At 39.9% G+C, this 121896-nt stretch overlaps 1 protein-coding gene, 1 long non-coding RNA gene and 2 pseudogenes across 5 annotated transcripts; 2 read left to right on the forward strand and 2 right to left on the reverse strand.

The window, feature by feature from the left end:
• Window positions 1-21424: 21424 nt before the first annotated feature.
• On the reverse strand, window positions 21425-23421 carry LOC138831828 (small ribosomal subunit protein eS8 pseudogene; annotated as a pseudogene). The gene is made up of 2 exons (XR_011373458.1): window positions 23323-23421; window positions 21425-22008 (listed from the first exon to the last, which is right to left on the reverse strand). The product of XR_011373458.1 is annotated as a small ribosomal subunit protein eS8 pseudogene (transcript).
• Window positions 23422-49592: 26171 nt separating this feature from the next.
• LOC138831829 (cytoskeleton-associated protein 4-like) lies at window positions 49593-51438 on the forward strand (annotated as a pseudogene).
• Window positions 51439-55634: 4196 nt separating this feature from the next.
• Vapa (VAMP associated protein A) lies at window positions 55635-97333 on the reverse strand. 3 transcript variants are annotated; one of them, XM_070029637.1, is made up of 7 exons: window positions 97006-97323; window positions 82812-82964; window positions 78121-78224; window positions 77076-77156; window positions 68211-68345; window positions 63171-63344; window positions 55635-58889 (listed from the first exon to the last, which is right to left on the reverse strand). In XM_070029637.1, exons 1-7 carry the CDS (start codon window positions 97082-97084, stop codon window positions 58731-58733), a joined length of 885 nt encoding a protein of 294 aa, XP_069885738.1. In that variant the 5' UTR covers window positions 97085-97323; the 3' UTR covers window positions 55635-58730. The 3 variants fall into 3 exon arrangements, with proteins under 3 accessions (XP_069885738.1, XP_069885739.1, XP_069885740.1); XM_070029638.1 differs by lacking the exon at window positions 97006-97323 and adding an exon at window positions 96530-96821; XM_070029639.1 differs by lacking the exon at window positions 68211-68345 and having other exon boundaries at window positions 55685-58889; window positions 97006-97333.
• Window positions 97334-97643: 310 nt separating this feature from the next.
• On the forward strand, window positions 97644-99017 carry LOC138832149 (uncharacterized). Its single transcript, XR_011373516.1, has 2 exons — window positions 97644-97937; window positions 98409-99017. It is a non-coding gene; the product is annotated as an uncharacterized lncRNA (long non-coding RNA).
• Window positions 99018-121896: the final 22879 nt, after the last annotated feature.

The raw sequence follows: 121896 nt of genomic DNA on the forward strand, positions 1-121896 counted from the left end.
ATCAGATAGGTAGGTAGGTGGGTAGGTAGGTAGGTAGATAGATAATAGATAGATAGATAGATAGATAGATAGATAGATAGATAGATAGATAGATAGATACATACATACATACATACATACATACATACATACACACATAATAGATGTACAGAGAGGTTACAGTTACATAAGTCAGGTAATTAGTACATTTCTATTTGAACAGTGTCACCTCTCCCTCATTTTCTCCAAGTTTTTCCCTCCCAACTCCCTTTCCCCTCAAGTTATATAGTTTATTTCCAACATAGTGTCTAGTGTGTATCACTGCTGAATTAGTTCACCATTTATCCCTCTGTTCTGTGCTTCCCAACTCAGATAAACTTACATACAAGACAAAGGGTACCAAAATAAAAAAAAAACTGTGACAAAAGGGAAAAAGCATGGAATAAATAAAAAGAACTTTAAATAATACAAAAAAAAACTTGTTTCCATTTCTTGGAGTTCATTTTGGTAAGCATCATTTTATATGATCATATGTGTATAGCTATTGAGCCCTTGTGATCCTCTCCTAAGACTATCTTCCTTTTGTCTCACTGTGTGAATGTTTAGAGTCCTATTTGATTTATCGTGTCCAAATATATTTTTTGTCTTTTACCATCCATTGAGTTTACTTGTAGATTTAGAGGCACATTCTAATTATTACAAATGAGGGAAACCATGTACCCTATGTTTCTTTAGGTCTGGCTTACTTTGCTTAATGTAATTTTTCCAAGTCTTTCCATTTCCTTTTGAAGGGAGCAATCTCATTCTTGCTGATGAAAGTATAGAATTCCATTGTGTGTATATATTTTTTATATTTTTTTTCTTGATTCATTCGTTTACTGATGAGAATCTGGGTTGATTCCATACCTTAGCTATGGTAAATAATGCCACAATGAATATGGTTGTGCTGGTGACTTCAGTTTGGTCTGATTTATGGTCATTTTGGATAAATGCCCAGGAATAGGATTGCTAGTCATAGGGAAGTTCTATGTTTAGTCTTTTTTTAAATTTTTCTTTATTGAGATTCAGTAATCACAAAAACTTCACAATATTGTGGGATAGTGAAACTTAGCTAAAGTCACAAACACATTTCAACCTTTGCAAGGTGAATTGTCATTATCATGGTCTATAAAGCTTGTGAACTCTATAAACTTTTATAATATACATTTAATCTTTTGAGGAACCTCCACACTGCTTTCTAGAGTACTTGAATAAGTTTACATTCCCACCAGCAATATAGTAGCGTTCCCTTTTGGCCACATCCCTGCCATCATCTGTTATTGTTAATTTTCTTGATAATGGCTATTCTAACTGAGGTGAGGTAGACTCTCAATGTTGTATTGATTTGCATTTCTTTTAGGGCCAGAAATGTCAAACATCTCTTCATGTATCTATTGGCCATTCTTATTTCTTCTTAGGCAAAATCTCCCTTTAAGTCTTATGCTCATTTATTAATTGAGTTGTCTCTTGGAGGATTTGTTTTTTTTTGTTTTGTTTTTGGGTCCGGTCATGGGGCCTGAACTCTGGGCCTGGGCGCTGTCCCTCAACTCTTCAGCTCAAGGCTAGTGCTCTACCACTTGAGCCACAGCACCACTTCCGGCTTTTTTCTTTTTGCTTATGTGGTGCTGAGGAATCGAACCCAGGGCCTCAGGCAAGCAAGGCAAGCGCTCTACCACTGAGCCAACTTCCCAGCCCAAGGGGTTTAATTTCTTTTGGCTATATTTTAGATATGAGGCCCTTGTCTGATACATAGCTAATAAAGATCTTCTTCCATTATGTGGGCTTTCTATTTATCCTGCTAGCTATGTCCTTTGTCATGTAGAAACTCTGCAGTTTAATACAGTCCCATTTGTCCAACCTTTCTTTGATTTATTGTGATTCTGGATCTTTAGGATGTTCTGACCCATGCCAAGATGCCCTAGTGTTTCCCCTATCCCTTCCTCTAATATTTTCAGGGTATCTGGTATTACATTGAGGTCTTTGATCCATGTGGAATTGGTTCTGGTGCAGGGTGATATATAAGAATCTAGCTTCAGTTTTCTGCCCAATGCTATATGTTTTCTGGAAATAAGAGGAGCCATATCTTTAATCTGCAAATAGCCAACAAGGAATTGTAGTTCAAGCCACCAAGCTATGTGTATGTCTATAAAAGAGTGCAGTCATAATATTCAGTATGTATCCTATGAAATTAAGAAAATTGAGGGAAGGAGTAGGTTGGAGAATGCTGAAAGGTGTGAAATCAATCAAGATTGATTTACTGAATGGCAATGAAAGGAAATGTATATGGGCCTGGGAATGATGGTACATGCCTGTAATCCCAGGTAATCAGGCTCAGGAAGAGGATAGAGGAGAATCAAACTTTGAAGTCAGAGGGCAAAAGCATGAGACCTTATCTAAAAAGCAAAGTAAAAACAAAAAGCAAAACAAAACAAAAGAGTTTGGATTATGGCACAAGAGGGTTTGCCTAGCAAGTATAAGACCCTGAGTTTAATCCTATTACCAAAAAAATTGAAGTATAAAACAAATTAAAAGTATGTATGTGTAATGTATGTATATATGCATAAGTGGTTTTATATATACATGCATACATACATTTAGAGGATATAACATATATAAAAAAATAAGATAAGGGCTGGGAAGGTGGCTCAGTGGTAGAGTGCTTGCTTGCATGCATGAGGCCCTGGGTTTGATTCCTCAGCACCACATAAGCAGAAAAAGCCAGAAGTAGTGCTGTGGCTCAAGTGGTAGAGACTAGACTTGAGCTGAAGACCTGAGGGACAACGCCCAGGCCCAGAGTTCAGGCCCCATAACTTACAAAAAAAAAAAAAGAAGAAGAAGATAAATATCAATGTAATAATGCCCTTTGGTGAGAAATAAATCTTGCTAGAATAATAGGACATAAAGACAGAGCAAGAAAAGTTTATGCATATTGGCAAAGTCCTGATGCTTCCCTATCAGAGCACTTCTCATACAAAATTCCACTGGCCTATTTGCTTTTCTGTAACCTCTAATAAACTTCAAGATCCATGAAGGAAGGTACAATATGGATTTTTGTTTTTGTTTTGTCTTGTTTATGAGTACAATGCATATTGATTAATGTCATCCCCAGTGTAATTTTTGTTCAATCTTATAACCCAGAGGTGATTCAGAGGGCCTGTTCCATTGTAGGTATGCAGTCAATACTGTTAGCAGGAGAAAATAAGGGAGGGGTAACAGTGTTTAAAAAGAAATGTACTCATTACCTTACTTATGTTACTGGAACCCCCCTGTTCATTACCTTTACAAAAGAAAAAAAAGAAAAAAATTGTATGGAGGAATGGATGGAAGACAAGAGCCTGGGCAGATGAATGAAAGGTAGTATAAGAGCACATGCTGGGTAGATGCATGGGGTTGGTGACACATGTTTTCTGGGTAGGTGTGTGTGTGTGTGTGTGTGTGTGTGTGTGTGTGTGTGTGTGTGTGTGTGTGTGTGTGTGTGTGTGTGTGTGTGTGTGTGTGTGTGTGTGTGTGTGTGTGTGTGTGTGTGTGTATTTATGGCCTGTGCATGTTGAGTCAATCCATGGGGGAGAGGGTGCATGTGTGCATGTTAGATAGATGGGAATTCATATATGAAACTTCAACGACAAAACAATGATTTGTATATGACAGAGCCTTGCCAGATATGACATTATGCTACCTACCTATGTTGACTCCTTTGGCCTTTGAGCAGTGCTCACTGATTTTAGCCAGGCAAGGGTGGCTCAGACCTAAAATTCTAGATACTCAGAAGGCTGAGATATGAGGATCATAGTTCCAAGCCAGCCTGAACAGACAAATCCAAGAGACTCTTCTCTCTACTTATCAGTAAAAAGTTAAAACTGGAGGTATGGCTCAAGTAGTAGAGTACCAGCCATAAACGAAGAAGCCAAGTAAGAGCCCCAAATTTAAGTTCCAGTACTGGCACAAATAATAATATATTTTTTGACCTGAAAGGGATCTTGAAGATCACTTAGCTTAACCATGTCATTACATAAAGAGAAACAGAGATCCTAAAGAAGTCACCTGAATACTGAATACTATATACTAAAGAAGTCACTGAATACTGATAATCTGTTGCCCCTGGGGATTTTAAAGTAGAGATTGTACTGAGAAATAAGGAAATGAGAAGATATGCAATTCTAAATTATGAATTTTTGGGGGCCAGTCCTTGGCTTGAAGTCAGGACCTAAGCACTGTCCCTGAGCTTCTTTTGATCAAGTCTAGCATTTTACCACTTGAGCCACAGCACCACTCTGGCTTTTTCTGTTTATGTGGGACTGAGGAATAGAACCCAAGGCTTCATGCATGCTACACAAGCACTCTACCATTAAGCCATATTATCAGCCCAAATTATGGATTTTTCAAGCACAGAGATGGGACAGAAAGACAACAGAGCTCCTTCCTGTGGCAATATATAAATGTCTCCTGACTAATGAGGATATGGGGGAAAACACACCTTTAATCCAATACTAGAATCAGGGCCATTTTCTGCTTCCCTTAATCTTTAGGCACAATTCTCTTTTGATTTTGCTAAGAAGCCAGATGGTTGAAAGTGGCAACAGAAAGATGAAAACACATTTCTTTTTTTTTGCAAATTTTTTATTGTGATTAAGCGATTACATAATTTCAAAAAGTTCACAGTATTGTAGCATAGTGATGCTTACTTAAAGTCACAAACACATTCTAACCTTCATGGAGCAAATTGTCTATCATGGTCTATAAAGTTTATGAGTTCTATAGGCTTTGAGTATATAGTAATTTCTTCCACATTGGGTGAAATGTACATTCCTTTCCTTTTGCATAGTGTCAGCTATTCCCTCTTTCCCACTCATTCCCTCCCTCCCATCACTGCCATTGAGTTGCTTAGTTAGTTTTGATCAATGTCCAGTGCAGCTGATGGGTCCCACTGTTGTATGTTTTCCTGTTTCCCTCTAGTTCTGTGTCCTCCTCCTAGTTTCCCTCTGATATGCATATATAGACCATATATGTGATCAGCAGCAAGGGGTTATTTACTAATGATTCGACCAGATGAGTGGAGGTCCTTTGGTTCTTGAGTCTTGTTTACTTTGTTGTATCACCATACATTTTGGATTTAACATCCACTTATCAGGGAGATCATGGAAAATGCATTTTTTAATCATGGACAAAAAAACTGGGAGCCACTCAGGACTCATTGATGATGCTTTCCCCACACTCCATATCCCCCTAAGTTATTGCAAAGACCATGCCTGCCTGGGTGGTCTGTCTTTCGCATAACTTCTCACCTTGAGCTAACAAATTGGAAAATAAAGCCCACTGTTGGTTGAAATACATGATTTGTAGATTCACTGTCCCCATAAGTCTTCTAAATGTAAAGATTATACCAAAGGAGGATACTCTTAGAATACAGAGGCACAATGCCTATGTGCACCTGATCATATAAAATAATATTTATCAAACATACTTCTGAAAATGGAAGCAAGAGGTTTTTTCCTTCATTGTTGTTTTGTTTTCTTTTCTTTTTGTCTTGTTTGTTCATTTATCTCTCTTTAGGAAGGTAAGGAGAGCATACAAGTGGAGGGACAAAAAAGTGAACAAATGCAGCAGTAGTATTCACTAAACACTGTGTTGAAAATGAACTATTCAACTTGTGAGTGAGGACAGGAGGAAAAACTGGGAGAGCAAGGGAAGGAGTGACATTGTCCAAAAAATAATTGTACTCTTTTTTTCTTTTTTGGGGGGAGGGGGAGAGGAAGGTAGGTCATGGAGCTTGAACTCAGGGCCTGAGTGCTGTCCCTGAGCTGCTTTTTTGCTCAAGGCTAGCACTCTACCATATTGAGCCACAGCTCCACTTCCAGTTTACTGGTGGTTAAATGGACATAAGAGTCTCACAGAATTTCTTCCTCAGGCTAGCTTTAAACTGCAATCCTCAGATCTCAGCCTTCTGAGTAACTAGGATTATAATTGTGAGCCACCAGCTCCCGGTTAGGAAATGTATTCTTTTACCTAACTGTAGCTCTTCTGTAAATCACCTTTACAAGAACAATTTTTTTTTAAATTAAAAGTACTGTTAGAGAGAAATTTTATTAAAGCATTATGCTTTTTACACATATGTGAAGACAGAATAATGAAACTATTAAAATTGCTTGAAAGGGGGCAAAGAAATAACTAAGAGTAATAGAGAGAGATGAATTTGATCAGAATACATTATATGCATGTATATATATAGTGATATATAATATCACAAAAAAAGCTTTTGTAGAACTAATGTATACTGGGCTGGGAAGGTGGCTCAGTGGTAGAGCGCTTGCCTTGCATGCTTGAGGTCCTGGGTTTGATTCCTCAGCACCACATAAGCAAAAAGAAGCCAGAAGTGGTGCTGTGGCTCAAGTGGTAGAGTGTTAGCCTTGAGCTGAATAGCTGAGGGACAACGCCCAGGCCCAGAGTTCAGGCCCCACGACAGGACCTCCCCCCCCCAAAAGAACTAATGTATACCAATAAAAAAGAATTGTAGAATAAAAATGTACTCTTTACCTCTGTATATCACCTTTATAACACAAAAAATATAAATGAAAAAAATGTAAAGTTTGGGAGCAGCACAAAGATTCTGCTGATAGGATGAAGGGTACTGGTGTGTGTGTGTGTGTGTCCTCTGTTGGGAGAGTTCATGCCCAGTCAGGTACAACCAAGTCTTACCAGTCACAGATTGCACCAACTCTCCCCTGGATGGGCAGAGTGGATGATGAGGAAATGGAACACTAAAAGGTTCCATATGTAAAAGCAGAGAGTAGGAGCCCTAATATCAGGAAGCCCACCAGCTTTTGTTTTCCTTGGTTCATTGTGAGCATAATGTCACAGATGCCTCTGTAATGGCCAGCAATATTCAACCTCCTTTCACCCCACCACAAAACAGATTTTCTTACACCTTCAAACATCAATTGTACTATTTGAGAACCGAAAGAGAAATTGAATTGCATTAAAATCAGTTCATGATTAAGACCCCTACAGTGCGCCATTCATCATGCTATGTGTATATGTATATATAGTTAAACATAAAAGCTGTATTGTCGGGCTGGGAAGGTGGCTCAGTGGTAGAACGCTTGCCTTGCATGCCTGAGGCCCTGGGTTCGATTCCTCAGCACCACATAAGCAAAAAGAAAAAAGCCGGAGGTGGCGTTGTGGCTCAAGTGGTAGAGCGCTAGCCTTGAGCTGAAGAGCTGAGGGACAGCGCCCAGGCCCAGAGTTCAGGCCCCACGACCGGACCCAAAAAAAAAAAAAAAAAAAAAAAGCTGTATTGTCTTCAACAAGCTCCCTGCTATCTAAGTTACAACAGTGTAAAGGGCAGTTGGCAGAAACAAATACTTACTTTGAATAGTTAAAAAGGGTAAGACATGATGATTATGTGCATGGGTTCTCAAAAACTAGACACTAATAGGCAGGTAGTGATGGCTCATATCTGTAATCCCAGCTACTCAAGGAAGCTGAGATCTAACCAAAGCCAGCCCAGGAAGAAAAGACTGAGACTTTTATCTCCAACTAATTACCAAAGAGCCAGAAGTGGAGTTGTGGTTCACATGGTAGAGCACCAGCTTTGAGTGAAAAAGCTAAAGGGGAGCTCCTGAGGTCAAGCCCCCCGCACACACACACACACACACATATGACTGGAAGCTACAAAGATGCAGCTCTGCCATGTCTTTCACAACCCCCTACACTGAATATTCTAGAGGGCTCCATGTGGCCTTCTTTGTATGTGTTCTTCTGCACCCAGGGCATACTGGGGCAGCAGGCTTTCCAGCGTTCCTGAGGCACAGCCAGCTCTGCACAAATGTATGATAGAGGAGCCAGCCAGCTCCGGTCTGTGCCTACCATTCCAATGCTGTGGCAGGTATAAATAAATCCTCAAGATGCATCTGGCCAGCCAAGCATTTACCTTGGAGGCAAGTACGTTATAAGAGCTAAGCAGATGATTGTCGCAAAGTAGACCTAGTGAGACCCACATCTGTCCAGTGCATCTGGCTTGGTGGCCTATTCCCATCATGTAGGTGACTGAGTATTAATCCCCCCAGTATTAAATTTCAGTGACTTTATCTGATAGAATTACACATATTGGAGTAATACCCAAGCAAGGGTATCACATCCTTCTCCTTCATTTGTCTGGATGAGGAAACATTACTTCCAAACAGCTTAATGTGAATTGACTTGGGTCCAATGCCTGAAAGGCACTAAACACTTCAAAAGCTGAGAAGTTACAGTTGCTACACCCAAAGTTACAACCTAAGTAAGCCTCACAAGAAAGCTCAAAACCCAGTCTGGGAAGATTCAATGCAAGGAAAGGAATCTTACATAGTCTTAGATACAGAAAACCTCAACACCACAAAAGCAAACTGGAGGTAGGGAAAATGAGCCACATTATGGAGGCAGAAAAAAAGACTCACACCTGGACTGGCTCCTCCCAAGACTGGCTTCAGGATAGACACTTCTCCACCCTGGTGGGTAAGCTGCCCATCCGCTGGCTGATGGCTTTGCTGTCTTGTGGAAAACAACTCACATTGAAGATGCACATTTCACCATCTAGAAAGAGCAGCACGAGAGAGTGGAAACTAAGAAGGGTGAGCAGTGCCATTGCACAGAGAGAGGAGGGAACCGAGGTGCTGAGTAAGATGTGACAGCCGAGGCAATGTAGATCACCATAGAACAATTCATACAGAAAGTCAGGCCAGGCACAGTAGCTCATTATTGTAATCCTAGCTAATCAGGAGGCTGAAATTTGAGGATCAAAATTCAAAGCCTGTCTGGGCAGACAAATTCGTGAGACTCTTATCACTCTTATAACCAGTACAAAGTTGGAACTGGAGGTATGACTAAAGTGGTAGAGTGCCAGCATTGAGTAAAAACAGCAAGCAAGACTGCAAAGTCCTGAATTCAAGGCCCAATAATTGGCATGCGCGCGCACGCACACACGCGCTCGCACACACACACACAGAGTCAGGAAAAAGAAGATCTGATATCTAGGCTGTACAGGTCTCAGCCTCCTGAGTAGCTAGAATTACAGGCATGACTGTAATATCCCGTATCAGCCTAGTACTGAGAAGCTCCAACCCAGAGCAGCAATATAAATGTCCATCTTTACATTTTTGTTTTTGTTTTTTTTTCTAATCCTGGGACTTGAACTCAGGGCCTGGGCACTGTCCCTGAGCTTTCTTTCACTCAAAGCTAGTACTCTATCATTTGAGCCACAGCTCCACTTCTGGCTTTTTCTGTTTATGTGGTACTGAGGAATTGAACCAAGGGCTTCATGAATGCTAGGCAAACACTATACACTAAGCCACATTCCAAGCCCATCTTTACATTAGTTTTTTGTCATGGGACCTGTCCCTGAGCTCTTCAGCTCAAGGCTAGCACTCTGCCACCTGAGCCACAGCACCACTTCTGTCTTTTTCTGCTTATGTGGTGCTGAGGAATCAAACCCAGGGCCTCATGCATGCAAGGCAAGCACTCTACCACTTAGCCACCTTCCCAGCCCTCCATCTTTACATTTGTAAAGGACAACCTTTCCACAGACATCCCTACTTCAGTGGGCTTGCACACTTTGGGCAATGACATTGCATTCTCTTCTGGTTTAGTGCTTCTTTGGATGGCCCAGGCTCTCTCCAGCCAATTTCCTCTCCCTTCTCTGGAGAGCGGCTCAGGGATACTGTGACTTGGAAGGGCAGTTTGCAGGAGTCCTCTCCAGATACAGTAGCCTCTGAGTCCTCTGAGTGCTTGGCCTAATGTTTTCTGGAATCAGGACCCCTGGGGAGCAAGTGGTCATCTAGGCTGCCAGTGAGTCTTGCTAGCACACATACCTGGCCTCATAATTAAGTCTCTCTCCAGTAGCCACAAGCAGATACCTGACAGCTGCAGATTCTAGACCCTGCCTACCATGCTGCCCTTCTATGTCTCCCATCCTTCTCTCCTTACCTTATACCAAGCTGGATCCATAGAAAGTCACTTAGCTCACTACATTCTCACCCCTGGGCAGTACTAGCTCTGGGATTTTCCCAAAGCTCTGCAGTTTCTCATATTGGAACATGCCCAGAAAATCCACCACCAGCCACAGTGAGGTAACACACTCCCTTACCTAGATAGTTGCAATGTACTCAACACACCTTGAGATTTGGAGAGCAAGTGGGATAGGGAAGAGGACTTTGTCAACTGACTCCCATAAGTTTCCTCTGTTTCCTCTCTCTTCAGAACCCATTGTGGTGGAAGAAGATAGCTCATCTACTTCCTCTTCTTTGCTGTGGGGTATTCCCTTATAGCATTTCTCCCAGAACCTGAGGGCCCCATATCTCAGTAGTATAGCCCTCATTACAGAATATTCTTTCCAAACCAAGCCAGAAAAGCCAGGAATTTTGCTAGGTATTTAGGCAAATCAATATGATCTATAGACCTGGTGCAATTAGATCTCTGATTTCCCTGTGTGCTCTTCTAGATGTTTTATAATTTGATGTCTTTTGTTTAAGTGTTTAATCTATCCTAAGGGTACTATTTTGGGGGTGATAGGCCCAGATGCTGTCCTAGAGCTTTTTTGCTGAAGGCTAGAGCTCTACCACTTGAGCCATGGCTCCACTTCCAGCTTTGTTAATTGGAGATAAAAGTCTCAATAACTTTCCTGCTCATGCTGGCTTCATGATGATCCTCAGATCTCAGCCTCCTGAGTAGCTAGGCCTACAGGTGTGAGCCACAGGTGCTCAGCTTTGTTTTCTTTAGCATATGGTAAGAAATATGGATCTGATTTCAGCTTGTTTTAAAATTGGTTCTAGAGACTGAATCTAGGGCCTTGTGCCTATTAAGCATTCACTCTAACACTAAACTATACATAGCCCCTCAATTTTAATCTTATGTATGTTGAGATCCTTCTCCAATGCCACGTAGGAAAAAGACTGTCCTATTGCTGTTTTTTTCCTATTATTTGTTTGATCTTTATTAAAAATCAATTGTGCATGAATTTCTTCCTAAACTTTATTCTGCTTAAAATAATTTTTGAGAGAAAAAAATTCAGAGGGGGGCCAAGATGGCAAGGGGACAGTAGGGAAACACCACAGCTCTCTTCAACCAAATAGAGTTCAAGTTCCAATGCTCAGTTTCCCCAAGAGACTGATGACAGCAAAAAGCCAAACACCCAGAGAAAAACAGGAGGTGAAAAAAAGGAAAAATTTCAAAGTGGAAAAGCATGAAGATCCTTCTCCCACCCTTGCTAGCTGAGCAGCTACATGCCAAACCATGGCCTGGCCTGGCCTGGTACTGCCAGAGACCCCAGAGCCACAGTGAGTTGTCTGCAGAACGCCAGCTCAGAAGACTCCCAAGGTGCCAATGCTGGACCCAGTGATTGTAAACAGAGAAAACTCAGAGCTCAGAACCTAAACCAAGACCCTACCCCACCCCTCACCAGCAGAGCAGCCCTGCAGCATCTCGCAAAAGCCACTTAGCCTCAAGGCCAAGGGGGAACCCCAGAACTACAGGGTCTGCCCATAGAACACCAGTGCAAAAGACTCCCAAGGTGCCAGTGCTGACCCAGAGCACAAACAGAGACAGAAACCTTGGAGTTCAGAACCTGCAGGAAGGCCCCTCCCACACTCCTCACTGGCAGAGCAGATCCGTGCCATTCTGAAAGCTGCCTAGCCCCCCAAAACCACAGTGGTCCATAGGAGGCCAGTGCAACATCAACAGACAACATCAAAAGAAGCAGAGATGGTGTGAAGCACAGACCCAGAGCCACCACACCACCCAGCCAAGCCCACAACCATCTCAACTGAACACCAGAGCATGGTGGCAACCAGCGACCTGCAGCACACAGAAACAAACAGTGATCTGCCATAGCACTGCTGGACAGTGCTCAACCAGTTCCAGGATAAGTGAGTATCCCACAGGGGACAGCCTTCCCCCCTCCCATGGGAGACCAGTGCTGGCGGTAACCTCCAGAGCTTGACACAGACCCCTCCCCCTACCACCTGGACTAGGGAGTCCCACTAAAACTGGGAACTATGCAAGCGCCCCACCAGCCTGTTGAACACATGCAGCCCACCAGGCTTGACCAATAGTGTCCCTGGGAGGGAGTTGAAACAAGCTGAGAACAGCACCTGCCAGCCTCAGCAGCCAGTGGTAGAAGAAATCTGAACTATGTATCCATGGGCGGGATACCCAGCAGCACAGGTCCCACCTGAGCCCAACCAGTATGTCACAGGCTGGGGACCAGGAGCTGGGCCCATGCTTGGGGATCGGGGCCTGAACTGCATGACCCACCTGTCCCGATTGAAGTCAGAAGCTGAGCGCACACCTCAGCAGAGTGGGGAAAGCAGGGAACCACACCCACTGGGAACCGTGACCAAGACAGCAAAAGACTTGTGTGTCCAGGGCAGAAGAACCAAAAGCCCAAATCCCACAAGAGCCTGACCTGTGTATCCCAGGCTGGGGATTGGATAGCTCAGACTGCCAGCACTAGATTATAGTCAGGAACTCAAAGCAGACTCCAACAACTGGGAGAATACACCAGGCTCACCCAGTCTTGCCAAGAGCACCCCTAGGAGGGAGCACAAGCAGTCTAGGCTGCTTAGTCCTTGGCTGAAGGCAAGAAATGCCTGTGATCTCTGGTAGACAGCTGAGAGCCCTACATGGGTCAGACTAGCAGCTGGAAGTTGGCCTCTCCCCCAAAAGAACCAAGACCAGGTAAAGACTCACTCAGCCAACCCAGGGCAGAGAATGAACTTCATCAATTGATCCAGGAACCAACCCAGAATCAAGCAAAGACAGCCACCTCTTGACCAAAACTGTCCCAGTTTGGGATTGGTCTCCAATAATCTCTGAATTCCCATGTGAAAATCACAGCAAAAAATCACAAGGTTCATCAATAGTTAAGATAGCAAGCCAACCCCAAAGGCCAGCAGACACCCAGTGAAGAGCCCCAGTGGAAGCAAAATAGGAATGGAAGACAAACACTACATCCAAGAAATGTTAGCGGCAATGACTCAAGAATTAAAGTGAGGGGCTGGGAAGGTGGCTCAGTGGTAGAGTGCTTGCCTTGCATGCATGAGGCCCTGGGTTCGATTCCTCAGCACCACATAAGCAGAAATAAAAAGCTGGAAGTGGTGCTGTGGCTCAAGTGGTAGAGCACTAGCCTTGAGCTGAAGAGCTGAGGGACAGCGCCCAGACCCAGAGTTCAGGCCCCACAACCGGACCCAAAAAAAAAAAAAAAGAATTAAAGTGAGGGGACTGGGAAGGTGGCTCAGTGGTAGAGCGCTTGCTTTGCATGCATGAGGCCCTGGGTTTGATTCCTCAGCACCACATAAGCAGAAAAAAAAAGCCGGAAGTGGTGCTGTGGCTTAAGTGGTAGAGCACTAGCCTTGAGCTGAAGAGCTGAGGGACAGTGCTCAGGCCCAGAGTTCAGGCCCATGACTGGACCCAAAAATAAAAAATAAAAATAAATAAATAAAAAAGAATTAAAATGAGAAAAGAACCAACATAGAAGTCATAAATGGTTCAATTTCCTCCATGCAAACCACAATGGAAGCTATAATTAACAGTGTGAATGAAATGGAAATTAGAATATCAGATATAAAAGACAAAATACAGCAACTGGAAAAAAAAAGCACAGATAAGAAAAAAAAAAAAACTATGCCAACTGTAAGTCCAAGAACAAGCAGACAGTGCCAAGAAATGTAACCTTCATATAATTGGGGTGGACAAAGGTGAGGAATACCAGAACAAAGGAATACAACACTTATTCAATAAGATTATCACCGAAAATTTGCACAGTCTTAAAATAGAAAATCTTACTTACATAACAGAAGCATACAGAATACCTAACAAGCAGGATCCCAGGAGGAACACTTCTAGGCACATTGTAGTAAAAATGATAGATCTAAATAATAAAAAATCAATCTTGCATGCAGCAAAAACAAAGGAGCTATACTATAATGGGAAAAAATCAGAATCACTGCAGAACTCTCCACACAGACACTGAATGCAAGGAAAGTTTGGGAAGGTACCATCCGGCCCAAAGAACCAATAACTGCCAACCCAGACTGGTATACACAGCAAAACTAGCATTCACATTCAATGGAGAAACTAAAATTTTTAATAGTAAAAAAAAAAAACTAAATGAATTCATAAAGAATAAGCCAGAATATCAAAGAATATTAAGAGGGGGAATACAACATGAAGAAAACAATCAAGATCAGGGATCCACATCAGACAAATATTAATAGAAGTCCAACTTAGTAAGCACAGGAGGAAAGGAAAGAAGAAAAACTGATGAAAGCAGAAAAATGACAGGAAACAATTCGTCTCTCTATAATAACCATAAATATTAATATGCTCAATTCACCAATCAAAAGAAAAAGAACTGCAGATTAGATCACAAAACAAGACACATCCATTTGTTGCCTTCAAGAGACCCATCTCACAGCCAAACATAAAAACAAACTCCGAGTGAAGGGATGGAGGAAGATCTACCATGCAAATGCTCCCAGCAAGAAGTCAGGAGTTGCCATCCTGATATCTGACAAAGTAAACTTTTCATTAAAATCAATACAAAAAGACAAAGAAGGACACTATATTTTAATATAGGGAATAATCCAATGAAAAGGATAGTACCATTATCAACTTATACTCCCCAAAAGTGGTGTACCCAAATATATTAAGCAAATACTCTCAAAATTACAGAATAAAATAGATCCAATTTCAATAACACTAGATTTTAATACTCCACTCTCACCAAAGGGCAGGTCTACCAACCAGAGGACTGGTAAAGAATCCACCAAATTAAATGATGCCATATCTCAAGTGGAATTAATTGACATATACCGAGTTTTCCACCCTAAAACAACCCAGTATATATTCTTTTCAGCAGCCCATGGAACTTTCTCAAAATGGGCTATATCATAGTTCATACAAGGCATTTAAGCAAATACAATCCCCTGTATTCTATCCAACCACAGTGGAATCAAGCTAGTTCTCAATAACAAAGCATATTGTAGAAATTATTCAAATACATGAAAATTGAACAACACACTTCTGAGCAACACCTGGGTAACAGAAGAAATTTAAAAGTTCCTACAATTCAATTAAAATGAATATACATCACAAAGAAACCTGTAGGACATGCCAAAAGCAGTCCTGAGGGGCAAATTTATTGCTCTCAGTGCACACATCAAGAAAATACAGCAGACCAAGTCAATAATTTCATGTTGCAACTAAAACTGCTAGAAAAGCATGAAAAAAAAGAACCTAAAGTTACTAGATGGAATGAGATAACCAAAATAAGAGTTGAAATTAACTAGATAGAGACTAAGAAGACTAAAAATGAAATCAATAAAACAAAAGGCTTGTTTTTTTAAAAAAAAATCAATAAAATTTGTGGACCTTTGGAAAGATTAACTAAAAAAGAACAGAGGAAACCCAAATCAATATGATCAGGGATGCCACAGGGAAAATTACAACAAATACCCAAGACATCCAAACAATTACAAAGAAATATTGCCAGAATCTATTCTCACTAAGGAAGGAAAACCCAGCAGAAATAGATGAATTTTTAGAGAAATACAAATTGCCCAAACTGAACCAAGGAGAAATAAATCAATTAAATATACCAATATCTTACAATGAGATAGAGGAAGCAATCAGAAGTCTTCCAACAAGGAAAAGCCCAGGACCACATGGATTCACTACAGAATTCTATAAAACCTTTAAAGAGGAACTAATACCCATACTCCTCAAACTTTCCTGAGAAATAGAAACAGAGGCAGCTATCCCAAACTCGTTCTATGAAGCCAATATCACACTCATCCCCAAACCAAGCAAAGACCCAACCAAAAAAACAGAACTACAGACCAATCTTCCTGATGAACACAGATGGAAAGATCCTCAATAAAATTTTAGCCAACAGAATTCAGAAACATATATAAAAAAATCATACATTGAGACCAAGTAGGCTTCATCCCAGAGATGCAGGGATGGTTTAGCATACGTAAATTAATAAATGTAATCATCACATCAACAGATCCAAAGTCAAGAACCACATGATAATCCCCATTGATGCAGAAAAGGCTTTTGATAAAATACAACATTCAGACATGTTAAAAGCTCTGGGGGAAAATAGGAATAGAAGGAACATTCCTTAAAACAACAAAAGCCGTATATGACAGACCAATAGCCAATATTATACTTAATGGAGGAAAACTACAACCAATTCTCCTAAAATCAGGAACAAGGCAAGGATGCTCACTCTCACCACTCCTCTTCAATATCATTCTAGAATCCTTAGCCAGAGCAATAAGGCAAGAGAAAGACATTAAAGGGATTGCATAAGGAAGGAAGAAATTAAGCTATCCCTTTTTGCAGATGACATAATAATATACCTCAATGATCCCAAAAATTTCACCCCCAAACTCTTAGAACTTATAAACCACATCGGCAAAGTAGCAAGATACAAAAATCAGTTGCCTGTCTGGAACAAGTAGAAAAGGTCAAAAGCTATGTACATATGACCAAATAAGATGAATTTAAGCGAAGTGAACCCCAAGATAGGGACACAAATGGTTTTTTCTTTCTTGCTATTGTTTCTAATGTATTTATAAGGTACCGTTTTGTTGCTTTGCATGTTCCTCCCCCACGGTATAACCCGTTTTCACTGTATTTTATGCCGGTATAATTTGGGGAGGGGAAGAGAAAAAACAAAATGTTTAAATAGGGATAACAATGAGATGTACAAGACACTATGTTGAAAAACGAACTTTACAATTTAGGTGGGGGTGAGGGGAAGAGTGTAGTTGTGGAGGTGGGAGGGAAGGGATGGTAGGGGAAAAACAAAGGAGGAGGCAACAATGCTTGTTAAGAAATGTTCTTATTACCTTGCTCATGTAAATGTAACCCCTCTGTACAGTATTGTTAAGAAATGTTCTTATTACCTTGCTCATGTAAATGTAACCCCTCTGTACAGTATTTTCACAATAAAACTTACAAAAAAAGAGTGAATTTTGCTTACTTCTATGAAAAAAAAATCAATGGCCTTTCTCTACACCAACAATAAGCAGAAAGGGAAATCAAGAAACAACTCCATTCACAATAACCTCAAAAAAAATTAGGAATTAACCTAACCAAAGATGTAAAGGAATTATTTAATGAAAACTATAAAACTTAAAGAAAGAAATTATAGAGGACACCAGGAAATTGAACAATCTTCCATGTTCTTGAATTTAATATAGTGAAAATGGCCCTATTGCCAAAATTGATATACAAATTCAATGCAATTCCCATTAAAACCCCATTGATTACTGAAATACAGAAAATAGTCCAAAAATTCATATGGAACTACAAAAGATCTAAAATAGCCAAAACAATTCTAGGCAAAAAAAGACAACAGGAGAGGGATCTCGATGCTGGATTTCAAACTACTATAGAGCCATTTTTTTAAAAAAAAAATACAGTTTGGTACTGGCACAAAAACAGACCCAAAGACCAATGGAATAGATTAGAAGATCCACAAATAAAACAACATATTTACAGTTAGCTGATATTTGACAAAGGAGCCAAAGACATACAGTGGAAGAAGCATAGCCTCTTCAACTACTGGTGCTGGGAAAACTGGGCGGCCATATGCAGAAAACTAAAAGTGGACCCCAGTCTGTCACCATGCACTAACATCAACTCAAAATGAATTAAAGACCTTAACACCAAACCAGAAATTCTGAAACTACTGCAGGACAGAGTAGGAGAGACACTTGAACCTATAGGCACAGGCAGGAACTTCCTGAACAGAGTCCCAGGGTCACAGCATATTGGAGAAAGACCCCATAAATGGGACTACCTTAAAATAAAAAGTTTCTGTACAGATAAAGAAATAGCAACCAAACTAGAAAGACAGTCAACTAATTGGGAAAAATATTTACTAGCAATATATCAGACAAGGGCCATTACATAGATGAAACTCAAGAAACTAATCCCTCCCAAACCTAACAAAACAATTACTAAATGGGCAAGGGATAAAAATGGCAAAGAAACACATGAGGAAATGATCACCATCTCTGGCTGTAAACAAAACGCAAATAAAAACAACCCTAAGATACCACCTTACCCTAGTCAGAATGGCCTGTATTCGGAATTCAGACAATGACAAATGCTGGTGAAGATGTGTAGAAAGGGGAACCCTATTGCACTGCTGGTGGGAATATACACTAATACAACCACTTTGGAAAGCAGTCTGGAGGTTCCTCAAAAAGCTAAATATAGACCTCCCCTATGACCCAGCCATACCACTCCTAGGCATCTGTCCTGAGCAACAGGAACCAGGATACAAGGACACATGCACCTCCATGTTCCTTGCAGCACTGTTCACAATAGCCAAGATATGGAAACAACCCAGATGCCCCACTACAGGTGAATGGATCCATAAATTGTGGTACCTATATACAATGAAATATTATACAGCCATTAGAAAGGACAAAATATTGGTATTTGCAGAAAAATGGATGGAACTAGAAAAATCATTTTGAGTGAAGTAAGAGCAAAGAGACAAATGGCACATGGTCTCCCTGATATGTGAATGTTAAATCCAAGACATAAGGAGATATGACAAAATAAACAAGACTTGAGAAACAAAGGACCTCCACTCATCTTGTCCTATCATTACTAAATGACCGAATGCTGCTGACCACACATATGGTATATATGCACACATCTGAGGGGAACTAGGAAGAGGACACAGAAACAGAGGGAAACAGGGGAAAACATACAACAGTGGGACCCACTCATATCTAAAATATACCTGCAACTCAAAAAAATTAAATCCCCCAACAACAAATCTTCAAAGAAACAACTGCCCAATAAGTGGGCTAAAGACTTAAAGAAAAACTTCTCTGAAGAGGAAAGAAGGATGGCCAATAGACACATGAAGAAATGCTCAACCTCCCTAGCCATAAAAGAAATGTAAATCAAAACAACATTGAGATACCACCTCACCACAGTTAGAATGGCAAAAATCAAGAACTCTAACAACAACAGATGCTGGAGGGGATGTGGACAGAAAGGAACCTTACTTCATTGTTGGTGGGAATGTAAACTTGTTCAACCACTTTGGAAAGCAGTATGGAGGTTCCTCAAAAGACTCCACATAGAGCTCCCCTATGACCCAGCAATCCCATTTTTAGGCCCTTACCCAAATGACCACAAACAAGGCCACATTAAAGCTACCAGCATGACTATGTTTATTGCAGCATTATTTATCATAGCTAAGATATGGAACCAATCCAGATGTCCCTTAGTAGATGAATGGATCAAGAAAATGTGGTATATATACACAATGGAATTCTATGCCTCCATCAGAAAAAAATGACATTGCCCCATTTGTTAGGAAATGGAAAGACTTGAAAAAAATTATATTAAGTGAAGCCAGGCCCAAAGAAACTTAGGTCCCATGGTTTCCCTTATTTGCCATGACTAGTATATGTCTGAGTCAAGCAGAAAAGGTCAGATAAGGTGATGTTAAGGAAATGAACCCTAATATATGTATTCAAATGTTTTTTTTCTTTCATGCGATTGTTTCTAACACATTTATAAGATTATTTCTTTGTTGCTTTGTATGGCCCTCCCCCACAGTATAAGCCCTGCTTTCACTGTATTTGATGTCGGTATAATTTGTGGAGGGGAAGGGGAAAAAAAAATCACTTAAATAGGGATACAGGTGGACCCATTGCAACAATGAGATGTACAAGTCGTTATGTCAAAAACGAACTTTACAACTTTGGTGGAGGGGGGAGGATTGGGTGAGGGGCAGGGGGAGGATGGGAAGGGATGGGAAGGGGAAACAAAGGAGAAGGCTACAATGCTTTATAAGAAATGTACTCGTTATCTTGCCCATGTTATTGTAACTCCTCTGTACAGTATTTTCAAAATAAAAAAATTAAAATTAAAAATTAAAAAAAGTGGGACCCATCAGCTGCACTGGACATTGATAAAAACTAAGCAACTCAAGGACAGTGATGGGAGGGAGGGAATGAGAGGATAGAGGGAACAGCTCACACTAAGCAAAGGAAAGAAATGTACATATCACCCAATGTGGAAGAAATAGCTGTATTGTTTGAATGTCCCTCCCCCACAATATAACTCCTGTTTTCACTGTATTTGATGTTGGTATATTTTGTGGAGGGTAAGGAAAAACAAATTGTTTAAATAGGGATACAGGTGGACCCATTGCAACAATGAGATGTACAAGTCGTTATGTCAAAAAACAAACTTTGCAACTTTGGCGGAGGGCGGGGGGAGACAGGGGGGTGTGGGGGAGATGGGCAGGGATGGGAAGGGGAAACAAAGGAGGCAACAATGCTTGATAAGAAATGTACTCATTACCTTGCCCATGTAATTGTAACCCCTCTGTACCATATTTTCACAATTTTTTTAAAAAGCTTAATAAAAAAAATTCACAAACTTTATAGACCATGATAATGACAATTTGCCTCATGAAGGTTAGAATGTGTTTGGGACTTTAAGTATCACTATCTCACAATACTGTGAAATTTCACAATACTGTGAAATTTACATAATCATTTAATCACAATAAAAATATTTTAATAATTTTTTGAGGCAGGATCTCCATACATAGTCCAGGCTGATGGAACTTATGATCCTTCCAGCTATCATTCTCAGTGCTAAGATTACAGATGTGTGTCTTGCACGGAGGAGGTGGGAGGGAGGAGGGGAAAGTAGATTTAAAAATCAGATACATTATTTAACATAATTTTTTCCATTTCCTTCAGAATGGTGCAATATTGTTCTTTCTGATGAATTGTAGAATTCCATTGTGTATATGCCACATTTTCTTGATTCATCCATCCATTAAGGGACATCTGCTGATTCCATATCTTGGCTATGGTAAATAGTACTGCAATGAACTTGGCTGTGCTGGTGGCTTTGCCTAGTTTGTATTGGATAAATGACCAGACATGAAATTGCTGGGTGATAGAGTATTCTGTGACTGCTTTCCAGAGTGGTTGAACAAGATTCTGCACCCTCACCAACATCTGTTGTTAGTTTTCTTGATACTGGCCATTTTAAATTTCAGTGTTACTTTGATTTCCATTTCCTTTGTATCTAGAGATGTTGAACAAAGATTACATGGTTTCTCTCATTTTGGTAGCTAGAATGTGTCTATAAATCTATAAGTAAGCACATTGGGTAATATGCAAGCAGTTACAAACGAATTGAACGAATTGAAGTATAATAGACTATAGAGAGCTCAAATAGTATAATTCTTCAGAAATACTGAGCCAGAGCAAAAACTATAAGTACCACGAAATAGGTACTTGCAAAAGTACACAAATAGCAAATTATTATTATTATAATTATAACCTCTTGTTTCCATTTTCATCTCCATGTATTTTTTTTTTTTAAGGATGGTAGATGACTTTATTTGCCTTTCCGGGCCTTGATCTTCCTCAGATAGAATTCCAGCTCCTTGCCTTCTAGCACATAGCCATCTGCTCGGCCACACTGGCCTGGTCGGGATGCAATGCAGGCAAGAAGCTTCCCTTGTTGGAATTGCTCCTCTAATAGACTGCTGATTTTCGCATTCTTTTTTCTTTCATCATATTTCTTCTGAATTTTCTTGGATCGCTTTTTGTTTAAAATCTCTTCCTCCTCAGGAGTCAGCTTGGCCCCCTTCTTGCGGCCCAGGGGCAGTGCATAATGGGATTCATACCACAGCCGGTATGGTGTGCTGTCGATGAGCACAATGCAGTTCTTTACTAGGGTTTTGGTGCGGACCAGCTCGTTATTGGATGCATTGTAGACAACATCAATGATCCTTGTTTTACGAGTACAACACTCAGAACCCCAGGAAAAGTTGCCCACATCCAGCCTCAGAGCACGGTATTTCTTGTTATCTCCATGTATTTTTTTGTGAATCCTGAACTCAAGACCTGAGCATTGTCCCTGAGCACCTTTGTGCTCAAGGCTAGCATTCTACCATATGAGCCACTTCCACTTTGGCTTTTTCTGAGTAGTTTACCAAAGATAAGTGTCTCACAACTTTTCTGCCTGGATTTGAACTGCAATCCTCACATCTCAGCCTCCTAAGTAGCTAGTATTAGGGGTGTGAGCCACCAATACCTGGCTTTGATAAAGGTTATTTTACATGATCAAAGGCACGTAGACTTGCGCCTTTGTGTTCCTCTCCTAAGAACATTCTCCACTGTGTGTAAATCCCTAGAGTCCTTTATAATTTATCATGTTCCAGTGTATTTTGATCTAGCTTCTGCATATGAGAGAAAGTGTGCGGTTTGTTTCTCTGAGCTTAGTTTATTTCACTTAACATGATTTGTTCTAGATGCACCCATTTCTCTGTAAATGACATATTATACTTTCTAATGGCTATATAAATTTCCATTGTGTATAGGTACCACATTTTTTTGATCCACTCATCTATTGTAGGGCATCTCGACTATTCCCTGAACATATTTTTTGCTTGTCTGTTATGAAGCTTGAACTCAGAGCCTGGTCACTGTCCCTGAGCTTTTTGCTCAAGACTAGTGTTCTACCACTTTGAGCCACAGCTCAATTTCTGGGTTTTGAGTGGTTAATTGGAGATAAAAGTCTCATGGGGACTTTTCCACCTTGGCTGGCTTGGAACTACAACCCTCAGATCTCAGCCTCCTGAGTAGTAGGATTACATATATGAGCCACCAGCACCTGCAAACTAATGATCTTTATATTTTTGTATATTTCATGTTGTTAATATACCTTCACTATTGAATAATTTTCTTTAACATTTTTTGTAAGGAATTGATAGTGAATGAACTTCTTCAGCTTTTGGCTGAGAAAATCTTGTTACCTCCTTCTTGTTACCTCCGTCTGAAGGAAAACTTGATCAGTAAGAGTTTTCTTATCTAGCAGTATTTTCTTTTGGCACTTTGAATATATCATGTCACTGTCTCCTGGGTGGCAAGGTTTCTGCTGTGAAATCCACAGATAGTTTTATGAACTTGTATATGAAGAGCCACTTTTGTCTTGCAACTTTCAATTTTTTCTTTGTCTTTTCTTTGATAGAATCTGGTTATAATATAGCTCAGTGAATTTCTGTTCATGATTAATATGTTCATGATTCTTTAGACTTCATAGATCTCAATGTTTATTTCCCTCTCCAAATCTGGGGTATTTTCTGTTACAAGTGTTCTTCTATCTTCTTTCCTTTCTTTGCTCCTTGTACTTCCATAATTAGTACACCAAGGGACATATGGTGCTTGATGGTGATCCATATGCCCTAGAGACTTTCTGTACTTTATCCTTCTTTTTGTTCCCCTCAATGGATAATTTTGAATGACCTGTCTTTAAGTTTACTAATTCTTCTACTTGGTTGAGTTTGCTAATGAAGGTCATTATCAAATGTTTTATTTTAGTCATTGTGTTCTTCAGCTTCAGATTTTCTATGTGGTTCTTTTTTATGGTTTCTATCTCCTTGTTGAACTTCTAATTTCGTTCTTGAATTTATCGTTTATTTATCCTTGTTCATTTATAGTTCCTTGATGATTTTAAATTCTTTGTAAAGAATTAAGAGCTTGCAAATCTGCATCTCTTCAGAGTCATTTGCTACTATCTTATTTTGTTCCTTTTGTGGTATCATGTTTCCCTGAATATTTGTGATTCTTGTGACAGCATGTTATCTGTGCTTTTAAAGAAGTAGGCTCCTGGCTGGGGCTGGGAAGGTGGCTCAGTGGTAAAGCGCTTGCCTTGCATGCATGAGGCCCTGGGTTCGATTCCCCAGCATCACATAAGCAAAAAGAAAAAAGCTGGAAGTGGCGCTGTGGCTCCCGTGGTAGAGCGCTAGCCTTGAGCTGAAGAGCTGAGGGACAGCGCCCAGGCCCAGAGTTCAGGCCCCACGACCAGACCCCTCCAAAAAAAGAAGAAGAAGTAGGCTCCTATTCCCATTTTTACAAGCTGGCTTCAACAGAGAAAGCTCTTCTCCAGTAACTCTATTCAGCAATTCTGAGAAAGCTATTGATGGGCTGACCTGTTATCTGAGCATACAGGGGTTGATCTGAAACTTTGATCCCTTCTTTCAACCTGAAGCATGGGGCTATGGAGGCCAGCTTGGTATTTGGGTGGGCCTAGATGTATACAGAGCTAGCCTGAAGCCTGGGGCCATCAATATTGCCATAGTTCACTGGGTGGCTCTGGTCATGGGGTCCACAACATCAAGTTCTTGCTTCATTTTCCTTCTCCTAAGTGGAAAATATCTCTCTGCCAGTTTCACAGATTTTTAATGCAAAGCTGTCCTTCTAACCTTCTTTAAAGTATTTTCTTAATTCTTGCTTCACTAAAGAACTGTAATCTGTCACCTGGATTCTTACATTCTTGTGGCAGTTTCATGTGTGGATGATTGTTCACACTGACTTTTCTACAAAAGAACAAGTGCTTATTTTATTCTGCCACCTTGCTAACATCACTCTCCTAGTTCTCAAATGTGTTCCTTGATCAATGGCACATAGTGACATCAAGGCAGGTATGGCACTTTGCCATACCTTGCAAGACTAACACATATAACAGGATATTGCTCTGGCTTCAGAGATTTTACAACTTTCTGGAAAAGAAACTGGAATGTTTCTAGAAAAGATTCTTTACTATTGCGGTTTCCTACATTAGACCCACTGTGAATTTGTGTGTGTGTGTGTGTGTTTGTGTGTGTGTGTGTGTGTGTGTGTGTGTGTATGCATGTGTACATACATTGGGGCACAGACAGGAGGCCCTGGTGCCCTCCTTCTGGAAGAAGGAGATGAAGGAAAAAGCACTGGGCAACTAGAAATACTGATGAGAGTGACGTTGTTGCTGAATTTTCCCCTTTAGTCACACAGAAATTATACTTGAATGTGTGATTTGTCAATAAATTGAGAATTTCTGAGCTATGTATAGCCACTAGCATGTGAAAGCCAGATATGTGTAGCACTGATGACTGGCTTGCATGCTTTGAAAGTTGCCTTGGAACCAACAACACCCCCCCCCCCAAAAAAAAAGGCAAAACAAGGAGAGAACAAGAATGGCAAAGTAGAAATGAAGCTCAGGCCACATTTCATTCAGACAACAGTGATTCTATTAATTTTAGCAGTTATTAACTTCAGCCTGGCAGCGGGGAAGCCTGACCCTGAGGCCAGAGCCATTCTCTCCTCAGCTGCACCAGGCACCCTGGGGGCTACAGGCAGAGGCCAGGCACATTCCAGATCCCTCTCACCAGTGCCCAGGTATGACCTATATTTTTTTTTAATATACAACTCACATTTTATTTTAGTTCAGCTCATAATATAGGACAAAGTAAAAATAGAAAATATTTAAATAATAATTTTGCCCTTTATTTTATAGTACACTGCTACAGACACTTAAGAATGATGTAATTAAAATATTCTCCCTTTTGAATGTATCTCTACTTCTGAAAACTGTGAAAGTATTAATAAAAGTCATGTTACATATTAACAAAAATAAAAATAACAAAAATAAAATCTAAATATCCCATCACCATTTTTTATGGGGGAAAAGACAGTTATAAGATGTAGTACATTAGGAAGTTAATGATGAAAAAAAGGTTTAGAATCCTAAGTTGGTATATTGAGTATGAAAACAATGACAGAAATGATTTAAATTCTCATTTAAACAGTTTCATATTTCTCTAAAGGTACATTTGGCAGAAATAGGAATTGTCAGGCAATATAATATACAATGAATACATCAGTTGCTTACATTTCCAACGACCAAAATCACCAAGTGGAAAACCTAGAATAAAAATCTTACAGAGGAAGTGGCGCTGTAGCTCAAGTGGTAGAGCACTCGCCTTGAGCTGAAGAGCTGAGGGACAAGTGCCCAGGCCCAGAGTTCAAGCCCCACAACCGCCAAAAAAAAAAAAAAGAAAAAAGAAAAATCTTACAGAGACATAATTAAATGAGCCTTAGACCTTCAGTCACTGAAAATTAAGATCCTACTTCAATTACTACTTAGCTCTGGTGTAAAAAGCAGTCAGAACCATTCATACAAAACAATTGGTTCTTCTGGTGAGTACAGTTTCTTCCATGGGAATTCAAGGTAGTTTCATTGTAAAACAAATTCCAAATCACAGTACATTGTGTTAAAGTAAGACCCTAGTATATTCTGGTAGTAAGCTACAGCTTCTTTGATTTACTGGGGAAAAAATTAGATACATATATTCTTTCTGCCTTGGGTCATTGCATTCATATCTTCCCAGTAAACTTATCTGTGATGTACACTATTTCTAACTTAGGTTTCAGTTTTAAGCAATTATCTGTACTATTTTATGGCTTTTATTTTTACACAATTTTATGGTTTTTAAATATTGTCCTTAAATATTTGAAAAGTAATGACCACATTCTGAAAGCTCATGAACATCATGAGCTTTGATATTCTATGAACATCAGCCTGAAAAATTGTAAGGCCTTTAAAGTATCATTGTAAGGTTATAGAGAGTAAAACAGGAACAAAAAAGTTAATTTGAAAGTTCTGTACATGGGGTTAGGGATTTAGTTCAGTGGAAGAGCACTTGCCTAGCAAGTGCAAGTCCATGAGTTTTGACCTATATTTTTAAATCTATTAAATCTATTAAAAACACAAGATTGTCCTCTTGAAAAAAATTTTATGAATGGACAGGACTTCAAGTTATATATTTCAACCTCTCTCATGTATAAAGAGGGTAGACTATAGACTTTAAAAGCTGGGCACCCGTGGCTCATTCTTACTGTCTTAGCTACTCAGAAAGGTGAAATCTAAGGATTTTGGTTCAAAGCCAGGGAGAGCAGAAGAAAAGGAGGCTACGCATTTTCCTCATGAGGCATATACTACTGATTATGTATCCCTTACTAAAAGGCTGGGATCAGCAGACCTTAGAATGTCAGTCTTGGGGGAAGACATTAGAATATTTGCATACAAATAATAAAATATCTAGTAGATTCAACCCAAGTATAAACACAAAATTTACTGGTTTCTTTTTTTTCAATATTTTTACTTGTTTCTTTACCCACAGGCCACAGTGATTGTATAGGATAGATTTTGTGCACTTGCATTTTGGCTGCACAATCAAATTTCTGCAATTCCTTTTCTAGATTCAAGATCCAGTTCTCTGTTGGCCAGGTATTGTAATTTAATTTTAAGTACATAGCCACAAATCAAGGGTAGGGCACATCATCTGTCTCTTTTTTTATTATTACATTGTGCTGGTAGTGTGGTTTCATCTCAGGGCCTGGACATTCTGTCCCTTAGCTTTTCCACTCAAGGCTGGTGCTCTTCTACTTGAGCCATAGCCCTACTTCTGGCTTTTTGGTGATTAACTGGAGATAAGAGTCTCAAGAATTTTTCTGTCCAACCTGGCTTTGAACCTTGATCCTCAGATCTCAGTCTCCTGAGTTGCAAGGATTACATATGTGGACCATTGATAACTGGCCTGTATGCTTTGAAAGTTGCCTTGGAACCAACAATCAAAAAAAAGGCAAAACAAGGAAAGAACAAAAATGGCAAAGTAGAAATGAAGCTCAGGCCACATTTCATTCAGACAACAGTGATCCTATTAATTTTAGTAGTTATTAACTTCAGCCTGGCAGCTGGGAAGTCTGACCCTGAGGCCAGAGCCATTCTCTCCTCAGCTGCACCAGGTACCCTGGGGGCCACAGGCAGAGGCCAGGCACATTCCAGATCCCTCTCAGCCTCCCTGGTCCACAAGCCCTGTCTGTCCCCTGAGCACTGCTCTATCAACCTACCACTGAGATGTCATCAGACCCTCACTAGCCTGTCTCATTAAAAGTGTTAAACTACATCTTTTTCCCCTTGATCTTCAGTTATCAAATGGCAAAGTCAGGAAAGGAGGAGGTAAAAAAAGAAATTGGAAAGGCAGGTCAGTAACACAGAGCAGGCATGGAGCTGTATCCTTTAGAAAAACAATGGGTAGAGATGGGCCCATGCAGGCATTCTGTAAGAAAGCAATGTGAGCATTAGTAGGTCCCTAACACCCTTCCAACTTCAAACAAGGGGGGACCCCTCAGACATCCAAGATCCTGGGGAGTCAGACACTTAAGGGAAATGCAGAAGTGTTCACCACCTTCTTTTCTCACTTGCCTAGTTTAAACTTGGGAGGACAGAATAGCTAATGCTCTGAGTGAGACCTCGGGGCTCTCCCTGCCATGAAGAACGTGCCTCAGGCTTTTCCAAGTGGATGGAGACATCCCAGCCCATCACTGGGCAACTGCCAGAGACCTTGGGACTAGGATGGCTTCTGAATGTGTGATCCACAAATGCTCTCACTGAAACAAAGTGGGCTGCAAACATACTGGGTTGTGTATCCCTTGAAATAGGCCCATTTTTGGTCTTCTAACAGGGAGTTTATAGATAGACTGCCAAAAATGGTTTGGTCCTGACCACCGTTTCTCCCTTCCTTTGCTCACAAATCCTTTGAAATTCTACAAGTCCTTTGCCCCCATTTTTTTCCACGGCTTTGGTTACAGGACTGTCAGCGAGAAGCACCTGGAGCTCCTTGCCTGGCAGTCCCCGCAGCTTTGCAGTTACCATCACTGTGATACCATATGGCTAGCTGGCCAGAGGCTCTGCCCCATACCCTCGCAGCAGGCATGTGGGAACAGTATCTTGAACATATCCCCTTCCCAGTAAGCTCACACAGGCTCTAGTTCCCTTTTTTTGTCCATTTCCTTTAGAAATGCGCAAAGCAACTCCATCTGTTTCCTTTCATTAAGACTTTTAAGTTCTTCTAGCATCCCCCTCCCCCAAAAAGGGATAGGATAAAGTTCATTGATTCAGCTTAGTTAGTAACAATTACAATGTCCACATAAATTTGGATGGGTTGGGGACTTTGAAATGTTGGAGTTATTCACTGCCTTCTTCCCCACCTACTTTCCTAGTTAATCCTGGAGATGTTTGTTTTTTTTTTTTAAATGGCTAAACATAGGTGTCTCCCTACCCATAACAAGCTTGGCATGGGCTTTTCCAATTGGCCACATCATCACAAGGAAACTTAATGCCATATTTTACTTTTTTGTTTTGAAGCATGCCCTCGGACTTTCATTTTGCTTTGGTTTTCTTTGGGGGTAGGGTCCCATTCTTTTCTCTGGAGGCCAGCCTCAGGCTATGATATCTTACCTATGGCCTCCCACATAGAAGGGATGATAAGTGCATACCACCATACTAGCTTGTTGGTTGAGATGGAGTCTGATTAACTCTTTGCCTAGGGTATTCTCCAATTATAATTATCCCTCTCTCTGCCTCTTGAGTAGCTGGCAAAAGCCACTGCATTAGGCCCTACTTCTTGAAGAAAGTAAAAGTCAGTCACAGATGAACAGGGATAGTAGATGAGTAGAAAGAGACAGGGGGCAGGACATGAAAATACACCTACATGAAGGAATTCAAACTTCATTATAAATTCATGGAATCCATTGAAAATCATATTCAGGAAAATTTCTTAAGTGTGCTCTGTGTTTGTGCGTGTGCATGTGTGTATGCATGTATGTATGTGTGTTTGTGTGTGTGTGTGTGCATGTGCACATCAGTACTGGGACTTGAACTCAGCCTTTTTACTGGAGGCAGGTTCTTTACCACTAGAGCCATAATATCATTAGGTAATACTTTGAAAACATATTCTAATAAACCAGATATCTGATATGGATACATTTCTGGATGTGCTAGACGTACAAAATTGAACCCATAAGATATAAGACATTTGAACAGTGATTGAAGCAGTCTCCTAACAAAGAAAAGCCAAGGACCAGATGCATTCTTTGCAGAATTGTACCAAACTTTAACAATGAACTAATAACAATACTTCTCAAAACATTCTGAGGAGTATTGAGGGAAAGAATGCTATCAAACTTTTCTTACAAAGTCAGTATTACCCTGATACCAAAACCATACAAGAGCACAAGAACACAACAAAGAAATTTATAGACCAATTTCTTTCGTGAGTATAAATGAAAACATTATTAAATACTTTAAAACCAAACAACACATTAGAAAGATTATATATCATGATCAAGTTGGCTTCATTTCAGGGATGCAATTAGGGATCAACAAATGCAAACTAAAAAACATAATATAAACGGAATCAAAGTACATCCTTACCCGTAAGGAAAATGCAAATCAAAGTTATACCAAGATTCCATCTTATCATAGGCAAAATTGCAATCATCAAGGAAACAAGCAAAACCAGACACTGGTGGTGCATGCCTTTAATCCTAACTACTCAGGAAGCTGATATCTGAGGAGCTAAGTTCAAAGCCAGCCTGAGAAGGAAAGTCCTTAGCCTCTTATTCCCAATTAAGCATGAAAAAGCTAGAAGTAGAACCAGACTCAAGGTAGTAAAGTGCTAGACTTGACCAAAAAAGCTCAGGGACAGCACCCAAGCCTTCAGTTCAAGCCTTAGGATGGGCACAAAAACAAATGAAAACAACAAATGCTGGAAGAAGGTGGAAAAAAGGATCACTTGGTGGGAATATAAATTAGTGCAACCACTCTGGAAATCAATATGAATGTTTTTCAAAAAATCTAAAAGTAGATCTACTTTATTACCCTGATATCCCACTCTTGAGCATATATTTGAAGAAGTGTAAAGCAACACACAAAAGAGAGATACCTGCACCACTAGGTTTATCACAGCACTGTTCACAATTGCCAAGCTGTGGAATCAGCCTAGGTGCCGAACAACTGATGTATGCTTAAAGAAATGTGAGATATACACAAGCAACACATACAAGCCATAAAGATGAATGAAATTATGTCATTTTCAAGAAAATGGACAGAAGTAGACACCATCATGATGAGACAAAATAAAAAAGCTAAATATTGAATGCTTATGCTCATATATTGAATCTAGACCTAAAATAATAATTATGAATAGTAATAGAACATGAGTCTAAAAAGGGGGTTAACAGAGGAGGGGTCAGTGGGAGAGGGAAAGGAAAAAGGTACAAAGAGGATAAAAAAGTGTGACATATATATATATATAAAACAGAATAATGAGTTCCAGCAAACACTGTTTTTAAAAAAGGAGGGGAGGTAGGAAGGGATGGTAGGGGAAAAATGGAGGAGGTAACAATGCTCAATAGGAAATGTACTCATTACCTTACTCATGTAACTGTAACCCCTCTGTACAATATTTTTACAATTAAAAAAAAACATAAAAAAGAAGAAAAGCAGGAGGAGAATTAAGTGGATAGAAAAAAATGGGGGTAAAACTGTTCTAAGTAAGATGAACACATCCATGGAATTATCACAATGAAGCCCCCTGGAATGGAATAGAATGGAAATTAAAAGATTAGAAAAATAAAATGAACACTAGGAAATGGAAACAGGAGTTCTTTGTTGCTGTTTTTGTTCTCGTTTCTTTTTGTCTTATTTGTTCATTTATCTGTCTTTGGAAGGGTTAGGGACACAGAAATGGAGGGGCAAAGGGTAAATAAACAGTAGTATTTACTATACACTATGTTGAAAATAAACGATACAACTTGTAGGTGGGGAAAAACTGGGAGAGAGTGAGGGAAGGGGTGATATTGTCTAAATGAAATGTACTCAGTACGTGGCTTATGTAACCGTACCCCTCTGTATATCACCTTTATAATAAAAATTAAAAATTTGGGGTTGGAAAGGTGGCTCAGTGGTAAAGTGATTGCGTTGCGTGCATGAGGTCCTGGGCTTGATTCCTCAGTACAACATAAGCAGAAAAAAAAAAAAGCCAGAAGTGGTCTATGGTTCAAGTGGTAGAGCACTAACCTTGAGCACCTAGGCCCAGAGTTCAGCCCACAAACAACAAAAAATGAATAAATTAATTATTTTTAAATAGAACAAAGGAAATCAAAAAATTAGAAAAATAAAAAATCATGATCACATTCAAGATAAATATGTAAATTAATTAATTTCATCCAGTGAGGGTGCAGAACTCACAGATGTACACAACTAACAGCATGCCCCACATGCAGCCAGCATGTAGGCTAATAAGGTAATGTCATTATGCAGTATTTAGAATAGTTCTGGGCACTCAATATACACCATTTACCCAAGTTATCCCTTCAAATGTTCAGAAAACTCAGGAACAATATATGCTGAAAAGGTGAGGTAATAACAGTGCCTGGACTCAGAGGGAATTGCTGAAGTCAGTGGGACTGTAGAAAGGTCACTTTCTGAGCCCAAATGGGGAAACTGAGTCTGAAGACAATACAGGAAACTTGATACCAAGGCTTCATGCAAGCCTAGGGTGCATAGATCCCAGGAAGAGCCCTAGCCACTCCTCTTCACCAGCTTGCGGGTAGGCTCTGTCCTACTCGCACTGCCCAGAAGAAAAATTAGAGCTCTCCATATGTGCTTTCTCAACCATTCAGCTTTAAAGGGTACTTAATTTGGATTATTAGGAAATTACAATGCTCCATTTAAAATATTTTAAATAGAGAAGCTGGGTGTGGTGGTACATGCCTATAATCCCAGCACCTAGGAAGCTGAAGCAAGAGGATTATGAGTTCAAAGCCACCTTGGGCTACATAATGCAACCTTTTCTTTTTTTTTAATTTATCTATCTGCCTATTTATTTATTGTTGGTTGTGGGGCTTGAACTCTGGGCCTGGGCACTGTCCCTGAGCTCTTCAGCTCAAGGCTAGTGCTCTACCACCTTAAGCCACAGCTTCACTTCGGGGTTGTTTGGGGGTTTTGTTGTTGTTGTTTGAGTGGTTAATTGAAGACAAGAGAGGGAGGGAGGGAGGAAAAAAAAAGAGAAAAAAGGAGGGAGAAGGAGGAAGAGAGAGAGGGGAAAGGAGGAGAGGAAAGGAGAGGGCTGAACTCACAGTATGTTCAGAAGGGGAAGGTCCTGATAGACTGTCAGGAGCAAGACACCTTTGGCCCTCTGTTTTTGACTATCATTTGTTTCTGTGGGGGTAGGGGTGGGGGATGGTTGGGTCTCCTTGATTTGTCATCCCAGAGTCAGCAGCTACTATAATGTGATGGAGATTTTGAATAGTAAGAGAGAGATGCTGGCATTCTGCCTGTCTGTATGGGCAGATCATATCCTTTACCAGTCTGTTCTGCAGTTCCTATGCACTGGATCATGGGGGCCAGGCTTAAGAGCAATTGAACAGGACCTGTGAGTTAATTTTATATTACTGTATACATCTAAGGTTACAGCAAAAACAGGCAACTATGACTTTCATTAGATTAAATAAACAACCAGGACACATTGCAGGGATAAAGGTGGTGCTGATAGAGCACACCTGCACAACTAGAAAGCTGAGCACTTTAATGAGGATCAGTTCATATTCTTACTCTCTCCTTTCTCATTCTCTTACACACCACAAACCTGTTTTATATGAAGTTACTTTCCACCAAAGAAAAGGACAGAATCCAATAGAAGGAATTTCTTCAAATTTGTGGTGCACCTTGGACTATTTTCTGTAACTTGATGCAGAAAAAAAAAAAAAGTTTTGTCTCTGGCTGTTGCTTATTTTGGCTGAGTGGGCTCTGAAACTGACTCACCAAAATGATACTGTACCGGAGATTGGGGCCCACTGTTGCATCCTGAGCCCTATATAGTCAAGGCAGGGTGTAAACATGGAAATCAGACAGTCCCTGGAGGCAAGGATCAGTCCCCTCAGAGTCAACACATTGGCTTCTTACCCACTCTTCAGTGTGTGAAGCAGCCCTGGGCTGGCCACTGGATGGGATCCCTAAGGCCTGTGTTCCCCAGGCTTTGTTAGCTCCAAGGGGAAGCAAGTAGAGTCTGACAGGCATCTGCCCTGTTTCTTCCTGCACTTGACTCCTGGGATCCAAGTGCCTGTCTGGTTCACAAAGAGCTTGCTAGTTTCTTTGTAAATGTGAAGAACTGGAGATGCACTCGAGATTTTCTCTTTCTTTCCTAGGTCTAAAAAGCATATGTAAAAGGTGGCAATAAAAAACATTTACTAAAAAAGCAACAGTAAATATAATTTACTAGGTCAATGTAATCACAGTATTCATGATGTACATAAATTCTATGGGCAAAAAGGAAATGTTCACCGGGTATGTAGCTCACAGTTGTAATCCTACCTACTCAGGAGGCTAAGATCTGATAATTGTGGTTCAAAGCCAGCCCAGGCAGGAAGTCCATGAGACTCTTATACCAATTATTTGTAGAAAAAGCTGAAGTTGTGCTGTGGCTCCAGTGATAGAGTGCTAGCCTTGAACAAAAGGAGCTCAAGGAAAGCACCCAGGCCCAGAGTTCAAGCACCTGGCCTGGGGGATGGGGTTGGGGGTAGGGAAATGTTCCCATGACAGAGTTCTTTTGCAGGGCACCGCTATGTGTGCATGGAGGGTGTGGATGCAGCCTGAACTTGTGCTGGTCACTGGAGGCCCATGTATCTGCCCTTAGGAGCCATCTTGGCCCATTGACCCAAGTGGCAGTGACCCTGCATACCACAAAGCTCATAGACAAGGCTGTTCACAGGTCAGAAAAACAATTTGGCACTCACAAATTCTACCAGTTGCAAGGTCATCGTCACCCAGTTTCTTAATCATCTATGCACACTAAATAAGCTTCACTGGAAGATAAAGCCTACTCCATGAGGGTGTGACCTCTGAGCAATAGACCTATTTTCAATTCTATTTTGAGTTGTACTGGATTTCCCACGTGGCCTGGGATCCTAGAACATGAAGACCTAAACAACAAGCACCTGATTGACCTATACTCCTAGAAGCCTATCATTATCTCCAGTTTACAGATGAGCAAACTGAGGCAGAGAAATTCAGGAACTTGTTTCAAACCATGTAGATTCTCACCTAACCCTTGCATGTGGGAGTTGCTAAGTCAGATGGGCTTGGCACGCTTGGCTCTCACACCTCTCACTCATAGCTGGCCTGATCCAACCATAACTTTGTCAAAAGAACTATGATCCTCCCTGCAATGCATTTCAGGGCTCTTGTCACATTGAAAAGTTCTGTAGCACCACCTCTCCCCTGCCTGTCACCCCTAGAGAGAAGTGGCATTGAGTACCCTATTGAAGGTGTCCACTCAATTCCCCCAAACACACCAGGTGCCTGGGATCCTCGATCTCACTCCTGGAATGCTTTTCCTCCCCACCTTTACATAAATCCCGCTGTTACTTCAGGTCTGACTCCACCTCACATTTTCTGCCTAGCCTCCCAGAGTTCCTTTGCCCCACATAGACCTCCCCCTGTGCAGCAATCCTGTAGTCCTGACTGTCTCATACCCAAAATGCACATTCATTGTTCTCCACAGACTTCCCAGTCTTTGAAGGCTGTGACTATGTCATTTGCAATTTCTGTTGTCCTCACTCAGCATATCCTGGTGAATTGGTGGAACTGATTGATAGATGTTGATTAAACAGAAGCTCCACCATCAAAATGAAAGACAGCTGGTGGCATTTGATAATGACACCAGAAAGACTGGTTATTTGGGGATCGCGTAAGTTTCATAAATTTTCAACATGTGCTCCTTTTGTAATGAACAACCTAATTAGTTTTCACATAAAAGCATCTCAGCATACATTCTGGTAGCTCATAAAAGTTTCCTTTGCAGACTTAATAGGAAAGTTACTCATTTACCATCATTATTGGCCAGTGACCACCGACATCTTGGTCTCTGGGAAAGGATGTGAAGGCACACCCTCACCAGCAGGCTCTACCCTGACCTGCACACTTACTTGTTCTGCATTCATGGTAGAACTAGAAGCAAATTTTTATTAGTCCACTTTTCATCACTATAATGAAATACCTGAGGCAGGCTCACTTCAGAAAGAAAAGGAATTTGTTTTTGGTTCACATTCTGGAGGTGGAAAGCTGAAGCGTCACATCTGGTGATGGTCTTCTTGGCAGAACCCTAAATAACAGAGCATCCATGGTGAGAGATAAGGAGCATGAGCATATTTCTATGCCTTTTGGTCTCTCTCAGTCTCTTCTTATGAAGCCACCATCATTCAACCACAGGAGTCTGCCCCGATGATCTATTTACATCACTCTAAAGATTCCACCTTGAAACATGACAGCTGCCACCGTCTTCTCCATACTACCAATACAACATATTATGGCTAAAGTCCTGCATGGTAGACTGTATGCTCTTAAGTAGTTTTTCCTTCATGAAATCCCAGCAATGAAACACATAATATTCTCTCTCTCATGCGTGCTCGCACACGTGTGTGTGTGTGTGTGTGTCATGCTAAGGATCGAACTCAGAGCCTTGCCCATGCTAACACGCACTCTTACCACTGCACCCCCAGCCCTTATGTTTTTATTTGGCAACAGATGCCTCCTAAGACCAAGATTCAGCACCAGATGCAAGCCATATATGCATGGCTATGCAGCACAGCCATGCTTAGTAGTAGGGGCCTTCACAGGTTCAAATCTCTATGTGACAGATTGAGTCCTAGTGGTCCCATTTCTCCACACCCCTACATTCCCATCCTTCATAATCTGGCCACACAGTTTCTCTCATGAACAAGTAGAGTATGTCCCTTGCCATGTAAATTTCAGCTGGCCAAGTGACTTGCTTTGTCAGTCATGTTTAGTGAGTAGGAAACAAAGATAAAGAGATGAAGGAGTCAGGGTTCTTCTATATGCTTCAAGAGCATGCCCACAGTGACCTCACTTCTTCCCACTAAGCCTTGCCTCTTAAAGCTTCCACTACCACCCAATAGTGTCACTAGCTGGAGACTAATCCTTTCACACATGGTCTTTAGGGGACTCCAGACCCAAACCATAGCACTAGCACGAGCAGTGCTGCTGTTTTTCATTCATTCATGACTTAAATCATACTACTCTTGTTCTCATTCAGAAAATGCACATAACTGAATAGCTAATGATTTTATGAAGCTTTAAGTCTTATGGACTTACAGCCATCTTCCATATTCCTCTCAAGGGTGTAGTATAGGTCAGGTGGCACCCAAGAGCTAGGGTTAGAGGATATATGTACTCTAGATTTAATTAACTTCTGACTGATAACCACTAATTCTAATCTATAACAGGAAGAGTCAGTATAAGCCCAATACTTGGGCCATCACAAACTTATAGAAGAGAGCAAATGTGGAACCTAAACATTCAAGGACCTATGAGAGAAGCCTTTCCATAGTATGTGATAGGAACTATCTACCAGTCCAACAGGGCAAGGCCCATGGGTGTGATAGCCAACAAAGCCTGTTGCTCTACTAAAGGAACCCACTGTCCTCTAGACCAGCTGCATGCTAGAAAGTCAAAGTGTCTCCAGCTAACGTGAAAATTCCAGGCATGTAAGGACAAGTCCAAGATGTCTTTTGGAGGGTTTACCTGGGCTCCAGAGATGAGAACCCTAAGTTTCACTCACACCTCAGACCTATAAGCAGATTGCTCTTCTCCAAAAGATAGCCACACCCATGGCCGCATTCCAAGAAATGAGCCATGGCCAGGTCCTGGCAACAATGTATGTGTGAACTAGACTTTGGGGGCCTACCATCATGACCAGGCTGCTGGTGACCTCAGCCAACTGCTGATTACCCAGAGGCTGTGATGGGCATTCTCCCAGAGCTTTGATTTGTTTGTTTGTTTGTTTTGGAGGGGTGGGGTCCGGTCGTGGGGCCTGAACTCTGGGCCTGGGCGCTGTCCCTCAGCTCTTCAGCTCAAGGATAGCGCTCTACCACTTAAGCCACAGGGCCACTTCCGGCTTTTTTCTTTTTTTCTTATGTGGTGCTGAGGAATGGAACCCAGGGCCTCAGGCATGCAAGGCAAGTGCTCTACCACTGAGCCACCTTCCCAGCCCTCTCCCAGAGCTTTGATTGTAAGAAATGCCTGGATGCTCTGGACGAAGAGCACCAAAGCAATGGAGTCTTCTCTGACTGCCCTTAAGCCACAGAGGCGGAGGCAACTGGGGGCTGCAGAGCAGCAGAGCAGGCAGGAGGGAACTGAGCAAGGAAAGGCAAAGCTCTGAGGTATGGGAGAAAGGATATGGCTAGCTGGGGAAAAGCTCATTCCAGTCACTAGTGCTGCACTGTACCCCAAATACAGCAATGATAGAGAGCCCAGACTTGGAATAGATAATTTTTTTCAAATCCTGGTTCTGCCACCAATGGGCCATGTGACATCTGGTAAGTTACTTAACCATACCTGTTTTCCCATTGGAACTGTCCTGAAAATTCAAATATTAATATTTGTAAAGTACTACTGTGCAAATATGACATATTCATGATTTTATTTCTTTACTTGGTTTCCATTATTGTACAATTTTTTTGTTGTTGGTAGTGGTTGTGATGCTTGAACTCTGGGCCTGGATGCTGTCCTTGAACTCTTCAGCTCAAGGCTAGTGCTCTACCATTTCAGCCACACCACCACTTCCAATTTTCTGGTGGTTAATTGGAGATAAGAGTCTCACGGACTACTGTCCTGCCTGGGCTGGCTTTGAACTGTGATCCTCAGATCTCAGCGTCCTTAGCAGCTAGCATTACAGCGTGAGCCACTGGCACCTGGCTATTGTACAATCTTTTTTTTTTTTTGTCGGTCGTGGGGCTTGAACTCTGGGCCTGGGCGCTGTCCCTCAGCTCTTCAGCTCAAGGCGAGCGCTCTACCACTTGAGCTACAGCGCCACTTCCGGTTTTCTGGTGGTTTATTGGAGATAGGGGTCTCACAGTCTCTCCTGCCCGGGCTGGCTTTGAACCGCGATCCTCAGATCTCAGCCTCCTGAGTAGCTAGGATTACAGGCGTGAGCCACCAGCGCCAGGCTTGTACAATCTTTAATGCTTTATTTTTCTGATTTGATGACTAACAGCTAAAAATATAGAGGAAAAAACTTCTCCTGTTCTAACATAAACATCATTAGCAATTAATTTTCATCTAAAACTCCATGCATATACACACACACACACACACACACACACACACACACACACACACACACACACCCCTTGTTATCTAACCAGATACATCATACATATGGCATATGACAGAAACTTTTTCATAAATAGCTTTGGAGTGATTGTGGGTTTGTTTTGCTCTTTGCTTTCCTAATTCTGTTTTCTCATCCCCTACCCCCCCACATGCTAGCCAAAAACCCTAATGTTTTCTTTTGTTGGTTTTACAATAAATTCTAAGATTTGGCTGCTTTTTCTTTTTGTCAGATTTTTTCCCAAAAATTTTCTTGGTTATTCTCATTTTGTTTTCTAAATATAATTATGGAAAAAGTGAAATTTTTGTCATGCTATATCTTTCCATCAGGGAATGTTTTCTGAACAATGTTTACATTCTACTATTCTTCATATAGATACTGGAACTCTCTTGTTCAATGTACTCCTGAATGTGTGATTTATACTGCAATTGTGAATTCTCTTTTTCATCATATAGGGTTCTATTATTTGGTATTTATAGATTTATACACACACACACACACACACACACACACACAGAGGCTACTGATTTTATCTTCCTAATTCTTTTTAACAAACTGTCCTGTTGCTGGTGTATTATTGTTCTAAAAATTTAAAAATCTTATTTCCTCCTCTATTTACATCAATTACTTCACTTGCTTACATTAACTAGATTTAAGTAGCACTAGTAGATGACTCTACTTGTTTCTGTTCTTAATTAAAATGGTTTCAGTATTTTATTATTTAAAACTATATTTATAACAAGATATGAGTAAGCAAAGATTTTACTCAGAGCAGATGTTAGCAAACTATGGCCCATGGACCAAATCTACCACCTACTTTTGTTCATAAAATTTTGTTGGAACATAAGCATGCTCATTCACTTACCTACTATCTATGACAACTTTTTGCTAGTGTGTTAAGTTGGGGGTTTTGTTTTGAAGCCAGTACTGAAGCCTGGACTCAGGTCCTTACGTTTTTTTTTTTTTTTTGGTCCGGTCGTGGGGCCTGAACTCTGGGCCTGGGTGCTGTCCCTCAGCTCTTCAGCTCAAGGCTAGCACTCTACCACTTGAGCCACAGCGCTACTTCCAGTTTTGTTCTTTTTGTTTATGTGGTGCTGAGGAATCGAACCCAGAGCCTCATGAATGCAAGGCAAGTGCTCTACCACTGAGCCACCTTCCCAGCCCGTCCTTACGTTCTTCCTTGTTTTGTTTTTTTTTCTCAAGGCTGGCACTTTTTTTTTTTTTTTGGTCCGGTCACGGGGCCTGAACTCTGGGCCTGGGCACTGTCCCTCAGCTCTTCAGCTCAAGGCTAGCACTCTACCACTTGAGCCACAGCGCCACTTCTGGCTTTTTTCTTTTTGCTTATGTGGTGCTGAGGAATCGAACCCAGGGCCTCATGCATGCAAGGCAAGCGCTCTACCACTGAGCCACCTTCCCAGCCCTCAAGGCTGGCACTTTACCACTCGAGCCACAACTCCACTTCTGGCTTTTGCTGGTTAATTAGAGATAACAGTCTTTCTGATTTGTCTGTCTGGGCTGGCTTTAAACACCTCTTGAGTAGCTAGGTATCACAGGTGTGAGCCACCAGTGCCTGGCTTACAGTGGAAATATTGAATTCATGATAGAGACCATGAGTCGTAAAGTCTCAACTCCCCAGCCCACTATAGGAAAAGTTTGCCACACTATGATTTCAAAGAATGTCCAAATGTCAGTGGCTTAACACACATTTCTCCCTCCACAAAGCCAGCTATGTTCTGGACACACCTCCAGGCTTGCAGTTCCCCATGAAGTGACTTGGAGCGTCGTCCTGCCATGGCCTCACAAAGCATCACACAATGGAGAAAGAGTAAACATAGTTCTCACATTCAATCCTCTATGCTTTGCCACAGAGCATCTACACAAGCCTACTGACGGCTCACAGGACTCTACTCAGAATCTCGGGAGATTAGGCAGTAGAAGCCTGGATGCCTGGAAGGAAAAAGAAAACAAATATTAGATAGTATCATTAATATCTACGACTCTAGTATACCTTGTTAATTTTTTCAATCCCTATTAAAAATTTTTATTTGGTTGTTAAATTTAAGCATATATTAATATGCTAACTTTCTGTGAGAAAAATCATTGTTTGTTCTATAATAGTAAATTATTAGTTTATGACAATGCACGGATATACTATAGTTGTGAGACTAAGTGACTAAGCTTTTATTTTCTCTTTTGTGCTACTTTTCTTGTAGTTTAAGTTAGGGCAGGTCTCAGTCCTGAGACTCATTAGAATCACTTAGACAATTACTTCACAGAATATGGAAGGCCAAGGCCAACTCCAGAGCAACAGAGTCAGAATCTTTAGGTTCTAGAGCCTAAGCAGCAGTAACTTTAAAAATTCTCTAATAAGGGCTGGGAAGGTGGCTCAGTAGAGCGCTTGCCTTGCATGCATGAGGCCCTGGGTTCGATTCCTCAGCACCACATAAGCAAAAAGAAAAAAAAAGCTGGAAGTGGCGCTGTGGATCAAGTGGTAGAGTGCTGGCCTTGAGCTGAAGAGCTGAGGGACAGCGCCCAGGCCCAGAGTTCAGGCCCCACAACCAGACCCCCTCCCCCCAAAAAATAATTCTCTAATAAATATAGATCCTCAGGCTATATCAAGATACTACTTCATATCTCTGTAAGAAGATAAAATCATCACAGGTCTCAAATTAGTCTATTTTGTTTATATAACATCTGACATTAAAATTAAACTAATAAGCAAGCATACTAGAAAATAATAAAAGCAACAAAACTGAAACACATCATTTGGATTCCAAACAATAGAGACATAATGCACAGGTGTTTAAAACAGCTATCCTAAATTTTAGAAGGAGAGAATATATGAAAGTTAAATCTTATTGGAGAACTAAAGTTAGTTTTAAAAACAAATTGTACACAAGACAATATGTTGGAAGAATCTGTATAACTTAGGGGTGGGGTGGGGGAGGGAAAGGAGGAGAAAAATGAAGGAAGGGGCAACAAGTTTGACAAGAAATGTACATTACCTTACTTATATAACTGTAACCTCTCTGTACATCACCTTGACAATAAAAAAAATAAAAAGAAAAAAGAAAAAAAAGAAATTTTAGACAGGATTCTAGATACTCACATATAAGTGAGACCAAAAGAGGATAGTCTTAGGAGAGAATCACAAAAGTGCAATGGCTAAGCACCTCTTCATATTCATATAAAAATATATACGTACTGAAATGAACTCCAAAGATATGGAAACAAAAGACTTTAAAAATTTTTTTTTTATTTTCTGATGACTCTATATTCTTTACCTTATATGCAGTGTATTCTCATGCCTATCTATGGGAGGCTAGAGGAGGACACCGAATCAGAGGGAAAATGGTGAAAATGTGCAGCAGTAGAGCTTACTGGATACTGATGAAAGTGAACTATACAACTCATGGGTGGAGATGGGAGGAAGGGAATGGGAGAGAATGAGAGAACAGATGACACTATACCATAGGAAATATACTTATTACCTGATGTGTGTAAACTTAACCCTTCTGCATATCACCTTTATAATAAGAATAAATTCTTTAAAAAAGTTGTATAAATGAAAAGTACAACACTCAAAATTAAGGATCAGGATGAAGATTTAACTACAGACTATGTAGTTGAAGAGGGAGATAAAGTAGAAGGCAGGCAGGAGAAATGCCCAAGAATAAAGCATAGAAAAAGAGAGGAAGTAAGATACAAAAGAGGTTAAAATAAGAAGGCCTAACATAAAATAATTGGAGTCTAAAATATAAATAATTTGGCAGAAACTGTGTTAGGCCCACTATTGGGGGTTCAGAAGTAGAAGAAAGCTCAAGGAGCCAGAGGCAGTCAAATGGAGGAACTTTATTACAAGCCCACAAAGAAATGTGCCCCAGAGGACCAGCCTCCTGGGCTTAGAAAGCAGGAGACCAAAAAAGGCTCAGGGCCAAGTCCCAGTGCCAGGTCCCAGGGCATGTAAGGCCTAAGTACAAGCTCAACCTTGGGTACAGGCAGACACTTTAGATATACATGCATGGTTCTATATTAAAAGAAATAATGTTGGAATTTCTTCCCAAAATTGATGAAAAGTATCGAGTCCTAAAGTGTAGAGTCTTTCCATACCTAAACTGAATAGCAACAAAATAAAACCCACATCTCATCACATCAGATTAAAACTACTGAAAATCAAACACAACCTGAGGAAAATACACAAAGAAGCAATAAATAAAGTGACAGTTGACTACTTAGAGAAATGGGGGAAGCCTAAGACAATGAACTTTTTAAAGGCTGAAGGAAAATAACTGAAAACCTAGTATTGTACACCCAGCCTCTCCACCCTTCAATAAAAATCCTTCAAAAGTAAAGGTGGATCAATGCCATTTTCAGATTCACTATTTTTTTTTTAGAAAAAGAGCTAATATCAAAGGCAACTTATGAAGCCTCAGCCAGCTCTGCCATTTCAGTCAACATCACACGAGTTATATATAAACTCTGCACCAAGTACTCCCAATTTCCAGTTTTCCCTCTGGATTTGGGAACAGAGTAGTCAACTTTCGTCTGCTGAGAGGGGTGGAGAAAGGGAAGACAGAAGAGGTTTCAAGATGAAGGTAGACTTCTACAAATACGGGCATGTGACAACCTTAATATGAAAAACGTATCATTACATATACAAATTAGTTAATGTCCCATGTAAACTGGAGCTACAAAAAAAAAAGCAGTCCCAACCCATTTAAGTACATTAGGGCCATCATTACTATTCCAGATGAAATCTGGTCTGACATTTCTTTTATAGTTCAAATAATCAGAGCTGAGAATTTTGAAATTCTTCCAGTCTTTAGTCCCTGGCTTTAAGATGGATACTAGAGATAGAGCAGATCAAATTCATGTTTCAATCTAGAATAAAGCAAAGAAACACAAGGAGAAGGTAGCAGAAGCTAAAATAGGAGAGTATGATCTCCCAGAAGTTTCTATTGGTGTGTTTCTGATCATTCAGAGCAGTAGCACATATAACTCTTCTCACAACTGCAAAGAGGGCTATGAGAAGTAATTTCTCAGAGGGGCACAATTCTGCCCCCAACAAATCACAGAATTATTCATCATCTGCAAGATCAGGTAAATAGAGATAAACACATATGCTTTATGTAATTGTAAGGCTTTTTTTTTTTTTTTTTAAAGAAAATAAAGGCTTCTTAAGCCAGGCACTGGTGGCTCACACCTGTAATCCGAGCTACTCAGGATGCTAGATTTGAGGATTGAGGTTCAAAGCCGGCGTGGGCAGGAGAGTCCATGATACTCCTATCTCTAACCACCAGAAAACCTGAAGTGGTGCTGTGGCTCAAAGTGGTGGAGTGCTAGCCTTGATCAGAAGAGTTCAGGAAAGGTGACCAGGCCCTGAGTTCAAGCCCCATGATTGGCCAAAAAAAAAAGAATGAATGCTTGCAACAAAACAAATCACACAGATGAAAGTTAGCCATTAAAACATATTATTCCATTGTATCCTCTCATCACAAGGATCTACCCATCTACCCATATTATAACCATAGTTAGTCCAATTTTACTTTGGATAAACAAACGTCAAATATCTCATCACGCTAAAAGGTTGGGAGAGTTTTAAATCTATCCTTAAAATCAAGATGAAAGCTTCCTTCAGTCTGTAATTACAGTATGAATTTCAAAAATAGTTTGATTTTGAGATAGGAAGTTTTAAAAGGAATGTAGATACTAGCACAGAGCTGGTAAACAATGAGTAAGTTGGTGGGGAAAAGGTCCTGACCTCCTGAAATAAGTCCATATTGCCATCTGGTGGCAGGATCAAGTTCTGCAAGTTATTTATTTGCTTGCTTGCCTGCTTGTGCAGGGCTTAAACTCCAGGCCTGGGTGATGTCTCTTAGCTTTTTCACCCAAACTAGTGCTCTATGTGAGCCACAGCTCCATTAGTGATTTTTTTTTTTTTTTTTTGGTGGTGGTTAATTAGAGATAAGAGCCTTACATTGTCCTGCCCAGATTGGCTTCAAACCTCCATCCTTAGCCTCTGAGAGGCTCACAGGCATAAGCCATCAGGTTACAAGTGATTTTGATTACTGTGATTTTTTTTAAATTAATTTATTTTTTGGGGTCAGTTGTGGGGCTTGAACTCTGGGCTTGGGTGCTGTCCCTGTGCTCTTCAGCTCAAGGCGAGCGCTCTACCACTCTGCCACAGCGCCCCTTCCGGTTTTCTAGTGGTTTATTGGAGATAAGAGTCTCATGGACTTTCCTTCCCCTGGCTGGCTTTGAACCGCGATCCTCAGATCTCAGCCTCCTGAGTAGCTAGGATTACAGGCGTGAGCCACTGGCGCACGGCTTTACTTTGATTTACTACTAATAAAGAGTGTGTTTCACTTTGTTTCATAAAAATTGCATGTCAAGGGACTGGGAAGGTGGCTTAGTGGTAGAGCCTTGCATGCCTGAGGCCCTGGGTTCAATTCCTCAGCACCACATAAGCAAAAAAGAAAAAAAGACCGAAGTGGCACTGTGTCTCAAGTGGTAGAGTGCTAGCCTTGACCTGAAGAGCTGAGGGACAGCGCCCAGGCCGAGTTCAGGCCCCACGACCGGAAACCACCACCCCCCTCCCCAAAAGAAAAGAAAATGATGCTGCTGTGGCCAGAATAAGTCCTCCCTGCCTCCCGCCCAAGCAATCTTCATACTCAATCCTGGAACTATGCATGTGTTGCCTTACACAAAAGGTATTAGGCCAAAGGCTCCAGAGATGAGGAAATGATCCTGGATTATTCAGGTTGCTGTCTGCTCAAAGAAGCTGAAGGGCTGAAGGAGATACCGGCAGAGAGACTTTAGTGACCTCTAGTGACTGAAAACGGAAAAGACCAAAATTTCTCCAAGAGCCTCAGCTTGGCTTAGAAACTTAGAACAATGTGTTCTGGTTTTACTCACTAAATTTGTGGTCACCTTTTACAGCTAAAGAAGGAAGCAAATGTTGTTTAGGAGGAAAACAGAAGATAGCTATAGAAAGAAGAGGGAATGAGGTATGCTACTCTGGAGAATGAAATCCAGAGTTGCAGTTCCAAGCTAGCCTAGGCAGATAAGTACATGAAACTCCATCTCCAAAATAGCCAGCCAAATCCTAACTGGAGGTGTGGCTCAAGTGCTAGAACACCAGCCACACAAACAAGTCAAGCAAATGGAAAGCTGAGTTGAAACCTTGGTTCTGGCAGAAAAGAAAGGAAAGAGGGAAATAATGAAAGATGAAAGAAAGAAAGAATAAAAGAAAGAAAGAAAGAAAGAAAGCCCATGTCTTGCAGTTGCTCTCCTGTCCCTCTCCCCTTACTGTCCTACTTAACAATAACCAGGAGGGCAGTGAGCCTGGTAGGGGAGTTGCTGTTCCTCATAGCCGGGTGAAGATAGTCCCAAGTGCTTACTACACTTGTTTCTGATAGTATATATTCCTAATGTTTCACAATCAAGCTTTCAGACTGCTGAAAGAAAAAAATCAGTACACTCTAAGTCCTTTGTCAAAATCAGTCAACTGACACTGTTAGAGATCTCAATCGGTTGTAGGTGAGCACCTAAGCAAATGAGAGAAGCATGGAACTACATTGTTTTTGGCTTACTTCCTTTACCGATTCAAATACATTAAAAGGAAGCCTATCCAAAAAAATAAAAATTTAAAAAAAGAGCCGAGTTCCTGTGGTTCACACCTGTGATTTACAATGCAGAAGCCTGAGACCTGAGGATCTCAATTCAAAGCTAATGTGGGCAGGAAGGTTTATGAGACTTTTATGTCCAATTAGCCAGCAAAAAGAACCAGATATGAGGCTGTGACTCAAGTGGTAAAGTGCTAGCTTTGAGCAAAAAGAGCCAAGAGAGCTCCAAGGCCCTGAGTTCAATCCCTACTACAAGCACATAAATAAATAAGGAATAATAAAGTGCAGGTCCTAAATTATCGCAGTTCTATACAGAAATACTTGCAAAAATCACTTTAAAAACAAATATCGAGATGCCCAAGTCAATGGGCACTATTTTCACACACTCATGCGTGCGCGCGCTCAAACTATTGAGTTTACCAATGCTCAAATATTTACACATATAAAATTAAGATAGTAAAAACAGTGTATTTTATCTAGTGATACCAACTTCAACAAGAACAACTAGGCTCCCAATGAGTCAGTTCTGCTGTTATAAGAGCAGAATGGGGGAAGGGAGTGCCCCAATCTACTTCCTATAGGCTTTGCCACCATGGGACATACTCTCCCGCCTGTGAAAATGAGACATGCTTACTTTTTTTTTTTTTTAAATTGTGCATAGCATTAGGGCACTAGGCATTTCAGCATTTCTGAGATTATTTCCAACACCAAGATTAGTAACAGCGAGAAACAGGTGTTAATGGTGAGCATATGACACCTATTACCTTGTTGAGTCTGAATGAGTATTACTACAGTTTTTGCCCCTTCTTACAGATGCAGTAAGGGAAGAAAGAATGCTGAATACTCACCCAAGGTTAAAATCATGGCAAAGCTAGCATGCAAAGCCACGAGGAAAGCCTTCACTGGAAACTCTGTGAGATCTCTTGCTCACAAATGGGGCTGATAAGCCCCAGCTGCTTCTGGATAAGCTATTGAGTTGGAAAAAATATCGTTCTGAAGTTCTCCAGCTAAGAGTAACATCTTCAATTGAATCAGGAAGAAACACAAAAGACTACATAAGAAATTGATTTCAAAGGTGGAAGTGGGCTGGGCACCAGAAGCTCATGCCTGTAATCCTAGCTACTCAGGAGGCTCAGATCTCAGGGTCATCATTCAAAGCCAGTCCAGGCAGAGAAGTCCATGAGACTCTTATCTCCAATTAACCAGCAAAAATCCAAAGGTGGAGGTGTGGCTCAAGCTTGGGATAAGACCTGATTTGTCCACAGTAAGCCTGGACAAGTTAACTTCTGTATTAAAGTTTGAAAGGCTGCTCCAAGGAGAATAGTGCATATAAAGTAACTGACATCCAGTAAATATTCTATAATAAAGTAACATTTACTGCTCTTTGATTCCTGTTTAATTTCATCATGCTTCATATATTCTGGGACCACTTGTTAGCTGGATTTAAATGTCTATTTTGTTTGTTTCCTGGAAATAGGATTCCTGTAGATTCCAATGCTTTTTAATTTTTTTTTTAGTGTCTGTTGCGGGGTTTGAATTCTGGGCCTGGGCGCTAACCCTGAGCTCAAAGCTAGTGCTCTACCACTTTGATTGACAGCACTTCTTAAAGGCTCTTCAGATCTCAGCCTCTCACCGTAGCTAGGATTACCAGCTTGAGGCTCAGGTACCCAGCATAAAAATTATTTTTTATCTAAGTAGTTGTACAAATTTCACTTCAATATGTCAGTTTGAGTACAATGCATCTTGATCAATGCCACCTCTTCATTGTTCTTCCCCATCTCTCCCAACCCCACCCATCCCCTCAGTCACCTAGTTCCATTTTCACTGCACATTGGTTATTATTATTGTATTGGTTCACTCTTCCTCTCTCCATTCATCTGTCCCCATTTCCCTCTCCTTTTGCCCCAACAGAGCATGTTTGATTCCTGGTTTTTATCTAAAACTAGTTCAGAAATACTTAACTGGAATTGTCCCCTGGATATACCATACTTTAGTCAATATGTGTATATATACGTGGATCATCCTGTAGAAGTCTTCATATGTTTATAATTTAGAACTCCCACATGAAGTTAGTCTTTTCTCCCACTTTGAAGTCAGTCTCTCGCTGTGACTTCACTTAAAAATTTTGTTTATCCATTTCACTACAAATTACATTATTCTTCTTGATGGATGAGTAATATTTTCATTATATATAGGTATATAGCTATATAATACTTAATATAATCTCACTATGTATAATTTTCTTTGTATGGAATCTAGACTATTTGCTTTACTTGGCAAGTGTCTTCACTGTAAGAGTAGTACCACTTGATCATAGGTAGTTATAGGTAGTTAATCATAGGTAGCTATGATTCGTTCTTTGAAGACTCCAAATTGTCTTCTAGTGTACTGCATTCCCACCAACAATGTAAGAAGTGTTCCTTTTCCCCCACATCCCCACGGGAATCTGTTGCTCCTATTCTTGATAGTCATTGTTAACTGAGGTGAGATGAAATCTGTTTTGATTTGTATTTCCTTCATGGCCAGAGATGTTAAACATTTCTTCATCTGCATATTGGCTATTTTTTCTTCTGAGAAGTCTCTATTTAGCTTCTTTGCCCACTTATTAGGTTATCAATTTGAGAGTTGTTTCTTGAACTGTCTGTATATTCAACCCTGTAGTGAAAATTATGGAATACTGACATAGTGTGTTATTGAATACTGACATGGTAGGCTACTGAATAGGAATATATTGAATGTATGTGTGCTGTGAAATTATATGAATTAGAAGTATGGAAGATAGAGATAAGGACACACCCAGGGAGCCTGGAGAGCCATCACCAAGGCAACTAGCCCACAAGATAACCAGACCCAGCCAGAGGCAAGTCAGCTCCACCCTCATCGCTTGCCAGATGTAACCAGAAGCAAAGATGCCATAGAGGCAAGCCTGAAAATCAGACATAGCCAGAAATGAAAGGCCCAGCCTAAAACATATAAAAACCCAGGGCAGGAGAGACCCAGCCAGATGGACTGCCTGAGCGAGGTGACTTTACATCGGACCATCAGACTGACCCATGGCTAGAGCCTGCCACAGCAAACTGGCTGCTTCTCTCAATGACTGGGAGCAGCCCAGAGGGCACCCTCGACATGACATGCCACGTGAGCGCCCGAGTGTGGGACACGCTTAGTAGAATTAGGCATGAGTTCGTTATCAGTATGGGTTGTATCTGGAGCTTGAATAAATTAAGTACAACGTATTAAGTCTAAGCATGTTGCTATACATATGCAAACAGCACAAAACCTTGTCAGATGTATAGCTGGCAAAAGTCTTCCATTTTGTAGGGTCTCTTTTTAGCTTAACAGCTGTGCCCTACACTGCACAAACTTTTTCGGTTGACGCAATCCTATTTGCCCATTCTCCTATATGCTGGGCCTCTGGAACTCAACTCAGAAAGTTCCTGCCTATTCCTATTTGTTTCTGTAGTTGTTTCAGAGTATCAGATATTAGATTGAGGTCTTTGATCCATTTTAAACTGGTATGAGTGCAAGATAACAGAAATCCAGTCTACTGCAAATGGGTGTCCTGTTTCCCTAGCACCATTTCAAATTTTGAAATTATGTTCCTCAGACCCCTGCTGCCACTCCCGCTCCCAGCTGTTATACCAGCCACCCCTACTACTGCTGCTGCAGCCCACACCACAAGGCAGCCACTACAAGGGCACCGGGTCCCGGGCTGCCATCCTCTGCCTCCTCCGCTGGCTTGGGCCGGATGCTCCATCTCCTCTAGCAGGTATATCTACCACATCCTAGACCAAGTCCAGCAGGTCCAGCGCAGCCACCAGTCCTGCTCCTGGTAGCACGAGGAGCTGAGCCAGGGCTTGCAGGGCTTGGATCAAGAGGTGCAGTCTCTGCCAGCCACATTTGGGACCTTTGAGTCCATCTTGAGAAGCTTCCCAGCATAAGCAGGACCTCATGGAGAAGGTGGTGAAGCAAGGAGAGTGTGAGATCAACTCCATCAGTGAAGGCCTACAGAAGTGGAAGAACAAGATCTTCAAAGACCTCTCAGACATCCACATGGTGAGAGGTGCCCAAGAGTGTGACTTCACGCCCCTGGAGTACATGGTGAGAGTGGCTGACAGTCTCAAAATCCATCAACGATATGCCATCTTCACCAAAGTCCAGAAGAGAAGCCAGAGGAAATTAACGACCTGAGGAACTTGCTGCAGGGAGCCTGACATCTACACAGAGGTGCAAAAAACTATCTCCTGCAGGTCCTTTCTGAGAAACCCCACCAACCCAAGTAGTCCACCTCTCACCTCCCCCAGAAAACCAGGAAGCTGGAAGAAGAGCTACACCAGCTGAAGGTGGAGGCCCAGAGGCCCCAGGAAGATGATTTCCAAAGCTTCGATGCCGTAGATGCACTCCAGAAGAACAATCAAGGACTGGACTCCAGGCTCCAGTGTAGAGGACAGAGTCCATTTGGTTCAGGTGGTCTCCCTGCGCTGGACTGAGAGCCTAGAATGACTCCCAAGAGCTAGAAGCATGAACAGCACCTGAGACACTTGGAAGAGACCCAGCTGGCCCTCCACAGTGATGTGAATGACCTAAAGAGAAGTGTGGGCGAGATACACAGCACTGTGGAGTCACTGCTAAAGTTGCAGGACCAGGCCCAGGCCGCCTATCTGCCTCCTCAGGAGTTACTGAACAAACTTGCTTCTCTAGACAACCTGAAGTCCTCAATGAGTGAAATAGAGACAGACTTAAAGATGCTCAGGACTATCACGGACACTTTGGTGGCTTACTTGGCAAAACTGAAACCAGTGGGAACAATCTAGCAACAGCCAAGGGTTTGCTAAATGACCTAAGAAATGATCCAGATTGGCTGTTTTAAAAGTTCAAAAAATTCACGAGAAGACCTAAATGAACCATGTGTGTAAGACATGGCCCAATTCCAAGTCCAGTTTCTCATGACTAATTTATTTGAGTGGTGATTTTTCCCAGAGGGAAAAAAAAAAGAAATTACTTTCAAAGAAACTGGTCTATTGTTTTGTTGAGCCTGTGAGTTTGGGGATGATGGCTACACAAGATTCATTTGGTAATAATCCCTCCCTTTCTATTTCACCAAAGTTTGAAGAGTATGGTTTTAGTTCTTCTTTAAAGGTCTTGATAGACTTCAGCTGGACTTTTGCCAGGTGATTCTTTATTGCCATTTCAATGGCTTATATCCTTTGCTTGATTTTGACACACTGAAATTATCTAGGAATATATCCCTTTTTTCAGATTTTCCAGTTTGAATAAAGATTTATAACTTTCCCTTTAGTATGTCTTAATTTCACTCATATTTGTTGGATATCCTATTTTTCCTCATTTTATTGAGGTGACTTATTTTCTTTTGGTCAGATTGGCTAAAGGCTTGCCAATTTTATCTTTTCAAAAAACAAACTTTATTTTGTTCCTGTGTAGTTCTTTTAGTCACTAGGACATTTCTGATCATTTATCATCTTCCCATCTACTAGCTTGAGATTAGTTGTTCTTCTAAAAGCATGCAATGCATCATTGAGGTTTGGAAATGTAGGTGCTTATAGCTATAAACTTTCCTCTTAGAACTGCCTTTGCTGTGTCCCAAAGGTTGTGGGATACTTTCATTAGATTCTAGGAACTTCTGGTTTCCCTTCTTATCTTGATGACCCATTGATCTTTCAGCAATGTGCTCCGTCTTCATTTGTTTATTTTCTGTGGTTTCTTTTGCTCTCAAAAGATCTGTGTCCTGTTCTGACAGGACACCGGTTTATTTCAACCTTCTTAAATTTGCCGAGACATGCTGTATAACCTAGAATAGTCCATTTTGGAATGTCCCATGGACTGTTGAAAAAAAAAGTATATTGTGCAGCTACAAGATGAAAAATTCTGTATGTATCTTATATCTAATTAGTCTATAATGTCAAAGCTGTTTCTTTGTTGTGTTTTTGGTGAGATCCCAAAATTTTAATCTAATACAACCCTAACCTATCCCCAAACACAAATACTCAGCATAAGGCAAAAATATTTTACAGGCAGAGTTGGCTAATTTGTGAGAAATATCTAAACCAGGTGCCACAAATTAAAACATAGGGATTACAATGGTTATGAATTTAAGTAAAATAGTACTAAAAGTGGTTAAGACTGGTACTTGACTCCAGATAATTACCATGAACTTGGCAATGCAAATCCTGTGACCCAGAAATTTTGAACTTTCATTGATAATTGTTTCATTTCCCCTTTCCTAAAGAGGCTAGAAAAACCTTCACAATCACCCACACCTTCTGCATCATATGCATAAGCACAAATGACTTGGTAAAGATCTCACATACAGGGCTGAGAATGTGGCTTAGTGGTAGAGTGCTTGCCTAACATGCTTGAAGCCCTGGGTCCATTCTTCAGTATCACATAAAGAGAAAAAGCCGGAAGTGGCACTGGGGCTCAAGTGGTAGAGGGCTAACCTTGATGAAAAGAAGCTTAGGGACAGTGCCCAGGCCCTGAGTTGAAGCCCCAGCACAAGGAAGGAAGGAAGGAAGGAAGAAAGGAAGGAAGGAAGGAAGGAAGGATAAGGGAGGGAGGGAAGGAGGGAAGGAGGGAGGGAAGGAAGAAAGGAAGCAAGAAAGAAAGGAGGGAGGGAGGGAGGGAGGGAAGGAGGAGGGAGGGAGGGAAGGAAGGAGGGAGGGAAGGAGGGAGGGAGGGAAGAAAGGAAGGAAAGGGAGGGTGGGAGGGAGGAAGAAAGAAAGAACGAAAGAAAGAGGAAGAAAACAAAGGAAGAAAGGAAGAAAGAAAGGAAGGGAGGAAGGGAGGGAGGGAAGGAGGGAAAAAAGAAAAGAAAAAAGAGAAGGGGAGGGAAGGAGGGAGAAAGGGGGGGGGAGAGAATAAAAGTTCTCACATAAAGTTGGATGCTGGTGGCTTACATCTGTAATCCTAGCTATTCAGAAGGCTGAGATCTGAAGATCAAGATTCAAAGCCAGCCATGGCAGTAAAGTCCTTAAGACCCTTCTCTCCAATTAACCACCAGAAAACAGGAAATGGAGCTGTAGCTCAGCACTAGCCTTGAGCAAAAAGCTCAGGGACAGAGTCCAGGCCCAATTCAACCCCATCACCACAAAATTTAAGTACATAAATCACATGGAGACCTTCATTCATCTCTTCCTTTAAGATACATCTAAAATTGCATGTGTTTATTAAATAGACACACATCAACAGCTCTCCTGGCCAGACTATGTACCTGAGACTCAAAAACTGAAGAGCTAAGAGGTCGTGTGGGCTTACTACAAACATTCTGGAAGGTGGTATCCCCAACCAACGTAGACACATCAAGCAGTGACTACAATGAATCAACAGGCTTCACAGTAGTGGCGGACCTTTAGGCACTGGTGTTTCAAATCTCCTTTCAGAAAACACAACCATGGGTCAAAGCTGCTTCAAGCTCATAGAATAGGAGCTGACTCAAGGGAATTAAGTTTGGAGATGCAAAATTTAATCAAAATGTTCTTTTTTTTCCCCCTATGACCCGATAGTCAACATTCTTAATATTATAAATATACCTCGGAAGTGGCGCTGTGGCTCAAGTGGTAGAGCACTTGCCTTGAGCTGAAGAGCTGAGGGACAGCACCCAGGCCCAGAGTTCAAGCCACACGACCTACCAAAAAAAATGAGGCAAAGGTGAAGCTAGACAATTCCCAGTTAAGATACATTCATAGCACTTTAAAACATGCAGTATATATACATATGTAGTAAAACACTAAGACCTGGACAGTGACACAGATTAGTTAGTAGAGAAGGAAATGGTAAGCAAAGTAAAAGATCTAAAGGAAATACATTCTGGGGACACCAGTCTTATTACCATACTGTGGGGGACATGCATCATCCAAATATAAAACTTTATTACTGGCATGTGCAGTTATTCTTTTGGAAGTAGAAAAAGTACAGATTTACCAATTTATATGAGCTTAGTATTTGTTGGAAGCATTTGTATTATCCACTTTAACCAAATGCAGATACAAGACACTTCACTGAATGATAGCTATTTATTTCCCTTTAATCCTTTTGAAACTCAAAAGGAGCCATCAACCTTTTAAGTATACATTCCAATATACTTATCTCAAAAGCTTGGCTCTACCTCTACAATTTAAATATAAGCCCATCTCCTGCTCATATAGCATTTAAGATCAAGTAAATTAATATGAAAGTGACAACGCACTCTTAAAAACACTGTATAACCAGAAACTACTAGTGCTTAGAAATAAATGGGAGTTAAAAAACACTTCTGGGGTAGATTGACCTAAGTGGCAATTAAAACTGAGGCCCACAAAATTTCTCAATTGTTTATTTTTGCACTGACAGCTCATTTACTTACAAATTTAAAATTTGCAAATTGCTTTTGATATTGCACTCACAGCTCAACGTTTATTTACAACTCAAAAACCTTCATGGGTATCCTAGCAATCCTGACTTTACAAGGGTAACTTCTGTATTAAGCAATTCTCAAAGGTGACTTACAATTCCCTTTTTAAAAAGAAGTATTTTTGAAAGGTTTACTTAAAAATCTTAGATGAATGTTACACATTGGGACAATGAGTTCCAAGACAGAATAACACCCAACCAGGGTAGTGTTATAAAATGCCCAAAATGTAAGGGGAAAAAAAGACTAAAAAGCACTTTTTGCCATAATATTGGTTTTCAGTAAAGTCCATATGAATAGTATATATTACATACATTTTCTTAAAGAATATTAATGTCACAGAGAAACAAGTCAAACGTGCACAGCAACTACAGATTTGGCTTACTATTTTCCAAATTGCTTAAAATGCATGTTAATATTTTCTGCAGTTAGAAATGTAGAAAGTAAGTGTGTTCTTAGGGATGTATATTCACACTTCTCTATCAACCCCCCAGCAGCCTGGGCAATCCCAAGATGCTACTAGTATTACAAAGAATTCCCAGAAGCAAAACACAAGGGATTGATAAAACCTTACTTGTATTTAAAAACTACTTGAGATTGCTAAACCAAAGACTAGAGAAATTCTGCCCTCAGAACTCAACTCCCAACTGGCTATTAAAATGCTTGCCAGAACATAAATATACAAACCATATCAAGTTAGAAGTATTTGTGTTTATTATGGAAAAGAAAATGACACTTCACTACATTTTTAACAATTTATTCACACAATATTTTAATTTCCCTTGAAAGCTAGAAAACAAAGATCACTCCTGATTTTGGTGTCTTTTCCTAACTCTCAGAAAGGTCAATTTAAAAAAAAAAACTATGCAATATGCACACACCAAAGTAAATGAATAGGAATGTGCAAAGCGCCAGGAAACTATTATGAAGTGGCAGATCAAATTTGGGGAATATATTCAGTAAGATCTGTTATTGATACAACTTTGTATTTGCAAAGGTTACAGCCAAAATTCTTTCCATGCCATCGAATACTAAATTTTAAGGAAACTTCTAAGTTAGAAACTTAAAAGAGAAATTAATACTATTTGACTAGAATTTCTGAATTTAATGCGCATTTTCCTCCAAGTGTTGTGTTTAGAACATAATTTTTAAATTTGCTTCTTGTAAATACAAGAATATGATAAATTAAGATACATGACTTTATAAAAACAATAAAAGTAGTGCATTGAGTATCACATGTGAACTTAAGGCCTTAGTTATTAGACTGTAATTTCAGTATCAGCAAGTTTTTCTCCCTCATGCTTACATACACAAGTAAGCAGGTAGACAATGCAAACATTTCTAAACATGTAAAGATTAAGACAAATAACTTAATCTATATATTATCTGTCAATTAATACAGGTGGACTCTTTTGAAAGTATAACTATTGGTAGGAAAATAATCTGATCACATTTCATAGAACAATTAAAAAGAAGCAAAATAAAAGCTATACAATTTGAGCATCTCTTGATATGTAGAGCAGTTAAGCCCACATACACTTTTGAAGATGCTACAAAAATGACAACCTATCTTAAAACTAAATGTTGCATAATGCATTCTGCAAAAATTCACCAAGAAATACACTGTATTTTGTAATGTTTATTACCAATATGGGAGGCATTACTAGCTTAAACATTAAAACATACATGAGATTAACAGTTGCTTGTCAGACAGTCTTACAGTAAGAAATCTCACATATACTTGTTAGACAGCATTGTAAATTCATTATTTCAGCTGTCTGTCAAATTAAGACAAGTTGTTTGGTTCCTACATTATCAGGAAAAATGGAGCTAGAATCAATCAGGAGACAAATTACTATGTTTAGCTCTGCTTCTAAAACTATTTTGAGATGTGGGTAATGAACAGTCTGTTAAGCCCTTGGAGGCCTTACACTTGTCAATTGTAAAACAAAGGGACTGAACAGATTCAATTCTAAGAAGCACTCCCATAAAACGGGGATTTTGCTAAATTTTTTAAAACAAATCTTTTAAAAAGATATTTATGAAATACAAAGCTTGATACTTATCACCACTGATGTTGATTAAATAGAGAGCTTTATGACAAAGAATGATTCTTCATTTATGGGATGGAATACTTTACCATGCTTTTCCAGTTATTGGGGGTAGGACTTATTACAATGACAGAAAGCATACAGCAGTGGAAACATTACCTGTAGTAGCATGCTAGTAATGGCAAAGCATTACTTCTGCTTGTTTTTAATAACTTTTGCACACAAGCAAGAGGTTTTATAAAATATACCATTGAACACATTACACAATAACGTCATCTGATTTCAAAACACGTTTGAAATGAAAAGACAAAATACTTGAGAATATTCCACTCTTCATAAAATGTGTACACAGACCTGGGCCTAACCTACTTCACTGTACCACATTAAGTCCCAAGGTCCAATTTCTCTTTTAGGTGGTTTGCATCTTCTACAAAACAAACAGCTACTTTGAAGAATAAAAATTTATTTGTACTAAGACTATACTCAGTTGAAAACATTATTTTTTCTAGTTCCAAAATTTTCTATCCTAGCACTAGTAAATGAAGACATAAGACCAAGTGCAGGAAAGTATCAGGCCCTACAATGAGTTCTTATATTGAAAGTGTTGAGTGGATAACAGATTGATTTGCAAGAAAAAGTCATTTTTCACAAAGAAAATTTCCAAAGTTTGCTCAATAATGCTAAATTTCTGTAACAAAAATTTAAGTTGGACAGGAGGAGGGTGTATAACTACTTTTAGCTATTATAAAGTCTTAAGAATTATTAGCTGGCTTCAAAGTACTTTAAAATCAAAAAGAACAAATCTTGCTTGAGCAAATAGTACAAGAACATAGCAAGAATGGGGTAAATTAAATACAATATAGCCACATGGCATACAAAAGAACTCACTAAAATTACAGCATTTTATTTATGGAATTTGTTTTATGTTTCTTGAAAACAAATGAGTCATGATTTTCTGAAACATTTAAACTATCTTGGAATTATCAACTCCATTGAGGAATTTTAATTACAAATAATAAATTATCTAGAAGAGTTTGACTGCAAGAGAAAATTTAAGCATTATCAATTTCAAATTCCCATACACTGAACTTTCTGATACCCCCTTCTAATGACAAGAGACACAAACAGGCTATCGAGCAAGAATCTGTTAACGGTTTATTTTTTTATGTTAAATACCATGGGACAGGATTGTAAGGATGAAAAACTCAGTCAACAACTGCCTCACAAGGGATAAGAAAAATTCTGCCATGATATTAGCAAAGGTAAAGGAGAAAATTTACACGGTAAGAGGCACCATTTCCCCACAGAACACCTCTTGGCATTTCCTGAATGAGTGGGATTAGCAATCTAAATAAATCATATTTCAAGAGGTAACAGCAACAGATAAAATTTAAAGGGTTATTAAAACAACATTTACAAGACTCTGAACAATTCTTGAACTCTTATTAAACCACAAAGAAAGAACAATTCTTTATTTATGAATTTCATAAAGGACAGAATGTGCAACTGACACCTGCTAGTGATGATCTGGTATTATACAATTTGTCCAGTAGCCGAACAGTTTGTCTTATTGTGTTTTCTAACCGTAAGAGATCATTAAAGGCAAAGCCTATATGTCGCTGTACACACACAAAAAAAATGGTCACCGCGGGCCATACTACCAATGAAATGGTAGGTAAACAAATTTTTTTCTGGTCAGAAGGAAATAAAAGAAATAGTACTCGGCATGCTTCACTCTACAAGATGAATTTCCCTAGAAAGAATCCAATGAAAATGGCTGCAATCACAACCAGAAGAGACGGAAGAGGACTGGTGACATTATCTCTGAAGGTTGCAGTTGAGGTTGATCCAGGTTTATCCGAATGTGCTACCTTTCTGAGCCTTAGGCCTTCATCCTAGGGGGGGAAAATGCACAAAAAGAGACTTTAAAAACAGATAGACACAAATGAATCTACTGCAACTAGAAGTCTAAAGAGATTGAGGCAGATCAGTGGCTACTAATCATCAGGAACCTGAGGCAAGATGGAAACAATTCTGGATTAGAGAAATCGCTGTACCTTTCTATAAATTTACTAACAGTCCTTAAATTGTATACTAACAATGAGTGGCTTCATATGATGTAAATTATATCTCAGTAAAACTAGTTTTTAAAACTCTGAGAAACATATTCCTAAAAAGCTTATTCAGTGAAGATGGTCCACATTATTTTAAACTGGTTACACTTGTTGTCCAAAGACTACCAAGAACAAACTAGTTACCTAACAGCTTCATTAATTCATTATAATTCAGGAACACATACAGCAGAGATAAAAGGGACTGGTATCTTACAAAAGAGATAACATAGAAACTGGGAAAAGAATTTCAGGATACAATTTGAGAAACAGTGCTTTGATAATGTTCAGTATGCTTCAAACAGAGTGAAAAACTGTACAAAGATCAGCGTAAGGTCTAGGCTGCAAAGTGGATACAGAATCCTTTTTCTTCAAAAAAAAAAAAAACTCCAAAAAAATGATAGAGGTAGAATCCTTTACCTATAACTCTCACCTGATTTGGAAACTGAGGCTGCTTCTGTGTGTCAAAATAAGTCAAATCCTTTAGCGAAGATTGGGCTGCTTCATTCTTACTGAATTGTTTTGCACAGCACTAAATTTCTAACACTTGATGTTCTAAGAGAACAAAGTTTGTCAAGAAAGTCTCTCAAAGTGGGCAGTTATATCACTGTACGCCTTAGGGAAAACACTGTCACCAGTTAACACTAACTATGCGGCTGGCTCTGTTATATAAGCTGATGAATGGCATTTTACTTCCTCAACACAAACTAGTTTTTACTCTCTCACACAATTCCTCAATTATGTTTACAAATGCAGATTTCCAATTTTATGATGGTTGAATTTACAATTTTTGACTTTAGGGTAATTTAAGTGTTATTAGTACAAACTGTACTTTGAATTTTGATCTCAGTTCTGAGTTGAAGATGCTGAACGACTCATCACTTGGCATGACCAACTTGTACTCAGCAAAAGCAGAGAGGGACAATTCCCGAGTCAGCCTCACAACTTCAAGAGAAAACCAACAATAAACTGTGTATACTGTGCTATGTGGCTAAAACTGTTTCACAGGTTATATGTATTGAATGTGCTTTGACTTAATTATGATTTCAGATATTACGCTTTGCAGGAATTCAATTCTTTCAAAATCCATACCTGACAGCTATACCTGTTTTATACCTGTCTTATTTCCCTTACTGGGTTTCTGTAGCATTATACTTAATTAGCTCTTAGTAACTCAGGACCAGCTACCCATCACAAATATTTGAATAACTTTTGGCATATTTCCAGAGATTCTGAGATAATATTTCATCTAAGGAGGACCTAATTGTTTCTAGTTTTCAAAAGTTCCCTTGGATGATCCAGATTTACAATATGTATGAGTACCACACAGCTATAAAAACAAAAAAGTACAGTGACTGAACATGGCCAACCAAGTTATATGACAAATTATCATAAGCCTGTGCATATCACAATTTGTTATAAAAGTGACTATCACACAGTGGTCTTTTGAGTTCTCTTATTTTTTATATGGCAGACTCTGCTTTCAAATAAAGTCTCAGAGAACACTGATATATAAAGAAGAGACATCAGGAATAAAAGTCTCACTGATTTTCCCATTTCCTGTCTATTTTCTAGTCCTTTACTATCTATTGTCATTCCATCAGGAATAAAAGTCTCACTGACTTTCCTGTTTCCTGTCTATTTTACAGTCCTTCACTATCTATTGTCATGCCTATCATTTATACTTGCTCCTTGCCAAGAGAGACTACAGCAGTTAAAATTAACCAAACCGGGCATTGGTGGCTCATGCCTGTAATCCTAGCTACTCAGGAGGCTGAGATCTGAGGATCGCCGTTCGAAGCTAGCCCAGGCAAGAAAGTCTGTGAGACTCTTATCTCCAATTAACTACTAGAAAACCGGAAGTGGTGCTGTGACTCAAGTGGTATAGCACTAGCCTTGAGCTGAAGAGCTGAGGGATAGTGCCCAGGCCCAGAATTCAAGACCCATGACCGACAAAGGAAAAAGAAAAAAAAAAAAAAAAAAAAAAGAACTACTGTGAGAGTCATTGTGAAGTAAAACCAACAATAAAAAAAAGTGTAAGAAATTTATTATATATGAGTGTGAAGCAGACATTCTTTCCTCACAGGTACTATTAAAAAATTAAAAGATGGCCAGGTGCCGGTTGCTCACACTTGTAATCCTAGCTGCTCAGGAGACTGAGATCTAAGGATCATGGTTCAAAGCCAACCTGGGCAGGAAAGTGTGTTGACACTCTTATCTCCCCAATTACCCATCAGGAAATCAGAAGTGGCACTATGGCTCAAGTGGTAGAGCAATCGCCTTAAACTGAAGAGCTCAGGGATAGTGCCCAAGCCCAGAGTTCAAGTCCCACAAAACCCATGATAGATAGATAGATAGATAGATAGATAGATAGATAGATAGATAGATAGATAGATAGATAGATAGATAGATAGATAGATAAGATAGATAGATAGATAATTCTGAGAAATCACTAAAAAAGGTTTCACATCAACTCAATATATGACAAGAGAGTATAGTTCCTCAAACAGTTAGCAGTAATATCAAGTATAGAATTTCTAGAATTTAGCTATCTACTTATATACATTTTTGCACCATCTGCTTTGATGTCAAAGCTTCAAAGTCTAAAAGCAATTTAAAAGTACTCAGCTCTTGAACAAAGGTAATTACATGTCAAAGGCAAATTATTCATAAACCACACAAATCAGTCTTCCTTTGACAGTCCATCCATTTAAATATATGCACATGCTGTGCATGCAAAGAAAATGAAACAATCCTTCTCTGAGAAAATAGTTGTTCATTCAGAGGAAAAAGGCCTCAAGCAAATAAGAGCAATCATCAGATGTCATGAATGATAAAACTCAAGGAAAAAACATTTGAAAACAACCATTTTGTTTTTGAGGGAAGCCTATACTAAAAGGTGAAGAAAGAATAAGCATGTGGGGGCTGGGAAGGTGGCTCAGTGGTAGACCACTTGCCTTGCATGCATGAGGCCCTAGGTTCGATTCCTCAGTACCACATAAGCAAAAAGAAAAAAGCCGGAAGTGGCGCTGTGGCTCAAGTGGTAGAGCGCTAGCCTTGAGCTGAAGAGCTGAGGGACAGCGCCCAGGCCCAGAGTTCAGGCCCCACGACCGGACCCCCTCCCCCCCCAAAAAGAGTAAGCATGTGCTTGTGTGCAGGACCTTATAGTCAGAACAAAGAGCAAAAAAGGACTAGCAAGAGATACTTCTTTAAGGTACTGCAGCTCAAAACTGTTCAACAAAAACAAATGAGCTTCAAATGTAGGCCACACATAATTATAAATTTTCTAATGAAACACTAAAAAAATAATTTGTAAAAAATTTTGTAAATAAATATTTATAAATGTGTACGTAAATATTTGTAAAAAATAATTTGTAAAAAATATTTGTACCATTAATTTTAATATATCATTGGTGTACATTTTATACTCACAACACATCTCTGAACGAACTACATTTCACATTCTCAGTAGTTCCCAGTGACAAGTGACTAAAAGATAATACAGTTTTACCTGTACTAGGACACAAAAAATAAACAATAATACAAATAAGAGAGGAGATTAAAGCCAGGTAATCCTAGCTACACAGGAGGCTAAGATCTGAGGATCACGGTTCAAAGCCAGTCCAGGCAGTAAGGGTCACACTGCCCTTGCTCAATGCTGTGTTTGGCTTCTGTAACTTCCCACTTGGCTTGCATCTTCAGGAAAGAACCCTTAGTAAGGACTTTCTACCCCTGAGCAAACAAGGATGTGGGGTTTTGGTGTAAAAGGAGCCTTAAAAACTGGCTCAACATTGAACTTGGGGAGCTGATCCAGTGTAGTCACTAGCTGGCTAATAAAGACTTTCTATGACTGTACTCTGTGTCTGTGTGCTCTCTCCTGGTTGCTTACCTGATTGCTTACAGGGAACTAGAGAAGCCATGGTGAGGCTGTTAAAGGATAAGAAATAAAGACAGAGTACCAAAATCAAGAGATAAATTGGAAGGAGAAAAAATGATAATGGAGCCTAATAATACATTTCATATACCTTTTAAGTACAACTAACTCATTTTCATCAACAGACTTACTCTCAGATGTCGATTTTCTTCTGATAGCTTCATCATTTCTCCCTGAAGTCTTTTACATTCTTCCATTAGTTTTCTTGTTTCAGTATCATTGAGTGAAGCACTATGCGGTTTTGGCATGGGTCCATCTTGCTTAGATGCATTTAGTGGAACAGCTTTGCTAGGTTCCATGTCATTCTGTATTACAAAGATATTGGTAATCTTTAACCAAATCTCCTTATGGATTTTAAACAAATAAAAATGTAAATTCTTTACCTTTCTTTGCAAAAAAGTTGATAATTTTTTGATACCAAATATCATGGTCATCTGCGAACCATTTCAATTAAAGTCAGTATTAACCAATAGATAAATCAAAACAAGCAGCCCACTCCCTCATCTATACTCCAGTACCCTTGATACTTACCATAGTACTTATCATATATCAAAATGATGTACTGTTCAAGTTCTTCCCTATAACACTGCAAAGGCTGGGGAAGCAACAGCTATTTCTCTTTGTATTTACCCCTAAATCCAGAACATTGGCCAAAAGTAGCTTTTCAATCAAAGTATGCTGAACAACTGATACCAACCAAATCCAAATATGAAAGTCACTTCCAATGCTCAGAATTCTGCAGTCTGAATGAGGCTCTAGGAGTGGGGAGTTAGGAGTATGTTTCCATAATCAAAGAAATAACTACCTAAACACACACTCTCTCTCTCTCTCTCTCTCTCTCTCTCTCTCTCTCTCTCTCTCTCTCTCTCTCTCTCTCTCTCTCTCTCTCATAAGAAAACCTAACAACTATTCAACTATTAGTGGAAAAAATTAACTACAGGGTATAAATATTGAAAGGAAAACAACAGACACAAATGTACCATTGACCCAAAAAGTTTCATAGTTTATGATTTTAAAGGTTAAGTGATTCAAGTTGTAATAGTGTTTAACTCATATGATTCATTTGGAATAACACTAAAGTATTACTTAAGACACTTTCAAAACTATGAAACCCCAAATCGTCATTCTTAACACAACACCATACCCATTTGAAGCAGATAAATGTTTTATGATAATTCCTATGGACCCTTGCACCTAAGGACTGTTGCCTCAGTATCCTTCACCTCAACCTCATTTCTGCCACCACATAGCATACCATCAGTGTAACATGTTGTCTTTTTCATTTTAATAAATTTTTAATTGTTGAAGATTTGGAGGGCTGGGGATATGGATCAGTGGTAGATCATCTGTATAGAATTCAAGAGGCCCAGGGTTCCGTACCCACCACCCAAAACATTGCAAGTAAGACATAAGCCTGCTTTGTTCAGATATAAACTGCTAAAAAAAATTAATAATAAATTAAACTTTATGGAAAGCACAAAGCTCATGTACAGTAAAATTTGAAGCAGTACATATTCTGTACCATCTTAGCCTCCAAATTTAAATAAGGTATAGACATATCATTTAAGGTCAAAACTAGTAACGACTGCGGGAAAACAGTTGCTTACAACTGTAAACTTAGAACTAGCAACTTAGGAACCTGAGGTGGGAGGATTGAGCTTCAATGCCAGTCCAGGAAGAAAAGTCTGAGAATTTTGTCTAATTAACTCCCAATATGGTGAGGGCCATCTTTGAGTACAAAAGCTAAGAACAGCACCGAGGCACTAGTTCAAACTCCAGTATGGGCACAAAAACAAAAAATAAAACTAGTAGCCCTTAGAAAGATTAAACTGATCAGTACGCAGAAGCCCATTTAAAAAGTAATCATGTTATACATTATATTTGACCTGCCTGGAAGCTTTTCCATTTATGGTCAGGGTCACAGTTACAAAGTATGATTTAATACTCCTACTTCAGTATCTTCCCCAAGTTTTTCTCTTGTAAGCATTCTTGTTCTTCATCCCAATCCCTGATGCTTAGCTAATCCTGCCTCTACTATGAGAAATGTTTTAGATATATTTTTCTCTTCTGCCAATGTTTTTTTTCCTTTCCTTAATAGCAACTAAAATTCTCCAAAATGATTCTTCTTCCAAGTGTGCTCAAATACCATCCTAGTTTAAGTCTAACTTCTGATTTACAGAGGGCTTCATGCTTTAAAGGTCATATTCAGTAATGTAACTATTATAGCTAGGCACCATTGGCTCACACCTGTAATCCCAGCTACTCAGGAGGTTGAGATCTGAGAATCACAATTCAAAAGGCAGCTAGGGCAGGCAAATCCATGAAACTCTTATCTCCAATGAACCACCAGAAAACCCGGAAGCAGCACTGTGGCTCAAAGTGGTACAGTGAAAAAGTTCAGGGGCAGTGCTCAGGCCCTGAGTTCAACCCTCATAACTGATGTCCCCCCGCCCACCTCCAAAAAAACAGGTAACTACAAAATCTTCAGGTTTTGGTGGCTCATGCCTGTAATCAGGAGGCTAATATCTAAGGATTGCAGTTTGAAGCTAACCCAAGCAGGAAAGTCCATGAGACTCTTATCTCCAATAAACTACTTAGAAAAGGCCAGAGTGACATTGTGGCTTGAGTGGTACAATGCTTGCTTTGAGCACAGAGAGAGAGGCTCAGGGACAAAGACCAGGCCCAGAGTTCAAGTGCCAGGACTGGCCAAAAAAAGAAAAAAAAAATCAGGTTTTGGTTAATGATTGGGGAAAAATAATCATATCCAATCTGAAAGCTGGCAAAGAAATGAAGAGGCTATATATGACACTAGCAATGAAAAGAAAAAAGTTAAAATTAAAAAAAAATAAGCTCTTTACAAATAGGTTGTTCTTTAAATCAGGAGGATATCATCCCATTATTCATTGGTCTAACAGCCATTATTTATCTTCTGATATTCTTTTATATGTACATTTTATATAATGTACAAAATCCTAAATTCTAACCCTGGGTTCAAACCCCCCCAGAACTGCAAAAGGAAAAAGTCAGCATATACACGATCCTTTCCTTACTTTGCCAATTTATATGTTATCTCAAGTATAACTTTAAATGACACAATATGTCATTATTCTATCCTATGCCTTACCAAAATTATTTAACATTTCACTTTTGTTTGCAGTTTCACATTATTTTGGACTCAAATTAACACACTAATGTGCACTTTCTTACGATGGAAAATTAATTTTGGTTTATAGTTGAAAATTTTCTTCATGTTGTTTACATAAAAAGGAGAACATATGACCAACCAATTTGTGGAGCATAGGTATTCATAATAGAATGAAAGCTATATACTAAAGCCAAGTAAGCCATAAAACAAGCTACACAGAATAGTTCTATCAAATACTATTTAATCCCCCTACAAACCAGTCAAAATACATAGCAGATGCAAAGAAATCTAATTTATTTATGGATATTTAATATATAAGCAAATGTAACCTAACTCAGTTGGCATTTAAAGGGGGGAAGGCTGAGCCATTTGTGCAATGACAATCAGAAGAGCCTGATGGGAAACACTAAGCAGGTGTGACTTTAAGTAAATGCTTCCACTCAGGAGGTGAGGTTTGGCTGCAGGAAAACAGCTTGTTCCTTGAAAGGTGCTTCATACTGGTCCAGAAAGAGGAGACTGGTTGTTCTGAGAACCATGAAACAAGCAAACTAAAAGGATTCAACATGCTGTGATTCTTAATAATAAATAGCAACATTAGCATTAAATTTAACAATAAGCTGAAAACTTAAGGAGGTACATTAAGACTCGACAACATAACATATGTTGTACATCTTAGATTATTTAACCTATCTTCAATAGTCTCTTCATCTATGAATCACACTTCTGTATTCTTTTTAACAACCACCAACATTTTAATTACAATATTCCAAATAATTCTACAGAAAGCAATTAGAGCAAGGACTTGACATGAAGGGGAAAGTAAAACATGAAGTAGCAAGTGTTTGCAATGAAGCTCTGTAGAGTGGCTATACTACAAGTACAGGAGATAATATTTATGGCTTAAAGGGAAAAACTGTTATAGTATCAGAATTTTGGTTATAATCTGTGAGTTAAGAAATACCATTTGAAAGGGTGCCAGTGGCTCATGCCTGTAATCCTAGCTACTCTGGAGGCTGAGATCTGAGGATCGTGGTTCAAAGCCAGCCCGAGACATGACTTGAGACTCCCATCTCCAATAAACCACTCAGAAAACCAGAAGTGGCGCTGTGGCTCAAGTGGTAGAGCGCTGGCCTTGAGCTGAAGAACAGAGGGACAGAGCCCAGGCCCACAGTTCCACCCATGACTGGGAAAATAATATAATAATATTTCTGACCATGATTCCCAGAAATAAATTACTTCAAATTACAAAATCAAAAAAGTGTTAAAGGCATTTAGATAAAGGGTATTTTTAAACTTTATTACTATGTACATCACATAAGCCAAAGTAAATAGTTTATTAAAACTGGACAGTTTCTGAAGCTCCCAGTATGAAAAGAAATGGAAAAGGGAATCTTACAACATCCATACACCACTAAAATCAGTTACCTTACTGATGGGGTGCCATTTTACTTTGTGAATTTAAATTCATACGTACAGGTGTGAACACGTGTTCATGTATACATTCACACACATACAATTAATAATGACCTAAGAACATTAGGCCTTTAGCTACAAATTTTCCTACCATAGAAGACTGTCAACAATTAAAAATGAGCTATGGAGTGTATTATACTTGTATTTGCAAAGAAATTTCAAAGTACAATTTCATCCTTTAAAACCTCAATACAAATATGTCTCTAAAAATGTATTTGCCAGCTCCTATCAGTGCTGTACCTGCTATTCTAATTCAAAGAAGCTGTAAAATTAATTTTAGCATATGCTTTCTAAATCTTATTGACAGGAAGATTACAACTTAATGTTCACTTACTTTTATCCTTGCTGTTACTGACAATTCTTTAACACAATGAGCTAGGTCTACCAAATTAAGTGCTTTATGATTCTACAGTAGTTTTAAACATAGATTAAAAATTGAACTCTAATTACTTAGTTAGATGTAACATAGTAACAATTTATCTCCTTAGTTATTATCTACATTAACTTAGTAATACTAGTAGACTCCTAAGTCTGTTAACTCCCTATAACAAACCTTCTGCTTCTCCTGTTTGAACACACTGAGTCCCCTGGGATCATTCTTCGTGTGATAACTGGCAGGTGTTGCAACTGTGTTGTTGATGCTGCTCATTGAAGTGACAGTCGGAACAATCCCTGGTAGAGTTTTACCCTGAGATGGCATGGGAAACATATTCTCAGATTCACCAAACTCTGATTTCTCCTGTATGGTATTGGGAATGACTAACACAGACAGCATTAGACTCTAAAACATTGGTATTTTATTCTATTTTTTACCTAGTTATGCGTAAGAAACAATACTAATAAACAGCTATGTTAAAGCAAAAAAACTTTCTAAACTTCCTTTCACATATATAGAAAATTAGTTATGACCTATTATGTATGGTCACTTATTAAATGTACATACTTCAACTTCATATTATCCTAAAATAAAATTTTCTTCCTCTTTACTACTACCAATTCATATCTGAAAAAGAAGTACATTCATGTTTTCTTACCTTTCACAGTATTTCTCCCCTGAAGTTCAAAATGTAATGTTTACTAACTACACTTCTTTACTCAAAAACTCCTCACTGGGCACCAGTGGCTTGCCAATAGTCCAAGCTACTCAGGAAGCTGAAACCTGAGAATTGAGATTCAAGACAACCCAGATAGACAAATCTGAGAGCAAAAAGCTGGAAGTGTAGCTGTAGCTCCAATGGCAGAGGTCCCAATCATGGGGTAAGAGAGGTGGGATTTCAAGCCCCAATACCACAAACAAAACAATAAAACTTCTTGTAAACATCTGCTCATACATAACACACACACACACACACACACACACACATCAATAAAATCAGACTCATATAGTACTCTGTAAGTACTAACAGTTCTTTACCTAGGATTTTTGTCTCCTAAATTCCTTTAGAATAAAAATATTAATCAAAAAGGTTGGAACAGAATTGCTGATATTCAATCTATCTGTTCTTTTGCTTCATCCAAAACGTTTATTTTTTAACAATAAGATGTCTTTATAAAAATATCTCTGAAATCTCTGTTGTCTGTAGCCCTAAAATCTTCATTAAAAAATCTGGAAAATGTCAAAGTTAAGGCTTCAAAATACTTGAACTCACAACAGATCATAAAACTTTAAGAATGAAAATAAAACACATTCAATCCTTTAAAAAAAAACACTATCACTCAGACACTACGTATTTCCTAACACTAATAATAATTTAGAAAACTGTATTTTATACAACTGTCAACAGTGTATAATATTATCTGCATGAGTATCTCTCTAATACTGAGAACAACTCTACTGCTGAAAACACTACAGACCCTTAATGAACGACACAACCACACAACTGATGTTCCCTGGGTATAAAGGTAATTTTAATTACACATCTTACTGTACAGTATTATTTTATTCTTGCCCAGGGGAAAAAATGTATTTCATTCAAAAGTAAAGGGATTCGTAGCTTTCCTTGGCCATGTTATCTATAAATAATCAGAGGTATATGTCCAAAGAGAAATCCATTAAGGATTGATGGTTCAAATAAATCAGTTGCCTTATCTGCCCAACTGTTTAAATAGAAAAACATGGACTCCACCCCTGCACTTCTAAAGCTGCTTCCTTATATTACCTTACAAAACTTCCATCGTGTCCTTATGTACATACTTAGTATCAAGATCTTAAAAATTCTAAAAAAATCAACAAAATAGCACCCTTTCCCCAGATTTTAGAATGCATAAATGTCCAAGCACTAATAACAAAACCTAAAAAGATCAGTAACTTCCGGTGCATGCAGTATACATATATATCATACTTACATACGTGCATACTTTTTGGAGGTGGGAAGGGGGGTGGGCAGGAAGGCATGGTGAGATATATGAAGTAGGTAGGATAGTTACCAAAAAATCACAAAGGCCTGCTATCTCTATCATGTTTGAGAAGAAAGCATCAAGAAATAAGCTGATAAAATCTTAATGATCAACTGAAGTATGGCAAAAATTGCTGTTTGACAATGGATATGGTTAACTAATTTGATCATGGCAATTTTCTCATAATGTACACTATACATATAGGAAACATAATAAAGTATAGTGTACTATGGACTTCCCCACAGCTTCAAACAGCAAAGAAGGATCAATACACAGTGCATATGTCATCTAGAACTGCATTAAGCTAGAAATTATCACCAACTACTTGTTAAAAACTAAACTTAATTTTGGTAAGGTTGATACACTAATAGCCAGAATGGAGATATAACTCAGTAGTAGCCAGCCTTATCTACTTGTTGTCCTAGATGCCATCCCAAATACTGCTAAACAAACAAACTAGAAAAGAGAAAAAGAACAAGAGTCAACATATCTCAAGGGATTTGGTATGTCACAACCAAAACTTCTAAACGCATACATATTTTATATTCTTGTGCTTTTTTTTGTTCTTTTCCCATGCTGGAGCTTGAACTCTGGGCCTGGATGCTGTCCCTGAGTTTCTTTTGCTCAAGGCCAGAGATCTATCACTTGAGCCACAGCTCCCTTTCTGACATTTTTTTGGTAGTGTATTGGAGATAAGAGTTTCACAGACTGTCCTGCCTGGGTTGGCTTCAAACTGCAAATCCTCAGATCTTAGCCTCTTGAGTAGAGAGGATTACAGGCGTGAGCCACCAGCTTCTTGTACTTTTATAAATATATTTTAACAAAACATTTTATCTGAATATTCAACCACTTGACTCATACCTTTAGCTCTTTTTACACTGTTTATTTTAAGATTGGGCCTTACTTTTTCTTTTTCCAGGTCAGCCTGGACCACAAACCTTAGTTATATTTCCATCTATAACTAGGATGACGCATGTACACCCTCATACGGGGCTTGTTCTGTTGAGATGGAGGTCTCACAAACATTTTTGCTCATCCTGATCTGAATCCACAATGTTAGCAATATTAAGTCTTTAAGTCTTCCATGTAGCATGTAGCTGGCATGAAGATGTGAGCACCTGTACCTGGCTCAGAGTATTTACTAACATATCTGAAGCTAATTTTTTTGACAAATTATACTTAAGCATAACACTATCTATGCAAGTATACCCAAATTTCCAAAAAGACTAATTTCTTATAAACCTAACACAAAGGGGATATTATGTAATTTAATCTATTAATGCTTTTTTAAAAATAATGTAAAATATAGTATGGCCTTTTATCAACTTCCCTAAAGACAATACAAAACTGGAAATTATTGTTAAGACATAACTACGATATAAAGTAATATAAAAGAGGAGTTGTGAATTCATTTATATGTATTCATAAAAAGTTTCCACCAGGTACCAGTAGCTCATGCCTATAATCCCAGCTATTCAGAATCATAGTTCCGAACTAGCCCCGGCAGACAAAGTCAAGAGACTCTTATCTCCAATTAACCAGCAGCAAGCGAGAATGGTTAAGTATGAGTAGTGAGCAAAAAAGCTGACCAAGAGCTCAAGGCCCTAATTTCAATTTCAAGGACAGAGGCAAAAAACAAACCAAAAACCCAATCTTGTTAGTTATTATATATAAGCAAGTATTTCCTATTTTATGTTATCATAAAGACTTCAGCATTGTTGATTTGAGGTTTCATATTTTCTGTAAAGAATGTGATGCAACATTAAACTATCAAGATTGCAATGAGTATCTCAGTGGTTAACAGTGCTTATAGAATCTGCATACTACTAACTGGCCTCAGAAGAGTTAGAGTCAAAGAGGAATATTTTGAAAAGCATTTTTCAAATGATACAATGAAAACTATGCTATTTTAAAGAGCAGGTCCCTTCCTAGATAGTGCTAAGTTTTGCACACTGAATTATCCAGTACTTTCAAAATTGTATCCTAGGAGGGGGGAGGCTGGGAAGGGACGTGAAGGGTAAACAAAAGGAGGAGGCTGCAATGCTTGGTAAGAAATGTACGCATTATCCTGCCCATGTAATTGTAACCCCTCTGCACAGTATGTTCACAAATAAAAAAAAAATTGTATCCTATTATACAGGTGGACCTGTTGCAACAATGAGAAGTACAAGTTGTCATGTCCAAAACGAGCTTTACAACGTTGGTGGGGGGGGGGGGGGAGGAGAAGGATTGGGATTGGGGGGAGAGGGGGGAGGCTGGGAAGGGATGTGAAGGGTAAACCAAAGGAGGAGGCTGCAATGCTTGGTAAGAAATGTACGCATTATCCTGCCCATGTAATTGTAACCCCTCTGTACAGTAAGTTCACAAATAAAATAAAATTAAATTTTAAAAAAAGAAAGAAAAAGAAAAAAAATTGTATCCTATTAAATGCAATCATCATTTTAAAAAATGAAAGAATCCACCTCATCCTATGCATCTATGAAGCAATTTCATCATTAAAATTTTGCCATTTGAAGAAACTGTCATTTGATAAATAAGCTTCCACTTGAATCTTGACCAAGACTGGCTTAACAAACATTCTGACAAGATCAAAAATCAAGGCAGGCATGGTGGCTCAAATATGTAATCCCAGCACTCAGAAGGCTGACACGGGATTAATAGTTCAAAGCCAGCCTAGGCTACCTAGCAATTTTGTCTACAAGCTAACAAATAAATTGTGATTTTCACAAACCTTTTTTGGGGGCCAATTGTGGGGCCTGAACTCAGGGCCTGGGCGCTGTCCCTCAGCTCTTCAGCTCAAGGCTAGCACTCTACCACTTGAGCCACAGCACCACTTCCAGCTTTTTTTTTTTCTGCTTATGTGGTGCTGAGGAATGGAACCCAGGGCCTCATGCATGCAAGGCAAGCGCTCTACCACTGAGCCACCTTCCCAGCCCCTTCAAATACCTTCTCCCACTGAAAGGACATAGAGCTTCTAAAGAAATAGCTGATTACAGATCTGGGCATACCTGGAAAAAAATCTTGCCATATCAAGTATCAACAAAGTTACTAATAACTACTTGGGCCAAAAGGACTCACATACTGACTTGAAAAACCTCTTGCCATCAATCTGAGCATCAATGATGCTAACAACTGCAGGGAGTAGAACCTTAACACTTATTTAAACCCTAACCCTAAGCAGAGAAAAACAGACCTAGAACCTCAGCTATTTGGAAGGCAGAAGGAAGATTCCATGTTGAAGCCCAACTAGGCAAACAAAATAATCAAGATTTTACCTCAAAAACAAAATAAATGCTGGTGCTAGGGGCTCATATCTATAATCCTAGCTACTCATGAAGGCTGAGATCGAAATTCAAAGACAGCCCAAGAGCTCAAATGGTAAAATGCCAGCTAAGCAAGCAAGCCAAGCAAGTGTAAGGCCCAGAGTCCAAATCCTAGTTTAAACAAAAAATAAAAATAAAAACCCAAATTTGTGGAGGAGATGGGGAAAAACAAGTCGTTTAAGGATATAGGTGGACCCTTTGCAACAATGAGAATTACAAGCTGTCAGGTCGAAAACGAACTTTACAACTTTGGGGCTGGGAGGGGTGGTGATTGGGGAGGGCGGGGGGGGGGGGGCGGGGAGGCTGGGAAGGGATGTTAAAGGTAAACAAAGGAGGAGGCTGCAATACTTTGTAAGAAATGTACTCATTATCTTGCCCATGTAATTGTAACCCCTCTGTACAGTATGTTCACAAAAAAGAAAAAGAAAAAAAATTAAAAAAATAAAAATAAAAACCCAAGGGGATACAACTTAAGTGGTAGTACATTTGCATGTACAAGGTCCAAGGTTCAATACCCAGTACAAAAATGAAAAGTAGAAGAGAGGAAGAAAGAGGACAAGAGAAAGATTAGTTTTAAACATTAGGAAGGAGGTTTGTTTTAAACACCAACAGAAGGGTGCTTGTGAATCAGCTCACTTTTTAAACACATATAGCTAAAAGAGACAAGCATCTATCCTGCCTTCGTAAATTGTCACTGAATAATCAAATACTAAATGAAAATTCATTTTTACATAAGTATCCTAAACTGTACATAAAATAGAATGACAGAACAGATCTAAATTGTTATTTTTTAAATCTTAATTTCATTGACATTTTAAAACCCTAGTTGTAGGGGCTATAGTCTTCACCACAGAAAATTAAGCAGCATTCTAGGCCTCCACCAAATTAAGACAGATGTTTGAAGTGTCTATCCCCTCCTTTCACTTAAGACTTTGTCCCTGAGAGACAAACCAAACATCCTGGATAAAGATTTCTCAACTAGACACTGTACATACATCAGTGGGCTGCTTACACTGCCACCATGCCAACAACAAAAAGGAGGCATTATGTGCCTCGTTGAGACTAACACCCAAAAGATAAGTCTCCCCCCCACACCACACTTCCAGTAAAAATAAATCTAAATTTCATCAAGCTCCTAGATCCAACTTCCAATTATAGGAAATGCCAAAGATAAAATTAAGTGATACCACATGTAGGAAACCATTCATTTATTACTTTTGTTGAGAGAAAAGTAAAGGTAGTCTACTAACACCTCCATGGTCCAGAGATATGTCTCAAGTAGTAAGTGCTAACTTACTACTCGAATATTGACCAAGACTGGTTTTACAAAATCAAAAATCAAGGCAGGCATGGTGGCTCAAGTATGTAACCCCAGCACTGAGGAGGATTGACAAGGGATTAATAGTTCAAAGCCAGCCTAGGCTACCTAGCAACTCTACAAGCCACAAGTGCCTCCAACCAGGCACTGGTGGCTCACAGTAAGCACAATGCCCTGACCTCAAACCTCCATACTGACCAAACCCCTCCCCCAAACACATCATTTAGATTGCTTCAATTCTAACAAAATAGTTGATTGACACTCATGAGATGAATTTAATGTTAAACCAGGACAGTCAGATACTAGTAGCACATTTTAAAAGCATTATCAGGTAACAGTGGCTCATATTCATAATCCTAGATACTCAAGAGGCTGAAACCTGAGGTTCAAAGCTAGCCCAGGCAGTAAAGTCCTTCAAACTCTTACCTCCAATTAAAGCAAAATGAAAGAAGTAGCCAGGCACCTATAGCTCACGACTATTATCCCAGCTACTCAGGAGGCTAAGATCTGAGGATCACGGTACAAAGCCAACCTAGGGAGGAAAGTCCATGAGACTCTTATCTCCAAGTAACCACCAGAAAACCAGAAGTGATGCTATGGCTCAAAGTGGTAATGGGCTAGCCTTGAGCAAAAAAGTTTAGGACAGCCCAGGTCCTGAATTCAAACCCCATGACTGACCAAAAAAAAAAAAAGCCAGAAGTAAAGCCATGGCCCAACCAGTATGTTGCTAGCCGTAAGCACAAAAACTCAAGAGAGCCAACTCCCCAAGTTCAAGCCTCAGGACTAGAATTTAAAAAAAAAAAATTAAGGTTTATATAATGAGAATGATGTTAAAGATGTATCCCTTTTACAGTCCTTGGAAAAATATCTCAAAATAATTTGTAGATTAGAACTGGAAGCATGGCCTAAGTGGTAGAGTAATTGCTTGGCAAGCAGAAAAGTCTGTGATAATTATCTCCAATTAACTACAAAAATAGCTGAAAATGGAGCTGTAGCTCAGAAAGTGGTAGAGCACTAACACTGAACATAAAAGCTCAGGATAGCACCTAGGCCCTGAGTTCAAGCCCCAGGACCAGCACCCAAAAAAAAAAAGATATTTCAAAACTTCAACAAATAATTTAGTCAAAGAGACATTCAGTAACGTTTTCATTTCAGCCTTACTGTAAGAATGATATAATAAGTGAGCTAAACAGGACAAATGATTCCCCATATTTAAGCCAAGAGTTATGTCAGATTATAACCAAGCAATTACATTCATCCATATTACCGTACTGTACATAGAAAAATAAAAACAAGGAAACTTACCTATCAGTCTCCCCTACAAACCACTGGAATAAAGTTCAAATTTATATTCCAGACAGGAAATGTAACTCTATACAACCTACTCTATACATTTACAGATTAATGGCTTTTTACTCTAATTAAACATGTACCTGTACCTCAGTCCTCAAAATTGTATTTGCTTCATATTAATCAATAAGCACCAATAATTACTCTGCTAATATATAATAGTGCCAGATGCTAATGGCTCACACCCATAATCCTATTTCAGGAAGCTGAAATCCAAAGAACCACAGGTTTGAAGCCAATGGAATCAGAAAAAGACCTTGAGACTCCATTTCTAAACTAACCGGCAAAAAGTAGGACTGGAGGCATGGCTCATGTGATAGTTGAACTAGCACAGGACCCTGAGCTCAAATTCCAATAACGAAAAATAAATAAATAAAAAACAAAATCCACATTGATTTTAGCCAAATGAGCAAAGTATTTTAGCAAAGATCAAATACAGAATGAACTTGAAGGAGCTTAAATGGCCGAGATGTGAATTAAATAATTTTTCACCCAGAAACTTGGACCTACAAGATGAATTATTTCCTTTTTTTTTTTTTTTGTCGGTCGTGGGGCTTGAACTCTGGGCCTGGGTGCTGTCCCTCAGCTCTTCAGCTTAAGGCGAGCGCTCTACCACTTGAGCTACAGCGCCACTTCCATGATGAATTATTTCTTAGAAAAATAAAATAATATAAAATGAAGTCAGCCAAGTTGTTGTGTTTAGTGTTGTGGTTGTTTGCAGGATTTGAACATAGGGTATGTCCCTGAGTTTTTGTGTTCAAGGCTAGTATTCTAGGTGGTTAATTGGAGAGTCTCACAAACTTTCCTGCCTGGGCTAGCTTCAAACTATAATTCTCAGATCTTAGCCTCGTGGGTAGCTAGGATTAGTTGTGAGCGAACAGCATCTTGGCTTGTTAAGTTTATCTAAAAATGTCTTAAGTAGACAAACCACAGACTATATACCCTAAAGTCCAAAATAAAAGCTGGTAATCCAAGTACCTAACAAGTTCAACTTAAATTCCAAAATTGTTTGTAACATTTTCCTACTTACCAGTTTATCATTTTCATTGGGCATTTCAAATACACATCTCAACTTAGAATCCATTAATTCATCAGGTTTTGCCTCCTTCCACTAAAAAACAAAACCATTATGAGACATAAAAAGTGTGACTGTAGCAAACATTTTACCTGAAGGGATTACTAGAACTCAAGTATGCCTGCTCTGGGCACTAGTAAAGAGTATATAACTCAGCCAGGACCCCCAATGGGGTGTGCATTACAATTATAATCTCCTAGTGTCACAAAACCTTCAGATAATCCTAGACTTAAAGTCACCATCCATTAATTTGATATCAACAGTGATAATGTAAGTTCAACCCCATTTCTGAATGATTTCAAAGCAATACTTCAAAATTCTTCTTCAAATTAGGATTCTTTGCAATGAACAGACATTTTCAAATGTTAAAAATTAGGTTTGTTAGCCGGGGCACTGGTGGCTCATGCCTTGCAATCCTAGCTACTCAGGAGACTGAGATCTGAGGATCACAGTTCAAATCCAGCCCAGGCAGAAAATGTCCATGAGACTCTTAGCTCCAATAAACCACCAGAAAACCGGAAGTGGCACTGTGGCTCAAGTGGTAGAGTGCTAGCCTTGAACTGAAGAGTTCAGGGCCAGCGCCCAGGCCCAGAGTTAAAGCCCAAGTCCAACCAAAAAAAAAAAAAAGGTTTGCAGCCTGGTACCGGTAGCTCATACCTCTCTTAGTTTACTCAGGAGACTGAGAATCACTATTTGAAGCCAGCCCAGGCAGGAAAAGTCTGTGACAATAAAGTCCATGCAACTCTTTGTCTCCCATTAAACACCAAAAAGCTGAACAGTAGAGCAGTGGTTCAAGTAGAGTACTACCCTTAAGCACAACAGTTCAGGGACAGCACCCAGCCCTGAGTTCAAACCCCAGGGGACACACGGACACACACACACACACACACACACACACACACACACACACACACACACACACACACACTCTCTCTCTCTCTCTCTCTCTCTCTCTCTCTCTCTCTCTCTCTCTCTCTCTCTCTCTCTCTTCTATACTTACCACAGCTTCCATATCTGTAAAGTTTGGTGGAGCAAAAATTGTCTGTACCATAAACTTATGTTTACTTTTTTCATTCGGATCATAGTCAAAGGGTTGCAGCATTACTAAATAAGAAAAGACATATTTGGTTATCATTTCTATGACCTCAGTAACAACTCAACTTTAAAGAAAACCAAGATGGCTTAAGGAAGCAAACACTGGATTTTTGTTTGTTTGCTAGCCCTGGGTCTTGAACTCAGGGCCTGGACACTGTCCTGGAACCATTTGGTACTCAAGACTGGCACTCTACCCCTTGAGCCACAGTATCACTTCTGGCTTTTTCTGTTTATATAGTACCAAGGAATCAAACCCAGGGCTTCATGTATACTAGGCAAGCAACCTCCCACTAAGCCACATTCCCAGCCCTTGGACTCTACACTAAAGTATCCACAATCAACTTTATGGGCCCCAATAATTAATTTTCTAATGTCTGTCTTCTGACTTGCTAAGTCATTAATAACCTAACAATATTTAAAAATGCATATGAATGTATGCTGCCTTCTCTAAACTTAATTTGTGAAAATTTTTAAACTTTATTGACATTAATATTAAATCTAGTAAACTGCTTGTTAAAACTACTTGCAATACAAATTTAGACCATTTTAGTATTCCGTTGTAATTTTAAATTACATAACTGAGATGCTTCCTTAGATACTCAATGACTTTAAAAACTATTTTAGGCTCAGAAAGACCAAATGGCTCATGTTTTCTCATAAATGGAAGTTAGATTTAAATCATAAACATACATATGTATGCACACATGTGCATGCGCACATACTCACATGTGCACACAGGCATGTGCGCGCGTGAGCACGCACGCACACACACACACACACACACACACGAATTCCAATGCATAACTCCTGTGAACAACTAGCCAACGTTTTAACAGAATGAATACCAAGAAGCGGAAACATTTGTTTCTTGGAGGGAGGGGTGTCAAAGGAAATAGGGCAGATAAATAAGAGGAAGGGTAGGTGAATACAGTCATTATATTCAATGCACACATACTTAAATGGAACCATTTAACTTGAAGCAATTGATGGGGTTGGGAAAGATCAGGGAGAAGTTAGAAGGGGTGACATTGATGAAGATGCATTGTACTTATAAATGGAATTGTTGAACTGAAACCCCTTTATATAAGTCTTAAACAAAAATCTGATTATCATGCTTTAATATTTTTCTAAAACGGATATAACAGTTACTCAAAAAATGTACCTACTGTTCAATCAAATCTGATTCTAAGAAAATATGAAATCATAAAACTCTTGATGTCTGGAATTTTAATTCCTAGTATTAGTATTCAAAATTTTTCTAATTCTTAGTAGCCTAAGAATTCCATGAGAAAAATCAGTAACTAGTCTAGTGAGTGGGTAGTTTATAAAGTTTTCAGCAAGCTACTTGTTCAAATACAGGGGGATTGTGTAGAAGAAAGTGTTCTGAAAGTACATTTTTTTTCTTAAGAAATACTAATATAAGTTCAGCAATCAGAAACCTTTGAAGAAAAACTTATTCAGAATACTTTTATGGATGCCTAGGTTTAATATAACTGCACTGATCTTTAACCACATGGATTTAATAATTACATTTTCTTCACATTTAGCTAAAGGATTAAAAATGTAGACAGAAAACATGATCTAGAATGCACCAGGCACTAGAGGCTCATGCCTGTAATCCTAGCTACTCAGGAGGCTAAGATCTAAGGATCAAGGTTCAAAGCCAACCTGAGCAGGAAAGTGTGACTCATCTCTAATTAACCACCAGAAAACCGAAAGTGGAGCTGTGGTTCAAAGTAGTAGGGCCCTATCCTTGAGCAAAAAAGCTCAGGGACAGCGCAGGCCCTGAGTTCAGGTGCCAGGGCACACACACAGAAAAAAAAAATCCAGAATGCATGTAACTCCTTTTTTTTGAAATGCTTATCCTGAGGCTTGAACTGGGCACTGTCCCTGAGCTTTTGTGCTGAAGCCAGTGTTCTACCTACCCCTTAGGCACAGCTTTACTTCCTTCTTTTTAGTGGTTAATTGGAGATGAAAAAGTCTCACAGACTTTGCTGCCCAAGTTAGCTTTGAACCATCACCCTAGATTTTAACCTCCTGAGTAGCTATGATTCCAGGTGTGAGCCACCTCTGAGCCTAGCTAATTCCTTTGTTTTTAAATTTCTTAATCTTTTTCTTTGTGCCAGTACCAGGACTAGAGTTCAGAGAGACTGAGTACTGTCCCTTAGCTTTTTCACTCAAGTAAGTCTCTTGTTCTACGACTTAAGCCACAGCTCCACTTCTTGTTTTGGGGTAGTTAATTGGACTTTCCTGCCCTGGATAGCTTTTGAACTGTCCTCTTCAGATCTTAACTCTAGAGCAGCTACAAATTACAGGTGTGAGCCTTCAGTACCTGGGCTCTCCCTTAGTAATACTCTTAATTTAACATTCCAAACTCCCAGTAAAGGGTTTGAATTCAACTCTTAGGCAAGTAGTTACCTCTCACATAAGGTCTTAAACATTTTGCACAAGCTGGCCTGGGACTCAATTCTTCTGTTATACGTCTCACTTGGCTGGGATTACAGTTGTGTTGTCATGCCTGGCTTGCTGAGATGGAGCTCTCCAAATTTTTTCCCTAGGCTGGTCTCCAACTGAAATACTCTCAATCTTTACCTTCTGAGTAGGAGGAATCAATTATGTGCCCCTGAATCCAGATATGTATCTTTCTCTTATTTCCCACCCATCTTCTCAGGAACTAATTAAGTGGACTAAGCAAGCAAATATAAAAGCAATCCTCCCAGGCCACCTTATCACAAAACTCTCTCAAACAACAACAACAACAACAAAAATCCTTTTATATAGCCTCCTAGCTCTCAAGTTTAGGATATACCTAAGGGAGGACAGTGTCAACAAGAACTGTCTGTCCATGCTGCCTTTGCAGTAGTGCTATACTTTTAATTCTCTCCATGGGCCTGTTCTATTAGCCTTCCATCCTGTATAATTTGTTACTTTTAATATGCTGTAGGTTTGAAAATGTAAAACCAACACAGAATTGTTTTAGTATCTTAATATTTATTAGGATTCGTCTAAGCTTTCTGGGTTTTTTTGGTGCAGACACTGGGGTTTGATTTCAGGGCCTGGGTGCTGTCCCTCAGTTTTTTTAAGCTCAAGCCTGACAAACTACGAGCTGAGCTACAACTCCACTTCCAGCTTTTGCTGGTTAAGTGTAGCTAAAGAGTCTTTCCTACTTGGGCTGTCTTTGAACCATGATTTCAGCCTCAGATTTCAGCCTTCTGTTAGGTCTGTCCGGTAGAAAAGGAAAAAGTGTTTATTTGGGGGAGAGCAAACTGCCGGCCCACATGGGCCCACAGGAGATGGAAGCATACAGATCAAGGAAAAAGAGGGAGGGGACTGTGGATGAGTGGGATTATATAAAGAAAGATGGGAAGATGTGACCACAGCTGATCTGGGAAGTGGTATCAAAGTCTGGGGAACCTCTCACTGTCCAAAGGAGGAATGACCAGGGCAGTTTAGGAAGTGACCTCAGAGTCTGGGGTCCTTTGCTGACTCATAGTCAGGTGATTACTGGTTTCAGGCAGGTGAAGAAAGGAGGGAAGGGGGGCAGGGGGAGAGGACCCTGTTCTCCTGGGCAGACCTAACACTAAGTAACCAGGTTTACAGGCATCAAGGATCTTTTTTAATTCAAGTATTTCTCAGCCATATCCCCAATTCTGACTTGAAAGATGCTGAATCTATAGGTGTGTCCCTCCTTCCCAAGTATGACAGCACACAGTGTGAGAATTAATGTTGTAAAAAAGAATAAATGGTCTATACATGAGGTCTAAGAGCTGGAGTCTAAGTACTAGAAACTGTAAGAAAACACTGTTTTCTATCAAAGTGTATTGCTTAAAAGTTCTTGCTTTGGCCTGGTGACTTGGTTCTTGCTAAGAAAAAGAGGAACTGCTTTGAGATAAGGATTTTTGAAATCTAAAGTTTTGTCTTAGACTATACAAGAAATAGAGGATATATGGGTATATTTTTAGATTATTTTTGGACTGTTAAAAAGTTTTGCCTTGCTGGGACAATTCTTTTTGTGTCTATCGCTGACTCCAATGGTTTTTGGAGAACATATTTATAACAAGACACATATTCTCATACTTGCTTCCTATCTTTCAACTATATGAGTACCATCTTGGGAAATGTTAAGGCACTGAGAAAACACATTACAGAAGGTATCAGCATAGTTTCCACAGTAGTAAACAATCTATACATGGAAGAAACCAAGGACACTTTCCAAAGGTAAGTAAACAAGGGACTAATGAAGTTTTCAAAGGCAAGATACTTGCATTGCACACTTTAAGCAAAAACATCAGAACACTACAAGTAATCATACATATGCTGTCATTTTCAAAGATTAAATAGTAAGAGGAAATCATAGCAGAGAATGAAGTATAAGCTAATTTAGAGTTTGACATTTAGTTTTGTAACTACCAAGTTTTGACAATTACAAATTAATCACACTTACATAAGTGAGAAATGTTCTATGGAATAACCAGAGAATATCTTTGAAAGCAAAGTCAGAATAATATAAAAACTTTCTCCCCCCTCAAGATGAAACATTTACTTAACAAGTCAAAATATAATCATAAAACAACACAATTCAAAACTGATTTTTACCTGAAACAGTCACAGTTGAGCCTGGGTCAATAATTCCACTGTTGGGCCTCACACAGTACCGGCGAGGTGCTGTAGTTTTCACTTTGAAACATACTTTTCTATCCGACGGATTTCGCAATTTAAGATTTGTAGTGACTACATCTGTAAAGGGGCCTATTAGGTTTAAAAAGAGAAAAAAATGTAATTAGATTCATAACAAAAGATGAATTGAAAACTACGCGAACATAACCTCAATTCTGTTTATATACTTATGTCTGTATAGGCACAAATATTACCAATGGCCAACAGTGCCTTTTTTCTAGGTGGTAGACTTACTAACCAGGTAATTTCCTCTTCATTCTGAACCTGTAACTTGCAACATGTCTACAAAAAGCATTAATTATTTTCTTTTAATATCTTTTGGAAGTTTCAATCTATGGGATAAGTTAACAATTACATTCTTCTAGTATACTCTCACATGACTGAATGCAACAGAATTTTCTAATGGTCTTCAAACCAGTGCCAATTTAAAGTTCACCTTATGACATCCCTGTACCTGAAGACACTGTAACTGACCACTATTGCCACTCATCTCAATTTGACTTGGTGGACTTAACTCATTTACTCAATCCATTCACTCACATTGTTCCATCTAAATACAAAATTTTTAAGGTTTTAAGATTTGTTTTGAACCAAAACCAAAAATAAAAACAAAAACAAACTGATCTAGTCCCCATTTGCTTAAACCAGTAATCCTCAAGCCATGAAGATTTGTTATTATTGATTAGATAACAAAAATTAATTATTTGTTAATTTAGAGGCATGAAATAAAACTTAGAAGTGGAGCTGTGGCTCAAGTGGTGATGTGCTAGCTTGAGCAACAAAGCTCAGGGACAGTGCCTAGCTAGGCCTTGCATTCAAGGACCAGGACCAATACCTGCACACCCATGCACAGGTAAACACACAGAACTCATCTTATGTTTAATGAACATCAATAGGGGACTGGAGGCTGAGGCCACTATAAAAGCTTATCTTAATTTGAATCTTCTGAGCATGAATAAGAGTGTCTTTCCAAACTTTGAAACAGTCACAGTATATATGTCCAAACTCAGACAATTCTCCAACCAAGTAAAAGTTTTCATCTTGATAAATACTGGAAAAAACAAATCTAAAGAGGTATTAGAAAAGTGTGCAGGAGATGAAAGTCTTGTGTGAATGGAGAACAGGAAACTGACAGAACAAAGGTACAATAGTTTTGTTCAAGCCCTAGAAGTGCAATGATTTTATTATGAATGCTTAATCATATTGTCAAGCTAATTCAACCTTTTGACATATACCCTCTGTGGCTCTTTATTGCTCATATTAAAAAAATAGATTAGCTCCTCACCACACAGTCACCATCAAGGGAAAGGAAAAACTGCAACCTGTGTCCTTTATTATATACATCCACACAGGTTACATGGAAACACATAGCTGTAAAACAAGGAGTATTAAATTCTACCTTTACCATTCTAAATCCCATATTTAGAACTCCTCTTAAGTCATCCTCTCTCCAGATGGGAAGTTTTTGCTACTTTCACTGCTTTTACTTTCAAATAACCTCTTATTCAGTTTTTTTTAAAAACCCACAAATTATAACTGAGTGTAAAATTTTCTAAGCTACATTAGGCCTTTATTATTAGCACTAAGAATAAAAATCAAATTTCTTGGTTAACATAAGAACTTCAAAAATTATTTTGAACAATTCTGTATTTTCCTATTATCATTATGTAAGTTTAACACTTACTTTTTAAATTATGTGATATTTTTTATTTTCCCTAAAGAGAAAAATATGAATCTTCGAAATCAGTGATTTTTAAAACTGATTTTATTCTTTGGTGCCAGTCCTGGGTCTTGAACATTGGTGCTTGGGCATTATGCCTTAGCATTTTTTGCTGAAGGCTAGCACTCTATCACTTGAGCCACAACTTCACCTGCAACTTTTGTTTTTTGGCGGTTAACTGAAGGTTGAAAGTCTTCTAGACTTCTCTGTTCATTTTTTCCCCTGGTCCCTTTAAACTCAGATCTCAAGCCACAAGAGCATGGTTCATGTTATCAATTTTATCAACCAACTTTTTAAAGGAAGGTTGCACCCAGCAAACACTTCAAAATCTGAGCCTATTTTCCAATACTGAGGACCACGAGATAAGAATAATCAATTGCATAGCTTTAAAAAAAAGTCGTGGAAACAACTGGTCCACATTTGTAAAATCCAGATTCCTTTGTGAATGAAACAAACCCACCCCTAAGAAACGGATATAGACACACACACACACACACACACACACACACACACACACACACAAACTTAATACTCAAGGGCTGGGAATGTGGCTTAGTGGTAGAGTGTTTGCCTAGCATGCAAAGCCCTGGGTTTGATTCCTCCGCACCACATAAACAGAAAAAGCTGGAAGTGGCACTGTGGCTCAAGTGGTAGAGTGCTAGCCTTGAGCCAAAAAGCTCAGGAATGGTGTTCAGGTCCTGAGTTCAAGCCCCAGGACTGGCAAAAAAAATTAACACTCAAAACTTGGAAAAAATTATATTAAGTGAAGTAAGCCAGGCCCAAAGAAACATAGGTCCCATGGTTTCCCTTATTTGTAATATCTAGTATATGTATGAGTCAAGCGGAAAAGGTCAGATAATGTGATGTCAGGAAAATGAACCCTTAGATGTGTATTTTAATGTTTTTTTCTTTCATGCATGTGTTTCTAACGCATTTATAAGATTATCTCTTTGTTGCTTTGTATGTCCCTCCCCCACAGTATAACCCCTGCTTTCACTATATTTGATGTCAGTATAACTGGTGGAGGAGATGGGGAAAAACCAGTTGTTTAAGGATCCAGGTGGACCTGTTGCAACAATGAGAAGTACAAGTTGTCATGTCCAAAACGAGCAAGTTGTCATGTCCAAAACGAGCTTTACAACGTCGGGGGGGGGGGGGGGAAGGAGAAGGATTGGGATGGGGGGGAGGGGGGAGGCTGGGAAGGGATGTGAAGGGTAAACAAAGGAGGAGGCTGCAATACTTGGTAAGAAATGTACGCATTATCCTGCCCATGTAATTGTAACTCCTCTGCACAGTATGTTCACAAATAAAATTAAATTAAATTTAAAAAAAATTAACACTCAATTTTAGGAATGGTAAGAAATTTGGTTGCAGGGGAGATTTGTATCATTCCTCTACCCCAAAAGTTGATTATTACAGGCTTGAGGTCAAGTATGTACTGAGCTAAAAACAATCTTTCACATGACAATGACACAGGGTATTCATATGGCATTATGAATGACTGGGTTGTACAAGAGGGAAGGAATAATGGTCCACATCCGTTCTGCAATGCCAGGACAGCTCACTCATAGTATTATGCCCCCATCTTAGCAAATTTTCAAATACTGGTCCCTGCTGCAGCTCAGAACTCGAATGTCCCCTATAAGCCATGTGCTAAAGGCTTGATCCTAAAGCAATGCTACTAGGAGGTAAAGGAATGTAGTGGGGCCAAATGGGAGAAAGTTAGATCAGAAGGGAAATGTTCTAGAAAGGATTATGGAATTCCAGTTCCTCAAGGAGGCAAGGCTGAAATAATTAGCTACAGCAATGCAGGTCATTATATATGTTCATACAGGTTTTAGCAAATTAACTAGGCTGTTAACACTCTTAAATTATTTACATATCACCTAACTATATTTCCTAATCCATAAGCACACCAGGTACATTTCTGGGGCATTAAAACTGAAAATGCCATCAATAAGCAATATATGAGAAGAATTTTAAATAGATAGTGTGCTTCCCTTGTTCACACGAGTCAATGTGACTAAAGTATTTTTACAGAGTTTATGTCCAAGGAAGCTCTAAAATATTTTTCTACAAGTTTATAAATGAAGTTTCCTTAAATATATTGGCCTCTTCTATCTCATACAATACTATAAGACTTGATGTAAGTAGGCCCCATAAAGACAGGGTCCTTCTTTTGTCTACTGCTATGTCTCCAACATCTAAACCAATGCCTGGTATAATAGTAACAATTATTGTACAAATATCATACAAATAAACAGTATCACTGAAAGTCCTATTTCTAGTCAAACAAATTTAGCTACCAAAGGATTAAAAATTTTCTTCATAAAATTTTAGTATGAATACTGAGCAAAACTTCATTATTTTACCTACATTTGTAATACTGAAGTATTTATTCATACTGCATTAGTCAATTAAGTTTCTGAATGTTTCATTAAAAAAAAATCTCTAAAACTCACCAAGCACAGCAGTCTCATCTGAAAATAAATAAAAGGACTGTCAAACTCTATGGACCTAAAGTTGTAGTTAGAAGTTACTTAACCAACAGAACTGGGCACCAGTGGCTCACACCTGTAATTCTAGCTACTCTGGAGGCTGAAATCTGATGATATGGATTTGAAACCAGACTGGGCAGAAAATCCCTGAGACTCTTACCTCAAATTAACCACTCAAAACCCATAAGGGAACCTTACTGCATTGTTGGTGGGAGTGTAAACTTGTTCAACCACTTTGGAAAGCAGTATGGAGGTTCCTCAAAAGACTCCACATTTGGGCATTTACCTAAATGATCACAAACAAGACCATACTAAAGCTACCAGCACAACTATGTTTATTACAGCATTATTTACCATAGCTAAGATATGGAACCAACCCAGATGCCCCTCAGTAGAGATGAATGGATCAAGAAAATGTGGTATATATACACAATGGAATTCTATGCCTCCATCAGAAAGTATGACATTGCCCCATTTGTTAGGAAATGGAAAGACTTGGAAAAAATTATATTAAGTGAAGTAAGCCAGGCCCAAAGAAACATAGGCCCCATGGTTTCCCTTATTTGCAATATCTAGTATATGTCTGAGACAAGCAGAAAAGGTCAGATAAAAGGTGATGTTAGGTGAAATGATCCCCAAGATAAGTATTCAAATGTTTTTTTCTTTCATGTGATTGTTTCTAACAAATAAGATTATTTTTGTTGCTTTGTATGTCCCTCCCCCACGAAATAACCTCTGCTTTCACTGTATTTGATGTTGGTATACTTTGTAGAGGGGAAGGGAAAGGACAAATCGTTTAAATAGGGATACAGGTGGACCCACTGCAACAATGAGATGTACAAGTCATTATGTTAAATGTTAAAAAACGAACTTTACAACTTGGGGGGGGGGATTTGGGGAGTGGGGGGATTATGGGGGGTCAGGGGGAGGAGATGGGAAAGGTTAGAAAGGGGAAAGAAAGGAGGAGGCAACAATGCTTGATAAGAAATGTACTCATTATCTTGCCCATGTAATTGTAACTCCTCTGTACGGTATTTTTACAATTAAAAAAAACAGAAAAAAAAAAACCAGAAGTGGAGCTGTGGCTCAAAGTAGTACAGTGCTACCCCTGAGCAAAAGAACTCAAGGCCTGAGTTCAAGCCCCATAACTTTAATTAAAAAAAAAAAAAAGTTACCCAACAGACGGAGACCATGCACTTTCATAGTTATCCATCACCTTCACATACTTAAAGGTTTAAAAAAAAACAAAACAAAAAACCCACCTCTTCATTTGGGGGGGGGCGCAACACATTGTCTCTCATCAATGTATTTTTTAAGACTTTAGGTGGAAAGAAGGGATGGGGGGATGGTACAGGAAAAACAATGCTTGATAAGAAATGTACTCATTACCTTGCTCAAGTAACTGTAACCTCTGTACAGAATTTTCACAATAAAAAACCATTAACTGGGTTAATCACTTAACCTCTTTAAACCAATATAACTTGTTTCAATTTAGAGTAAGCAAAATGATCCCTGATATTTTCTTACTAAAATTATGTGAGACTATGATCAACTTTATTACCTTAAAGGATCTCTTACACTTACAAGGAATTTAATTTATTCTTTAAAAAAAAAGAATATGTGCCTTTATTTGACAATTTAAATTCTATAAAACAATGTATGTGTCTTTTTTTTTTTTCTTTTTTTAAATCAGGCTAAGCTTACTGGTATATAAGCCAGTAATTCTAGTACTCAGGAAGCCAAAACAGAAGACTTTTTTTTTTGTTGGTCCTGGGGCTTGAGCTCTGGGTCTGAGCACTGTCCCTCAGCTCTTTAGCTCATGGCAAGCCCTCTATCACTTGAGCCACAGCGCCACAGCACCACTTCTGGCTTTTTCAGTTAATGTGGTGCTGAGGAATCCAATCCAGGGCTTCATGCATAGGAGGCAAGCACTCTACCACTGAGCCATCTTCCCAAGCATCTCTTCCCCCGCCCCCTCCAACCTCCCCCTTCAAAAGCAGGAAGATTATGAGTTAAAACTGAACCTCAGCTACTAATGGTGAGTTTCAAGGCCAGCTCATATTGTATAGGGGACTCTGGGAAAGAAGGGAGGGAGGGAGGACCTTAAAGTACCTCAATGCTTGAAAGCTGTCTTCTTTTTGAGTAATTGCTGTTACTTTCCAGTTACAATAAACCCCAATAAGCAATCATTTGCAAAGTCTTTTTAATTTTCTTCTAAAACTATTTTTTCGTGATTCAAAACAAGCAACCTCCTATCTCTGAAAGGCGAGTATGACTTCAAGGTATGGTCACTCAAAGTAAGATAGATACAAAGTCAACAGGAAAAAGAGCAGGAAGTATCTGTGAGAAAATAAAAAGGGTGCCTAACAGGCTCTGTTCACAGACATTTTGCAAGATTAAGGCCTTACAGGAAATTCAAAAGGTAAGGAAACCTGACTGATAAAAGCCAAAAATGATACAAGATAGCACATTTGAAGGATAAACACCTCCAGAGATCTAATGCACTACAGACCATAAAATTGTGTTATATTTATGATTCCTGATAAATGAGCTTAAACTATAAAAAAAAGAAATCAGGTGAGATCATGGGAGATTATCAATTTGCTTCAGTTAAACAACCACTTTATTATGTATATGTTTCATAAAATCATGTTTTATACCTTAAAAACAGTAAAATTTAAGAGAGAGTATTGAACTGTAACCCAGTAACAGTATTAAAAGGCAAGAATTGAAAAATAATAAGCTATTGGGCTGGGAATGTAACTCAATGGTAGAGAGCTTGCCTTGCACAAATTGAATCCCCAGTGAGGAGAAAATCCAGGAAAAAAATTACAAAGTTACTTTTGTTTTGAGGGGTTTTGTTTTTTGAGGGGCTTTTTTGGGAGGAGAAGGGTTATTGGGGCTTGACTAAAGAGCCTAGGCACTGTCCCTTAATTTTTTCCACTAATGCTGGCCCTATACCACTTGAGCCATAGCTCCACTTCCAGCTTTTTCTGATGCTTAATTGGAAGTAAGTTTCACAGATTTTCCTGTCTAGGCTAACCACATCCCTCCTCAGGCTCCTACATAACCAAGATTACAGATGCAAGCCAGCTAATTTTTCCCAATCACAACAGCCTCCCCTTATTCCTAAAGGCTGTGTTCCAAGACTGCCAATCCCCCAAGGGATGCCTAAAACCTAGGATAGTGGCAAACCTGTAATACCTTTTCCATCTTAACAGCATACAAGGTGGCCACAAATTTTACAGCCTAAAGTGGGATAGCAAAACCAGCAACCATCTCGTGGATTGAACTTTTTTTCTTATGGTAGATCTTAGCAACTTCTGCAAATATTTTCTTCTTTCCTTATTGAGAACTTCCACAATTTCACTTAAAAAGGAAACATTTGGTGGGTTCTCCTTGCTATAGCATAGACATATGTAATTGTCGGCCCCACTATTCTTATTGTTTGGGGACTGACAACAAGCACAGCTTTAGCAGCAGCATTCTGATGCGATCTCTGTTTAGTAACTGACAGGTGAGCAAAAAGCAGTTGTTGGCCATAGAAATAGCCACACTCTGGGCATGAGGAAGCAAGAACTGTTCAAGCAATCAAAAACCATAGGGGAGTGTGCTTACTTCCTGTTTTTCCACCTCACTTTTTAAAATGTCTTCTCCACTGTCATAGACACAAACCTTTTCAGCCAAAACACCTAGAGATTTACTTAGTTCTTCCTCTCACTTTAGAAAAAAGGCACAAAAAGAGAAAATCTATCTATGGATTTTAGTCCACTAACCTCAAAAACATGCTCAATCACCATTTTCAATTATGACATCTACAGCCTGATAAAAAACCCAATTGTAAGAGATTCAAGACCAAAGAGAAAAGGAATTACAAGTAAGATCATCTCAATCTTATTAATCCTCTCTATGATACTAAGTAATCATTCTATGATGCCAAATCTTATTTCCAGGAACTCCAGGAATACAAAGATAAAAGTAACTGTTAAATTCTCACACAGCTCACATAGTTTGAAAGAGGAAAACATATAAGCATACGCATCATATAATATGACAAGCATTATTTTGGGTAAGTATACCTTCAAAGTGGCATGAAAAAGGCTACTTGGATTGGAAGAAATCAAAGATATCACAAGACGAAGTGATTCTTGAACTGGAGATAAAAGATTCCAAGCAGAGCATGTACAATGTCTTGCAAAATTAATAATATTTAAGGAAGTTTCATATAGCCAAAACTATAGGTGGAAATTAATATTTAAGGAAGTAAGTTTCATATAGCAAAAGTATAGGTGAAAGAGAAACAGCAGGCACTAAGTTTGACAGGCAGGAGATTCAGGACTTTTCAAGTACATACAGGTATTAACTGCAGGTACTTTAACCTAGAGAGCAATTATACTAGATTTTGCTTTTTCTAGGCATAATTATAGCCACAGTGTGGAAAAATTAGACTGAAGAAAGCTGACACTACAGAAAATGAAACCAGTCTGCTGACCAGAAAAGATAGAAGATAATCACCTGAAGTAAAAACTATATCTAAAGTTCAGACCTACCTCTGATAAAATACACATTTATAAAGTGAACTGTCTAACTTGGCGTCTTTTCATCAACACCTTTAAAGGATCAAAACATACCTGGCACATTGAATGAGATTATGATCTTCCTATCCTCTCTACCACAAGCCTCCAAATGAAAGACAATTTAGTCATCATCCAGCATTTCTTAATCCAATGAATAGCACCATCATTCTACTTCATGTAAGCAGAAATCTCCTAGCTGCCCATGAAACCAACAACCCCCTTCTCTTTCTAAAGTAAGTACACAGAGTTAACCAACTCTCACTAGTTTGATTTTCAAGTTTCCTCATCTCCAGCACAGTGGCACTTCAACACAATTGGTCACCTCTCCCCAGGATGATTACAACAGCTGCCTACTTTATCCTTTCTAATTTTAATTTTCATTGCAACTAAGTAGTGCTATTCAGTATTCTTGCTTAATATTATTTCTTAGTGCAACCCAATGTTACTCTATTCCCCCTAACTTCCAGCCCACCCTCAAATCAACATAGTCAATCACCTTATAAATATGCCATGTTCCCTTCCACCACAGATTTTTGTACATACACGTTTCTTTGCGCCCGAAGGTGGCCCCCCTCCCCCCAGTAACTTCTGCTTAGAATCTTAGTACCATCCAGTGTCAGGCTTCCTTCAATACCTCAACAGTCTTTCCTTATTTTAGATTCTAATAGCACTATGTGTATGTGTGTGTATATTTAGTATAGTATATATATAGTATATGTGTTTATAGCTATAATTCATTTATCTGAATATCTTGATTAGTCTCATCTCTCCCTTTAGAATTGAGTAATGTTTTTACTCATAACCAAGGTTCTAATACTGATTCCTTAAACCTGAGATGCTCAAAACTAATGTAATTATATTGGATTCGAGATTAAGCTTTTAAAATAATGAATTTAGAAGTAAAAGTGCATTAAAGGGAATAGTCAGATAATCTAAGAAGTAGAAACACAAATTTTAACTATTTGCAAAATGTTTCTAGTATGAGTAATAGTGATGCTACTAAAAAAGTAATTTTAAAACACACAGGAAGAAAATTAGGCTCAGGCAGTAAAAGAAAAACAGATGTTAATTTTGGTTTTTATACAGGTAAAGAAAATTGAAGAGGAACTGTTGTTAGTGATGGTCAGTGACAGGTCAAATGAGATAAAACTTGGAAATGATCAATGTAGGGGTGATCAATACCAAGTGAGAACACAAACAGAAATAAGGTAGAGTAATGACAGGAGATTAAGAACTGGAGAGACAATGAACATGGACTGCTTTTCCAAAATAGTATGAATGTAAAAGAAACTAAAGACCAGAAGGGACATAAGAAAGCTGGGATACAGAAAGTACTGCCTGCTAATTTATTAAAATGAAAGACTACAGGGTTGGGAAGGTGGCTCAGTGGTAGAGCGCTTGCCTTGCATGCAGGAGGCCCTGGGTTCCATTCCTCAGCACCACATAAGCAGAAAAAAAAAAGCTGGAAGTGGTGCTGTGGCTCAAGTGGTAGAGTGCTAACCTTGAGCTGAAGAGCTGAGGGACAGTGCCCAGGCCCTGAGTTCAGGCCCCACGACCGGAAACCCCCCCCCCAAAAAAGACAGACTACAGTGAGTTTTGTGTGTTATAAGCCAGTGGTTGAAAACTTGAGAGGGAGAAAAAGTTGATGGAACATGGTCTAAACATGAGTCATGAAGAATTTTTACCTTAACCAGCAAAAAAAGAGCAAAGAAGTTTAGATTAGATATGAAGACATTTCTTGCTCAGGGAAAAAATCATGTGTACAGATACAGACAAGTCAGCACACCATGGGAAGGCTTATTTGTGATACCCGTTTCCCCAAAATCAAGACTTTAATATGTGGGTAACAGAAATATCTAACTATTAAAGAATGGAGTAATAAGATGACCTTTATGGCTAAGGGAAAGTAGGGTTGTGGGTCACTCAGAGGTTTACTAATAGGAGGAGCTTCTGAACTACTTTAAAATGTGCCAAAATCTGGAGAAGGAGTATGCTCTATCTTCACTTCTGCTTGATTTCCATTATTGCTTTCTACTATTACAAACCAATTTCAACACGATCATCATATCCGCCTCTACTAGATTATTAATAAAAAGAATGTATTTACTTATTTTAGCATTTTCTAAACTTTCTTCTTCAGACTTCTCTCCAAAAGTGCTAACAGGAAAAAGGATTGCATAATACAAAGGAAGAAACTTGAAAATTCAAGTTTCAGCTATTCATATAAAATACTAAATGTCAAATCTGAATTTAAGGTCAAGTAATTGGCATGGCTTAACCAGAACTTAAAGAAAACAAGGTATTTTTATTTAGTAAGGCAGTAAAAGATCTACTTTAGAATTTATCTAAGGGCCAGGCAATGCAAGCTTGTATGTAATACCAGGCACTTGGAGGCAAAGGTAAAAGGATCGGGTCCTGAGGCTGGCCAGGGCAAAACTAAAGGCCCTACATGAAAAATAAATACAACTAAAAGCTGGAGAGCATAGCTCAAGTGGTAGAGTAAGTGGTAGAGCCCTGCGAGCAAGGACAAAACTAGAGTTCAAAACCTTAGAAATATCACAAAAAAGTCACTATAAACCACCTTTACATATTGTACATTAGATGAAACAATTCTTTTAATTAAAGGCTGATACATGCAGAAGGATGTACTAAACTCTTACCTACTTCTCAAAAAGTGTACAACACATGCTGATAACTCATTATTGAGGATGTACATGTTATGCATATAAACTCCATCCAGTTCCTGAATAGTTATTCAGACACGCCTGGAAATTCCATCTTGGTCGAATGGTAATATCAAAGTAATTAAAATAAACCTACAGCCAGGCACCAGTGGCTCATCCTGTAATCCTAGTTACTCTGCAGGCTGTGGGTTTGAAGCCAGCCCTGGAAGGAAAGTCCATGAGACTCTTCAATTAACTGGCGTTGTGGTTCAAGGTGGTAGAGCACTAGCCTTGAGCAGAGAACCAGGACAGTGCCCAGGCCCTGAGCTCAAGCCCTGCCATATCCCCTCCCCCAAGAAAAAAGTACTAGAAGATGACAAATAACTTTGTGAAACTAACCGGTATAAACATGCACTTAAACGAAAAGTTATAGGTGATTTAAGAGAAGTCAGTTAAATAATTCTAATACTATCAACCTAGGCATTGCACATGTGGAGTCTCCTCACCAGTGTGTTGAGCTGTGCATTTAAACAGATTTCCATCATAGCAAACTATTACCTGACTAACAGTAACATTAAGGAGGAAGGAATCAAAAGCTATGTCAACACCTATTTCATCCTACAGACATAAGATGAAACAGTAATAGTAATAGTAACCCCCATTACTCTCACCTTTAAGCACGAGACTTTAAACAATCTTGGGGCAGTTTAAGTACATATCAGGCAGGTTTTCACTTTGTTTATTCAACCACTCCCTCAGCCCAACTTCACTCAACAACTGGAATGAAACCTCCCCCTCAGAAGGGCTTCTTAAAAGGGAAAAGGAGAAGAAAAGAACTATGTTCCTCAAACATCCTTGGGCCTCTTTACCTTTCCTGCCTCTCCCTTACGTATCTTAGTTATTATTTTCATTAATAACAAAGAACATGTTGTGTAATCTTAAATATCCCAGTATGAGAAAAAATGGATAAACTGGGTTTTTTTGATTTTTCAAACCTCACAAGTTCCGATGCAGGGTCTTGGCTGTTGTTTAAACTTGCTTCTCCACCAAATAAGTCTCCAACTATGGCAATGGTACAACTTCCCTAGGAAAAAATGCAACTCTGTGGGAATTGCCTGGCCTCAAACTAGTTTTAAGGGTTATTCCAAGTCCCTGAACTGGAGGTGAGGCTCAAAGGCTAGGCTAGATAGGAGAGGGAGGGGTTAAGTACCTAATAGCAACTCACATATGATTTATGTGGCACAGGAAATTTCCCCAGTAAGCTCAACCTATGAGAAGGTAAAAGCCAACTACTCTGTTAAAGCATGCATCATAAAGGTTTAAATTCCTAAAACTTAAAAGATAATGGCAACTTCCATACAAATTTCCGGAGTTCAAAAAGATTTTCTCGACCCTCACGTAACACATCATCACATACAGAAATACGGTACAACAAATCCATTCGCTGGACGTCAAAACCGAATCCTCACCTAACAAGGATTTCACTTTGCTTCTAGTCACTAAAACGCCTGCGAAGCAAATTTAACTCTCAATACCAACATGTAGTATTTTTTAATTCCTGAAACCATTTAAAATGTTTACTATGGAAAACAATCTAGATGTTTATCATTTGGACTTAATTTTATATAGTAAAAAGATTTTTTTAGCATTGAAAATGCTATATGGACCTCACATAAACTGATGTCATCACAGTTCCTGAAATTAAGACACAAGAAAAGACTTCCTACAGGAGATTTCACTTTATAATTTAAAGACAGAAAGGAATCTACTTCCTACAGAGCTTTTCATACTCTACCAGTATTCCTGTAAAAGCGGTTCCGTTTTAAGTTTCTTCCATAAAGTATCCGACGTGTTTGACTAACGAAAGGCCCCTGGATTCAATATGAATCCACGAAATCACACTGATTATTTGGCACAAGGCAGTGGTCCAAAACCAAGAGTTCAAGAGCGTGGTACCACCTTATCAGCTTTCTCAGAGTGTGCTGCGAAAGCGCAAACGTTAAAGGCAAGTCACAAACAGTGGAGATTTCTCTGCAAAGAGCAAGCGTCCAGCCCTCACAGAAAGACTCACTACTATGAACCTACAACCATCTATCCTCAGGGTGACGCACAGCTCCACACCGCGAGCGCACGGGGCTAGGCAAGCACACGGGGTCACTTAAAGCGCCGAGCTCCGTACCTTGTCGGGGAAGGATCTTGGCCGGGACCAAGGCCGCCCCACCCGACCCCTGATTCCCCACGAGTCCCATCGCCCGCCGCCTTCTCCCGCCACAGACAGACGCTGGCAGGAATCCGCCACGGCTCGACCCCTCCACGCCACAGCCCGCTGCGCCAGCGGCGGCACCAGGGCAAGGACGCAGCGCGGGCGGGCGGGCCCCCACGGCGCCCCCGCGGGCCGCAAGATGGCGGCGGCGCCCGAGCCGAGCCTTGCGCCGCGCCCGGGCCAGCTCCCTCCTCTTCACCTCGCCCCAGCCGGCGCGCACCGGAGAACCCAGGCGCCCTGGCGCCGACCTGGAGAAGCAGCCAGACGGCCGCCGGGACGCGAATCACCGGTGTGGGGGAGGGGCTGCTGCGGGGCCCAAGCGGCCCTCGCCCGCCGCCCGCAGGCCGCCGCCCGCAAGGACCCCGCCGCCCGGGCGAACCCCGCCGACTCACCTTTGAATTTGAGGTCTGTGGGAGGGTCGAGGACTAGGATCTGCTCGTACTTCGCCATGGCCCCGGAGGCGGACGCCATCTGAGACAGCGCAGAGCGGGGGCGCGCCCGCGGCGGCGGTTCGCTGACGGGGGCGGGGAGTGGGAGCGGCGCCGGCACTGCGGAGCTCTAGGAAGCGGCCAGGCTCGCGGCTCCCGGGTCTCCACGTCTGCGGCCCTGCTGCGGGTTCGGTAGGCCGCCAGCCGGGTCGCAGCTCCGGGTGTCACAACTGACTCAACCCCACACCAGTCGCCTCGGCCACGCGCACTGCGATCTTCGGCGTCCCACGTGACGGGCTCTGCGTGCCTACGTGCGCGCCCCCGCAGCCGAGCGCCCACGCGCTCGCCCCGCCCCAAGGGCCGATTGGGCGCGGCGCGGCGCTAGTGCACCTGCGCACTCGCACTCGGGGCCTCGCCGCGGCTCCGGGAGTAGTCTAGCTGTCAAGGGAACGGGTGTGAGCAGTGGGCGGAGCCGAGGGTCGGACGCGGTGCGCTGAGCTGGGGAGGAGGTGCGATCTTCTGAGACGCCCAGCGACTAGGGCGAAGCCGGAGAGCCTACTACGGTGGTGCGTCGTGGAGTTCCAAGAGGGGATCCTAATAGAAGGAAGAAGTCGAGTAGCGCCCTTCCTACACCACGATTCCCAGCATGCTCCGTGCGGGTGGAGTCTCGCGGCGCCCGGCGGCCCGCGCAGTGCCTGCCGGGAGCTGTAGTGGCGGCTGCTCGTGGGCGGGAAGGAGGACGAAGTCGGTTGGAGGCGAGTGGGTGGGACGCCTCTCCCCCCCATTTGGTCTCCCTTCCCTCTTACCCCCACGCGGCTCTCAGCTGGTCACGTCTGCTCAAAAACAAAGCCCTTTGGAAGGCCGACCCCTGTCAGAAGCCGTGCAAACCCGACGAGGTGGGCCGGCCCTGAGTGACTCGCCCCCCCCCCACCGTGCCGGCGTCGCCGCAGTCTCCGCGACGTTCCGAGGCGGCGGCTCCTGCTCTCAGTTCGCGCCCTGAATGCGAAATCAGACCCGGAGACACCTTGTGGCGAGGGGCAGGCTTGTCGGGGCGGGGGGGGGGTCCCTCGGCCGGCCCTTGTGCACCGGCTGCGGATCTGAGCCCCATTCCACGGCGCGGAATTCTGTGGCTGCCCTTCAGTTTGATTCATGGCACACCCCAACCAAAACAGTTGTCACGTTCTCAGGTTAGAAAAGAATGCCGTCTACATCACTTAGAGACAGCCTGCAGTGAAGTGAGCCAAATGTGAAAAACCCAAACCTTCAAACCATGGCCTGTGTACCCCGTGATAGAGCCAATGAAAATTGACTGCTGTAAACAAACCCTGATTGTATTTTTATGGTACTGTTTGAATTTAAATCCTTAGGCAGCACCAAGACACAGAAGACATATGCCAGTGGAATGAAGGAAGCAGCCCAGAGTGACTAGAAAGAAGTAACACAAATTGAGCAGTGGACTAGACAGAGTTCAAGCTTCAGCGTGTAACCAGCTCTCCTGAAGTTAACGTTCACCAAGTTAACGAACACCAAGCCAAGGACGTTTGTCTTAAGTCGTGAAGAACCTCAAATGATGAGTGTTCAAAAAATGTTTGGAAAACAACTTTGAAATTTATTTTTATTTAGGATTATTATTTTTAGATAATTTTTAACTATCGCTAATGGAGGGTTAAGCATGGTGGTTTCTGGCTGTCCTCCCTGCTGAGAAGAGGCATGGGTAGAGGGATCACCACCAGAGATTAGTGCTGGCTAAAACTCAATACTGTCTGAAAAATAACCTAAAGGGAAAAAAATAAAAATAAAAAGACGGGTATAGCTCAGGCAGTAGAACTCTGGCCAAGTCAAGAGACCTTAATTTTAGTACTCAATACTGGCACAAACACAGTACAAAAATTGTATGTTTATGAAAGGTTTAAAGTGATTTTTTTCTTAAAAATTAAAAAGGAAAAATAAATACAAAGGTTGTGTTTGAGGGTCCACAGGATAGTGTCCCATACATATTTACTTGTGAATTGACAGCCCTGAATTTTCTCACTACAAATTTTTCCCTATTTAAGAACTCTTTCATGAGTGAGCTAGCCTTGATGAAACTGGTCTTTCACATCTGGATATGTACCTGTCTTGCCAGGAAGTATTTGGGATTCCTCAGTGCACAGCCAGTTAGCTACAGAAAAAGCTCACAGTCACTCCCTTAAAGAGATGGACTTATTATGTTGTCCTAACTGGACTCAAGGCCACTTGGTCATCTGTTCATTGTGGGTTCATGGGAAGACTGAATTAGATGGATTACAGTTTAGATAGACAGATACAGATAGCATAATCCATCCAATTATATATATATACACACACACACACACACACACACACACACACACACATAGAGAGAGAGAGAGCGCCTGTGTTTTCGATCATTTACCATTGGAACCAATTGTTTCTTCTCAACATTGCCCCAAAATCATATAGACACACTCTTAAGATCTATATGAATCTAAATAGCTGATATGCTAAAAATACATGAAACATCTCAGAATCTCCCCATTACTATTTTAGAGTATTGCAATGATAATGGCTGGGAGTTCTCCTAAAATCATACATTCCTCAACAAATATTTTACTAACAATTTGAGTCGTGATATTTATTAGTACCTTTCTTGTTCCAATACAAAGATCATCACAAACTCTAAACAAGGATATACAGTTGGCAAGTATAACTTTTGTTGTTAACTGTAAATGAAAATGTATGTGAGAGCATTTATGTTAGTAGTAGAGCTAAGCCATGGAGGGGGCATTGTCCAATTTTACATTCTGTGCATTTTTGTTCTTTCTAAAAGCATTCAGAAATGATGACCTGCACTGATCAAGGTGATAATTTAAAAAGAAATTTACTTCTGTGTTATTTAGCCATTTAGCTAGGAATGGTAAAGTGTGAACTAATGTTTATTCTTTTTGCTCTTTTTAAATTTTAGATTGATTAAGGCAACACAGAGTTCTTAAAAGTATTAAGTATATACGTATGTAATCTTAAACATGTTTTTCTAAATTTTTATAAGCCTAAGAGATATGAAGGCCTAGAATATCATTTCAACTTTCAACTTGTTCAAATAGCTAATTGTATGCACCTTTGGACAGATTATTGCTAAAGAGATTGACAGCATTTTTTTTTAGGTTTCCAGTAGAGATGATATCAAAGTACACTCAGCCAGGCATGCTAGCACACACCTGTAATTCTGGCACTTAGGAGACTGAGGCAAGAAGATCTTGAGTTTGAGTCCAGTTAGGACTACATATTAAGTCTATCTCTTTTTTTAAAAAAAAATATATTTTTAAATTTTCTTCTCCTCCTTATTCTACTGCTGCTGCTTCTGCTGCTGCTGCTTTATTATTAGGGAAATTTAACTTTTCTATGGAAGTGCTCTATAAATGATTTTGTTTGTGAGAAACCCTCTGAAAACTTCTATTCAGTAGACATTTACATGTGTCCACTAAATACAGCAATAAAATATAGTCAATAAAGGTACTCGCTTTGAAGTCTAGTGTCTGTGGCCCATGCCTGTAATCCTAGTTACTCAGGAGGCTGAGATCTGAGGATCCAAGTTCGAACTCAGCCCAGTCAGAAAAGTCCGTGAGACTCTTATCTCCAATAAGCCACCAGAAAACTGGAAGTGGACTGTGGCTTAAGTGGTAGAGCGCTAGCCTTGAGCTGAAGAGCACAGGAACAGCACCCAAGCCCAGAATTCAAGCCCTACAACCTACAATAAATAAACAAAATAAATAGAGGTACTCCCTTTGTATCTGAACTTCTGAGTTTAATTCCTGATAGGTGCTGGTGACTAAGAGCCCTTGCCCTGATACTTGCCCTTATTGGCTTATATTCACATTAGCAAGACAAATGTAAAATGAATAAGTATACAATTATTTCAATTATTAAAGTAAGGAATCTAGGGTAGTATGAGAGTGGCCAGTAGGAGCTGAGTTGGATGTCTAAAGACACATCTTTAGGAAATGATGATATTGTAAAGAATTACCTGATATTCCAGGCAAATGGAAAAACATAAACCGGACCCTAGCAGGGCTCATTTTAAGCCACCAAAGAAAGACCATGTGCCATGTGAATAAAGTCAGTAGTAAGTAACAAGAGATGAAGATAAAAGTTCAGGTTATATAGGTTATTGTAAGCCATATTGAGGATTTGGATCTTTATCATAAAAAATGGGAAAACATCAAAGGATTTAAATAATAGAATCCTATGAACATTTTTCAAAGATCTCTTGGATGCAATATTTGAGATTGCATTAAGAAGGAAAATCAAAGGCAAGCTAGAAAATGGTAGTTCTTGCCTGTAATCCTAGCTACAATGGAGACTGAAATCTGAGGATCTGGGTGCCAAACCAGTACAGGCAGAAAACTCCAAGAGACTCTACCTCTGATTAACCAGCCAAAAAGCAGTTCTAGGCACCAGTGGCTATAATTCTAGCTACTCAGGAGCCTGAGCTCTGAGGATCACAGTTCAAAGCCAGCCTGAGCAAGAAAGTGAGACATCTCCAATTAATCATCCCCCAAATGCTGGTAGTGAAGCTAAAGCTCAAGGTAGAATGCCTTAAGCAGAAAAAGTTAAGGGACAATGCCTAGGCCTTGAGTTCAAGCCCCAATTCAGGTACAAAAAAGCTGGATTGGAGGTATAGTTCAAGTAATAGAGCACCATCTGTGAGCTGTTTAGCTAAAAAGCCCTAAGTTAAAATCCTGATACTGGTGAGAATGAAAGGGAAGGGTAGGGGAGGAGAAAGGAAAAAGGAAGGAGAGAGAGTAGCCAGGTTCATGACTATAATCCTAGCTACTCAGGAGGCTGACATCTAAGGATCATAGTTCAAAGCCATCCCAGGTAGAAAAGCCCCTGTGGGACTTTTATGTCCAAATAATCACTCAAAAATTGAAAGTGGAGCTGTGACTCAAAGTGGTAAGAGTGCCAGCCTTGAGCAAAAAGTGTCCAGGTCCTGAGTTCAAGCCTCATGACTGACCAAAAAAAGAGAAGCAGGGAAGTGGGGGAAGGAAGAAAGGAAGGAAGGGAGGGAGGGAGGGAGGGAGGAAGGAAGGAAGGAATGAAGGAACGAAGGAACGAAGGAATGAAGGAAGGAACGAAGGAAGGAAGGAAGGAAGGAAATGCAAGGAAAGGCCATTGACAATATTGCTATAATTCAGAACACAGAGGATGTTTTTACAGAGGATGACAGCTTGACCTAGGTTAGATGGACAGTTTGAGAGATCTCTAGGTAGTAAAAATCAATAACCCATCAGTTATGATGGGATAGTAAGAGGAACTGAGGTCATAGACTGACTTCCCTTCTTCTGCAGGTGGATGCATGGTTGCATCATTCGTGGCGAGGGAACTGAGGAATGTTGAGATACCAGGAATGGAAGATACAGGGAATGTGATACAACATGATTTTGACACACTCGTGGGAAAATGGTGATAAAGCAATGACATATTTAGACTTTAGAGGAAGTATTTCTGTGCTGAAAACTAAACCTTAGAGCCCTAAGCATGCATGGTAATTGAAGTTGTGGTCATGAGTGAGAGCAATCACCTGGTCCAGATAGACAAATGGAGACAGCTTTGTACTAAGTCTCCAGAAATAGCACTTCTAAATCTCATTAACTAGAATGTGTTACCATAGGTGGGAAGGCATGTCCAGAGAGGTAGGCTGGAGAAGAACCAAGAGAATGTGACAGAACTTGGGTGGCACAGTTATCCCCACTTCCTATACCTTGGAGATTCCTTCTTGGACTCCTGGGCATCCAGGATTCTGTTCCTTCATTTTGCCCCTTCCAGCTATGTTCCTGCTAGAGCAAAAGCACAGAGATGAGGTTTTTCTCAACAGTAGTCCATTGCCCATTGACCCTGGCTGGATACCATGAGTCAATTAGTTGTTGAATGGACAACACAAGAAGCAATAGCCCTAGCTTCTGGATCCCTGGAGCAAAAGTAAAGAGTGTGTCTTAAAGTCACAATTTCAGAGTAGCCTTTGTGGTGAGAGTTGCCCTGATGGAACAATATAATCTTGTCAATTGCCAGAGGGTTAGAGTATGTCCTGTTCCTCCAGCTCTTGCAACACTTTGGTGAGTTGCCTAATTCCAATTAGGAGCTCACTTCTTACTTACAGTAACTGAATGGTAAGAGAGTAAGTTGCTAGGGAAGCCAAGAGTGTATCAGGAAGATGAACAATGCAAAAATCTGCTGACTTAACCATCAAGGACAAGATTTGCAGAGGGACAGAGATACTGAGAGTGCAAATAAATGAGAGTCAAAGCACACAAAGGAACTCTTTATGAAGCAGATTGACATGGTAGTGATAACTGGCTGAAAATTTGCTCAGGGTCAAAAAGAATCCCAGGAAAGCAGTACTGTGTAATTGAAGATATGTAAGTATGTTTATTGTAGTGTATTTTCCAGATATCTGTGTGAAATAGAGTCCAAAAGAAGGCAAGAGAAAGTGACACTATGTAAAATCAAAACTGGAAAGAACATAGGGAAAATTTACCCTGAATGCTTTTCTTTGTATGACCAGATAAAATAGTTAAAACTTAAAGATTAACAATCACTTATCTGTGAAAAATAATGCATATTTTTCTAGGATCCAGTGGCTCACACCTATAATCCTAGCTACTCAGGAGGCTGAGGGTTGAAGTTCAAAGCCAGCTTGGTCAGGAAAGTCTGTGGGACTCTTATCTCCAATTAACCATCAAAAAGCTGAAAATGGAGCTGTTTCTCAAGTAGTAAAGAATTAATCTTGAGCACAAAATCTGAGAGACAGTGCCCAAGTCCTAAGTTCAAGCCCCAGTACCAGTTTGTGTGTGTGTGTGTGTGTGTGTGTGTGTGTGTGTGCACTCATGCACGCACGCACATATGCATGTGCGTGTGTATGCACACACCATGTTTTTAAAATTAATCGTTTCTACTTTGAAAACAACATGTACTATTGTAATGAGTCACACAATCCAAAGGCATATAAACACAAGTCCTTCTACATTACCAATTCCTATTCTATCAGAATAACTAACGTCAACTGCCAGGTTATGTATCATGCTCACACTTTAACAATACCTGTGAAAACATAACTTATAGTTGTTGTTATTGATACGATATACAAAAATATAATATTTTGTTCCACAGTAGCTTTTATTACCTAACAGTGCATTAGATCTATTTGAGTAAGTCCTTTGGCCAAGATCTAAATTAGTCTTTGTACAGGTGAATCCATAAACTAGATTATTTTACAGTGGAACCATTTGGCCCTTTATTGATAAACATGGAAACAGACATAGCGTATTTTCACAGCAAATATTGTTCCAATAAAGATATTATGCATATATCTTTACCATAGGAATGATTTAATGACCATAGGAAGATTCTCAGAAGTAGGACCACTGAATCAAGAATATTTCCTAATTCAAGCTACTCAAGAAGCAGAGATTGGGTTGATTGCAGTTCCAGGCCAGCCTGGCCAAAAGTTAGTAAGACCCCGTTCAACAAGCTGGTCATGGTGTTTCAAACTTGTGATCCTCAGTTACAAAGAGTCATTAGGTAGGAGGATCATGATTCAAAGCTAGTACCAGGGAAAACGTGAAACCTTAAATGAAAAAAATAAAGCAAAAAGTGTTAAAGAGTGGCTCAAGTAACAGAATGCCTGACTAAAAGGCATGAGGCCTTCAGTTCAAATCACATACCACCAAAACACAAAGAGAAAAGAAAAATACTATTTCTTATTTTAATAGAATATGTGATCTGTTTATCTGAAGGATTATAGCAATCTACATTTCTGTAAAGAATGTCTGGGATGTCTGAGGATGTCTACCTTCTCCATTTCTTCAAATGCAAAGGCATTTTGTAGTGTGTGTCATTTTGTAGGGTGTGTGTGTGTGTGTGTGTGTGTGTGTGTGTGTGTGTGTGTGTGTGTGTGTGTGTGTGTGTGTGTAACTGTTTTGGGCCAAAAGTTCTGCCCTCTAAACATATGAGTTTAAGGCCCTTAGTTCAAGCCCAAGTACTGCCAAGAAACAATTACAGTTGTAGGAAGTAATTTTACATTACTATTGGTGCCATTTTGTTTTGTTTTGTTTTTGTTTTTGTTTTTTTTGTCAGTCTTGGGGCTTGAATTCTGGGCCTGAGCGCTGTCCCACAGCTCTTCAGCTCAAAGCTAGAGTTCTACCATTTGAATCACAGCACCATTTCCAGTTTTTTGAGTCATTTATTGGAGATAAGTCTTATGAACTTTCCTGACCTGGCTGGCTTTGGAACATGATCCTTAGATCCCAGCCTTCTGAGTAGCTAGGATTATATAGGGGTGAGCCACTGGTGCTTGGCTTTGATGCCATGCTTGTTCCTTGAATCTATCTTGTCCTCATGCTCTTTCTATTGTTCTTTATACAACAAAGATGAGAGCACTGAGAAGCAACTAGACACTCTCTGTGAGTTCATTACTACTGAAGGAAACTCAGCAAGAAGAAGCCAAACGATGTTGATGAACATTGAATCCTATTTGACATCTTGTCTGGCTGCTGAGACTCTCAAGTACAAGATCCTTTATACAGCCAAGAGAGAACCTAGAGTAGCTGTGAGGGCTAATAGTACACAATTTGGGCATTAGACTAGAATACAGACCAATCACATTTTTCCCTGTTGTTGTACAATTGAACTCTATGGCTTTGTCAATAAAATGGTAATTATGTAATCCATAGTTACTCTTTCCTATAAGCACTAAATAAAATAATATGTATGTAGAATTCAGCAAAAAAAAAAGCCTTTTAAAAATGACTGCTAGGGGGCCTGGGAAGGTGGCTCAGTGGTAGAGCACTTGCCTTGCAGGCATGAGGCCCTGGGTTCGATTCCTCAGCACCACATAAGCAAAAAGAAAAAGGCTGGAAGTGGCGCTGTGGCTCAAGTGGTAGAGTGCTAGCCTTGAGCTGAAGAGCTGAGGGACAGCATCCAGGCCCAGAGTTCAGGCCCCACGACTGGACCCCCCCCCCAAAAAAAAATGACTGCTATATGATATTTAACAAAATTTTCTTTCACTTTGGAAATAATTTGTTAGACACTTAAATTCATAACCAAAATAATTTGGTACTTTTATATTCCAGGCAAACAGCACTAATTCCATATTATTAACAGATCTTTACCCCACACCAGAACTTCTACCAGTTTTCTGCTGTGTCCTTTCATTTATCAAGGATAAAGTTCAGCCCCTCATCTACATTCAGTTGTCATATTGTTGTTGTTGTTGTTTTGCCAATCCTGGGGTTTGAACTCACAGCCCGGACATTGTCCCTGAGCTTCTTTTGCTCAAGGCTAGCACTCTACCACTTGAGTGATGGCTCCACTTCTGTTTTTTTCTGTTTATTTGGAACTGAGGAATCGATCCCGGGGCTTCGTGCATGCCAGGCAAGCACTCTACCACTAAGCTCCTGGCATGTTGTGCTAAGGTACCTCAATCACAAGTAACAGAGAGGCTATTTGAGAGGTCAAATTGGGAGTCTTTATTGGAAAGCCGGCAAATGCAGGTGGACTTTTGTCACAAAGACCTACAGGCCCTTCCACCCATACTTAACACTCTCAACAAACTGAACCATGAGTGCCAGAGAGGAAAAAAAAAGAGCAGCAAACAAACCAGATCAGCTCCAATGGGGAGCTGAAGTGGGCTGCCATGTTGACCAGAGGAAAGGCATGTGTGAGACAGGACACAAGCAGACAGGAGACATGTGGCATGGCATTCTAGCACGTCTGCTGGTCCAGGCTTACATAGAGTCAGGGTCAGGGAGCAGCATCACAGGAAACTTGAGTGTCTGGCCAGTTCAAAGCACAATATTGACAGGTCCAGTAACCTATCATCCAAATCCCCACCCCTGCTTTTAGGAATTCAGGCATGCTCATCACTTGGGAGGTGGGACTTCCATTTCCTCTACCATGAAGACAAGATGGCATCAGTTACACTGGACTCCCAACAATCCAACTTGGGGCCAACATGGCATGGCATGGCAGCATCCCTGCTGCAATGTCTCCTCCATATAGTCCAATCTATGATCATTCTTTTACACTTTTTGCCTTTCATAACCCTGATACTTCTAAATCTTAATACTTCAAGAATCTTCTCTATAGTCCTCCCCACCTCACCCCACCCACCCTCCTTTTTTTTTTTTTTTTTTGGCTGTCATGGGGCTTAAACTCAAGGGCTGGATGCTGTCCCTGAGCTTTTTTGCTCAAGGCAAGTGCTGTACCATATTGAGCCACAGCACCACTTCCAATTTCCTGGGGGTTAATTGGAGATAGTCACATAGGCTTTCCTGCCTGTGATGGCTTCAAACCATGATCCTCAGATCTCAGTCTCCTGAGTATCTAGGATTACCGGCTCAAGCCACTAGCACCCAGCTTCTCCACACTATTACAGCTCTTACTCCATAGGCCAAGGAGCTAAGGAGAATATTACCCCAAATATATGCTCAAGCTCAAACATGGTGATTGTGGCTATAGGACCAAAAGTAAACTTATGAACATGCCCAGGACAGGAGTTTTAGGAGGTACAGAAAGATTACATTTCATAATTCTAATTATCCATAGAATTTACCTCAGTCCTTATATCCAACAATCCCAAATAAGTGGCCACTGGTGTTTCTAGCACAGAGACAAGGGAGTCACTTCAGTGTTTATATGTGCCATAGTATTACTGCATCCTGACTCCAAGGACCTCGGTCCTCTCTTGGATCAATAAGTTCTGAATGTGAAGGTTGGTTTAGGTCTTTGAACTGAACAAGGGAAATATAGCTTTGCATTGGAGCAGCTGCACTTTGGTCTGGGGCTCCTCCAGCATCTGCCCACATCCTGCACTTACTCAGGAAAGCTCCAGACATTCTTTTCTTGAATCCTCAAAACCCTCTGCTCACATACTACTGCACAATCTCTTCTGAAGTCTTTAATTCCCTTCTGATGAATATGTTCATTGGAATTTATTGATCATCTTATGTTTTTTGTGCATGTATGTGATGGTAATGGGGCTTGAATTCAGGAACTGGGGACTGTCCCTCAACTTTTTTGCTCAAACCTCTCTACCACTTGAGTCTCATCTTCACTTCCAATATTTTGCTGCGATTAGTTGAAGATTATAGTCTCACAGACTTTTCTGCTGGGGCTATCTTTGAAATGTGATCCTCAGATCTCAGCCTCTTGAGTAGCCAGGATTACACTTACACCTGGCCATTGTGTCTTTTGATATAATATCTCGTGTCTTATAATATTGATATAATTCCTCATGTCTTATAATATTGTCTTGTAACAGAATGATGGGGTAGGAACCAAAAGAGACATACAGTAAAATACACAACTAGATTTTTTTTTGTCATTTGTGGGGCTTGAACTCAGAACTCAGAAATTGGGCACTGTCCCTGAACTCTGTTGCCCAAGGCTAGTGCTCTACCACTTTGAGCCACAGCCCCACTTCCAGTTTTTGAGTGGATAATTGAAGGTAAGAGACTCATGGGGATTCTTCTGCCCAGGCTGGCTTTGAACTGTGATCTCAGCTATCAGCTTCCAGAGTAGCTATGATTATGAGTGTGAGCCAGAGTGCCACAACTGGGATTTTGATTACCAAAAGGTAAATCACCGGAATTTTCATATTACCTGATGCTATGTGGAATGGAAATAAGTAAAATATATGTGCACATAATATTCTCATACTTGGGAAGATCACAAACTTCTTAGATAATTAAGAAAACATCATATAAGAAATGCAGCTGGGTGCTAGTGGCTCACACCTGCAATCCTAGCTACTCAGGAGGCTGAGATCTGAGGATCACGGTTTAAAGCTAGCCCAGGCAGGAAAGTCAGTAAGACTCTTATTTCCAATTAAGCATCAGAAAACTGGAAGTGAAGCTGTGACACAAAGTGGTAGAGCACCAGCCTTGAACAAAAAAGCTCAGAGACAGCGCCCAGGTCCTGAATTCAAGCACCATGCCTGGCACAATAAAAGAAAGGAATGCATTATCCCATATGCAGGAACACACTATCCTTCAATATACCTTAACTTTTGTTCATGTCAGATATTTTATGAAAATATTTTATTCGTTGGTGTACTATTTTTCTAATGGATATTGTAATAAATTACCCTGAACTAGGTATGGAAAACATTTATTTTCCTATAGCTGTGCAGACTAAAAGTCTAAAATCAAAGTGTGGGTAGAATTGTATGTCCTCAGAAGCTCTAGGGAAGAATCTGTTCTGTTCTTCTGGTGGCCACACATACTATTTCCTCCTGGCCCTATCACTACATTTCCTCTTCCCATTGTCCTCCCCTTCAAGGCAGAAGCATGTCTGGCAGAAGCATGTTTGGGATGGCACTTAGCGTTCACCCAGATAATACAGTAGTATTTCTGCATCTCAAGATCTTTAACTTAATCACATCTTAAAAGATGTTTCTCTCCAATAAACATTTACAGATTCTTAGGAGTAGGTGCTCATACCTTTGAGATCACCATTCAGCCCATTACATATGATAATAATTACCTTAATAGTAACTTAAGAATTCAATTGTTAAAGTTTTTCTGACCAAAGGCACAGAAATGTAATAAAATAAAGAAGTATCAACACAACAAAACTACCACTAGTTGAAGATTTAAAGAAAAAAATTTGCTGGGTGCCGGTGGCTCACGCTGTAATCCTAGCTACTCAGGAGGCTGAGATCTGAGAATTGCAGTTCAAAGCCAGTCCAGGCAGGAAAGACTGTGAGACTCTTACCTCCAATAAACCACCAGAAAACCCGAAGTGGCGCTGTGGCTCAAGGGTAGAGTGCAAGCCTTGAGCTGAAGAGCTGAGGAACAGTGCCCAAGCCCAGAGTTCAAGCCCCACAACTGACAAAAGGAAAGAAAGAAAGAGAGAAAGAAAGAGAGAAAGAAAGAGAGAAAGAAAGAGAGAAAGAAAGAGAGAAAGAAAGAGAGAAAGAAAGAGAGAAAGAAAGAGAGAAAGAGAGAGAAAATTTACTCAATTGTGGAAAGTGAAAATTACCTCTTTGTTCCTAATTATCTTATAAAAATTACTGAGGCATTGTGAAAATAACATCAAATATAAATTATGCTAAAGGTTAGTAGTGTTTATGGTACAAAGGATACAGATGAAGAGATGCTTAGGTAAGGGCTCGGAGAAGAGGTGAGAGCTTCCAGGTTGTCTCCAGGTGCCCATTCTCCAGGAACCAATATACATTCCTTGATCTTTTGGGTTTACAAAGGCGCTAATGTGTACAAGTCCTTTACTTTTAGATCCTACATAATTTTAGACACTTTTATGTACCTATATTTTGTGGGATTTCTGAGCCTCAGTATTTCCCTCTTTAATTTATAATTAAAATTGAAATTTAAAAAGCGGGGGTAATTCTATAACCTCAGCACTTAAGCTGAAGAGAAAGATCATAAGTTTAAGGACAGCCTTGGACAACTTGGAAGGAAGGAAGGAAGGGAGGGAGGGAGGGAGGGAGGGAGGGAAGGAAGGAGCAGGAAAATCATCAAGATCATTAATGTTGAATTGTTACACTAAGAACCTGATTAAATTCCAATTATTTAGCTGCTTCAGATAGCAAGACAATACTCTATAGTATAGCCATTAACTTAGTGTGATTTGAGTGAAGTCTTTTTAAAGCATTCTCTGGAAAGGAGCAATTTCTAAACTAAGAAACATTAGTGACTCCCTCCTCCATCTTCCTAAAGTCAGTGAAAAGATATTGATTGAGGAATCATTAACATCACATTTAGCTTGGTGGTTCAAATACCAAAGCTTTGAGGGTTTCAGAGGCAGGTGAGAGGAGCAGCACTTTTTCCCCTTTCTCATACATAACATGCCAGTAATGTGCTTCTCCAGAGGTCCAGACCCTTCCCTAGGGCTTCCTTAGTCTTGCTCTTCCAGATCTCACTCTTACTCGAAATTTCCATCTTAACCTAAAAAATGTCTCTCAACTCGTGCATGGTGGCTCATGCATGAAATCCTAGCTATTGAGGATGATGAGATATATGAGGATTCTGGTTCCAACCCAGCCAGGGATGAAAAGTCCATGATAGTCTTCTGTCCAATTAGCTGGAAATAGAGCAGCCACTCAAGTGGTAGAGAACCAGCAATTCGTAAAACAGTTGAGGGACAGGGTCCTGGCCCTGAAGTCAAGCCCTAGTACCAACACACACACAAAAATATATCATACACGTCTAGTCAATAGATCATGAAAGGATTACGTTTTTCTTGTAGTTTTCAAATTCAGCTTCCTCTATTTCAATCTCTGCCTGTGATTGCCAATCTTAACTTCTTTTGCATTTGCTTTCTTCTGTGATTAATGTTTTGATTTTCAAAAAAATAACCTTTTGTTTTTCCATTCTGGAATTTGAAAAATGTGATTTTTTTTCTAAGTCTTTAAGAATAATGTTATCTGACTTTTACTGAGATCAAAATGTTTCCCATTGTTGGACTGGGTATGTTCATACATGTACCAGTCCTGTGGCTTGAACTCTGAGTCAGGGCACTGTCCTTGAACATTTTTGCTGGAGGTTAGCACTGTACCACTTGAGCCACAGCTCTATTTCTTGTTTGGGTGGGGAGGGGTGTTAATTGGAGAGAAGACTCTCAACAGATTTTTCTTGCTGGGCTGGCTTTGAATCACAATCTTCAAATCTTAGTCTCTTGAGCAACTAGGATTACAGGTAAGAGCCACCAGTACATGGCTGGGTGTGTCCTTTTGCTTGTGGTAATAAAAGATCTCCCAAATAAAAAGACTTTATTATTTCAAAATTTGAATCTTAACTTCCCTCTTTTTTTGTTTATTTTTGATTTTTACCTCTATAGAATGTCACATTTCACAACTCACTTACAAGTTCTGGGAAACTTAAAAATATCTGCCAAAAAATAACAATAGAATTCTAAGCAACAAAACCCTTCCAAATATTTGCTAAATATAATTTATTTGAATAATCATTTTTGTCTCAAAAAAGACAGATGTGAACATTGAAGTTTATGTAGAATCTGCCTATTGAGCCAAACTGTTCATATTTTTAAAACTTTGCATTTACCATTTTCTCTTTTTTATTCTTTTATTCTTTGTGGCAGGAATGGATTTTTTTAACTCAGAGTTTTATACTGAAATAAGGATACTGGTTCTAAGTAACATCTTGCTCTTACAGACGTCCTGTGCCTTGCTGGATGGATGGTGCTTTTTACCCAGCTCCCAAAAGCCTAGAAATGACATAGGCCATTCTCTGAACTACAGATGTCAGGTAGTTTAGCCTTAGGAAAGCTTTGTTACAGAGAATGCGTGCCCTTGAGTATTTCCTTATTTGGTTTCTTTTGCTTGCCCTTGAGTATTTCCCTACATGGACTGCTTTTGTTGAGCTGGTGTCTCTACCCCAAACACATGGTTTTTGCATAAGCTTGATTCCAGGCTGCAGGTTATTGAGACAAGAGTCTACCCGCAGTTGCCAGCTTTCCAATAAATACTCCCAATTTCACCTCTCAAGTTGTGGCTTTCTTGTGAGTGAATTCCCAAACAATATTTGTAGGCTCCAGTGCCATTCCAGTGCTGAGGGGCACACAGGTTCCTTAAAGCTACTGGTGGCTGGCCTCAATGAACCATTTGCTAAAGGATGGGAGACTCCAAAGGGCAGGTGCTGCCTGAGACCTTTCTCAAGGCCTGTAAGCTATTCTGCCACTCTTACAACCAGTTTATGGATGTCTGACAGGTCACTTAATTTTTTGGAGTCACTCAGAAGACCTCCAGAGTAAGTTTCTGTTTTTCCTCTCTTTTCTGTTTGCCTGTTTGTCTGGTTTCTGGGGATAGATCCATCTGGAAATGTGGAGGTAAGGGAAACAGATGTGCTCAAGACCTGCCCCACAGCCCTCAGGGTTAGTGACAACAACAGAGGGTTTGGGATTGCTGAGGTGGGAGAGGCCCACCCAGCAAGCTGTCATCCTGTAAAGAGTTCTAGTTGTGGCTGAGGTGGAAGATATCTGGATCAGGCCTGCCCAGCATTCTCTCAGAGCAGTAGAGAGTTCTGATTATTGCTGAGGAAGGAGGTCTGCAGACCAGACCTACCCAGCAGGCTTCAGTTTCTGTGTCTCTGTCTTGGTCTTCCTGAATTTGGTTTTGACTGGGCATGGATGTGACTCTAGTCTTCTGGGATTGCTCCTTATGATAAGGACCTTTTGTGAGTTAACTCATGGTGAGTTAACTCATGGTGAGTTAACTCATCTGTTCTTCCTAAATTTGGTTTCTGGGATAGTTTCTTATTAGATGGTCTTGACAAGGACATCCATCTGGTCTCAGGAAGACATTTGGTTGGGCCTGACAAGATATATGGTGTCATTTTGTCTGTCAAGTTGTATCTTTCTATGTTCTCTCTCTCTCCCCCCCCCCCCCGCAGCAATAGCTTTTACTTATCTCACTCTGTCTTATACTGCCTGTACCAACTGTGCTTCTGCACAAAGCAAGCCTACTGTCCTCCAATGTATGCTTAAAAACTTTCACCAGGGATTCAGGAGAATCATAAGGGAGGCAAGTTAATTTCTCTGGGTAATATAATTTGGCCTCAATATAAATTGGTATGTAAAGTGCTCTAATTATTCAAGATCAATTTATGTGCTAATGTGCCTTGCTAGCAAAGGTTGTCTCAACATCTAGATCTTGGTCATCTGTAAGAGTAAGATATTTAGTTTGGTTGTTGGCAAAAGTTTTTAAGGTTAATTTTTTAACACTGACAACTGTGGTGCTATAGTGCTATGGGCAAAAGTATGTCTTGCCATTAGAATTCCAGAAAAAATGTATGACCATTTTTGCACACTTAAAGACCTTTCTGCATGTGTGTGTGTGTGTGTGTGTGTGTGTGTGTGTGTGTGTGTGAACATGTTCAAGATAAAAGCTGTTAGCACTGTAATCAACAGTTATCTGGCTTAGCAAAAATTTAAATCTCTTGAGGACTTAGGTTTTTTATTTTATTCCCCTCCATTGTTGAAATTCGGGGCTAAATTTCAGAAATTTAAGTGTAAAGGCTTGTTTATTACTGTCAAAGATATTATCTGTTATGTCCATTTCTGGAACTGCCTTAGTTTCCATCTCAGGAAGGAATCAATACAAAAGATTGGTTTGCTTCAGCTCCTCTGGGGATGCCCAATAAAAGGAATTGGCTGCCCCACCCTCGTCCTAGGAGAGGAAGCCCTCTCATCAACAAATGACAAATAAGGAACAGGCTGGTGGTGTCTATCTTCACTTCTGTTTCTTTTCCTGTTCTGTTTCTTTTCCTGTTCCTTTCCTTTCTGTTCTTTTCCACTGAAAGCCTGATGGTAATGTGGGTAATGTGATTAGTATTCCTAAAAACTGCCCCTTTGGGATGCATTAAAAAAAATTAGAAAAACGTTAAAAGGAAAATGTTAGGTCTGCCTAAAACAACTCCCTCTCTCCTACCTCTTCATTAAAGACAACACATAGCCTTACCAGAAATCACTGCCTAAAACAAATAATCACCTAATTGTCCATCACCTGATTCTGAGGTCACTTCTACGTCTGCTGAAGTCACTTCCTGAACCATCTGGTCATGCCTCCTTTGGTCACTGAGAGGTTCCCCAGGCTCTGAGCTTACTTCCGCATTTACTGTGGTTATAACTCCCCACCTTCCCCTACATAATCTTTCTCAACAACAAATCCCTCCTTCTTCTCTCGTTCTCTTCCCCTTATTCTCTTCCTCTCTTTTTCTCTTCTCTCTCTGCACACCTCCATCTCATGCAGGCCATCACTTTGCTCTCCTCCTAATAAACTCTTTTCTGCCTGAACCATGTGTCAGTCTCCTGGTGGTAAACCTTACATCTGTTACCAAAATCCAGGAGGGTATGGTATCAGCAGTTGTTGAATCCACTCTTCTGTCTCTGAGGGGCAATTTGCCTCCTAACCACTGCTCCTTGGACACAAACTGCAAAAAGCTGGAGGAACCCCACCAAAGACATCTTGTTTTTACCATTGCTGGCTATGTATCTACTACACTATCTCTTCTCTTTGTCTGGCATGTAACTCTCATCTAAAGGCCCTCTGTTCATCTTGTCTTTTCAACATGGTACCATGGCAGAGGGACACCCCCCCCACATGTCTTTTTGATCAGTCTCTTCTAGTTTTGGGGATGCCTGAATGGAAAATTTGACTCTACATCTTTATGGATTCCCTTACAAAACCCTTATGTCTTTTTGACCAGTCTGTTCTCAATTAAGAGACTCCTGAATCGAGAATTTGACTCTACATCCTTACAGAACCCCTTCTACATTCGTATGGGCCCCCCTCTATGTCCTTATGGACTCCTGTGTACATCCTTATAGACTCCATCCACATCCTAGCAGACCCCCTCTGTGTCCTTGTGGACCCCCTCCCATATCCTTATAGGAATCCTATGTCCTCACCAGACTACTCCATAAGTCAAAATGCCTTATAGCTAATGGCCAATCTTTTGGATTATGCCCTTGAGAGTGTGATCCTGGCTGGATTCTAGGAACCCCCCTTCTAGGTTCCCTATTGAAGGCTAGCCATTCTGGGCTTGAAACCAGATCTAAAATCAAAAGAAACGTATCCTTTTAGAAATTTGGTTTCAGTGTCAATTGCACAATTGCAAAATTAAAAAACTTAACCACTTAGAAATTTGACTTCAGTAGCAATTGGATAATTGCAATCATTAACCTGAGTACAGTACTTTTGATGCCACAATATTGCAAGATTTGGATAATTTCTTCCAAGGCAATGGTAATTATCAGAGTTGCCATACATTCAGGTTTCCTTTTCTCTGTCTCTCTAAACAAACTCCCTTGTGGACTTTTACCTCTGCCTCCTAGCCATGTTCTCTAGAAAGGTAACTTTCCCTACATTGTAGTTCATTCTCTGTCTCTCCTCCTCTTCCTCCCCTCCTCCTTCTCCTCCTCCTCCTCCTCCCCTCCTCCTCCTCCTCCTTCTCCTTCTCTACCTTTCTCTCTCATGACCTCAGACTGGATATCATTTGCAACTGGATTGCCTCCATTCCAGCTGACAGCCCATTGGCTTGTGCCCTTGACAGACTGATGCAGGCTGGGTCCTGGGGATCCCCTGTAGGTTCCTTCTTAAAGGCTAGCCATCCTAGGCTTGAATTCTCTTAGCTAAAACTGTCCCTCTCCCCCTCTCTCTCTTTCCTCAAGAGCACCCATACTCTATTAGAGTATTCCCCTTTCTTTCTGGTTGTATGTTTGTCTGCTTGCTTGCTTGCTTACTCAGTAAAGTTCTGCCAAGTTTTCTTACCATCCTGACTTATCAAGAAATTTGTCATCTGGGCCATAGGTTCAGCTTCATGTGACCCACTTGCTTCCACCAAGCTTACTCCTCTACCCATCCGGAAGTATTCACTGATCAATTCATATGCTAATGTGCCATGCTAACAAAGTTGCTACCTCTCTTCACAGGCCCTGGAAACTGAGGCCCACTAATTTAATGTGCTTTGTTAGCAAAGATGTCTAACCATACTCTGTTCTTAGATATTTAGGTTGGTTGTGGTTATCTATAAGAAATTCTGTTTGTTGTGGGCAAAAGTTTTGTGTCTTGAGTTTTGCCTTGTATTTTGTTTGGTATTTCCTGTTTTTCTAGCATTGATCACATGGTTCTAGTTCTTTTTTTTCCTTTTCTTTGTTTCTTTTCTTTTATTTCTTCCTTCCTTCCTTCCTTCCTTCCTTCCTTCCTTCCTTCCTTCCTTCCTTCCTTTCTTTCTTTCTTTCTTTCTTTCTTTCTTTCTTTCTTTCTTTCTTTCTTTCTTTCTTTCTTTCTTTCTTTCTTTCTTTCTTTTTGTGCCATTCCTAGGGCTTGACATCAGGGCCTGGGCACTGTCCCTGAGCTTCTTTTGCTCAAGGCTAGAACTCTACCATTTGAGCCACAGCACCACTTCCAGCCTTTTCTGTTTATGTGATACTAAGGAATTTAATCCATGGCTTCATACATGCTAAGCAAGCACTCTACCACTTAGCCACATTCCCAGCGTATGTGGTTCTATCATGTATCTCTTGCCACTAAATTCCGGAAACTTATGGCTGATATTCATTTTTTATTAAACCTAAATGTGCCTTAACACTTTTGTCCACAAATGTCTGTGTGTGAATGTGTTAAAAAAAAAACAACCCTCATTTTAATACATAGAAACTGGTATGAGAAAAAAGTATTTTCTATCACACTAAAGTGCTTCTTAAATATTGATTTTTATATTGATATCCCCTGAAATATTTGCTTTTTGTTTTTTTTGGTTGGTCGCGGGGCTTGAACTCTGGGCTTCTTCAGCTCAAGGCGAGCACTCTACTTCTTGAGCCACAGTGCCACTTCCAGTTTTCTAGTGGTTTATTGGAGATAAGAGTCTCACGGACGGGCTGGGAAGTTGGCTCAGTGGTAGAGCGCTTGCCTTGCATGCCTGAGGCCCTGGGTTCGATTCCCAGCACCACATAAGCAAAAAGAAAAAAGCCGGAAGTGGCGCTGTGGCTCAAGTGGTAGAGCACTAGCCTTGAGCTGAAGAGCTGAGGGACAGCGCCCAGGCCCAGAGTTCAGGCCCCATGACCGGACCCCAAAAAAAAAAAAAAAAAAAGAGTCTCACAGACTTTCCTGCCCAGGCTCGCTTTGAACCATGATCCTCAGATCTCAGCCTCCTGAATAGCTAGGATTACAGGCATGAGCCATTGGCGCCTGGCTAATATTTGCTTTTTAACTTCAATTATAACTAGTATCTAAGCTGATTGTGACCAGCAGCCAAGGTTAAAAAATGATCAGTGTTAAACTACAAAGAAGGTTGACAGATTTGGGCATTACCAAATTGCATTAAAGAGGAACTTAATTAAAAGATTTCTAAAGGGTTAAATGCAAAGTAAAGCAAAGGGACTGTAAATCAAGGAGTATTTATTAAAGAAAGGCTTTGGAAAGGGTATTAAAAGTGGCTTCCTTTGGATAAAAAGCATACAATAATACTTTCTAGGCAGGCACACTACTGAACTATTCCTCTAGCCCTTTCTTGAATGTTGAGATTAGTTTTGAGATGGAATCTCACTTCCTGCCCTGGTGCAGCTGGACTTTGATCCTTTTTTGTTTTGTTTGTTTCCCACTGCAGCTGGGATATCAGGTGCATACCACCATACTCAACTTCTTTCATTGAGAAAAAATGTGTGAACTTTTCTTTCTTAGGCTGGCCTCAATTTCAGCCTTCCATGTAGCTAAAATGATAGGCAGGCGCCACTACAACCAACTATTGATTGAGCAAAAGATATTCACAAGAGGATGAATCATGATCCTCTCACTCAACTGCCCAAATAGCTAAGTAGCTTCTTTTACCATTTTCTTGATTAACATTTTGGTTTATAAATAAATCATCTCTCTATTCTAGTATTTAAAAATCTTGATTTTCCGAAGTCTTTAAGTACAGCCTTAGGAGCAGTATTATCTGACTTCCCTGATGTCAGAGCCCAATAGTTCTCATTGTTGCACTGGATGTGTATTTTCCTAGTCATATGCTTTGTATTTTTCTGGTCATTTGTTCTTGGAAGGTATTCTCTATGGTTAAGATAAGGTTGGAGGGCTGGGAAGTTGGGTCAGTGGTAGAGTGCTTGCCTCGCATGCATGAGGCCCTGGGTTCGATTCCTCAGCACCACATAAGCAGAAAAAAGCCAGAAATGGCGCTGTGGTTCAAGTGGTAGAGCGCTAGCCTTGAGCTGTAGAGCTGAGGGACAGCTCCTAGGCCCAGAGTTCAGACTCCATGACCGGACCCCCCCACACACAACAACAAAAAAAAGATAAGGTTGGAATATGCCTTTCAAAGGCTATTCCAGAAGCTGGATCCTCAGAGAGACTGTGTTGAGATGGTAGAACATTTAGGATGTGGAGCCTAGTGAAAGGTGTTTAGATGCACCACTCTCAGAAGGAATTAGTGCTGGTCTCATGGAGTAAGTTAATATTCCTAAGAGCAGGTTATAATAAAGTGAGTCCATGCCTGATCCCTTTCTTATGAGATTAAAGAACAGATATTTGATCCCAGTTGGGCAGTTAGGGATAGAAGGAGACTGGGACAAAGGACCACATGTGGCAAGAAACAAAGAAAGGACATAAACCACCTTTCTTGTTCCTGCCCATGGCAGCAGGCTCCAAGTCTAGTGAACAAAAGCAGAAGACTTCCCACCTTCCCCCAGGATGGGAGGAGTCTAGCCAGACAGAAACATATTCAATCAGAAACCAGATATAAAACCACGAGGGAGGAGACTAAGGACCAAATATCTAGCAGGAACAAAGAAACCTTAGATTTCCTTCTCCTCACTTGGGAAGTCTGCTATTTTCCTTCTTTCTACTTTCTTTCATGGCTTTCCTTTCACCTTCAAATAAACTGTTTACCTTAAACACTTTTTTATTCTTTAAAGTACAAAGAAAAGGACCTGTAAAGCCCCTAGACTATATTAAGGCTGTTGTCTTTTGTTTTTTTTTTTTTGTCGGTCATGGATGGGGGCTGAACTCTGGGCCTGGGTGATGTCCCTCAAGGCAAGCACCCTACCACGTAAGCCACAGTGCCACTTCCAGGAATCGAGCCCAAGGCCTCATGCATGTGAGGCAAACACTCTACCACTGAGCCAACTTCCCAGCCCAAGGCTGTTGACTTTTTTGCTTTTCCACCATGATATTGTCACTGGATGCAGGTAAGTGTTTGTGAAGTTTCCCTTTAAAGGTGGCCACTCTTCACTTTGGGTCCTTGTCTTCTTGCAGAATAAGAGTTTCTGGACAAGTCATGATGGTAAGAAAACTTGGCAGAGCTTTATTAAGTAAGCCAGCAGGCAAGCAGGCAAGCAGACAACAAAACAGATAAACATAAAAAACAGAAGGCAAGGGGCACACTCTAACAGAGTGTAGGTGCTCTCACAGGAAGACAGAGACACATGGCTTCTCAGCTGTTAGGGGTATTTATAGTGTAAAGGTAAGGGCTCTGGCTTCAAAGTTATGCAAAGAAAGGTGTTTTATCTTTAATACTACTGATGTTGCTTTCTGAGTTTCTGGATGCTATGAGCACTCTTTCCAGGTAAGAATACATCCTGCCATAAAACAGATCCTTGTCTTTGAGACAAGGTAGGCACCCTGTTATCTGTATTTTGGTAGGAGGTTGCTTAAGTTTTGGAAAAGCATTTTTCTCAGGAAGGCATACATCCTGTCAGACAAGTGTCTCTCTTTAAGCAATGATGACATGTCTTTATTTCTAAATACCATATTTTTGAGTTGCCTTCACTGGGCCTCGTTTTCCTCAAGTTATCCTGTCTCAATATGAGGCACCAGGTACAGAAAAGATAGGCCCACTGAATTTGGACTTTCAGGCTCTAAAACTGTGAGTGAAGTCAACTTTTCTTTCTAAAGTATCCAATGTTAGGGATTCTATTATAGCTATACAAAACAGACTAATATTTCACATTTTCTGTCTCTCTTGTGTATATGGCGGGGGGAGTGGTTATTGGAATTTCAAATCACCACCTGGGCACTGTCCCATAGCTTTTTCACTCAAGGCTGACAGCTACCACTTGAGCCACACCTCCACTTCCAGGTTTTTGTGGTTAATTGGAGATAAGTCTTAAAGACTTTCCTGTTCAAGCTGGCTGTGAACTGCAATCTTCAGATCTCAGCCTTATGGATTACGGGTATGAGTCCCCCTTGCCCAGCCTCACATTCTCTTTTGATTAATACTCCAAATGACTATTTTAGTGAAAGTTACTTGTAATTATACAGTAACACATCATCTGAATAAGGCACAAAGATTTAGTTACAGACTCAAAATGAGATTGGACCAAGGTAAAAGGAGGAGGTATGTGTACAGGAAATTTCATAAGCATACAGACCCACGATGTGTTTGCATTATTATGAGGATTTATAAGTGAGGATAAGAGTGAATCTGACATTATTACTGCAGCTTCTTGGTCTAATGAAGTATGTTCAAACGCCATTTCCTATAATCAATGTGTTTGCATGCATGGCAATTCTTCCTCTCTCCAATCCTCATCAGCTTCTCTGGCTCCATGAGATTGACCTTGCTCCAAGCATGTGCTAGTGACCAAGTTTGATGTGGTCTTTAACTTCCCCAAATACACAATGACTCAGGGATTGACACATGACCTAGCCAATCAATCTCTCCTGGCACTTTTGTTGGGGTTGATAGGAAACTGGCTTACTTTTTATCTTTGGTCATGAGCCGCCAAAGCAAATAATAAAGTCAAGATGAACAACAGAGCTGAGGTAGATAAACTATGTCCCATGATTGATTTCTGCATCCACCTGAAACAGTTGGTCCTCTAGAATTTTGCTCTTTTTTTTTCTTTAAAATTGTTTCAAGTTCATAGAATTCACAAATTATATAAACCATGATAATGACAATTTGCCTTGTGAAGATTAAAATGTGTGACTTTAACTAAGTATCACTATTTCACAATATTCCACAAAACTGTGAAATATGTGAAATTTATGTAATCACCTAATCTCAAAGAAAAAAAGTGAGAGAAGGGATGGGTTAGGAGAGATGGGTGACAATGTTGTCGCTTTGTACTCAATATGCTGTTTTGTAGAATGGGAACTTCTTTGTACAACTACTTAAAGATAATACTAATAATAATAAAAGAAAAAAATGAACTATAAAACTTGTGGGTGGGGATGGGAAGGAAAAAGTGGAGAAAACTGAGAAAGGGGTGACATAGTCCAAAAAGAAATGTACTTTGTACCTGTTTTATGTAACTGTAACCCCTCTGTACATCACCTTAATAATAACTATAAAACTGTTTAAAATTTAAAAAATTGTTTCAACAACTTGTATA

Source organism: Dipodomys merriami, unplaced genomic scaffold (assembly GCF_024711535.1).
Source record: "Dipodomys merriami isolate MVZ:Mamm:240054 unplaced genomic scaffold, mDipMer1.0.p SCAF_2, whole genome shotgun sequence".
Taxonomy (NCBI): domain Eukaryota; kingdom Metazoa; phylum Chordata; class Mammalia; order Rodentia; family Heteromyidae; genus Dipodomys; species Dipodomys merriami.

What these genes read in the sequence shown, in the direction of transcription:
- Vapa (XM_070029637.1), bottom strand. Translation starts at nt 97,084, where the DNA reads ATGGCGTCCGCCTCCGGGGCCATGGCGAAGTACGAGCAGATCCTAGTC. An exon ending in CACAGACCTCAAATTCAAAG is followed by an intron (nt 82,965 to 97,005) that starts GTGAGTCGGCGG and finishes TAAACCTAATAG; the next exon opens with GCCCCTTTACAGATGTAGTC. An exon ending in TCAAACAGGAGAAGCAGAAG is followed by an intron (nt 63,345 to 68,210) that starts GTTTGTTATAGG and finishes TTTGTAATACAG; the next exon opens with AATGACATGGAACCTAGCAA.